Source organism: Microtus pennsylvanicus, chromosome 1 (assembly GCF_037038515.1).
Source record: "Microtus pennsylvanicus isolate mMicPen1 chromosome 1, mMicPen1.hap1, whole genome shotgun sequence".
NCBI classification, from domain to species: Eukaryota; Metazoa; Chordata; class Mammalia; order Rodentia; family Cricetidae; genus Microtus; species Microtus pennsylvanicus.
In genome coordinates this window covers 29,040,682-29,141,634 of record NC_134579.1, presented here as the reverse complement: position 1 = coordinate 29,141,634, position 100,953 = coordinate 29,040,682, and the positions used below count along the sequence as shown (strand labels likewise).

Here is a 100,953-nt window from a genome sequence, read left to right as displayed (position 1 = left end):
CTTAAAACCTGTTATATTTTCCCCTAATTAAACTTAACTGCTTTCAAAACAGGCTCAATATTAGATGACATTTAGAGAGAGAAAACTCCGGGTCTTCTTTAACATTGTAAGTTGAAAGTATAGTGCGGGATATTAGGGTTTTGTGGGTGAATTTAGAATTTAGCAGATGTACTCTACGGGTGCCATTGCCAGTCAGCACTCGGGCAGGCACCAGTGCGCTGCTTTAGGACGATGAGGGAGAGTCACCTCAGCCCCTCTCCCAAGCATAGTGTGCAAAAACATCCCATCCGCTTATACCATTTATCATGTTGTATTGTATGTACTGTTGCAGGTCACATATATTCCCAGTATTACAGAAACACACAGTTCTTAGCGTCTTCGTCACAGGAAGGACAGGCAATATAGAATGGCTCAAAGTTTTGTGTGTGTGTGTATGTGTGTGTTGGTGTAGGTTTATCCATGTTAGTATGTATATTTATATTTATTATATATGCTGGTGTAGATTTAAACACGTATGCGATAGGAAAATATAAGATCATGCACTTGAATAGTAAACATGAGGTGAATTTTCACGTTTTTGAGGGTTAGTTGCTGTCGTAGCTTCTGTTGCTGTGATAAGATACAATCCTTAAAAAGTCACTCTAAGTGTTCAGTCTCTCAAAGTCCAAACCTCTCTAGAATATCTGTCTCATAATCGGGTTCCTGTAAAGTCAGCGAACAAGGTAACAGCTTTCTTATTCCAAGAGGGAAGGACTAGGCTCAGTAACATTCAAGTCAAAGCAAAGCCAAACTCCAGCACTGGAGAGGACAGTGACAGACGTTTGGGATTCAAGCTCTTCTAGGCTCCTCCATCCAGAGCACACACACTGACGGCATCTCATAGCTGAAGCTGGCTCCACTCCACAGCTGCTCCTGTCCTTGGTTGCCACCTTCACCAGTGGCACCAGTTGCCTCCTGGCCTCCCTTCAGGGTCTCACCTGCCACATGATGCCAAGTTTGAGCCTCTCTCCGTGATCCCTGCAGCTGACGCTGCACCTTCACCAATAGCCCCTCTTGGCCTCTTCCTGTGCCCAGCCTCCACTGTCCTCCATAAACCCCCTCATGTCCTCAGAAAGTAGTACCATGTGGCGGTTGTGTATGCACTACCAAGTTTGGCTGCAGGCATGAGATGCAGCTTTGGCACCTTTAGACCCCAGCTTGCAGACAGATGTTTCTGTCTTGCCTAGTCCCACAGCTGTTCAGTTCCAAATAAACACACAGAGGCGTATACTGATTATAAACTGTTTGGCTTATTGCTCAGGCTTATTATTAACCAGCTCTTACAACTTAAATTAACCCATACTTCTTGTCCATGTTTAGCCATGTGGCTTGGTACCTTTTCTCAGTGCAGCATCCTCATCTTGCTTCCTCTGCATCTGCCTGGTGACTGCTGACCCCCCTCCCCCCACGAGGAAGAGCATTTTGCCTCGATGGTGTTGGTATCTTCTTATCCACAGCCAATTGAGCTGTGTTTCACTCCAGCCAAGTGGTTCTGGTCTCTTGATAACTGCAGCTCATTTCTCAGCTCCAGCTGACCAGAACCACAGGTTCTTAATACAAATTATCATGTGAGTGACCCAGGTCGCATCTTTGTTTCCCTCTGAACCTTCACGAGCCAGACTTCCATTGTCTGCATTGCTCTCGGGACTCATTTCTCAGGCTCCCACACCAGCCCATTAAGCTCTGAGCCCTCAATGGCTCTTCCAGCACAAGGTTCCAGACATTAACACTGTTGTCCTCAAAACATGGCCAGGTCTGTCCTGATACTCCAGGATGCTGATACCAGGTTCTGTCTTCGGTAGCTTTCTATAGCTGTGGGAACAAACCAACTTGGGGAGGAAAGAGTTTGTTTCTTTTTTGAAGGTTTAGTCTGTGAAGGGCAGGAACCTGGAGGCAGGAACTGGAGCAGAGACCATAGAGGAAGACTCCTTCACTCAGACTTTTTTTTATGCCACTTGGGACCATCTGCCCGTGGGTGGCACCACCCACAGTGTGCTGGGTCTTCCCACATCAATCCTGTTTGTCCTACACTTGTCTATGGGCAATCTGATAGAGGCGTTTTCTCTGTTGAGCTTCCCTCTCCCTAGATATGGATAGGTTTGTGCCGAGTTGACAAAAACCAACCAGGACAACTGCCTTAAATCCTTCCCCGTGATTTATCTAATTTGTTTACACAGTGTTTGTGTAAAGTTTTATGAGAGAACGCATGCATGTATCTGTGCTTGTATGGTGTGTGTATGCGTGTGTAACTTGTATGACCTTGTGTTTTTGAGACGGGGGTCTCATTGGCCTGTGCAGCTGGCCGCGAAGCCCCCCGGGGATGCCCAGCTCTCTCCTCACCCCTCCTCTCCCCTCCTCCCCAGTACAAAGGTATAAGTGTTTTTTACATGAGTTCAGGGATCCAAGTCAGCACCTTATGCTTACAAAGCAAGCATTTTACCAAGTGAGCCTCTTTGTGCAGTTCTCATAGCCGGGTGCTCTCAGCAAGCCTCGGATCACAGCTTTGAGATTAGGAAGGTGGGCAGGTTTAAGCAACTGTCCTGCCTCTTTCATGAGGTTCCATTAAATGGGGTCATCTGAGATTCTCCTTGGAAAATAGCAAAGCCGTGCGGTGGGCTGGCTGTGTGGTTAGGCTCCTTAAATGACCATTAATCTTTTAACTCCTGAGCACAGAGCCTTACTATGTGGGTGGGGGGATGACTGAAGCTCGCTGTGCTTCCACTGACTGAGGGCTAGTTAGTGCCTTTGTCCAAGATGAAGAAAGGTCTGACACGTGGCTCATGACGTAGATTAAAATAGTGAGCTATAGGGGCCAGACCTGAGACCCAGGAGCATGCACGCGTGCGAGTCTGGGTGTGAGTGATCCCAGTCAGGAGTGGCTGCCCTCTCCTGTTTTTCAGAGATGGAAGAGCTGGCAGAACACGGTGTGTTCCTCCCCCCGAATATGCAAGGGCTGACGGACGAGCAGATTCAGGAGCTGAAGCTGAAGGATGAGTGGGGAGAGAAGTGCGTGCCTAGCGGCGGCTCCGTCTTCAAAAAAGACGACATCGGACGGAGGAATGGGCAAGGTAACCGGCTTTCCCCCTCCTGTCTTTGCACGTGAAGGCAGTTCTTTAAGCTGCAGGATGGCTCTGCAGTAAGAGGGGCGCATAAACTTGACGGCTTGAGTCTGAGCCCCAGAACCGAGTCCACGCAGTCCCCATATGTACCCTGGCGCACACAAGCACGCCCACATCATGTAAAAACATTTTTAATGCGGACCTGGAAAACTCTGCGCTGCGAACCTCCTGTGCTAAACCCCATCCAGGCCTGCCTGCTCCTATCTAGTGGCCTCCTTCACAGGGTAGATGAGCCACGCCGTTTGCCATTTCTGTAGGTCAGAAATGGACGAGCACGGAACCATGCTTCCTAAATTCAGGGACGCTGTCTCCGCTGTGCTTAGTTCTAAGCTCGGGAACTAAGATTTGGTGTTGTGTGCCGCATTTGGACAGTGCTCAGGTACAATAAAGTTTTGTGGGTCAAGCGGGCACATGTAATCCTAGCACTCAGGAGCTTAGGGCAAGAAGATTGGGGCATGCAGTCCAGTCTGGGAACAGAGAGAGACCCTGACTCAAAACAAACATGTGTGCGTACATACATACATACAGTTTTATTGCTCTGAGCCATCCCAGCCACGTACTGCCTCTGCCTGCGTTTGAGCCACTGTGACAGGGTTGAGTCACAGCTATGTCGCCTGAGAGGCCTGGAATTCTCTTGCTACCTTCATTGGCGCTGTCCTCTTGGTGTTTCCTCTGGCCTGGCTTTGTAGCTGTTGCCAAACTGTGTAAAAGCCACCGCAGACCTCTCCCCTTGCTGGGGGAGTCTGCCTAGCTTCCCACATCTGTGTCCCTTTTGTCAATTCCAGACTCATACTCACGTCTCAGGTTCCCTGGTTCAGGCAGGAGAGTTCCAGAACACCCGGGATTTTGAAAGAGGCCGTGTGTTTGACAACTGTCTGTCCATTTTTCCCTAATAGCTCCAAATGAGAAAATGAAGCAGGTTTTAAAGAAGACAGTGGAAGAAGCCAAAGCCATCGTGTCTAAGGTCAGCTTCTCAGTAGGATGGACACGATTCCGTCTTTGAAGTGGACGTTCCTGAGATGCATGCCTTAGCTGCCAGCCCACATTCCGTCCCCTCTGCTCTCTGCTCCCCGCCTTTCTGTTGCTCTTTCGTTTCCAGTTTTCTATTTGAGGACATGATGATGACGGAGCAAACAAAGCATTTATCGTCTTGCGTGAATGCAGGCTCCACTATTCTGTTGCTCGAGAATTTGGAAAGCTAAGCACGGGAGTTTTACTGTAGCCCACAGATGCAGGGTTGGTAGAGACGTTCCTTGTAGAGCAGTGTTTTCTGTAATCATCTCCAGCCTTTACATACAGCCTGTTTCACAGAAGAAACACAATACCGTGAGAGGGCAGATATGCTCCCCAGATAGAAAGAATTCAGGGATACTCATGCTCCTGGGGCTGGAGAGCCAGCTCAGTGGATAAAGGTGCCTGACAACCTAATTTCGAGAGTTTAATTTCAGGACCCGCCTGGTGGTCAGAGAGACTGACTCCCATAGACTGTCCTCTTACCCCCCATGTGCTGTAGCACACACACACCAAATAAATGTAAAAATCCTTAGTATGTCACTTGTCACGTTTATCCGCATGGGGAGCGAGCAGTCGCTGCCCCCACCTTTGCATGTCTTGACCTCACTGCCTGTCCTCCACTCCCAGATTCACCCACAAAGTGTACTTCTAAGCATTCCCCAAGCTCTTAGCTAATCTTTTTTTTTTTAATTCATTTTATTTCTGAGACTTTTCATGTACAGCCTTGGCCAGCCTGGTACTCAGTTGTAGTCCGAACAGACCTTGAACTCATGGCAGTCCTGCCTCAGCTCCCTGAGGGCTGGGATCACAGGCCTGCAGCTCTGTCCGCCCTGCCCAGTCCTTGAGGGACCCACAGAAAGCTACCATTGTGTGAAGTTCCTGAAGTGTCACCAGCGCCCTCTGGTGCAAACAGTAGACGCGTTCTTTATGTAGCTCTTTCCTGTGTTCTCTTCAGAGCTTCTGGCTGATGTCCTTCTAACTCGGTCCATGTTGTACCCACTGCAGCTCCGGATCTGCTTCCTAACATGTGGCAGACTCTGGCTCCCCCTTTCCACTCCCACCTGGGGCAGCCTGCTCCATCTCCTCCCAACCATCCTGCTGGGTGTGGGTCTGCAGACCTCTCTGGTGTCCCTCGCAGTCTGCTCCTGCCTGGGCCACCGTGTCCTCAGCTCAGCCCTGAAGTGGGCAGCAGTCACCTGGGAAGCAGCAACTCTCTGGTCTCTTCTGTGGCTGTGCTAGCAGGGTCTCTGGGGCCTCATACGGAAACCGCTGGGTGTCTATTGACTTTTGCATGGTTCACTTTCAGAAACAAGTGGAAGCTGGAGTCTTTGTTACCATGGAGATGGTGAAAGATGCCCTGGACCAGCTTCGAGGTGCAGTGATGATCGTTTATCCCATGGGGCTGCCTCCATACGATCCCATCCGGATGGAATTTGAAAATAAAGAAGATCTGTCAGGAACTCAGGTGTGCTTGGAGGTTGTGGGGTGAGCAGGGTGCTGGAGCCGCCTGTGCCTGAAGGGCCTCCAGCCAGGCTCCAGGGTGGCCGCATGTGCCTTGCCCCTTCAAGGAGTTCCTGTGCTTGTACGATTGACCCCAGGCGGCACTGGAAGTCATCCCGGAGGCGGAAGCACAGCTGTGGTGGGCTGCGAAGGAGCTGAGGAGGACGAAGAAACTCTCCGACTATGTGGGGAGAAATGAGAAGACCAAAATCATCGTCAAGATCCAGCAGGTGTGTGAGCGGAGGCTTCTGCTTTGCAAGTTGTGCTGTGTTCGCCTTCGGCTCGATGAAGCCTAATCAGGGTTGTGTGCTTGCCTTCTGTTTGATGAAGCCTAGTCAGGGTTGTGTGCTTCCCTTCTGTTTGATGAAGCCTAATCAGGGTTGTGTGCTTGCCTTCTGTTTGATGAAGCCTAGTCAGGCTTGTGTGTTCACCTTCTGTTTCATGAAGTCTAGTCAGTGTTGTGTGTTCACCTTCTGTTTCATGAAGTCTAGTCAGGCTTGTGTGTTTGCCTTTGGTTTGATGAAGTCTAGTCAGGGTTGTGTGTTCACCTTCTGTTTGATGAAGCCTAGTCAGTGTTGTGTGTTCACCTTCTGTTTGATGAAGCCTAGTCAGGCTTGTGTGTTCGCCTTCGGCTCGATGAAGTCTAGTCAGTGTTGTGTGTTTGCCTTCGGCTCGATGAAGTCTAGTCAGTGCTGTGTGTTGGTTTGATGAAATCTAGTCAGTGTTGTGATGAAGTTTTACAGAAAATCTAAACGACTTTTAAACCTGTGCATACTCTCAGCCCTATTGGCCCCAGTTTAAAGTAGAAATTTCCTTTTTGTAGTATTTTAACCAAAAAAGCAGGTCTGCATGCAGAAATGTTCCTGGTAATGGAAAATTCAGCCAAGACAGATTCTAGGGCTTTTGAGGCTGCTGGTGCCCCGTGCTGAGAAGGGCTGGAGGTGTTGGGAGCGTCCAGCTGAGGCGTCTCCACTTAACCGCTCCTGCCCTATTTCTGTGGAGTTTTGGGAACAAGGCCTATAGATTTCTGTGTCTCGGGCGGTGGCTCTAAACACTCTCCCACCCACCCTGGGTTCGCCGTGGGTTCCTTGGGAATGGCCATGGGAGAGATGGCATCCACCACAAGTCCAGAGCCCCACCCGTGCTGGTGCCCAGGCTGCATGGTGGCATCTCGGCCTGCCGTCTTCACTTTTGACAGAGACAGTTAAAATAAGCGCATGCCATGTTCCCATGTCTCCTGCACAAAGAATGTCTCAGTCCCCGGTTTGCTCTGTGTTTGCCTTTCAGAGGGGCCAGGGTGCACCAGCCCGGGAGCCGATCATTAGCAGTGAGGAGCACAAGCAGCTAATGTTGTTCTACCATAGAAGACAGGAGGAGCTCAAGGTAGCCACTGGGTAGTCAGGGGGGGCGGGGCCTGGGAGGGCGGGGCTAGACACAGAGCTGGGGCTGCAGCCTGTATCCCACATCTCACCCGTGGGCGGGGTCCTGTGATGACCAACCAGTGTTAGGGAATGGCCTTTCTGGGCTGTCCAAGGCTGTCACCAGCTATAGCCCCTGGAGGGTCCTGCTGGCATTGGGGGTGGGGGTTACAGGAAGTGACCCAGACCTTCCTCAGTCTACATGAGCCACTTTCCTGAAATGCCATCCTGAGTAAAGCATGTTTGTTTCCAGAAACTGGAAGAAAATGATGACGACTCCTGTTTGAACTCTCCGTGGGCCGACAACACGGCTCTGAAAAGACATTTTCACGGGGTAAAAGACATAAAGTGGAGACCCAGATGAGGCCATCAAGCTCACCTTCCCAGGGCAAATATTATAAATACTGTAAAAGACATAGACGTTTCTATTTTCCAGTTTCTTTTAGTTTGTATTTTTGAAATAAGGCATTCATGGCTTTAGAACCTAATAAATACATACTCAAGAGAAACTGTGTAATTATTCTCAGTCTAGGACAGTTGTGTGGCGTCTAAGGGCGCGCTCTGGGGCGCACCAAATCTTCGCAGGTGGACTTGTGTGGCATCTAAGGATGCTCTCTGGGGCACACCAAATCTTCGCAGGTGGACTTGCAGCCATGCCCTTAGCTCCCTTGTCTTGTGTTCTCATGTGTTGAAGAGGACCTGAGAGTTTCCTCCGTTTTCTCTGCAAGATGAATTCTGTAGTGGACGTGGAACTTGACCACAGTGGCCACTAGAGGCCGCCAGCTGCGGGCTTGTCTTTGAGATGAGTGGAGAGGGATGGAGTCTGCTTTAAGGCATGAGGGCAGCCGCTTTCAACTCGGGTTGCACATCAGATATTCACATCACTATTCATAACAATAGCAAAATTACAGTTAATGAAGTAGCACCGAAATAATTTTATGGTTGGGGTCACCACAACATGAGGAACTACATTAAAGGATTGTAACATTAGAAAAGTTGAGAACAGTGCTCTAGGGTGTAAACCCACTTACAGATCAGACCCAGGGTTAAGCTTGGCTCCTGGTTGGTGCCCCCGCCACCACCGCAGTCTTATCTGCTAGGAGGAGAGGCCACCTGTGATGTAGGTTGGTGGGCAGCTAGGCTATCCTGGCATCTTGATTCTGTAGTTAACCTTTCGAGTCTCCTTCACTAGAACAAGATGGGAGGAGGGGCTCTGACCCTGGTGCAGAGCGGCTGTTCCGGGCGCGGGCTCTGACCCTGGTGCAGAGCAGCTGTTCTGGCGTGGACTCTGATATTGGTACAGAGTGGCTATTCCTGGCATGGCCTGACCAAGTCCAGGCTCAGCTTCCTGTTCTCCCTGTGCTACTATTCACGCCCTTGGGACTGATGACGACAGGTTTGGGCAGCTGTGTTGGCTCCGTGACCACCTGCAGTACATACCGGTTCACCGGTCCTTTTCTTTTTAAACTCGCTGTACCCCCAAACCACTACCCCCTCCACCAAACCTTGTCTATCCACAAATAAGTACACCCCAGACTTCTCCCTGTAGCTAGACGTGCCCAGGAGACACACTCACCCTTCACCTTGGCCTCCAGGATACAAGCCCAGTTAAAAGGAAATTCTCCCTGCACCCTGTAAGGGAGAGGAAGCCCACTACTGTTCCCTGCCCTGGCCTTCCTGTTCCACTGCCCCTCCCACCTCAGTACCCAGGCTTCCCACCATAGCCTTGAAAGGAGTTGTGGGAGCCAGTGGAGGTGCCCCAAGTGGAGGTGGCCTGGGGACAGTTCCAGCTATGCAAAGACAACCTTTCCCTGGAGCCAGCACCCCACATGTGTGATGAAACCAAGCTCCTTGTTCTGCCTGGAAACATGAGAACAACACACTGGCTCACATAGCTTCATTTGCCTACATGAATTTGACTGAGTCCCAAACCTTGAGGCTCTCCCAGAGGCGGTAGCCTCTGCCCTCTTCTGTCTGCCGTCTCCAAGCTACCAACCTGGTGGCTGCTCAGGACTGGCCTCTGATAGGCCGCTTTCTAGAGCCAGATGTAGCTGCCCGTGCTTTATGGTTCTGATGTTTTGATTGATCAAATTTTATAAAAACCAAATTTGTTTCTATTTCCCCTTACTTTGATTATAATTTTAAGTTTCTCCGTGAAACGTTTTGGCCTCGGATGACGTTTGCTCTTAGAGCCTCTGATTGTATCTGGGGAGCCCGCTGTCTCCGCTCATGTATAGTTTGTGTGTAGAAGGTTCATGCTCAGGATTGTATGGAAGAGTGAGTCAAGGCGTGTAATCACAGCAAACTTTTTGGGAACTACATCAGTGTGGCTAGAAACTGGTGTCAGTGCCACCAGATGTGGTGCTGTCCGTGGCCCTGACCGTGGCATTTGCTTCACATAAACAGCAGAACTCGCCTGCGCCCTCCTGAGCCCCTCTTCTCGCTCTAAAGGAATAATCAGCTGATGAGGGGTTCCTGGCATCCTCCCACCTCCTCTGTGGGGTACGTGGTATACTGCACAACCCTCTCATCCTGTCTGCTTCATACCCTGTGAGTGCCAAGTGCTCAGGGCAGCAGCTCCCTGAAGTACCCAGAGGGGAGTGACCCCTCCATAGCCATCCATAAAGGGGCCCACTGGCTGTCACTACACTGTGTTCACCCACCTTGTGCCTCACCCAGGCCACATAGCCTGTGAAGATAGAGCCCAGTGCTCTCTGAGAGACTCCCATCAACCTAACATGGAGTCTTGTTTCTTTGTGATCCAGTGCATCTTTGGGTTGTTACAAAAGGGAAGAAAGTAGCCCTTACGTATACCAGCTGGCCGTAGCTGTGTCTGTAACCAAGGATGCTGGTAACACCACTTAAATTTGACAGCACTTAAAATTCCTTAAACCCTCCAACTGCCAGTGAGGCAGTTTAAATGTAATTGACCCCATAATCTCATAGGGAGCGGCACTATTAGGAGGTGTGACTTTGTTGGAGTGGGTATGGCCTTGTTGGAGAAGCGTGCCACTGTGGGACAGACTCTGAGGGTTTCTATGCTCAAGAGACTGCCTAGAGTGTCAGCTGACTTCCTGTTACAAGATGTAGGACTCTTAGCTGTTTCTCCAGTACCACATCTGCCTGCAAGCCACCATGTTCCCTGTCCTGATGATAATAGACTGAACCTCTGAAACTGTAAGCAAGCCCTAATTGTTTTCTTTATAAGAGTTGCCATGATCATGGTATCTCTTCACAGAAATAGAAACGCTAACTAAGACAGAAGTTGGTACCAGGGACTGGGGTATTGCTGTGATAGGCCTGACCATGTTTTTGTTTGGAGGAATTTGGACTCTGGTACTTAGGGTTAGGAAAGCAGTGGAATTCTCTTAAGTGCTGCTTAATGGGCCATACAGGAGGAGCGTGGAAGACAACGGTGCTGAGGGTGATTTGAACTGCGGGGATCAAGAGGTTTCAGAGGAGAAGAATGTTAGCATGTGACCTAGAGACTGGTCTTGTGATATTTTGGTGAAGAAAGAGGCTGCCTTTTGCCCTAATCCAAAGAGTCTGCCTGAGGCTAAAGTGAAGAATTTAGATTAATTCTGTTGGGAGAAGACATCTCAAAACAGCCTAGTATAGACTCTATGGTGTGGTTATTAGTGGTAACGCTAATGAAGATTTGTAATGAATAGGAGAAAAATGATCGGGATAAAGTGAAAAATGGAATTCTGAGGAGAAAAAGAGCACTCGGAAATGGAATAGAGCTAAATTCTGTATTCAAGGAGATAAATGGATTGAGGCTGGAATACGGGCAGTCGAGACCTCAGGGAGATCCCACCCAGCTTGGTTTCTACCCTGTGAACAGGAACTGAACAAAAGGTTAAAACCAGCTGTGGTGGAGCACACATTTAATCCCAGCGCTGGGAAGGCAGAGGCTGGCAGATCTCTGAGTTTGAGGCCAGCCTGGTCTACAGAACACGTTTCAAGACAACCAAGCTTAGGCAGTGAAGGACAGAAAGCTGATGATGATGTAATTGAACAAGGGGCCCATGTTCCAGCTCCAGTAAGCAGCAGAACTTGGCAGCTTCAGCCACATGGTTCTGGCTTTAGGGTTAACAACAGAAGAAAGGGGTTAGGGAATAAAGACGCTAAGGCTAGGCATGTGTCAGGGTGTCGCTGAATAGAGGCCCGGAGAAGCCATTGCACGAAACTCATGAAGCTGGGAAGTCGAAACCTGGATTGCCTTGGATACCCCAAGATGCCAGAGATATGGGATACCTGCCAAAGAAAGCTACTACCAGGGAGTGGAGCCAGCCCAAGAGAAAGAAGTGTGTTGCTGTCAACACGGCCGAAAGGAATTGGAGAGGCAGAGTTTGGAGTTTGCCTAGCTGGTTTTCAGTCATGTTCTGGTCCAGTGTTTCCTCACTATGCTCCCTTCCCTGCACTTTGGAATGGTAATGTGTATTCTGTGTCATTGTATGTTGGAAGTATGTGATCTGCTTCTTGGTTTTGATTTTTACCAATGATTATAGTTAAGAGATTGCATGAATCTCAAAAAAGACTTTGAACTTTGGACTTTAAAATGTTGTTGAAACTGTGATAGACCATGGGAACTTTTGAAATTGGACTAAATGAATTTTGCTATTATGGCATTGTTACAAGCTTCTGGGGCCAGGGAGTAGAATGTGGTAGTTTGAATGTAATTGTCCCCTGTTGACTGAGGTTTCTGTCCTGCTTGATCCTGTACCGCTCAGCCCCAAAGAATCACACAGTTATAAACTGATTGGCCTATTAGTTCAGGCTTCTTATTAACTCTTATAACATATATTAGCCCATAATACTTGTCTGTGTTAGCCACGTGGCTTGGAACCTTTTTCGGCGAGGCAGTCACATCTTGCTTGCTCTGTGTCTGACTTCTCCTCTGTCTGGGTGATGACCGCAGACTGAAACTTTTCTCTTCCCAGAATTCTCCTTGCCATGCCTCTACTTCCTGCCTGGTCGCCATAGCCCCACCTATACTTCCTGCCTAGCTACTGGCAAATCAGCATTTTATTAAAAATAATACAAGTGGGGCTGGAGAGATGGCTCAGTGGTTAAGAGCACTGGCTGCTCTTCCAGAGGTCCTGAGTTCAATTCCCAGCAACCACATGGTGGCTCACAACCATCTGTAATGAGATCTGGCGCCCTCCTCTGGCATGCGGTCATACAATGGAGGCAGAATGTTATATACATAATAAATAAATAAATTTATAAAAAATAATACAAGTGACAGGATAAACGCCCATTGTCCCACTGCAGTCCCCATAATCTCATAGGCAGTGGGACTACTAGGAGGTGTGGCCTTGTTGGAGGAAGTGTGTCATTGTGGGGCAGGCTTTGAGGTTTCCTATGCTCAGGATACCACCCAGTGTGTCAGTCAACTTCTTGTTGCCTGCAAGTTGTGGGACTCTCAGCTGTTTCTCCAGGACCACATCTGCCTCCATGCCACCACGGACTGAACCTCTGAAACTGTAAGCGAACCCACTCAGTTAAATATTTCCTTTATAAGAGTTGCTGTGGTCATGGTGTCTCTTCATGATAACAGAAACACTAAGACAGCCAGCACCTGTCTAACCAGGGTTCTGTCACAAGATCACCTTGGTCACCTTGCTGCAGGGAGGGTGCCATCCAGCTCGTAATTAAGTGCCATGTGCTTGGGTCTATGCTGAGTCTTGGCCCTCTGAGTCCTCATCCAGAGCCTGAGCAGCGACCCTTCCAGAGACGGTGAGACTAGATTCCAGGACCCTCCCAGAGACCAGGGGACTAGATTCCAGGACCCTCCCAGAGACCGGGGGACTAGATTCCAGAACCTTTCCAGAGACGGTGAGACTAGATTCCAGGACCCTCCCAGAGACCGGGGGACTAGATTCCAGAACCTTTCCAGAGACGGTGAGACTAGATTCCAGGACCCTCCCAGAGACCGGGGGACTAGATTCCAGAACCTTTCCAGAGACGGTGAGACTAGATTCCAGGACCCTCCCAGAGACCCGGGGACTAGATTCCAGGACCCTTCCAGAGATGGGGAGACTAGATTCCAGGACCCTCCCAGAGACCCGGGGACTAGATTCCAGGACCCTCCCAGAGACCCGGGGACTAGATTCCAGGACCCTCCCAGAGACGGCGAGACCAGATTCCAGGACCCTTCCAGAGACAGTGAGACTAGATTCTAGCACCCTCCCAGAGACAGGGAGACTAGATTCCAGGACCCTCCCAGAGACGGCGAGACCAGATTCCAGGACCCTTCCAGAGACAGTGAGACTAGATTCTAGCACCCTCCCAGAGACAGGGAGACTAGATTCCAGGACTGATGTGGGAGTGTCATATATCAATCTGTTGATTTCATTGGCTAAGTAATAAACAAACTGCTTGGGCTCATAGCTTAGAACATAGGTGGGTGGAGTAAACAGAACAGAATGCTGGGAGGAAGAGGAAGTGAGCTCAGAGTCTCAACAGCTCTTCTCTTGGGAGCAGACGCCTCAGAAGAGATGCCATGCCCCGCTACCGGTCAGACACACGCGATGAAGCTCCGACCCAGGATGGACGTAGGCTAGAATCTTTCCGGTAAGACCGGTGCTCACAGATTATTAGAGATGGGTTGATCAAGATATCAGAATTAGCCAGTAAGGGCTAGAGCTAAAGGGCCAAGCAGTGTTTAAATGAATACAGTTTGTGTGTTGTTATTTCGGGGCATAAGCTAGCCAGGCAGCCGGGATGCCGGGGACACAGCCCCGCCGCTCCTATTACTACACAGGACCCTCCCAGAGACAGGGAGACTAGATTCCAGGACCCTTCCAGAGACAGTGAGACTACATTCCAGGACCCTTCCAGAGACAGTGAGACTAGATTCCAGGACCCTTCCAGAGATGGTGAGACCAGATTCCAGGACCCTTCCAGAGATAGTGAGACTAGATTCCAGGACCCTTCCAGAGACAGGGAGACTAGATTCCAGGATCCTTCCAAATACAGGGAGACTAGGTTCCAGGACCCTTCCAGAGACAGGGAGACTAGATTCCAGGACCCTCCCAGAAACAGTGAGACTAGATTCCAGGACACCCCCCCCCCCCAGAGACCTGGAAAGTAGATTCCAGGACCCTTCCAGAGATGGTGAGACTAGATTCTAGGATCCTTCTGCATGGCAAAGGGCTAGGGGAGAATTGATAGTTCCCAACACATATGCCTAGTATCTTACAATCACTTGGGAATCCAATTCTAGGGACTTATGACACCTCTGGCTTCCGTGGGCACCTAACATACACACACACACACACACACACACACACACACACACACACACACACACTTTTAGATTTTCAAGGTATTTGAAATGATGTATTCTTCTTTTCTAATTTCTAATACGTAGCATACATATGTAATGGCAGAAATTCCCGCAGTCAACTTGGGCTCAGAACTGACCTTGGTAAGAAGCAAAGCCACATATGGTAGAGCAGTGAGAAAGGAAGAGCCTGGAACCACAGCACTCAGGGTTGCCTTTGTCCAGCCTACCAAGAAAAAGCCCAGCTTCCTCTCACCATGCCGTGCCCACCCCTGAAGTGCCTCACAAGGAAATGGAGAGAAGCCAGATGGGAGTGGACAGAATTGTGTAGGACTCTAACAAACAAAGATGCAACATTGTGGGCATGCTGTGCTCCAGCATTAAAAGACTGAAGAGGGATGCTTCACAAGACTTCAGCAGAGGGATGCTTCACAAGACTTCAGCAGAGGGATGCTTCACAAGACTTCAGCAGAGGGATGCTTCGCAAGACTTCAGCAGAGGGATGCTTCGCAAGACTTCAGCAGAGGGATGCTTCGCAAGACTTCAGCAGAGGGATGCTTCACAAGACTTCAGCAGAGGGATGCTTCACAAGACTTCAGCAGAGGGATGCTTCACAAGACTTCAGCAGAGGGATGCTTCACAAGACTTCAGCAGAGGGATGCTTCACAAGGCTTCAGCAGAGGGATGCTTCACAAGACTTCAGCTCTCAAGTCATGGCCTCTCACGGCGCCATGCTGTCAGGTGACTCACCATTCCAGGATCCGTTTCTCTCCTGGCAGCTCTGATGCCGTTGCCCTTACTCCAAGTGCAGTCTTCCCATCTGCACACAGAGGCAGCGTCTTAGTTTCTTTCTGTTGGTAAAATTCTCTGACCAAAGCAGCTTACGGGAGTGAAGGCTGTCATCCACTGCGTGGGGAGGCCAGGGCAGCAGGAGCTTAAAGCAGCTGGTCACGTGACTACAACCAGGAAAAGAACAACCAGTGCATCTTGGTTTATACAGCCAGAACTTCCTGCCTAGGGAATGGTGCCACCCTCAGTGGGTGGGTCTTCCTGCCTTAACAGGGTCAAGATATGTCCCCAGGGACGGTCAGAGATGCATCTTTTGGATTTTAGATTTTATTATATTGACAACACGAACCATCAAAGACTGGGATTGTAGCTCTGAGGTACAGCCCTTGGCTAACATGTACAATGGCCCAAAGCTGAAAAAATTAGACAAATGAATGGTATCCAATATAAACAATTTTTAAAGTGCAACAATAAGAATCAGCCCAAATTTAAAAATGATCCAGCCAGGCAGTGGTGGTGCACGCCTTTAATCCCGGCACTCAAGGAGGTGGAGGCAAGCGGATCTCTGTGAGTTGGAGGTCAGCCTGGCCTACAGAGTTCCAGGGCTACCAAAGCTACACAGAGAAACCCTGTATAGAAAAAGAAAACAAAACAAAAGATCCAAGGAGTTATTGAAGTAGAAATAACATTTATTGGATGACTAGCTGAGTAGCATTTACTAAGCTAGATCCCATCCCCGTTTCCCCAGGCCCTTGACAGAAAGGAAATCCATTGAGTAGAGAAAGCCCTGCTGATGAAACTCTGGAAAATCCCTTCTGAGAGGAGCAGATGGTGGTGTCTCCATGACAACGATAAGGGCCAGAATTTGAAGGTGTTGATGGATCCCTCTCACAGGAGAGTGCCCAGCATGGCATCCAGACACCTCCTGGGCTGGAACTGTGGGGAGCTGACAATGGCCGTTGTGCCTGGGAGAGGAGCTTTTCTAGAACACCCTGTGCCGACTCGATGATGACGGCGGGGACCTGTGGCCCTGTCCCTGTGGACTGTCTCGGGAAAAGCCACAGTGTGGTGAGGTGTGGGCACATGGAAGTCTTCCCAGAGCCATCTTGGCGGTGTCTACCGAGCCAGGAGGCCCTACCGCCAGCGCGCTCCCCTTGATCTCCTTAGGGTCACATTCCTCAGACACCAAACCTGTCAACCTGACATATCATCTCCAGCTGTCAAGCACAGAAAAGGGCATTGTCCTCGCTGACAAGGTGGATTTCACCTCTCACACTTGACTTTCAAGACCTTGAGTGAATCTTGCTGAAATAAATGTTCACCTTTGGGTTTAGTCCAAGTGTGTGAGGTTTTGGTGCCAACAGTGTTTCTCTTTCTTTCTTTTAGAGGAATATTAAGAGTGACTGAAAAGCGGGATTTGGAGTGAATGGCATCATTCACCGTGTCTTATAAGATGGAAGGACAAACACTATAATATTTCTTAGGGATGTGGATTTAAAGAAAATGAGATTTAGAGCCCAGGGCCATTTATTGCGATGTGACCTCAGTGTCCTTGTGTGTCTCCCTGTTCGAGCCTGAGCAGACAGGAGGTGGTAGAGATCAGGGTGACCAGCCACCGGGGACTTCCCAGGATCAGTTCCCAGGCTCAGTAGTCCAGAGCCCGGGTTGTAGAAAAGCCCCCTACCCCAATGTTCTGGGAAGCCCAGTCATTGTGGGGCAAAGATAGCTGTAAAAAGTGCTCCGCAGATCCCACCAAAACCTGGCAGGGCGGGGGACCACATTTCCTAGTAACCATCCTCACGTGGTGTCTACATCATGTTCTGGATCAAGTTCAAAACGCAGGTGTGTACAAGAGCTTGAGAGATCCCACCCCAGTTCTAAACTCACTGGGGGACACTTGTCACATTCAGGACTGAGACAGGTGCAGTCGGCACCAGGGCCGTGTGGCAGCTGTAGACGGCTATGGCCGCTGACCCAGTGGAAGGGCTCACAACCATGCGTGCGCCATTTCTCTGTTCTTTGACTGGATGTTTCAAGTTCCTGCCACCCTGCCTCCAACTGTGGCAGACAGAAACCTAGATTTGTGAGCTAAGCCTTTTCCCCTCTAAGCTGTTTTTATCACAGCCACAGAAATGAAACCAAAGCATCTTCTAAGGTCAGATTCTGGGTGGACAAGGGTTGGGAGCAAGAGGTGCGGTCAGTTCATATGCCTGGAGTCTCTGCTCTGCCCCATCCTCCCGTGGCACCACTGTCCCCGTCCTCCCGTGGCACCACTGTCCCCGTCCTCCCGTGGCACCACTGTCCCCGTCCTCCCGCGGCACCACTGCCCCCCGTCCTCCCGCGGCACCACTGCCCCCGTCCTCCCGCGGCACCACTGCCCCCCGTCCTCCCGCGGCACCACTGTCCCCGTCCTCCCGTGGCACCACTGTCCCCGTCCTCCCGCGGCACCACTGTCCCCGTCCTCCCGTGGCACCACTGCCCCCGTCCTCCCGCGGCACCACTGTCCCCGTCCTCCCGTGGCACCACTGCCCCCGTCCTCCCGCGGCACCACTGGCCCCGTCCTCCCGTGGCACCACTGCCCCCGTCCTCCCGTGGCACCTCTGCCCGACAATCTTGCTCTCCAGCGAGTGCTCGTCTCCCATGTGCGTGCACACCATGGCCATTAGTCTCTTCCTTGTCACCTTCAGTGACTTGGAAGCCACCGTTCATTCACATGCAGCTCCAGCCAGAGCTCCCAGGGCACCGCTGACACAAAGACCCTTGTCAACTCCCGTCAGTCTTGCTGGGTGGCTAATGATGCCTTGTCCCATGAAGCACAGAGCACCTGTCAAAGCCTGGCTTGCTTGCTTCACCGAACCTTCATTCCCATCCTGCAAAAAGCCTAGGCACTCACTTCCTCTTTCCTGTAACTGCTCAGAGGCGGCGTATTGCAGTTCACAGACCCTGGAGGAGCCACTTGGGACAGGACAGCATCCCCAAAGCTGAAGTATGGTGGGTGCCTGAGGGCTTTCCATTTCCTGTCCCCATGGGAGTCAGAGAGGCAGGGTGAGGGTAGCAGATGGTCAAGGTGGTCGAGGACCTGTAAGACATTGCTTAGGGCCAAACACCCCGTTGCAGAATAGGCCCTTCTATAAGGTTCAGTGTGGCTGGCTTTATGTTGAGGTCTTTGATCCATTTGGACTTGAGTTTTGTGCATGGTGACCCTGGCCTAGTCTTAATGTGTGGGGTTGGGGGTGCTTGGGAAGAACCACTAATCCAAGAATTCATCAACGGGGTCAGTATCTATCAGATTTACCACACGATGCCCAAGTACTAGGTATGAAAATAATTAAAACATTGATAGAAAACAGGGCCATGGGTATACGTAGAAGAATTGGCCGTGATTGGGTGTAACACAGTAGAACACTTGCTAAATGTGTTCAAGGTTCCATGTTAAGCCTCAGTGTCCCGTTCAATAATAATAATAATAATAATAATAAGACAGGCATGCACATCTTTGATTCAGGAGGCAGGTGTAGAAGCAAGCAGATCTGCATGAGTTCAAGGTCTCCCAGACCAACATAGCGAGAGGCTGTCTTGACTAACAAATGGGGGCCAGAGAGATGGATAAATGGTAAAGGGCACTTGCTGCTCTTCCAGAGGTTCTGAGCTTGGGCCCCAGCACCCACGTGATGACTAACAACCATTTGTAGCTCCAGATCGAAGGGATTCAACACCCTCTTCTGACCTCCACAGGCACCAGGCATGCACTTGGCGCACAAACATACATGCAAGCAAAACACCCTATATAAGTAAGCAACACGCTCATGATATAAAATAAAATCCCCTTTTTTTAAATTTTAAAAAAAATCACCTTTAGCTAGTCTGAGTTCAGGCACTGTTGCAAACATGCGCACACACACACACACACACACACACACACACACACAACCATGCCCAGTTCCAACGCAAAGGCGTATCGCATTCCCTCTGTAGCAGCTCAGTGCAGGCAGCGCAGGGCTCCACAGAATGGCATGGGTCCTGCCTAAAGGGGCTTGTAAGGGACCCCCCACACCCTCTGCCTCTGAAGCAACTATTTGTGTAACTGTTGAAAACTATTTACGCAAAACCACAAAAACATCACTTAAGAGTCGCTGGAAATTGCCCTGAGGGTGTAGAGTAAATGGAAAAACTTTTCCAAGAAAAACAACAACAAAAAGTCCTACTGATCTCAATAGGGACAGGGTCAGCCTGTGGCAGGGACCACTGATGACCTCCCAGCTCCCTATTGCTGGAGCTGTACCCTGGACAGCACAACCAGGAAGATGGGATTCCTTCTTCCCCAGACGCCAGTCCAGGGTTATAGTTTCATCCTGTCGGGGCAGACAACTGGAAAGCCGTATAGCTCCGTGTCATAGAAACCCTACCTTGGGTGAGCACAGCTGAGAGACCAGGACTCTCCCAATGTCCCCCAACACCTCCCCCTACCTCCCGATCTCTGCCAGGCTTTGGGCTGCTCCTGGGGTGTTTATCATCCTCAGGGAAGCTCTGGTGGGAACACAGAGAGCGAGAAAACCGGGACTGCCATCCCAGCCCTCCTTCAGCGCTCACTGCCAGATGGTGCCACTCCGGGAGAGATATCACCTCTCTGTTCCTGGACACTGGAGAGAACTTCTGCTCCAAGACAGAGGCCGCTCTGGAGGGAGCTGACTTCATCTGGAACCGAGCCTGGCAAAGTGCTTGCTTTGGGACTCCCGTGAGCCACGGCGACGGAATAATGAAGCAAGCCAAGGCTAGCAACTCCAAGGTACCAGTAGCAACAAGTGGGACTATAGCCCCGCCAGAACTCAGGGGATCATGGGAAGAGGCAGTTAAGAAGGGCCCCTAGGGAGTCATCTGTCCCCAAGGGGTAGAAACCTGTGCACAAGCCCTGGGCTGCACCCATGGTGTGATGTGTGTATTACTTCACAGCCTCCTATAAAAGCACAACATGGTGACATTTTATCGCTTTTCCTTCTCGATCCATCTAAGTTGCCCCAGGGCCAATGAGATGGCTCAATAGGTAAGGCCCCGACCCTTGATAATCCCTGGACCACACATGTTGGAAGCAGAGAATTGACTCCTGCAAGTTGACCTCTGACCTCTACATGCACACCATGGCACATTCACACACAAAATAAATGAATAAGATTTTAACTGGAAAAAAAAAAGGAGACACTGTCTCTGTGTACAAGCTGGGTGACAGGAGACTCCAGAGGAAAACTGGTCAGCTCACGTGATTCCCCCTCAGCTGACCAGCACCCACCTGACTCAGGGTCTGGCAGCATGGGTCAGAGGTCAAGTTCTGAGGAAGGAAGCTTGGGAGCTCAGAGCAGAGAGGCAACTTACCGGGTTCGCAAATTCTTCACAGATGAGTTAACACATTTTCTCTCAAGTTCATTGTTCATAGCGAGAGAGCATTTTCCTTTCTCTCTCAGTGAGGTAATGTCATTTGTTCATACATGCCCCTAATTGGGCTCCCTCCCTTCCGCAGAAAGGACACGAGTCTTTTCCAGGTCAGGTCTGAGCTTAGTCATCTGAACACAGCCCCTTCCACCTCCCCTCATCTTTCCCGGGCGATGGGAAATGACAGCCTCTGGTTTTCTTTTCTTGAAAGCACTCGGTCGGTCATGGAGTCAAGAGCTCGGACTAGGCCCCATGCAGTCGGAAGTGACCAGCCTTCCCCTCTTTGTTCTGCCTGCTCTCAGCTCAGGGCAGTTCCCTTAAGAGTAGGAAGACAGTGTTTCTACCTCGAGATAAGTGCTCAATTGGATTTTCTGCTGAAGCAGTGGGAAGGAAATGCAGTCAGGCTGTGAGCAGCCTTCAGGAGCAGACTGAGAACCTTTTCAAACGGGGCTCTGCTGGAGAGAATGTGTCAGGCCCCTGCCATCCTCGGCAAAGGTGAGACTAATTGCGCCTTCAAGCGCTTGCAGGCAGGACTCAGGCAACAGCTCTCTAAGAATGCCAACTTCAGCTTCCCCAACAGAATTGAGCTGCAATTTGGCCATTTCCAGGTTGTCAAGATTAAGCAAATAGTGGCTGGCAATCTTTATTATTACTATTAACTATTAAATAACAGTTCAGGGCAGGTACGGTGGTGAAGCTAAGGCATGGGCTTACAAGTTCTAGGGGACCCTGAACCACAAAGTGACACTGTCTCAAAAAAATATTTTTTTAACTGGTAGATTAAAAGAAACAGCTATCGTACATCCGGATGGAGTACCTTGAGTTGTCTTTCTCCTCCACTATAACAGCTTCACTGTGCAAACATGGGACATCCTTTCTTCTAGCCAATGAGACACAGCCCATAGCTTGCTCCTCTTCCACTTTAACTTACCCCCCCTCTCATTCCCCCAACCTCTCTGATAGCCATGCTTCTGTTCCCAGCTTGTCTGAGAGCAACATTTTCTATCTCACGTAGGAGTGAGATAGTATAATATTTGTGTACCTGGTTGTTTCCTGAAACTAGTCAGGATGGCTTGTGAGTCGGTGTGTGAGCTCACACACATGTATGCCCACACATGCATGCCATACTGCACACACACATGCATGTATGCATGCCATACCACATACAAATGGAAAAAAAGAAAAGTGGGTACTAGACACCATCTCATTGTCTGCTATAATCCAGAGAAATGTCTCCTTGGTGACATTTAGAATACGTCACTCCACACCCCTCAAGCAGAGACCCAGGGACCCCAGAGAAGTTTAGTTTCCACTCAGACAACATGGCGTCTTTCCTGACCAAGCCCTCTCTAGCCATGTGCTGTGCCTCCGTACCTCACCTGCCAGTACTTGCCTGCAGGCTTTGATGAGTTACTGTGGGGTTGAGGGGAGAGGCAGAGCTCACTTGTAGTAGGCACACGTCCTCATGTGCTTTGTCTGGCTGTGATACACATCATGACCAAAAGCAGCTTGGGAGGAGAGAGTTTATTTGGTTTGCAGAGATACCTATTACAGAGTCTATCATTGAGGGAAGTCGGGGCAGACCAGAGCAGAACCCCAGGGGAACACTGCTTCTTGGCTTGTTCCTTGCGGCCTGTTCAGCCTGCTTTTTTTAAAATCCCACCCAGGACCACCTGCCCAGGGTGTGGGAATCTCTTACATCAATCATTATTCAAGAAAATCCCCCCATAAACTTGCCTACAGGCCAGTTTGATGAGGCAAATTCTCAGCCGATGTCTCAGAAGACTCTGGCTTGTGTCAGGTTGGCAAAAAGTCACTGATTCAGTGTATGTGATAGATAGAGCCGGACCGTCTCAAATCCTGAGTTAGTCACCTCTGCGTCACTGGCAGAAACAGCCTCAGGGAGGAAAGGGTTATTTTCTGCACAGTTTCAGAGGGAACAGCCTGAACATCACAGCAGCAGAAGTTCCCTGGGCAGCAGAAATGTGGGTCTCTTGTTTAGAGAGCACCAATGGACAAGAAAGCTGACAGTTGGGCCGCAAGAGCCTGACCCCTTAATGTAGTTCCTCCTGCTAGGTCCTACATCCCCCACAGCTACTGCTGGGACTAAATGTTCAAACACTCAGCCTACAGCATAATCCCTCCCCCTCCCCCCCTGGAATAAGGAAAACTGCCTTTGCCACTGCTCCCCTGCTGTGAGCCTCCTGTCCACTAGGGGCAGCCTTCTAAATCAGCCATTACAGACTCTGTCCTGCAGGCTTCCTAAGCACCTGTGATTCCTGTTCACTGGCTCCAGGCACCAGCTCCCAGGAGGTAGTACCCGCATTTTGCAGAGGTTTCAAAGTCATCCCCACTTGCTCCCTATCCAGGCTGTTGGTTACTGGATTTTTACCACCAGAAGCAGCATGGTATTAAATTTAGACCCGGGAGTCTGCAAACTTTTACTGTATGGAACGAAATCAGGCATGCGCCAAACCTGACTCTTGAGTGCAAGTGTGCAGCCCCTCAGCAAATGTGCAGCCCCTCAGCAAGTGTGCAGCCTGAGCAAGTGTGCAACCCCTGAGCAAGTGTGCAGCCTGAGCAAGTGTGCAGCCTGAGCAAGTGTGCAACACCTGAGCAAGTGTGCAGCCTGAGCAAGTGTGCAGCCTGAGCAAGTGTGCAACCCCTGAGCAAGTGTGCAACCCCTGAGCAAGTGTGCAGCCTGAGCAAGTGTGCAGCCTCAGCAAGTGTGCAGCCTGAGCAAGTGTGCAGCCTGAGCAAGTGTGCAGCCCCTGAGCAAGTGTGCAGCCCCTGAACAAGTGTGCAGCCTGAGCAAGAATGCAGCCCCTGAGCAAGTGTGCAGCCTGAGCAAGTGTGCAGCCCCTGAGCAAGTGTGCAGCCTGAGCAAGTGTGCAGCCCCTGAGCAAGTGTGCAGGCTGAGCAAGTGTGCAGCCTCAGCAAGTGTGCAGCCTTAGCAAGTGTGCAGCCTGAGCAAGTGTGCAGCCTCAGCAAGTGTGCAGCCCCTCAGCAAGTGTGCAGCCTCAGCAAGTGTGCAGCCTCAGCAAGTGTGCAGCCTCAGCAAGTGTGCAGCCCCTGAGCAAGTGTGCAGCCTGAGCAAGTGTGCAGCCCCTGAGCAAGTGTGCAGCCTGAGCAAGTGTGCAGCCCCTGAACAAGTGTGCAGCCTTAGCAAGAGTGCAGCCCCTGAACAAGTGTGCAGCCTGAGCAAGTGTGCAACCCCTGAGCAAGTGTGCAGCCTGAGCAAGTGTGCAGCCTGAGCAAGTGTGCAGCCTGAGCAAGTGTGCAACCCCTGAGCAAGTGTGCAACCCCTGAGCAAGTGTGCAGCCTGAGCAAGTGTGCAACCCCTGAGCAAGTGTGCAGCCTGAGCAAGTGTGCAGCCTGAGCAAGTGTGCAGCCCCTCAGCAAGTGTGCAGCCTGAGCAAGTGTGCAGCCTGAGCAAGTGTGCAGCCCCTGAGCAAGTGTGCAGCCCCTGAGCAAGTGTGCAGCCTGAGCAAGAGTGCAGCCTGAGCAAGTGTGCAGCCCCTGAACAAGTGTGCAGCCTGAGCAAGAATGCAGCCCCTGAGCAAGTGTGCAGCCTGAGCAAGTGTGCAGCCCCTGAGCAAGTGTGCAGCCTGAGCAAGTGTGCAGCCCCTGAGCAAGTGTGCAGGCTGAGCAAGTGTGCAGCCTCAGCAAGTGTGCAGCCTCAGCAAGTGTGCAGCCTGAGCAAGTGTGCAGCCTCAGCAAGTGTGCAGCCTCAGCAAGTGTGCAGCCTCAGCAAGTGTGCAGCCCCTGAGCAAGTGTGCAGCCTGAGCAAGTGTGCAGCCCCTGAGCAAGTGTGCAGCCTGAGCAAGAGTGCAGCCCCTGAGCAAGAGTGCAGCCCCTGAGCAAGTGTGCAGCCTCAGCAAGTGTGCAGCCTGAGCAAGTGTGCAGCCTGAGCAAGTGTGCAGCCCCTGAGCAAGTGTGCAGGCTGAGCAAGTGTGCAGCCCCTGAGCAAGTGTGCAGCCTTAGCAAGTGTGTAGCCTGAGCAAGTGTGCAGCCTGAGCAAGTGTGTAGCCTGAGCAAGTGTGCAGCCTGAGCAAGTGTGCAACCTGAGCAAGTGTGCAGCCTGAGCAAGTGTGCAGCCTGAGCAAGTGTGTAGCCTGAGCAAGAGTGTAGCCCCTCAGCAAGTGTGCAGCCTCAGCAAGTTTGCAGCCTGAGCAAGAGTGCAGCCCCTGAACTAGCATTAGTTTTTGTACTGTGAAAATGTCAGCCTTGGGTGCCACTCTTCACTCAGCCCCTCCTTTAGATGTAGTGTCTCTCATTGGCCTAGAACTTGCCACGATGGCTAGGCTGGCAATGAGTGGGGGAGGGGCACCATGCCTTTCTTACAAGTGCAGGCATTCTAGAGATCAAATTCAAATCAGAGCTTGCAGGGTAAGATGCTTGCTCACTGAGCTATTTCCCAAAGCCCCAAGGTGGCTGACTCTTTTTTTTTTTTAAAGCAGGTGAATCCTGACTCACACCTGTACCCCTAGCGCTCACTAGATAGGAAGACTATTGTGAATTTGAGGCCAGACAGAGCTACATGTGGGACCCAGCCTCAAACAAACAAACAAAAAAAAAACCCAACAATACCAAATGCAGTGCAAAAGTAAATGGAACATGAGTCCCTGTGTCCCCAGGACAGTGCACGGAAACAGCGTGTTTATCTGTCACATGGGAACTGAGAGACGCCATTACATGTGGCCTCCTTCAGGCACAGAGGTGGCCAAAATAATCATGGCCTCCAGTGCCTGAGCAGTTCCTCATCTTTCCCTTAAGAAATCCTGTGAGTCTCTGCTCTAAAAAAATAATGTTGAGAATTCAAAATCATCTGTGGACTGGACATAGTGGCAGACTGTCACATGGCTGTCACATGACTATCACATGACTGTCACATGACTGTCACATGACTGCAACATGACTGCTACATGACTTTAATCCAAGCACTCAAGAGGCTGAGGCCATCAGACCTCGGCTCACAAATTCCAAGCCAGCCTGGGATACACAGAGCAATGCTGCCGCAAAATATAAAATAAATTAATTAGCTAATTCATTAATTACCAAATACCCAGTGAGCTCCTGTTTTCTGTCCTGTGGGTATAATTAAAGTGATGTTGGTCCTCTCCTTCTGCACTGTACGTTCTGGGGATTGAACTCAGGTCCTTCAGGCTTGGTGGCAGTCACCTTTTACTCCCTGAGCCCTCTCACCGCTTCTCAACACTGTAACTTTAATGACTATCTGTGGATTCCCTGTGTGCTCAGCTCATCGGCGTACCGTCTCATGAACATGCGTGAACCAGCCCCTGAGTCAATGTGAATATCAATTATATAATTATCAATGTGTAGACATGCATTCAAGCAAGTACAAGACACCAAGTCTTCTTCCTCCTCATTTATTCCGGGGGTGCTGTAAACAGAGAGACGTCCCTTTGGCAGCTTTCCAGCTTCACCCGTCTCGGATGACATGACAGATTCTCCTTCATAGAAGGTACAAGAGGGGTGGGGAGACAGGGCATTCTGGATCCTTCCCTCTTTAGGAAGTATGATCTCATCCAGATGTGTCTGGTTTTCAGTAGAAGTGGCCCATGTTCCTCGGGATTGAGGAGTCCAGGCCGCTGTTCAGCCATATTTCTTGAATGATTTGCTCCCTGCGCTCAATCCTTTCTGCCAGCTCCGCAGCCTCTATGGAGCTGTAGGCTGGATACGAAGTCCTACAAAACCTGGACAGTTCCGCAGGAAACTCAGAGTCCGAGGACACCTCCTCTTCTGCTTCCTCCTCGCTGTCTTCCTCGGCCTTGTCACTCTCTAGCACCAGATGCTCCCGTCCCTGTCCCAGCTCCTGGAAGTCCTTGGCACAGGACACTCTGATGACCAGGGCACACAGCGTGAGGACCAGGCCGACGCAGACACTAGACACAAACAGCAGGGCAGCTCTCTCCGGATGGGCTGTGGGAAGAACAGAGAGAGGGAGGGTCTGAAAGGGTTAATTTTGGATTTGCCACCCATCCTGCCAGAGAAGCCATGGCAACAGGGACATGTGGCAAAATGGAGCTGACCCGGAGTTCTTCCCAAAAGGACACTATTATCAGGGAACAAACATTCAAATATGACCTTGTGGGGTACATATCAGATTCAAATTATAGCAAGTAGCCACCGACAATATGTAAAGCACAGGGCCTGAATGTGTTCCAATAAAACTTTATTGGTTTGAGCTGGGGGCTCTTGATTGAACACTTTTATAAATGTTCAAGCTGAGGCCAGAAGGAAGGCTACAAAGGCCAGCAGCCTCTTCGGGCAGAACCAGGACTGAATCCTGGGACTCCTGGAATGGGCTTTGGTGTCCCCAGCATTTTCTCAGTACCTCTCAGCTGCCCAGAACCCTATCCAGGCACACGGTCATGCCTTTCATTGTGGGAAAAACAATGAAGATGGTTGTCTTCCCAGCTGCTGTCTTTCCCCAGGGGTCTGGACTGGAGTCTCTAAACTCCAGGGCGCTAGAGTCCCTGGCAGTGAGGGATCGCGCAGTTGAGATGGAACCAGGACACTTTATCTTCCCGAAAGTGATACCTCCCCAGCCAGCTCCCCTCCCGCAGCCCAAGCTGTCCCTAGAGCAACTCACTCATCTGTGCCACACTTTGTGACCCTCCCCCTGCCTGGCATCTCCCCACTCCCTTTAAGACCCAGAGGTCTGAAATAGCGTTGGTTTTGGATGAAGAAGGAACAATACAGCACATCTGCCAAGCTATCAGCACAGTGTGAAGAGTCAACGCATACAAAGGATTCAGTCTCGAGGAGGATCCACACGTCCTTTGTGACACAGAGAAGGGCCACTTCCACCTCTGGGAGTGGTGGCAGATAGCCTATCTGGAGGCGCTGACTCTCAACAGGAAGGAGGCCAAGACCAGGGCATCAGGTCCGACCTTCCCTCCAGCTTCCCACAGATCAAAGCCGACTCCACCTCCCCCAACGTCACAGTTGCCTTCTGACGCAATTCAGATGTCGCTTGAGTGTCCCTCTCAGTTTATGTGTTGGAACTGATACCTCATGCGAGGGTTTAAGAGGGAAGAGCCATAATCCACTTCCTAGCCACTCATGGGTGGTGAAGATCAAAGGTCGCTCACAGACCACGCCCTCTTATCCAAGCAGAGGTGCAGGGGTTGACCAGATCTCAGGCTCCACGGACTCAGGTCAGCGTCTCACTCCGCCACAAACTTGATCTGTTACTCTACCTCTTTATGTATTTAAGGACTTTTTGTTCCACACTAAAGTCTGAATTTTGGGACACCACACATGCTGGAGCACTGAGTCATACCCCGGCCCTATTTCTAAGGAATTAAGATTAATCAGATTGAGTGAGTCCTTGGGGTCCATCACACGCTACCACAAAATCAGTGTCCCCCCACCCCCAGGTGGCAGGGTCCGGGTTCTACTCCTGGGATTCAGGGGTTGCTCTTGCCACCGGACTCTGTGGGGGCCAGTGGCAGAGGCTGGGGAAGAGAAACAGCTTCCGGCAGTCCCAGTGGGAATAAAACTTCCTCTCCATATGGAGTGACGGTCACACAGCTACCAGAGTGTAGGCAGATGGCACCTTAGGGATGACCTGGCCTAACCCCTGGTGTAGCCTAGGACTTTCCAAAGCCACCACTGACTGGGACCTGGGCGTACACAAAGCATTTCCTCCATTTTCTAGAACCAATGGACTCTCTTCTATCATCTCTAGATAGAATGAGATGAATGGAGATGAACAGATAGAGTCTCGAGATGAGGCAGTCTTTCTGTTGTGGTTGAACAGAACCTCCAGAGAGTTTCTGCTGTATTCTAAATTTAGCCCCAGTCCATCGCAGGCTAGAGGGAATGACCCCAGGAGCCTCAGAATGGGTGCCAGAGGCCTTTAGGCTCCATTTGCTCTTTAGATACTCGTCTGGGGCCAACACAAACTCCAGTTCAAATTTAGTCACACCCAGATAAGCCAGCAGAGGCCTCCGTCTAGGGTCCCTCTCTTGTGGGACTTGGCCAGAGTCCTCGAGGAGGAAGAAGCACACAGTGTTTGGGGACAGGTCTGGCAGCACTCAGGGATGTGACAGGATCGTCTGTCAGAGCTGGAGACCCGGGGACACTTTAGAGCACACACCCACGTGACAGCACTCAGGGATGTGACAGGATCGTCTGTCAGAGCTGGAGACCCGGGGACAGTTTAGAGCACACACCCACGTGACAGCACTGTGCCGCTCTCTGTTTGTCTGCCCTGAGGGGGTCGTGCAGCTGGCTTTGGGATGTGTGATGAAATCTCTCCTCCTTCATACAGCTCCTCCGATGTCCTAGAATTCTGTTCTGAGAACCGACATGGTTGCCTTGGCTGTGCTCCCAGATCCCAAAGACACCCCCAAAGTTCTCATTCGGCTTGCGTGAGGCTGAACACACATGTACACACACCACAACCCCCAACAGTGGGACAGTGATTGAATATTGAGTCATGACAGGCAGGCCTGTAGGCACAGATGAGGTAAACACCCAAAGCCAGATGCCAATAAGACACTAATTTGGTGTTCTGGGAGGGGTCATTTATTTATTTCGAGAGCAAGACTAAATAAGTCCCTCATGCAGGGTGCAGTGGCTTCTGCTGAAGCACCTAATGAACTGTATTCCTCAGAACATACACGTACATACATAAACACATGTGCACACACTGCCATCCCCCACCTGAAGTCCCCTGTATCACAAACAAGTGCCACCAGCCTTACCTACACTCACACAAACAGTATACAGCATACAAGTACCCTGCCCTACCACACACCACAAACACAAATGTCCGTACACCAAATATCTACCACACACACCACCCATCACACTTACCACGTCTATCACAGACACACACCAAACATGCCACAAGTACACATAGATAACACATATCACACACTCACACATACACACACGCTCCACACACTCACACACACATACACACATGTCTGCACATCACACACATACTTCCCCTTTCTATGGGAAATGCCCTTGCAGATCACATCAACGGCCAGAGGGAGCATGGTTTAGCAGAGACCTTAAACACTCTTGTGTCCCTTCCATCAACCTCAAGTTTCCCTGTGCAGGTCAAGGCCCTTGGTTTTGGATGCCCGTCTGCTTGTCCCTGTACTTCACTGCATAAACATGGCAAAGCTACTTGGTGGCCTGACTTTCCCTCAGTTTACAGGAATATTCCCTGCTCAAGCCCTTGGCTCCCCAGCTGCTCTCGCCAGTGGCCTCACTATCAATGTGTCCTATCAAACAGGAGCCTGTGCCCAGCTGTTGGACCCTAGCCCTGAAGCAAGGCTTTTCAGACCCACTCCTGTCTTGGCTGTGACTTGCTGAGATGAACATAATGAGACATCTCTCAAGAAAATTAAACAACATCCCATCGGTCTTCACATTAACAGGACGGAGCATTATTCGGGGTTGTAGAAGCTAACGAGACGGCTCTGGATAAAGGCTTTTGCCACGTAAGTCTGACAAGCTGAATTCGATCCCCAGACAGTGGTAGGAGAGAACCAATTGCACAAAATTGTCCTCTGACATTCGTGTTCGTGCCATGGCATGCGTGCACCCACAGTCACAGCTTACGTGTGTGTCCGTGTGAATGCACACCCACAGAGGCTGAAGAACGGTGTCAGGTTCCCTGAACTAGAATTACAGGCAGTGGTAATCTCCTGACATGGATGTTGGGAACTGAACTTGGGTCCTCTGCAAGAGCAGCAAATACTCTTAACCACTGAGCCATCTTTTCAAATCTATTAAAAATAAGTTGTAAATTATTAGATGATGAAAGTATAAGACAGCCATAATATCAGCTTGGGATTTACTATTCAGCCATTTGGTAGCTACTCACTGTGTCCTGGTGCACCCCAGAACTGTCTAGACATGGAGATACGACAGAGATGAACTAGATGACAGATGTCTGTCCTTAAGGAGAGTAGACAGGCAAACACACCATCCAGACATGTAGCAGGATGAACACACGAAAGGACAGAGACAGGGATATTTACATCGCTCTGGGTAAGAGGTTCCAAAGCCTGAAGACAAAGTTCTCTGTAGAAGCTGACTGACAGCCTTGCCCCTCACCCAGCGTGAAGCTGGACACAGCCGCTGTCCATGGTGCCCTTGGAAAATGGCTCAACTCCTCTGACCCTCAGCTCCTTTAAGCATAAAATTCAGGATCAGAGCCCCACCCCTCAGAGTTGCTACTCTGGACTGATCATGTTCCCCAAATGCATGCTAATGCCCCAACCCCTAGTATGACTTTGCAGACAAAACTTTCTGGAGCTAATTAAGGTTAACAGAATGCACCAGCAGGTCCTCATCTGATAGGACTGGTGGGTTTAGAAAAGTTCACACGCTCCTCTTCCCACCCCCACTACACCAACACGCATGCACACAGGAGGCCGCAGCCAGCAGGTGGTTGTCTACATGCCAGAAGGAGGCTCTCGATCATGGGCTTCCTTCCAGCCTCCCTCCAGAACTGTCAGAAAATAGGAGTTGTTCCTTAAGCTCCAGTCTCCAGTGTTTTGTTGTGGTGCCTGAGGAAGGATGGCATCCAGAAGCAGAAAGCCCAGCACGGCCACACCTCAGCCAGCAGCATCTCTGCTTCTCTTCATCATCATCCTCCACTTGAGGGGACTTTGAAACTATAAACATACTTCCAAAATGGTGTGGGAGAATTGTCTGTATTCTACCAAGTATGTTTTAAATAAACACTGATTGGCCAGGCAGGAAGTATAGGCTGGTCAACCAGACAGGAAGTAGAGGCAGGGTGATGAGAACAGGAGAATTCTGGGAAGGGGGAAGCCCATTCCTCCCAGTCCTGACAAGAGCACTCAAGAAGCAGGATGTGACTACCCCACTGAGAAAGGTACTGAGCCATGTGGCTAACATATACTAGAATAATGGATTAATATAAGCTACAAGAGCTAATAAGAAGCCTGAGCTAATGGGCCAATCAGTTTATAACTCATAGAGACCTCTGTGTAATTTCTTTGGGGCTTACCGGCTGGGGGAACTGGGCAGGACAGAAACCCCAACAAGCAGCCCTCATGTTACACCAAAAGCCAGATGTTCACATTTGACTTTGACAGTCATCAGGAGCAGAAAGAATGGACACAGGATAGAAGTGTAAGGGGAAAAAAAGGCAAATAACCATGCAGGATAAGGCACGCTCACGGGAGGAAGGCTGAGTGGGAAAATGATGCAGGCACGGGGTTCTGGGGCCAGGCTCTCTAGCTCCTGTGTTGAGATGTTTCTCTAAGCCTTGATTCCCCTCAGAGGAAGCTCTGCTCACGTAAAACCAGCTCAGTCAGGCTTACATAGCAACATGCACACATCCTCATACTGGGCTTTTACGGAAGATCTTGGAGTTTCTGGCCTCTACACAGTTTTGATTAATGTTCCCCTGAGACCTAGAGTTTGGCTTCCATGGTGGCCTTGGGGAGTGCTGTGGACTTTTAAGGGGTGGGGTCAATGGGAAGCCTTTAGGTCACTAGGCAAGCACCATCAAGGGGATTGGAGGACCCTGCTCTATTCCTTTCTCTCCCTCTCCTCTAGTTCAAAATGTGCTCGCTCATGACGCCCACCCTCACCACAGCCCAAACTGATGGAGCCACTGGACCTTGAACTTGACCTCCAGAACCATGAGCCAGTGCACCTGTTTTTACTTGAGGAGTCCTGGGTCTTGTATTAAATAGTGCGGCTGGATGATGGCGCCTTCCTTGAGCAGGAAGCCAGCGCTGAAACTTGCAGACAACATTCCAAGGTACAATCTGTCCTAGGTCATGCGGGAAGGAGCAAGGAGTGCACATTCCTCCTCAGAGAGGACTGCACATGGCCAGGCCTGGAGCAAGCCGTCAGCCCTGGGGAGATTAACCAGGAAACCTTGGCAACCACAGTCATTCTCCAGCCTCCTGAGGTGGCTGTCATCCCACGGCAGGACCTGTTTTGCTTCTTATGTGGTCTGCCTTGTTTTTCTTGCAGCTGTGAGTAGAATTCAATAATCCTAATTCTTAGATCTGGGGAATGTATTTCTATTTTTCAAGAGGGGAAATTCCTTTGGAGACCAAACCCTCAGCAACTCAGTTTTATTCTTGCAGGTCGCTTGGTTTTATGGCTGCAGCTGTATTTGTATCCCTGCCCTGTGCTTCACAAAACTGCAGATACACCTTAAAAGCCACTTTTCCCTCATTATCATAGTATCCATCAGTGAGGCAGCGAGTAAACCCTTCTGCACCCCAAGAAGCTCCCATTCGTCCACCTACCTCGAATGTAAGCAAACGCAGCCAGAGAGTTGCTGACAATAACACCATCTTTCCGCACAACCCTCGATCCACTTGGGTCGAATTTTATACCTGCAACATGCAAAGGCCGTTGGTCGGAGGAGTACGGGTATACCTGTCCTGAAAGCCCTGTTGACCCTCACCGTTGGTCAGAGGAGTACGGGGTGTACCTGTCCTGAAAGCCCTGCTGACCCTCACCGTTGGTCAGAGGAGTACGGGGTGTACCTGTCCTGAAAGCCCTGTTGACCCTCACCATTGGTCAGAGTGCGGGGTGTACCTGTCCTGAAAGCCCTGTTGACCCTCACCATTGGTCAGAGTACCGGGTGTACCTGTCCTGAAAGCCCTGTTGACCCTCACCATTGGTCAGAGTGCGGGGTGTACCTGTCCTGAAAGCCCTGTTGACCCTCACCATTGGTCAGAGTACGGGGTGTACCTGTCCTGAAAGCCCTGTTGACCTTCACCATTGGTCGGAGGAGTATGGGGTGTACCTGTCCTGAAATCCCTGTTGACCCTCACCTGGGCCTGCCTCAAGAGTGAAAAGTCACAGATGTCACACCGCTGGACTTCTGACTAAACTGTGGGAGACTCAACACTGAGTACTGAGGCCTAAATGTGAACTGTCCCTATCGGCTCACGGGCTGGAAGGCTTGGTCCCCAGCTGGAAGAGCTGTTTGGAAGCCTGTGGAACCTTTAGAAGGTGGATCCTCATGGAAGGAAGTGGTTCGTGGAGGTGGGCTTTGAGGTTTATAACCTGACCCCGCTTCCAATTGTCCTCTGGTTCTTGAGTGTCTCACTATCCTGCCGCCATGATGAACTGCACCCTTTCCTAAACCATGAGCCAAAATTAAGCGTTGCTTTTCTCGGGTGTTTTGTCCCCGTCACAAGAGCAGCTCGTCCACCTTTGAAAATGTCAAACGATTAAAGGGATTCAAAGCATTTCAAAGTGTTGGTTCCAACTTCAGGCGTAGCTCATGTACCCCTCTCCAGAACAGATCGTGCTAGTCCATGCCAAAGGCAATGGCACCCATCATGTCTCTAGGAGGCTGGGTAAATAATGTCTCATCTTACCCAGGAATAGAATAGTGTCTGCTCTGTGGACGGAGATACCACAAACCTTGGGTTGTGGAGGTAGGCAGGGGAGGATTGTTTGTTTGATCTCTCTCTCTCTCTCTCTCTCTCTCTCTCTCTCTCTCTCTCACACACACACACACACACACACACTTGTGTGTGTGTGGGGCTGGCCTGCTTTTGGATGCAAGGGCACTGCCCGGATGGACACCAAGCAGGTGCTAATGGACCAGTACTGGAGTGTGGGGAACCCTGGGAGGATCACACTGGGCAGATATCTCTAAGAAAGATGGAGATCTGGGGGCTGCACTGAAGAAGGACAGGGATCCTTTAGGATGGGAGCCCTGTGAGGGGAGGAGGGAGCTGAGCTACGGAGCCTGGTAGACAGGGTGTGGAGAATGCTCTGGGCTAAGGGTGGCTTCTGTGTCTTGGCATTGCATTTCCTGTAGCAGGAAGGACACATGCAGCAAAGTACAGAGCCAGTCCTCTGTGTCAGAGATGCCCAAGCCCACGAATTCAACCACAGACTGTGAAAACAGGCGCTCAGAAGAAATTTGAACGTGTACAGATTTCTTTCTTTCCATCATTTCTTAAACGAAACAGTACGACATGGCATTGGCAATGTGACAAGGACTGTAAGCAATCTAGAGAGTACAGCAGGGTTGTGTGGGCTCGGTGTAAATACTGCGCTGTTTTATTTAAGGGACTCGAGCACCTTGCTGGTGTGAGCAAGTATGGAAAGTTCTAGAATCATTCCCTAAGACACTTTTATGAAAATAAAGTATATAAGTTTACTATACTTTACTTTCATAACTGGGGGCAGGCATAAGTAAAATAAAATAACACAAGACAAAACTCTTACTACCCAAAGTTAGCATCTTATGCATTCTGTGGGATCTCCACAGTTCCTGTGAAGAACTCAACAGGCTAAATTTGTCTATACGTCATTAATATATATATATTAATATATTATATATATATAATATATATATATATGAATTCAAGGCCGACCTGGCCTGCAGAGTGAGTTCTAGGACAGCCAAGGCTACCCAGAGAAACCCTGTCTCAAAAAAACAAAAATCAAACAAATCCAGGCTGGCAGCGACGTTCAGTGGGCTGAGCCGATGGTGTGAGCTCACCCCCAGGACTCAGAGTGGAAGAACTGACTTCTGTAACTTGTCCTCTGCACCCACACTCACATGCATCCATACCCACTTACACACACACACACAATCAATGTTAAAAATAAAATCAAGATATCTATGTCCCTATTTATACAGGCTAGGTGGGGAGCAGAGGGGAGAGTGACCTTTAAGGACTGGCAAGGTCAGCTGGCTCTGGGTCCCAGCTTTGCAACAGCTCCTGTATCACCAAGAACCCAAAGTGTTTCTGAGAAGATCTGCTCTTCAAGGTGATATTATTATTATTGTCTTTTAGGGAGAAAAAGAGGCATGGAAGAGAATGGGGTAAACTTATTTTACTTTGATTTTAATTCTTTTTTGAAGTCAGACACTGGCTGCCATATGTGAGCACCAACCATGCCCTGTTGGTACCACCAGAGCAGACCAACATCTTAGGCCTTTCACTCCAGCCCCGTGTGCCTGACTGTGCTCAAGGGCTGTTCAACTTCACTTAAGAGGAAGTACTAAGAGTAAGCCATAAACATTACCGTATTCACCATCTTTCTTCAGAGAAGGGTTTGGATTAGCAACGGCTGGGTCCACCGCTGTGAGTATGTTCTTGGGAACTAAAAGTCAAAAAGAAGTATTTGAAATACGTGCATATTAAAAACACTTTTGCATTTAATATATTATATTCAAGGTACAACGTAGATAAAGATTTGCAAAATACTTTTCAGGTCACCTATTGCCTCTCTCTCTCTCTCTCTCTCTCTCTCTCTCTCTCTCTCTCTCTCACACACACACACACACACACACACACACACACACACACAAATGGCACATACGAGGTCGTCAAATGCCCAAGACAGGTGGAATCTTCGACATATATCTGCAGTATTTTCTAAGGAGCTGGCATTGTGGAGATGGCCCAGAGGTGAACAGTGTATCTGCTGCCGCAGAGGGCCCGAGTTTGTTCCCAGCACCACGCTGGTGGCTCAGCACTGCCTGTACGTCCAGCCCCAGGGACCCACCTCCCTGTTCTGGCCCCTGCAGGGGACCTCTGCACAAACACACGCACATGCATATTTAATATAAACAGCTATTTTCTCTTAAAAGTTCCTAAAGCTGGGAAAGCTGCGGTAGCAGAGTTTCAAGTTTGACGTTGGCTTGGGCTACACAGCAAGACCCCATCTCAAATAAAACCAACGAGGAAAATAAACAAACTAAGATACACTCAGCTAATGGAAAATGCTGGTAATAAAGGGAGCACGGGAATGAATCTCCGTGGGAGAAGCCAGGCACCAAAACCATCTATTGCATAATTCCATTTCTGTGAGCGGCAGAGAGAAGTTTGGTCTAGAGACACAAGTTGATTAGGGCTCCCAAAGGTAAACAGGGTGCAGAGCATGGGACACTTCAGGAGAGGGGCATGAAATTGGGGCACAGCCACACAGCTTTAAGTGCAGTGAAGTCCACTGAGGTGTCTCATGGTGGGAGAACAGCAGGCTGGGAGAACGCCTCAGAAAGCTGCTAATGGAGACAGGAACATATCTGAGAGACAGGAAAGCAAACTGACTTGTCAAGACCCCCTCCCCCTTCCTACTCTGCCTTTTCTCTGAACTTTCTCCTCACTTCTTCATAAACCAAGAGGAGCCGAGCAATCTGGGCTCACATGGTACACTAGACATAAGAAAGGATGTTTTGTGGGAGACGGATCAGCAAGGTCATCCTTGGCTATGTCGGGGGTTCATTCAGAACTAGCCTGGGCTACCTGAGATTGAGAGAGGGAGAGGGAGAGAGAGAGGGAGGGGGGAGGGAGGGAGGGAGGGAGGGAGGGAAGGAGGGAGGGAGAGAGAGAGGGAGGGAGGGGGAGAGAGAGAGAGAGAGAGAGAGAGAGAGAGAGAGAGAGAGTTGTGAAGGAGAAACACACTGCTGCCAACTGGGAGAAGGGAGAGGATGCCAAGTATTCTAGCGCAGAAAATCGCTTATTTTCATTTTTGCCTCAGCCCAGATGATATCTAGTGGCAACAGGAAGTAGAAGTGAAGCCAACACAAACCAGGCGAGATCTGCAGCATTACTTTCGCGGAGACCTTGTAAGTCATCTCCAGCTACAAGAAAACCCCACTTCCTTCTCTGAGTGCTTAACTAAATTCTTCTGGAGACATCCCAGGACCAGCAAGCAGAGAACAGCTCTAAGCCGTGAACCTCCCAATCCAGGAGACCCTGGTGCCTTTATGCCTGTCAAGGATGGGGTGGCTTCACGGAGAGCCACAGCGGAGATGCTGTGAGAGACCCTCTCGGCAGGCTGCAGGACACAGCACTGACCCTAGGAACACAGCAGCACTGGGAAAAATGCTTTCTCCCTCAATAACCTCTTGCTCATCTCTGAGTCTCAAGAATACTCTCTCCGATCCCCTGGCAGCAGTAAAACCCTGGGTGTGCTGTCTTTCCCCATCAGATGTGGCATTTCTTTCTCAGGTCTGTCTCCTGGCTCTCTGTGAATGGCAGAGGCTATAGAGATTCAGAACTGCAGAGAGAAGCTCAAGGGGAAGGGCATTCTGGGATGAGCTTTGTCAACAACCCAGCAGATCACGCAGCTGTGAAACACAGGTCACCATAGGAAGCTTGCTTGTTTACTGTGTGATCATGATACACGCCTATAATTCTAGTGCCTGGGAGACAGGAGAGTCTGAAGTTCACAGTTGTCTTTGACTATACAGTGACTTTAAGACCGCCCTGGATGACATGAGGCCTGTTTTTCAAAACTGGTTCAGAATGGATTATAGCGATGCCAGTATTCTTAAACTGCCTATGATGGCAGTTGCATAATTTCGCGGATATTCTAAAAACCATAGACTGTTTGTTTGACCAGGCACACTCTGCATTCCTATCTCAATAAAGCTGTTTCAATAACCAAAGCCTAATGAACAATGTTCTTCAAGGAAGGCATCAAGTTCTTCATTTCCCTTCTCTTCCATGCTCATTTCAGAAGAACAACCAGTACGTCGAGATTATAGACTGGACCACCACAGTATCCTGAAAACCGCTGCTGACTCGCTTTGAAGTGGTTTCCTGAAGATGGAATCCAAGTAGAACATGGATTTCACTTCCTTCTAAAGACACTGGCCCAGCAAGGGGCTGCCGCAACCCTGGGGAGCCTGTGCTGTACTGTATCCATGCTGAGGGCTGCAGCTAAAGCAGTTGTTGGCAGCACAATGGGCCGTCAGTTAGGGCCTCCCAATGGTACAGGAAACCTAAGGAGAAGCCAAACTCACACGACACCAGTACACTTCAGGGCTCCCTAAAAACCAAGATAGAATTCGTTCGTTCTCAGTGACCTCAACTCTGTCCCCAGTTGCTTATTCTCCCTACCCGCCCCATCCACGGCCAATCTGATTACCTGATGTGCTCCCAAAACAATTTTTGACCAAAGAAATCCCTATTGCTTATCTGATGTGAACGCCATAAACAAGGCTAAGTGAGAGAAAAGGTCTGGGTGTGTGTGAGGTGACCCAGTGGTAACCAGCTGAGCTGTGGGGCGCTTTCTGTCAGCAACCAAATGGGGTGTCACCCTTCACAGCAAGTGCCGGTGTGAACAGACTCGAAAAAGTGTCCCTTCCTTTGATTTAAACTAAAAGCGTGCTGGGAAAGAGATGTTGTGTACAGCCCAAAGCGTTCCTGTCTGTCGTGATCATTATTGTTGTTGCTTTGAAATAGGAACTTCTACGTAGCCCAGGCCAGCCCTTGAATTCCCAGCACTCCTTCTGCCTCAGCCTCCTGAAGGCTGGGGTTGCACGTGTGCGCTGCTCCACCCACGTCCTGTTTGCCATCTTTGCGGGAGGAACTCCAGAGGAGTCTCTGTCCACCATTTTTACCTTTTAATGTCTACACCATGATGCTGAGCTAATCCTAGGAATGTTTCAGCCATCTTTCCTGCTCACACTATGAACTCCAACTGAGCATGCCCAGTACTGTAGACCACCCCCAAGGTGCTTTCCTAGACGTTTAAACTTGAATGACACTGGTGAACTCCTTACTTGCTGTAGCCAATAAACCTCTCTCCGTTCTTCCCTCTTTTGCTTGTGCTTATTGTCCATGCACGGCCCACTATGTGCAATTAAAGCGTCACACACACTCCTGTTTGGACATGGCTACCATCTCCCGACAGGCATGTGTTCACAGAGCTGGCTGAGAGTTTTTTCTTACCACAGGCATAGGTGACAGTGAGGTATTTTTTCACTCCTGGAAGACAGGGGCTCCCGAAGTGGTAGTTATCGACGAGGACCTTGCATCTCTGCTTCCCATAGCACCTCCTGGACAGGACTTGTAACGCTGTGTAAGACAGGCAGTCTGGAAGGGAAGGGACGTGAGAGCGTCAGGCTGGTAGCACTTGGCCGTACAGCTTACAGCACTTTCTGTACATACATGCACCAAACTTCCGGTCAAACAAAGACTGTTTCTCTGCTGATCTGTCTTGTTGAACCACCCAAGATGCTCTGTACTAGCTTGGCCATCAGCCTTCAGGACGCCCTGAGCTTGGCCTAAGGACCTGCCGTCACCATCTTGAAATTCTGACGTAGTCATTGTCAATGCACCTGGATGTTTGCCTTGCCCCGGGCTCTGCAGCCCGGCATTGGCCGTAGATGCAAAGCCCCGAATGAGGCTCTATTTACTTCATGGCCACGATGCTTTGAAGTATTTGCCTTGTTTAAGACTTCCTTCTGCATGACCACAAGCTCCATGTGGGATATGTCTATGCTGTTCATCATCTGGTTCCCACTGCCCAGTCACTGTAGGACCCCAGTAAGCAACTGATAAACAGATGGAAGAAGGAACTAGTAAACAGGCACAAAATCACATGTCATTATCGTGGGTGGATTGGCTATGCCATGCTTTGGTGGTTCCCTGCAGTGTTGGGGGGGGGGAGCTGAGATGTGTTGGGGGCTGAGATGGCCCAGCAGTTAAGGGCACTGCCTGCTCTTCCAGGCCATCTGAGGTGTTCCCAGAACCCACACGGAACAGCTCACAGCTGCCTGTAAACCCAGGAGAATCTGGTGTTGCCTCCTGGCCATACAGGCACTGGGAGGAGGAGACAGGTTAGTCCCTGGCACTTACTGACCAACTAGCCTGGCCCACTTAGTGAGCCCCAGGCCAGGGAGAGACCCTGTCTCAAGAGACAAGCTAGCTGGCATGTGAGGAACAACACCCGAGGTTGACCTCTGGCTCATAGACACACATCCACACGTGTGCGTTCTCACACACACAAGCACATACACATACAAAATAGTAGAAGAGGCCTTGAAGCGGGCTGCTGGCTCTGCCTTCTCTTGTAATGCCCTGGACTGTGACAAAATGCCAGCCCTCGGATGCTGACGGGAAGCCAGGGCCATGCTCTTAGATTTCTCAGCCCTTGCAATATTGAGCTAAATATAAACTCCTATTCCTTTCAGGTTACTTGGTTTCAGCTCTTTTATTAACAGAACCTTGGCTACAGTAACAATCCTAGACTCGTGTGTCTGCTGCGGTTAAGATTCCGAGGGATGTCGGCAGCGGGAAAACACAGCAGTGGCTGCGAGTGCAGCATCAGACTGGCCACTATTCCTGCAAAGCCTCCGTTTCCCTACTTGGACAACAGAGAACTGGCTCACGGGCCCGTGTGACTGTCATCTGATATCCGTCATGGACAATACCTAATGCTGGCACCCAAGGGACCTGGTTAGCATCACTGTCATGATGTTATCACTGTCACTGGTGTTAGACGTCACCACAGTCTTAAATGTCCTCCCACAGCCTTTGTGCTACAGCATCGCTCCCCAGCCAAGCACTACTGGAAGGTAGACAGGCCTGGTGAAAGGTCCTCCAGGCATCAAAGACATGACCTCGATGGGGGTGCTGGCCCCTGGCTCCTTCCACTTCCTCCCTTTTTGGTGTCCTGGTCGTGAGGTGAGAGCTTTGCCGAACCACACTCCCACAATGGTGTGCTCCGCACCATGAGCCCAAAAGCATGAGGACCAATCAATTATGGACTGGAGCCTCTGAAAACTAAGCCAAAATAAACCTCCGGTCTTCGTGTGTTGGTCCCCTCGGGTGTTTTGTGACAGTGCAAAGCTGGCTAACACAGGAGGGAAAGCCCTGTTTGGGAAACCTTCATGGCCTTCATCTAAATTATCTGCCATCTCTGCTCTTGTGAAGGAAAAATGTATATGCTGCATCCACAACTAAACATTAAGGCTTAAATGAAGGTGTGGAGGGAGATGAATGGGGACCCCTGAGGATGGCAGAAGCCATTTTGATTAATAGGGAAAAGCAGATTTATCACCCCAACACACTTCTTTTAAGGTCCTTCCCAAGGTCTTGAGAATTAGCATGGTTTGAAAATGGAAGAGTATACACATGCATGCTTGGTTTACAAACAATTCTTCTGAGATAGTGTCTCATTCTACATACAGCCCAGGTTAACCTTGAACCTGTGACAATCCTCCTGACTCTGTCTCCTAAATGCCAAGATTGCACGTGTGAGCCACCATGCTCGGTAGCTTCCTTAATGTGCTCTGTTTGTTTTATCTTCGAGACAAGATCTTACCGTCTACGCCAAGCTAGATTAAAACTGGTGACCCCCTGCCTCAGTGTTCTAAATCTTGGTATTATGGGCCTGGACTTAAGTTCCTTAAATGCAAAAATAAAAATCTGTGTTGAAATAGAAGCCAGTGTTTGAATGGTGAGGGTCTTGGGGTATGTTGTTTAAAATGTAAAAGTTTCTGCAATGGTATTCAAGCTATTCTTGTAAAACTTAGCTTTACCCAGAAACTAGGGAGGGAGAGTTTCTCCTCTCAGACACTATGGAGGGTTTATGTTTTCAATATTCTACCACTTTATTTATTTATTTATTTATTTATTTATTTATTGCTTCGTAGGTATGTAAGGCAGAGTAGATATGTTTTTGTTGTCCTCAGCAGCTTCATTATAATTTAGTTTTCTGAGCTAAGATTATTTACCAGTTTTTTTAAAAACTGTTCAGAGGCTGAAGAAATGGCTCCACCCTAAGTTTGGTTTCCAAACTCACATTGAAATCCTGACACCCCCTTCTGGCCATCTCAAGTACTGCACACAGATATGGCATACACACACACACACACACACACACACACACACACACACACACACACATAAAATCTTTTTTAAAAGTTCCGTTTCTTCTAAGTCACATTTTGTATGTATACGCCAGACTAAAACCAGCCCCATCTCCACTGGCCTTCCCTCCCCTCTCCCCTAAGTAGGAATTCTTAGGGATTCTCCAGGGAGTGAAGGTGAATACAGTCTCTGTAGATATTGCCTGTACAGGGAAGACTGTACCTGTGTGAGGTTCAAAATTTGTCTTAAGAATCTGAGGTTGTAAAATACAACTCTTATTTTTGCTTTTTACATAACTTCATGTTTTCATGTATAAATAAAACAGGAGAAAAAAATCCCCGGCAAATGCTGCTCTTCAGGAAGGAACCCCCCTGAGCTCGTTAACCTTTCTGAGCTGAGTGTGGGTGCACATGCCTGGGAGGTGTTGGCAAGAGGATCAGGAACTTGTGGCATTACTGGGCTATATGAGACCATTTTTTCAAACAAGAGATGGACCGGCAGTTAAGAGCACTTGCTGCTCTTGGAGAGAGCCTGGTTGTGTTCCCAGCACCCACAAAGTGGCTCACAATTGTCTGTAGCTCCAATTCCAGGACATCTAATGCCGCCTTCTTCTGACCTTCATAGGCACCAGGCCCACATGTTCATATATGCAAGCAAAACACTCATGTACATAAACTAAACAAACAAATCTAAAAATGTTTAAAAGAACATCCCTTTGCGACTTTCCTCTGTGTAAACATCCTCCCCCCCCCCCAATGGTGTTACACATATTTAACTTTGCATGGGGCTCTTCCCCTTTATCAATACATTTGTGACCATGTAAACATAAGCTCTATTTTCAGATTTTTATTTTTAAGTGTGTGTGTGTGTAGGTCAGTGTGTGGGTGTGTGCATGTGAATGCTGGCACCTGTGGAGGTCAGAGGTCTTGGGATGATCTAGGGGCTGATGCCACAGGTGGCTGGGAATCTGGTCTGTGACCTTGACAAAAGCAGTGCATGCTGTTAACCACTGAGTCACCTCTCCAACCCCACCAGCTTAGTTATAAAGAGCTGCCTTGTTTCTCATCTGCTTGTAAACCCTGTGCAGCATTCAGATGCTATCCCTCCCCATTTTTTTTTTCCTTTTTTGGTTTTTCGAGACAGGGTTTCTCTGTAGCTTTGGAGCCTGTCCTGGAACTAGCTCTTGTAGACCAGGCTGGCCTCGAACTCACAGAGATCCACCTGCCTCTGCCTCCCAAGTGCTGGGATTAAAGGCATGCGCCACCCCCCCCCCCATTTTAACACAATAAGCAATGTCACGTTGAACCTGCTTAGAGCTAGACGTTTGCATGCGAATATGGGACTTTCCGTGGGAATTTTTTGTCATAGTTGCTCTGCCAGAGACTACCGGAGGATGAACCCTGGGACACACTGACAGGCTGATATTTAGGGAAATAGTGCCATTGTGTACTACCGATGTAAACGAATATTCTAGAAAGCTGACATTTCTTAGAGCTATGAAGAAATAGATGCCTGACCATTTTTGTTTTTTAGAGGTGGTTGCTATTAGTGTTTTTTTTGAGCCAAGGTCTCATGTTGCCTGGGCTGGCATCAAACTCAATTTGTAGCTGAGGATGGCCTTGAACTTCTGTTCCTCCTGCCTCCATCTCCCCAGTCATGGTATTATAGACATGCATCACCATGCCTGGTTTATGCAATGCTGCGATCAAACCAGAGCCCGGTGCCTTCTGTGCAAGCACTCTCCCAACTGAGTTACATCCTCAGGGCAGCCTGAACATAGTCTTAAAGACTAACAGAGAAAGAACACAACCTTCCAGGTCTAGGGTAGGAGGACCCCTGCTTAAAGAATCCGAGCATACTCCATACTCTAGTGAGAGAACGTACCTTACCCCCAAAGACTTCATCTCTCACCAGAGCATTTATCTTAGCCGTGACTTCAGGAAGTGGCCAAGGTAGCTCAGGGCTGACTCAGGGCTGGCTGTGCTCTTGTGGGTGCCGAGCTCAGAACCATTCCCAGGCTTTTGCAGTTTCTTTAAAGGTGGTTACGGCCCCGCCCACACAGGTTTTGCTTGCCCCGTCCGATGCTGCCAAGCTCCCTCCTTCCCAATACATGTGATAACAAGATACTCGACCATTTGAATTCTTGCTTTCTGGCAATTGTTTAGCACTATGACTGAAGTTAATCACTCTTGCAAGCCAGTGTTTATTTAGATAATTGGACTGGCTGCTCTTAAGTGGCCCCGTCTTGGCAGTGGAGAGTTCCTGGCACCTTCATCTTGGCTGAAAAGTTCAGGCCTGCCCACGCTTGGCCTTGGGACAGTCTTAGCTTAGCCTTTGAGGCCCATTGTGTGGTTTCTCATTCTCTTATTAAGGAAACAGCAGAATCTCTGGAGCCCACCCAGAAAATGTGACCATAGCAGGAAATGACACACCGTGGCGGAGGCACACCCCGGTGCCCCGTTCTTTGGGAAGGCTCCCTTCTGGCTCAAGTTAAAGGGCTGCTCTGACTGGTGCTCACAGGCTGGTGATGGCCCATTGAACTCGTGCCTTTCCTGCATTTCCCCCTTTCCCAGATGACCTTTAGTGGTAACAGGCCTGGCTGGCTTCAAGATCTTTCAGAAATGCCTCTGGCTGGGTCATCCTCAATGCAAAGAACTCAGACCTCATTTTGTTTGACCCCATAGGACTATATATGTCACTTTCTGTTGGCACTCATTAGCTGTAGCCATCCCTGTTGATGTTCATTTGCTGGGGTAGCAGCAACGTACCAGCCTCACACCCGGAAGCCAAGACTGAGGAGTCAGCAGGCCTGGCTCCCTGGGGCCTCAGGCTAACTTGTCTGTCTTCACGTGGCTTTCACACTGCACACGCCTGTGTCCCAACTGCCTCTCATTATAAAGGCATGAATCTGATCGGGCCAGGGTCCTCTTGAATGAGCCCACGTCAACTTAATCTCCCCTTTATAGGTTTTATCCCTAAGCCAATGCAGATTCTCAGGCACTGGCAGTAAGGATTCCAGTGTGCAAGTTTTAGTGGGGCATCATATGGTATTCAACATGGTTCGCAGCCATAGTTCTCTCCAGGGATTTATGTCCATGAATTCCCTCTGCCCACCAGGGAGAGGATCTACACAGTATGACAGAGAGAGATGATTGACTTCTTATTCTTTTACACCCCGTTCCCAGAAGCCAGCTCCCACTTCACAAAGACAGCCCGGGCCTGTGAGGGGAGGAACTGAAGCCTATTACCACAGCCAGTGCCAACTTCCTACCGTATCAGTTGGCCACCTTGGAAGCTCGGCCCTCCAACCAGAGCTGTAACCTCGGGAGACCTCCCCACATCCAAGGCAAGAGCCTCCGCTCTCAGATGCCCCTGAATTCCTATCCCACAGAAGCCGCAAGATGATAGCGTTTTATCAGAGCCCATTAAGGCGTGAAGTGTTTTATTACATAGCAATAGGAAGTGAATACAAGGGCTGATATTTTGGAATGAGTGGCTTAGGTAGTAGCTTTGGTACAGGGCAGTGGACAGGTGAGGAGGATCTTGATGAGAATTTTGGAGAAAAATTAGCGGTTTTGATGGAAATCCCAGCATCAAGCATCCTTATACCCTGAAGTCAAGAGAAGCTCCAGTGTGGCTATCCCCGCTGAACCCCAAATGGGGACAGCAAGCTAGACGTTCCCCCAGGTGTCTGGCCTGCTCCAGCCATTGATTTAGGCATCAAGCAACGTCTGTTTATCTTTCTCTCAGCTATGGCATAGGAACACGTCTACCTGCAGGAAACGGTTGTCAGAAGTCCTGCCCTAGACGAGGCTGTGATGTGCAACCAGAGCGGATGACCTCAGCGCCCACCTTCCCATGCTTGGCCTGGCCTGCTGCCTTTCGGATGGGAAATGGGGGCCACTGTCTTCTCTGGGGCCCCAGAACACAGCCACAGTGTAAGCGTTCTCATGTCCTGTGCTCAGTAAGACAGCATGTCCCCATTGATAACGAGGCTCTGGGCAGCCCTGGGGACACTTGGCACAGCACAATAGCATCATCCCTGTCACTTCGAGGGTGGCACACACACAGTGAGATCCACCATGGGGAGTCCTCTCCCAGTCACTCCGTCAGCTCCTCTGGAAATGGTTCTACACGTGACACAGACAGAATCTAAAGTGGTCAGCACTAATGGAACTCGGGGGACTCTTACTAGTAATACATTAATCCCAGCACTCAGGAGGCAGAGGCAGGTAGATCTCTGTGAGTTTGAGGCCAGCCTGGTCTAAAGAACTACACAGAGAAACCCTGTCTCAAAACAGAACAAAACAAAACAAAACAAAAAAATCCTTTAAAAGGAGACATAAAGTTGGGAAGGAGACAGGATGGGAGGTCCAGGGGGAGCTGGATGGCAGCAGTAGGAGTATAAGATGTATACATGTGTACTGTAAACATGTATGGAGATTCCAAATAGTAAGTAAAATGTCATTTTTAAACCAATAGCCAGTCACATGTAGCAAACCTACTACAAGTTCAGAAATATTAGAATGTGGGTTATCCTCTGCTCTACTAGAAACGTGAAAAAAGTTTATGAACTTGCTCAATCAGTCAAGACTCCAGCAGGGAGGAAAGGGGGAGAGGCTAGAGATGAGAGTACCCACTACCCATGCCAAGCATGGGGACAGGCTCACAGCCATCCGTCATTCGAGGAGGGCAAATTAAAGCAACATTACAGGCTGTTTATAAACCTTCAGAAAAATCAAACATCAGACAGCCAAAGTTGCAGGGCAACCCAAACTTCTACCTCACTATTTATATATGCAAATTAGTATACATGTGCTTGCACATGCAAATTGATAAGTTTATACATATAAGTCAGAAAGCATCTGATGATATAAACAGACCCCACCCTCTTTTGATATAAAACATGTGAGAATTTATCCCAAAGACATAGCCTATTAAAAAAACTACCATCACATAGTCTACAAAATGTATTCTGAAACTCAGAAACAACAAATCCCTCCCAGTGGGGAGTCCTCTGAGCAAGATGGCAGGTAGTGTTGGGGGTCACCTGGCCACTCAGAAAAAGACCACTGCTGTAAAGTTAAAGGAAAACAGGCTAAAGGAGAATTACAAAATTCATTCTTAGACATCAGGGCTTAAGAGAAATTCAGAAAAATAAATATCTTGTCATTTGATTGGTAAAATTGTATCTGAATCTTATTATTATTACTGTTTGATGTTCCTGTGTTTGTGCCAAAGACAACGATGATGTTTTTAAAAGTTCGAGAAATATCTTCTTCCCAGCCTTTGAATGCTGAAGCCATGCTGAGCTGTTGGTGAAAGCCAGAATGGTCCTTAGCCGCTATATGCCTGACAGGCATCTCATCTCCACCAAAGAGTGGGCTTCCAGAGGGCCGTGCTGAATCTAAAGCATGCAGACCCGCCAGACTTCAGCTCATATGCATAGGAAAATACACAACCCAATCTGAAAGCCAGATGCTCTGGGATGCCAACCACCAGGGCTCCCCTTCAGAGGCCCCTGATGAGAACCAGCCCTCAGTTCTCGTGTGCGCATCCATCTGAGCCCATGCCAGGTCTAGGGTGAAGTCCAGTGAGCCTTTCCCCTTCTTCAAAGCCATGTGCCTGGGCCGCGGAAATGGCTGGAACAGCGAGCAGAGGTCACACACACACACACACACTGGCAGCCTGTGGCCCGGATGTGGACTGTAGGCATGTTTTCTTTGGCTTGTTCAGTGTTTTAAAAGTTGGAACATTTCACTTTTTTTTAAAAAAAAAATCTGGATTTCCAGAATCTCAGGAAAGCTCAGAGGCCATGTTAACATCAGACCCACAATCCCAGCCTGCAACCTAGAGGGTGGACACATGGCCGTGCTTACAAAGGACTCTGATTCATTCACCCACCAAGGATTCACAGGGCACCCATCCTGTGACAAACATTGCTCTGGTCACTGAGAATCCCTACAGTCCCTACAAAGCTGAGCCTTTGGGAGAATGAGCCACCCATTCATGGCATGGAGGTTTCCACAATGAAGACAGAGCTGGCAACAACAAGGCGATCTTCTGGCAGGTGACAGGGAACCCTCTCCAGTGTGACATTCAGGGCGACTCCTAGGCAGAGTGACAGAGCTGACCATACAAAGGTGTGGTGACAGAACAGCCCAAGTCAAAAGAACAACTTGTGCACAGGCCTGGGAGTATGGAAGGACACAGAAGCTGGAGGTCACGAGGGAGGGCCGTAGAGAAACAGGGCTACAGCGGGCTTCTAAGTCTGCTTACAATGGGCAGGGTGCAGGGTTTTCCACAGCAGGGGTGTGGTCTGTATAACTTAAAGGAAATCTTCCAGATGCTGCTCAGTGGAGAAAGGAGGGAACCTGGTGGTCCAGATGAGAGATGCTGAGAGATGCCTGGGAGCCAAGAGATCAAATTGGAGGTGTGCTGTTACCAGGGGGAGACACTAGGGTCAGAGAGGAGGTGGATGGGCCACCTCGGGTGACATGGGTGACGTTAAGTATATTTATACAAAAGGGACAAACGGATGAGTTTATGGGGAGTACTGGCTGGGTGCAGTCAGCAACCTTGATACAGTTTACCTGTCCAAAGAGCACAGGCTTCTTAGCATCCAATTTGACAAAGAAATATTAGCCTGCAAAGGTTTGCAACTTCTAAAAGATTTATCTATTTTTTTAAATATTTATTTATTATGTATACAATATTCTGTCTGTATGTCTGCAGTCCAGAAGAGGGCACCAGACCTCATTACAGATGGTTGTGAGCCACCATGTGGTTGCCGGGAATTGAACTCAGGACCTCTGGAAGAGCAGGCAATGCTCTTAACCACTGAGCCATCTCTCCAGCCCCTATCTATTTTTATTTTATGAGTGTCTCTGCATGCATGTATGTATGAACACTGGAAAGGTGCATGGAGACCAAAAGGGGCTGTCCGTTCCTCTGGAGCTTAAGTTATATGCAGTCATGAGCCACGGTGTGGGTGCTGGGAACCAAACCTGAGTCTCTGCAAGAGCAGCAAGTGTTCTTAGCCATTGAGCCATCGTTCCAGCTCCAGTTTATAGCTTTACAGTTTTTTTTAAAAAGTGTGTGTGTGTGTGTGTGTGTGTGTGTGTGTGTGTGTGGTGCATGCCTGCATAGAGGCCAGAGGTCAACATTAAGCATGTCCGTCTTCTGTGCTCCCCTTTATTTATTTATTGACAGAGGGTCTCTCACTATATCTAGGTCTCATCAATTAGCTAGATTAGCTGACCCAAAAGATCCAGGTACCTTCCTGTGTCTGCCTCCTAGTAATGGGATTGCAGGAGTGCACTCCCACACTTGACTTTTCAAAGTGTGATTGCTAGGGACTAGAACTTAAGTCCTTATGCTTGCATAGCAAGCATTTTACCCACCAAGCCATCTCTTCAACCCGAAGGTTGGTAACTTTGCATGCATGGTTCCGACCAGAGGAATGAGTATGGACTTGAGGCAGACTGGGGACAATTGCAAGCCTAGGAACAGAAGGGTCCCATGATGGCCCAGGCCATACATGGTTTCTTCTCCTAATGCTAGAGGCTTGGAAACACTGAAGAGAGGAACTGTCTCCGCCAGCACACCGCAGCCCCTGTCTCTGCACACCGCAGCCCTTGTCTCTGCACACCGCAGGCCTTGTCTCTGCACACTGCAGCCCCTGTCTCTGCACACTGCAGCCCCTGTCTCTGCACACCGCAGCCCCTGTCTCTGCACACCGCAGCCCCTGTCTCTGCACACCGCAGCCCCTGTCTCTGCACACCGCAGGCCCTGTCTCTGCACACTGCAGCTCCTATTTCTGCACACTGCAGCCCCTGTCTCCGCACACTGCAGCTCCTATTTCTGCACACTGCAGCCCCTGTCTCCGCACACTCAAAGTGAATTGACAGAGAGGGCTGAACCAGTCACTCCCAGGCCACTCTTGTGGAATGGAGCAGAGAGCAGAGCCATTAACAGTCACGTCCAACCCTCACAGGTGCCAAATGTGAAGACAGAAACTGGCTCCCTATTCAGTAAAGAGCAGCTGAATGCTGGTGTCTTTGGTACCTGCCAGGGCTACCTTTTGGCAGGCACCTGCCATTCTCAAGAGAAGAGCCTTATAGGCCAGTGAGATGGTTCAAGTAAAGGCATTTGCTGCCAAGCCTGGCAACCTTGACTAACCACTGTCACCCACATAGTAGAAAGGAGAGGACCACTTCTATGAATTATCTGATGGAATCACTTTGGTGCATGCAAGTCCCCCTATAAACAGATACAATAAGAGAGTAAATTCTCAGGACACTGCATATAGGCCTCTGATGCTACAAATTCCAGTTACTATAGTGAAATACTTGGGGTCATGTAACTTTAAAGAAAAGAGGTTTATTTAACTCACAGCCCTGGTTCAAGGTCGAGCAAAGGTCCATACTCACTTATGACCTTCTTAGCGGCAGAGTCAGGGGGAGGAGCTGGGCTTTGTACAGCCTCACACACGAGTGTGTGCCTCTTTTCATCCTTCCTTCCTCTTCTACAGTCACGAGCAGTGAATCACGTGGTCTCCACTCAGCTGACACTGTCTAATCCTAAACACTGCCCAAAGGCCCCACTTCTAAATATCATGGCTGAATTCAGTTTCTTCCTTCTTAAAACCTTCCAGTGGGGAAGTACATTTCAGCACACGGGCCCTCAGGGGCACACTGAAGTCATCTGTAAACCACTGCACCCTTCCCTGACTCCTAAGGGTCATGTCCACCTCACAATGCAAAATACTGTCTTTCTGTCTGCAAGAGGCCTACAGACTTAGTTCAATCTAACCTGCATTTAAGAGCCCCATATCTCACTTGAGACTCAAGATGACTCTTTGCAAACCTGTAAAATTAGAACAACTCACCCATTTCTAAGACTGGAAAAGTGGGAAAGAATATTCATCTCAAAGCAAGACTAAAACCCGGCAGGGCAGATACTAAACCCCAGCATGTCAAGTTCAGCCCCTCTAGCACACTGTGAGGGGCGTGTCCCAAGCCATGCAATGGCTTTTCTGGCCACAAGGCTACTCTCTTGCGGCCTTTCTCAGTGAAGGCTGCTTGGTGTCCTGTAGCTATACCTTTCTGAGAATGACGTAACCTTGGCTCTGAGGAAGGAGAGGGAGAGTAGACCCGAGAGTGAGATCTAGAAGGCCTTACACAAAGGAGGACAGGGTAGCCTAAGAGAAAAGTCTGGGCTATGGCTAGAGGGGGCCCACTAGAATTGACTACAGGCACCCCAGGAAGTCTGAGGTGAGCTGTGACTTTTTATAAGCTACCCTCAACTGTGGGGTGTAAAAGTCCATATGACTTGTAGGGTTAAGGTTCCTTCTGACTTCCTCTCTTGAGAGTGTATTCTTTCTTAATAAATGCTCTCACCTTGCTGGCTACTATAGACATCCAATTCCTTGTTTCAAACACAAGAACCTGAGAACTTCAGCATTCACCCACTGCCTGCAACACCAGCGGCTCTATACATCACCTCATTTGTGGGCTTTCCACAGCGCTCCAACCCATGGTCAACTTCTGCCAGGATTCTCAAGGCTTCTCAGGGAAACCACCATGCTACCACAAGGACTGCCTGCTGTACACCTGAAAATCCAGCATGGCCTGGATGCCAAGGGCTAGCACCCACAGAAACTTTACCCGGGCCTGTCTGGCTCCAGGCCTTTTTCCAGTTGTTCCAATCACAGAAACTGGCATCTGTCCACACTAATCTCTCCAGTAAGTGGTTTCACAGCCACGCCCTACATTCTTATTCTCTGCTCCCTCCTTTCAAATCGTTCCCTTTGGTCCTGAGTTTTACTATAAGTCTGACTAAAAGCAGCCAATAATGGCCATGCAGCAGCAAGAATCTTTGTTGATTTGAAATCTCATTTACCCAGTGTTGTGGTTTAAAAGAAAATGACCCTCAAAGGGAGTAGCACTCTTAGGAGGAATGGCCTTGTTGGGGTAGGTATGATCTTGTGACCTTGTTAGAGGAAGTGTGTCACATTGGAAGTGGTCTTTGAGGTCTCCGATACCCAAGCTATGCTCAGTGTTATAATTCACTTCCTGTTGCCTGCAGATAAAGATGTAGAACTCTTAGCTCCTTCTCCAGCACCATGTCTGCCTGCCCACCACCTTGTCCTGCCATAATGGTAATGGACTAAACCCCTGAAACTGTAAGTCACCCCAAGTAAATGTTTTCCTTTATAAGAGTTGCTGCGGTCATGGTGTCTCTTCACAGCAATCGAAACTCTAAGACAGCTAATAAAGGAGTCCATTATCTTTACATGTGGTGTCCCCCAAGGTGTTAGGGTGTGGACACCACACAGTGGGGTTCTTTGCCACTTCATATAAGAATAGCCTCCTCCCTATTTTCTAAGAGGCTCCTCATTTCCATCTAGACTAATTCGCTAGTCTCTTCTTCACCCTCGTCAGAATTGGCCAATAACGTTTGTCTTATAGCCAAGCAAACTTTTCCCAACCCATTCCTCCAAACTCCTCTGATCACTGCCTGCCACCCAGTTTCAAAGCCACTTCCACATTCTCCAATAGAGATATAGCAATAACCATGTCATCTACTCCCAGGGCAAATTTTCTGTATTAGTTTTCTGGATTTTGTTTTGCTATAATAAAATACCCGAGCTGAATAACATTATAAAGAAAACAGGCTTATTTTGGCTCATGGCTCCAGTCCAAGGTCAAGAGCCTGTATCTGATGGTGACTTTTCTGGCAAAGTCTCAGGCAGCACAGGGTACCACATAACAAGAGACAGCAATGTCTGTAGATGTCTTCTCTGGTCTCACCCTCTTCTTTCAAAGCATTCGATCATAGGGCCTCCACACTGATAATCTTATCTGCCTCTAGTCACTTTTTTCATGCCTCCAAATGCCTCAGGAGCATTAAATTTCCATCACTTTAATGCCCCCTCCCATCAGAAATTAAATTCTGGCACATGAACCTTGGAAGACACACAAGACAAACATCATAAGGCCTTCAAAGCATGCACTCCTAGGAACACTACAGCACAATATATGCTTGTACTAATATTATACGTGCAATATTATAGAAGGTATTATAAACGATCTTTCGACTTTGCGATGTAGTGTTGACATCTAGAAACGTGTTGGGGCTTTTCCATAGCTATCTGATGGGCAGCAAGGTGGACACTCCTGGTAACAAAGGGAGCCGTCCCCACTAAGTATTTACAATTTGTGCTTGGGTGAACCCACAAGAGCAGAACTCGTGCATTTGAGAGCCTGCTCTATCCGTTCCTTTCTTGTTTTCTTATGGCCTCCTTTTGCACTGCTGGAAGGGCGTCTATGACTGGTAAACTATCGATCACTGACGAGATCCCAGCGCCTAGGACAGGGCCCTGACTACAGCAGGCACTCACCGAGTACCTCTGCGTAGAGTGACTGAGCCACCAGTAGAGTTGGGACTAGGAGCAAAGAGGCCACTATCGCGAGAACGAGCCGCTGTCCTTGACTTCCTCTCACGTGGTAGCAGCCACACCTCATTGCCCACCCACGACCACACTCCACTCAGACAACAGCCTAATTATAGCCAAATAAAGTCACCCACCAAAGGGGGGCAGCAGCTCAGCTTCTGAGGAACAGATGTCCCGTTGCTGGGTCCTCCGGCCGTAGGTGGCAGAGTAGATATTGAGGAACTTGGACTCGTGGCAGTGCAGCTTCAGCTCCTGGTCTTCACACACGGTCTTGTTTTTTAATTCATCTGCAGAAGAGGCAGAAACAGATTAGCCTGGCTTGGAAGACATGGCCGGGGACCATCTAAGTGGTAGCTGCTCACCCTGTGGACCTGCAGCCTTAGGAGGGCACAGCAGGATGGCCCTGCCTGCCTGGTGTTTCAGGTCCTGAGGGGTGGGGAGGGAGACCGCTGTGGGAAGCAGGTGGGGAGCAGCCAGAGGACAGAGCGAAGACCCCAGGAGTCACAAATGTGCAAACTGGAAAAGGCTTAAGGCATGGGCCAGGGCCACTCAGGTTCTGGGAAGTTTCTCTCACTGCATTTCAGAGCAAAGATTCATTAACAGGAGGAAGCCCCCTCCTGGCTCGAGACTCACGGACCACAAGCCCTTGCCACAGCTCCACAGCCACCTCTTTGTCGATCTGAATCTGGTGGACTTTGTTTACAAAGAATGCAGAGTGTGGTTGGGGTGCGTGGAGTCCAGATGGCGGTGTTTGCTTGTCTAGCATTCGTGAAGCCCTGCATTGAACCCCCAACCCCACGCAAAACAGATGAGATGGCTCACACTTGTAATGGGGAGGTATCTCTCTCCTGCTCTCCTTTTCTTTCTGGAAACAGATAGCCCTGGCTACCCTGGAACTCCCTTTGTAGACCAGGTTAGCCTGAAACTCACAGAGATCCATCTGCCTCTGCCTCCTGAGTGCTAGAATTAAAGGTGTGTGCCTCTTTAAGGAATCGTTTCTGACTCTCCAGACACAAAAGACTGCAGCATCTTCTCCCATTTATTCTATCTCTTCCTTTATCCACAGTTCCTCTCTCCTGGGTTTGAATTACCTTTAGTCAACCGCAGTTTAAAAGCATCAAACAGAAAATTCCAAGAGCCCGCATGCACAAAACTTTCATGGGAGTAACTGATACTGCTATTCTACTTCATTATTGCCTGACTTAGAAACCAAGCTTGGCCATTAACATGTGTTGTGTGAGGAGACTGCTGGGCTGGAGATACTGCTCAGCAGTCAAGATCATGCACTGTTTTTGTAAAGGACCTGAGTTTGATTCCCAGCACCCAAGTCAGGCAGTTCACAGGTTCTCCAGAGGTATCTGACACCTCTGGCTTCCATGAACAACCAAAGTCGTGTAGGAAGATAAGGTCCACCAGTCCAAAAGGAGCCAATCTGGAGTCTGCCTGGAACTGTCAAAGGGCCTGTCTGGGCCTAGCCAATAGGGAGCTACCAAGCAGTGCTTCCTGAGTGCCTAGCAACAAGCACTGTCTGAGGTTTTTGATTGTGCCTAGCCAATGAGAGACGAGCATGAGATGGCAACTGTCAACTGTCACCCAGCCTGGGTGCTGGGAGGGAGTGTAAGTTTCCCCTGTTGTTAAATAAAGGAGTCTGTTGTAAGTCTTCTACCTGACTCTCAGCGTTTGTGGTTGTTGACATTGTGCCTTTTCATCGTCTCCCCCTAGGAAGACAATGGGACCCAGCAATATATTCACATGAATATACACCTCCAACACATATCATTTTTAATAAATCTTAAAAAAAAGAAAAAGGAATTTTCTTTTTGATTTGGAATATCCACTAGGATCTTGGGATGTATACAACACAAAAAAAGGAACAACTCTATTTATTGTAGCTATATGATATATATCATACATATATATAGTATCGATAATGGGGATTGTTTGAGAGTATGTCCTGTGTGAACATCGTGGAGTACACATACACAAGTCTAGATAGCACAGTCCGTTCCATGCCTATGATACTTCTTTGGGTGGTTTGTTTGCTGTAATACTACAGGTAGAACCCAGGACTTCTTGAATGCAAGGTACACCTACTACTGAACTACATTCCCAGCTCTACACTCCTATGATGTGAGATGCAGTCTCTGGAGCCTGGGCTGCAAGCCTGCATAGCCCGCACAGCCTGCTGCTCTCCTAGAAGACCAAGCCCTACTGTATCACAACGCCAAGCTGCTGTGTCTTTAACACTGAGACACGCAGGACACATGTGGTAGAAATGCCAGGTGACAGTATTTTCAGTCCGGTTATAATCGTTAAGGACCTCTGTCACATATTTGGCTTGTCACCAACCATGTGTGAGATATCAAGACAAGGCAAAAGTTTCCAGGCAGATGGATGAACCGTTTGCTGAGACTGTGAGTGTGATCCAGGAGAAGATAGAGGAGGCTTGGTCAGAAGACAGGGATGTCCTCTGGCTGCGCTGGGATGAGAGAGCATGGCTCAGCATACTCACTAAAGGTCTTGAACTGTTCACTTAAAAAGGGTGGATTTCATGCTATACCAATTACACCTCAACACACTTTAGAAATAATGATAATTGGTAGTGAGGGGCTTTCCCTCAGTCCGATCCTGAGCACATTAAATGTAGCTTCATGCAAATCAGCCTTTTGATGCACTATCTTTGCAAAGCTTCTGAAAAGCATAGGCAAAAAGAGTTAATGGCAGACTGCTCCAGCTTGCCTGGGTGGCCTGGACTGGTCTGGGCTAGCCTGGACTGGTTGTGTGGAGGAAACCAGCTTCCCCAAGAAAGCTTAGATTTAGATATAAATATAGATACAGATCCAGATACAGATATAGATATATATCCTGAGCTCACATTTATCTTCTGCTCTGCCTGATTCCGTATCCTGAGACACCTCAAGACTCAAGAGCCAGTTCTCTCAGATGTGACCTGAGACTCACTGATGAGTTTTGAAGTCAGTTAGTAAACTGTTACCATCAAATTTAAAAGCTACAGAGCAGCTGGGAGTGGTGGCACACAGCAGTGGTCCCAGCCCTCCCACAGCCCAGGCAGTCTGAGGCCAATCTGAGCTACATAATAAGTCCCATCTCTAACCTGTCTCCAGAAAAAAAAGAAAAAGACAAAAAAGAATGATTAGAAATCATCAAAAATTTTAAAGGGCATTCCATACGGATAAACACTGGCGTGATCTTCAAAGATTGTCCTTCACTCGTGGTCATGGGAGCATACGTCATGTCGAGCCAATAAGTACAGTGTTTTTCTTATTGTGGGTTGGAATCCTAGTGGTTTGGAGGCTCCCACCATAAGCCTTCCAGAAAAGCAAATGTAGCACACAGCAGAGCTGGGACAGCTGGATGACCTCTGACAGGACCAGCAAGGCTTAAGCTCCAAAGTGAAAACATGAAAGGAAACAATCAGCAATGAAGCCCACCTTCCTATGACCTGGAAGCTCCTGTAGTTTTTCACCAAAGCCCAAAGAAGCAGAAAGAGCCAACCTTTTTTGTCACAGGCTGAGACACTTCAGATCTCAAAATGCCTACCAGTTTTGGCGGTGAGCCCTGGGGTTGGCTTTTAATATAGTCAACAGCCACTCCCTCATGCAAGTTGTAAACAGTAAATAGAAAATTCCAGAAGTCAACAATTCCTAAATTTTAAACTATTCCCTATTCTGAGTAGTGTGTCGTACTCTTTGGCTGCTGTGTTCTGTCCATACAGAACACGGATCTTCCTTTGCCCAGCATATCCCCTCTGTATATGCTACCTGCCCGTTAGTCCCTTCGTTAATTTTCTTAGTTTATCAGATTCATTGTCGAAATATTTATATTCAAATAACCCTGATTTTACTTCCTGACAGTTTCAAAGGACAAGAATATGAATGATGGCAATTTTATTATTACCATGACTATAAGTTCTGTTATTGGTTGTTATAGATCTCTACCTGTGCCCAAACTAAACTTCTAAACTTTATCACGGGTGTGCAACTATATGAAAATCATAGCATATACAGGGTTTGATAATATTTGTGGCTTCAGACATACACAGTCCCTCTTGGAGCATGTCCCCTCTGGATAAGGTCAGATGATTATACCTATATCTATATATCTATATCTCTATCTATCTATCTATCTATCTATCTATCTATCTATCTATCTATCTATCTATCTATATCTGGGAACATTCCAGGCAGGTGTCCAACCTGATACCATATATAACTAGTTATGAATGCAGCCAACACAAAATCACAGTTTACTTAATGTGTATGAGTGTTTTGCTTGCTTGTATGTATATCACTTGTGTCCTTGGTGCCCACAGAGGCCAGAGGATTCCCTGGTACTGGAGTTACAGACTTTTAAGAGTCTCCATGTGGGTTCTGGGGATTGAGCCCAGGTCCTCTGGAATAGCAACCAGTGCTCTTAATTGCTGAGCTGCTGTGGGACAATGGTCTATACCCTGTCACTTGTGTTTTAAATAAATGCTGATTGACCAGTAGCCAGGCAGAAAGTATACACAGGGCAACCAGGCAGGAAGTAGAGGCAGGGCAACAAGAATTCTGGGAAGAGGGAAGTTTCAGTCTGCAGTTGTCACCCAGACAGAGAGGAAGCCAGACACAGAGCAAGCAAGATGTGACTGTCTCACTTCGAAAAAGGTACCAAGCCACATGGCTAACACAGACAAATATTATGGGCTAATATAAGTTATAACAGTTTATAAGAAGTCTGAGCTAATAGGCCAATCAGTTTATAATTAATGTAGACCTCTGTGTTTTTCTTTGGGACTTAATGATTGCCGGCACCGGCAGGACAGAACCCCCCCCCAACACTTCCTGCCGTGTTGAGTCCTATATTGAGTCACTTGATTGCTTGCAAATGTGCTGTCACCTAAGAGCACATTTTGGGATCTATAAGGGCAGGGAACTCCTAACCTAGCTGCTGCTTTCTAGGAGGAGCAGAATTTGGTAGGACCTGGAAGAGTTTACTACATGTCTCAGCTCAGAGCTCCAGGCAGCTGCCCCAGGGTAAGTCATCACTGCCTCTGCAGAGAGAGCAGAGGAGCCTGGGAAGGCAGAGGCAGGACTGTGCTGAAAGGCAGCAGACACGACTTCCTGCAAATCTCTACCAGATAGAGAGCCATGCTAGGCACCCCACTTCCGGCAAATCTCTACCAGGTAGAGAGCCGTTCTAGGCACCCCACTTCCGGCAAATCTCTACCAGGTAGAGAGCCGTTCTAGGCACCCCACTTCCGGCAAATCTCTACCAGGTAGAGAGCCGTGCTAGGCACCCCACTTCTCCTACAGTACACACAGAGAGTCCTCGACCTGCAAAAAGCTATGGCCAAATAAATCCACCGTGAGTTAAAAAGCTGTCAAGTTGGAAATACAGATGTCATTTTTATATGAATATTTTTTTAAAAAAAATTAGATTGAAATACACTTAACACACCCAAGCTACAAACACATCATAGTGTCTCCTTGTAGTCACATGATCAATTAGGGGCCAGTGAGATGGATCAATTGTATTTGCTCTCAAGCCTGATGACCTGAATTCCATCCCTGGCACCCATATTTTGGAGGGAGAAAGCAACTCCTACAAAATGGTCCTCTGACCTCTACCTACATGTCCTGGCATGTTCCCACCCCACTCAGTGCAGCGATGTTTTAAGAGCCAGCTGGGAGCTATGACTGGCAGTCCTGCTAAGTGTCGCAAGAAAGAATCGTATTGCATATGGTTAGCTCAGGGAAACACAAAAAGCCAAAATTCGCTGGATTCAATCTCCAGCACCATAAACAGATAGATATTCAAAGTCTAGTTTCCCCCCCAGTGCACAGCACTTTGTGCCAGGGACCAGTTTACTTTGACATCGCAGCAGTGGCCTGCCAAAGGTGGGAGGGGCAGCAATCTACCATGGCGGGACAAGTTTGCTATTGGTCTTGCCCACAGCTGCAGCTGCAAGGCAATATTAAAATTCAGATGGGCATTTGCTTGCTTGGATTGTGTCCTACAACTCTGTACTGACTATGTACCCTGCCATCGCCAGCACCCAGGACCCTGCCAATGTCAGCCCTGGGCACATCACTGCTTGTCAGTCAGGCACAGCACTGACCAGAATTACATTAGGCTGTTTATTGGAATGTTAGCGAGCCATGACTTGGCTCAGCTTTACAAACTTTTCAGCAGCCCGTGTGGTGTGGAAGGGTCGTTATCTTCACTTCACAATTGAGCAATGGCGCTTCTGAAAGTGTCCAAGATCACACAACAACCTACAGCAGAGTGTCACCTACCTACAACTGCTCAGATCCAAGGCTGTCCTGAAACCACATTCCATAGAGCGAAGAAGGGAAGGGGGTGTGTGCAGTACATTCGGCAGAAAGATATTTTAGTGAGGTCTGTTGATCAACTAACTCTGCAAAATACAACCAGAGAGCCAACACCGTGTGTAGTGCCTGCCAGTTCCCCTTGGACCAATGCTCTCTTCATGTGGACTTTTCAGAGCACGACACTGGGAAGAGACACACAGGTCAACTGTACAATCGCACTGGGTGCAGCTATGAGCAGTGCGCACAAGCAGGGCAGGGTGGTGTAGACAGAGGCTGCCCAGTTTCATGACTGCTTAGACCCAAATAAGCACACAGGAACTATATTAATTACAAAACTGTTCAGCCAATGACTCAGGCATATTTCTAGCGAGTCTTACATCTTGAATTAATCCATTTCTATTAATCTGTGTATCACCATGAGGTTGTGGCCTATCAGTAAGGTAAGGTTCCAGCGGGTATCTGTCTCCTTTGACAGCTACACAACATCTCCCTGACTCCACCTACTTTCTCTATATATCTCTGTTCGGATTTCCCACCTGGCTTTGCTCTGCTAAGCCATTGGCCAAAACAGCTTTATTCATTAACCAATGGTTATAAAACATATTCACAGCATTCCGAGGGGAATCCCACATCAGGATAGGAACTGGAAAACAGGGTCTCTGCAGATAGGAGGGCTGCAGAAAAAAGAGGAAGGCGTAGAGAAAAATCTCACTCCGCCTTCCAAAATGCCATGACTCCGACTAATGGCCAGGTCACACTGCAACTCCATGGCTCATCTACTGTCCGGCCTTTCTCCTTGGGGCAGCCAGGGTGGGGCTTTGCCTACCCCACACCTCCCTGTGTAAACATTGCCCTGTTTGTCCCCTCCAAACTCATGCTGTCCGGTCCCCATTGGAAGCTTAAGAAGGTGGAAAGTTAACCTAACTATGGTGTTTAGAGACGGAACCTTCAGGGAATCAGGACTAGAAAAGGTTAACCAGGTTGGTGGGGTTCGGGGTGGCACGCCCATGTTCTGTCTCCAGCCCACAGTACCCAGGCTCTCACCGCCTCGGTCTCCAGTCGCTGACAATCTGAGGAACTGCTTTCATTAGAAAAGGTGGGCACTGGGGGTAGAGACAGAGAGGCAAACCTAGCGGCACTAAGGGCACAGTCACGGTTTTCAGCATCAGCTGCAGGGGGCCATGAAGAACTCAGAGACCGCGAAGTGATGGTCCTGAGCTGTTGGCTGAGGTAGGGGCTGTTGGGATATGGTGGGGGCGGGGGAGAGGCTCACAAAGAGATGTTTAGCCACTCTTCAATGTTTAAACTTGTTCGCGGCTATTTATGATCGTGTCTATGAGTGTGTAAGACAGTGTGTGTTTGGGTGTGCAAGGGAGTGTGAGACCACATGTGTGACACACACACACTTGACTGGGTATGCAGAATAGGGCACAAGGCTGTGTCAAGGTGTGTGTTGAGCCGGGCGGTGGTGGCGCACGCCTTTAATCCCAGCACTCGGGAGGCAGAGGCAGGCGGATCTCTGTGAGTTCGAGGCCAGCCTGGTCTACAAGAGCTAGTTCCAGGACAGGAACCAAAAGCTACAGAGAAACCCTGTCTCGAAAAATTTTAAAAAAAAAGGTGTGTGTTGATAAGGCATGGGAGGGTCTCTTTAGCGTGCTGAGTGGGTGTGGATGTGAGTGTATTCGCATGCACAGTATCAGGGGTGATTCTATCGTAGCCCTGCTGTCTCTGGGAGATGGCTGGAGAAAGGCCTGAGATCTGTGGACTGCTTTCCAGCATGCCGTAGAACAGTGGGTTCCCCCGTGACCCTGTAGCCCCACTCCCAGCACCAGACTACTAGGGTCTTAGAGCCGACAGAGGACAAAATGCGCAAAGTAAAAGAGTTGAGTTGGCATAGCAGTGAGAAAGCTGTAGACACCACTATTCCTAGCATGTGGGCACATACTATTACCACAATTTCTTTTCACTGAGTGGTTCAAGCAAGCCTGCTAGAAAGACAAGTGTTGTGTGTGAGAATCCTAGCTGTTAGTTTTTAGACGTGTGTATACACATGGGTGTGGGTGTGGGGTGTGAAACTAGAAAGGGGGCCATGGGAGATTTTAAGGAAGTGAAAAATAATGAGTAATAGAAGTCACGTGACATGAAGGTGGCCAGGGGACCACTGGGAGTGGACGGTAGAGGGGACTAGGGATGGAGAGGGAAGGAGTAGGATAGGATCAACCAGACTGCACATGAAATCACCATTACTTTCTATGCTGACCCAAAACAAACTAAGAAAAGGATGTCTTCAGGCTGAGCCCCGCAGTTTGTTGCAGGCATATCCCAGGTGCCTGGAAATGAGACCTGTTCCTTTGAAGAGGGATTTCTTAGAGCTCGTAGTGGGTTGATTACAACCTCTGTGTGCATGAGGGGTAGCCGAATCAATGGTGAAAGCACAGGAACCAGGACGGAGGAGATTGCTCCAGCACACGCTGGTCCACAAGAATGAGGACAGCCAGCTCATAGACATTGGAAGTGGTGGCTCTGTGGAGCCCATGTCTCTGAGCCCAAGGAAAGTCAAGCTTTATAACACAGCTCCCTTTGAAAAGCAGAATTTGTCCCTTACTGTGAGGGACGCCACTTGTATTTCCTCCCTTTATTTTCAGCACCAGTACAATCGAGTTTGATATCCAGAGAAAAATTTTTACATTTGTAGATTTGCACAGATGAGCACACACATGTATCTCTCTTTCTGATGTTCCTACTAGGGCTCTGAGGCTGGACGAACACCATGGGCAGAGGACTTTAGTCCAGAGTGTCCATGCCACTAGAGGTCAATCCCAAACACACTGCCCCCCCAGAAGTTACTTACTAGGCTGGCATTTAAAGGAGACCAGGAGGTATTTACTGCTTCCTGGGCAAAGGTCAGGTCCAAAGACGCGGCTATTGACCAAGAGGTGGCAGGCCCGCTGGTTCTGGCATTCATCCAGCACCTTCTGGAAGGAGGGGTAGAAAAGCATAGGCTTGTAAACTGCACAGTGTCTGACGGACCCCAAACCTGGGCTGTCTGTGCTCCGAGAACATGAGGTTCCCTGGCTGGCCTGAGCTGTCTAGGACGGAAGCCTACATGGTGGGTGTGTGGCTCCCTGTAGCTTTTAGAAGAAAGAAGCTGGGCCAGAGAGCCAGGCTCGTGGGAGAGCTGACTCAACCTGCCACCGTGGGCACACGGCTCAGCTTAAGACGTTCCATCCTTCAGAGGTTCCAGGGTACGTGAGTGATATCAAGTCACCTTTGATTGTTCAGCTGAAGGGCACTTCCAGCTTTAAAGCTGAGAGAGCCATGATGGCCAGGAAACATGATCCTACCTCCTTACCTTTAGAAATGGCTCCACACAGTCCTAGTGACTTCAAACACCCCAACTTTGCCAAATAAAATACTTAATGCTGATGCCCACCCTTGGCAAACTCAAGGGCATGGTCACAAGACTTTGTTGCTGAGTGATTTCTTTAATGAAATTCTCTCTCTCTCTCTCTCTCTCTCTCTCTCCTTTTCTCTCTCTCTCCTTTTCTCTCTCTCTCCTTTTCTCTCTCTCTCTCTCTCTCTCTCTCTCTTTCTCTCTCTCTCTCTCTTCCTCTCTTTCTAATTTTGGGATACCCCATACTGCATCATGGAGGGAATCATGACTTCTTACTGCTCCTCTAGGCTATGGCTTGCAGAGAAAGCTCTACATAGAATAAACTCAGGTGCTGGCCTTGGTTCTGATGAGAGAGACACCAAGTCCAGAAAAGGAAAAGTTCCCAAGCATCTCCTTGTACTTTAGGGCTGAATGCTGAGGAGATATTTGAACTTTTCTTTAGAGTTACTGTGTCATCTACCCTGCCACCACAGGGGCCAAGGACATGTGGATCTGTCAATCAGAAAGCATTCCCAGGGGAACCCTTCATACCCCTAGGAAGCCCGGCTCTTAGATGAGATACACACTGGCAAGGCTAATGGTCTTGGTAAACCACGCAGCCTCCGGCAGTTACTGTAAGTCCTCTCCATCGTGACCTGAGGGCAGGCTCCAATCGTGTGACCAACTACCTTGACAGCTATTAACCTGTTCCTACCTCAAACCCCACTGCCTCTCAGAACATGAGCTGACTCAGCTGCCAATGTGGTGTTAAGTCCCAGGGGAAAGGCACTCCTGTTTGCTGGGTGAAGGGGGCATGTGTAGGGATGTCCTGGCCAGCTGACCCTCTGAGCAGCAGCAGAACTGCACACAGATGCTGATACAGCAGCCTACATGGAGCTTCCTCTTCCCTCGGGGCACCAGGCTGGAGCCAGCAGGCTGGAGCTGGCAGCCGGTTGTCCTCCCATCAGGTAGATACTCTGTCCTACTGGGTGCTGGCACCTTGGGAGGTAGCAGAGAGCCTGGGCACCTGGGTTGGGTGAGGAAGGGGTCAGGGCCAGCTGTAGTATGGCTCTTAGATGGGAGGTCCCAAAGGGAGAAACCGAGGCAGGGCGGGGCACCCAAAGACACTAAGCTTGACCTCCAAAGAAACTCTCGTCACTCATCACAGTGCGGAAGCCATGTCAAGGGGACCCAGCCAGAGACGGTCTGCTGTGCTGTTTACCAGCTACCGACTGCCCAGATGCTGCAGCTTTGGGACAGAGAGCAAAGCAGTATGAAGAAAAGAAAAACCTTTGCATCATCTAATATGTTCGCTTCTCCTTAGACCTTCAGATAAATTTACCTTCCCCTACCTATTCTGTGCCGACCATGATGAAGCCGACCTTCACCTCGCCACTTGCTGTAAAGAACTTGAGAGCCATTAAACACCATCACCACACTAAAGCTCAGGCCGGTGATTTTATGATCTTGGCTGGGTAGCAGAGAGGGCAGATTACAAATTGCTTGGATAATGCTGACCAGAGTGGCACAGCCCTGTAATCCCAGCTGCTGCGTGCAGACAGCGGGATGGAAGGTTCATGGCTACCTGGGCAACAGAGCAAGTTCAAAGCTAGCCTGGGTAACTTAGCAACGCACTGTCTCAAAAATGAATAATGAAAAGGGGTGGAGACTATAGCTTGCCTAGGGGTATGGTGCTTGCCCAGCCTGCAGGGGGTCCTAGGTTCAGTCAATCCTCAGGAATGGAAAAGTTGCATGCATAACTGACAACCACAGTCTAAAACCACCAGGGAGTGATTTGATCTCTATATGTACCAATTTCCCCAAGTATGCCCAAGGAGGAAGAGAAGAAGGAAAAGGGGGAGGAGAGGGAGAAGAAAAGAGGAGGGGATAGGAAGAGAAAGAAGAGGAGGAGAAGTAGAAGAGGAAGAAGACAAAGAGGAGGAGGAAGAGGAGAAGGAGGAGGTGGAAGAAGAAGTTGTATTATTCAGAAGAAAAAAAATTCGACCAAGACCACTCAAAATAGCTCTGTATGAGAATAACATGATGTCTACAGGTAGAGAAACAAGCCACGAGAAATGGAGGACAAGTGTTGCTATGTCTCTTGGGCCATTCTCTAAGAAGTTCATCGTGACCACCAAGGCCAGCATCAGAGGCACTTGGGTTCCCCCCCCCCCGGGCGCTTGTCAGTGATGTGGACTTGAAGGTTGGATCCAATATGGCTGCTTGGCTTCATTACAGTAAAGACTGTGCCTATGACTAACTCCACATGGAAATAATGCTAAGGGAACACGTCATCACATAGAGTTCCTTTGTACTGTATGGCAAAGTCCTTAGAGAAGCAAGTAATAGCTCACCTACAAAAACTAATGATCTATAGTAATTGGGGTTTTCACCAATTTTTGCTTTGAAAGAATCATAGAATCACACATAGATGAACATAGAAATAGAGAAAGAGAGGGAAGGATAAAGAGAAAAGAGAGGGAAAAACCTATTCCATGATTTTAACACATCCACGAAACGCAGTACCTGCAAAGTGGTGGAGGCCACACAGGTCAGGTTGTCTTCCCTCTGGGAGGTGGGCTCCTGGGAGCTACACATTTGGTAATCTTGCCCATAAAATGCCGATTGGACACTTATTGTTGAATGCCGAGGGCACTGTAGGTTCAAATAGTCCCCATCACAGGCATAGGCGGTGTGGTTTTGCAGGAGTTTGGTTAAGTAACCTGGAAAATATTCAGCTGGGTTACAGGAGCCCCAGGAAGCCCCCCTCCCCATTCCTGCATAGATTTCAGGGCAAGGAGAAGCTAATGTCCCTGAGGCAGGGGCAGCGCTGGTATGGAGGGCAGCTTCTGCAGCAGATCTGAGGCAGGTGACCAATGAGGTCACAGGGGTCTGTGGGGCCAGATGGGACTTTCCAGTGTGAACTGGGTACCTTGGTCTATGATGGCTTGGTACGAGGCTGGGAGGGCTCCATCCCTTTAGGCAGCACACTAAGGGATTGGCCACGAGCCCACGGAATCTGGAAGAGCTTCTGTAAAGCAGGAAACTATGCTGTGTGGGTGTCCCTGGGCATGTGGACACCCGTTCTGAGGAAGAATTGGCTTTTCTGATCTCCAGGCCTTCCTGGAGTTAGGGGTGCCATTCAACTTCAGGAAACCACTCCTGGGCCTGCCTCGCCCCGGAGAGGAAAGCTGGGGAGGGCTACCTCCATAGCGTAAGGCTTGCCAGGAAGAAGTTGGGGGAGGAGGTTAAGGGTAAGAAATACAGTGGACCTTTGCTGAGGACCGAATAGTGTATTTCCAGACTCCTGTTGCTTCATTTGCAAACAGGACAGCAGGCATAATTTGCTGGAAGGAAGGCATACTGAGCTCGGGAGAACCCTTGATGCCTTCTGATTAGTGTCCCCATCAGGAAAAAGAAAGGCAGAAGGCAGTGACTGAAATGACAGGGACGCCAAGGATGGCAGACCCCAGCAGAAACTAGGGGTGCAGGGAGTGGGGCTTTAGAGGGTGTGAAGTTCTGCCAGTGCCTCCATCTCAGACCTCTGGGACTGCAGAAGCAGGGGTTCTGATGTACGCGCCAGCCATTTTGGAAATTGTTCCAGCAATCACAGGACCAAAAATAGGCTCTGCATCGCTGTCTCCCTGGTGATGTCTCAAGCAGTCAGAGGAGCCAGGCTGGGCCTGGACTCTGAAAGCTCTGAGGACCTATAGCCTGTCAGGTCTGGAGCAAGGGCTGGTTCTCAGAAATGAGGAAGTGAGTTCTGGCCGGAATATAGATTTCTCTTCCTCCTTCTCACACCTCATAAGGTCAACAGCAAGGCTGCTGGGAGCAGAGCCAGGGACTTTCTGCTGAGGTGTGTGTGGGATGTGCTGGGCAGACTCTCACAGGGAGGCATTGGGAGGGAGGGCAGCTCCAGAACATAGATTCATGCACAGGCGACCCACGTCTTGTGAGTCCCATTCAGGTTGCAGAATCTCTTAGAAGTATAATTCCTGACTGAAGGTACCTGGGCCTCCTGGAAGCTCACAGGCAAAGAGGCGAGGCAGACTGGTCTAGAGTCCTTTCGTTCATACATGAGTGTTCTGAGGGAGGCTGCAAATGCCCACCCTGCCCCTACCTTTCTCTCCTCTCTGCCAGTCTGTCTGTCTGCCTCCCCTCTCTCTTTCTCTCCTCTTTCTCCTTCTCTTCCTCCTCCTCCTTTGGAAGTCCACCTTGCTCAGAGAAGCAAAGTCTAATATGGACAGCAAAAGGAAATAGGGCGCCAGTGTGAATCTGCTTTTCGCTCATCTGTCTTCAGGCCTCAACTGCATAGGCTCCTGGCGCGGCATGCTGGGAGGCTGCTTCTGACAAAGTGACCGGTACTAGTGGTTCCGAATTTCTTTATGGCATCTCAACACCCTGTGGGGCACACTCTGCCTGAAGGAAGGCAGGGTGGATACTTGGGAGGGCCAGCATCTACCCTGAAACGTGCTAGGCAGGGACCCCACTGTTAGTTCCCTTTGGACATCTCCTTAAAATTTCCTGCCCATCAACCCCCAATTCCCAGAACCCTGCCGAGTGAACAGCTGACTGCAATTTCAAAGTAATACTCAGAGGATGACTTTGGCTTAAAGCTTGTTTATTCGAAAGATGGTTTGCTGCTCTAGTAGATAAAGGACAGAACAGGGTTCTGGAGAAGGTGGGGTCATGAGACAGGAGAGCACTGGCTCCTGGATTCCTGGACAGAAGTCCTCTGTAATAGTTAATCTTGATGATATATGACATCACCCGCAGGCATGTCTGTGAGGTTTCCAGAAAGGTTTAACTGAGGGGGGATGACCCACCCCAAATGCAAATGGGGTCTGCAGACTGAATAAGGAGTGAAAGGGGGCGCTGGAGAGTTGACTCAGTGATTAAGGGCACTGGCTCTGCCATCATGTGTATCAGAGCACAGATTCCAGCACCCAAATAACAAGCCAGGCGTTCAGTGCGTGCTTGTAACCCCAGCTTCAAGTGGGGCAGAGACAGGCTCACTGGGGCTTGCTGACTTCCAGCACAGCTGAGAAAATGTAAGCTCTGTGTCCCCCACGTCAGAGAAATAAACAGAGAGTGATAGAGGGGGGACCTGATGCCCTTTTCTGGGCTCCGGTACACACACAGGTTCATGTACCAACACACACATGCAGATACGCTCACAGAAGAAGAAAGGAAGGAAGGAAGGTAGGAAGGGAGGGAGGAAGAAAGTTTAGTTTGGAAAAAAGGAGAAATCCAGATGAGCCCCTAATGCTCTCTTTGCCTCCTGACAGGATACAATGTGAACACCTCTGCCATCCTGGATACAATGTGAAATCTCTGTCGCCTTGGATACAGTGTGAACATCTCTGTCACCCTGGATACAGTGTGAACATTTCTGTCACCCTGGGTATAGTGTGAACATCTCTGTCACCCTGGATACAGTGTGAACATCTGTGTTACCCTCCTGTGGCCATGACAGATTCTACCTTCAAACAGTGAGCTTCTTCCTTGAGTTGTTCTTGCTCAGGTCATTGGCCACAGCAATGAGGAAAAGCTCAAGTACAAACTGCCTGCTGCACAGACCGTCACAGACTCCTTTGTGCATCTGTTCTCTGTGTGTGCATGTGTGTGCCCATGCACATGTGTGAGTGCATGTATATGTGCTCACATGTACATGGGGGCCAGAAAGCAATCTCTAATGCCTCCTTTTGGGTGTTGTCCACCTTTGTCATTGAGAAAAGGTCCCTCATTGTCCCAGAGCTTTCCAAGAAGGCTAGCCTAGTTAGATGGCCAGCCCATCTGCCTGCCTCCACCTCTCGGTCGCTGGAATTACATGGGGCTCTACCATGCCTGCTCAGCATTTTTTCATATGGGTTCTGAGAATCAAGCATACACTTTACTGGCTGTCTTAGTTAGAGTTCTATTGCTGTGGAGAGACATCATGACCACGGCAATTCTTATAAGGGAAAGCGTTTAATCGGATCACTTACAGTTTCGGAGGTTTAGCTTATTATCACCATGGTGTGACATGACATGGTAGCCTGCAGGCAGACATGGTGCTGGAGAAGGAGCAAAGAGTCCTGTATCTTGCCTTGAAGGCAGCAGGAAGTGGCCTGTCTCACTGGGAGTGACTTGAGCATATATAAGACCTCAAAGTTACCACAGTGAGAGGAATTTTACTTCTTCCAATAAGGTCGTGCCTACTCCAACAAAATCACACCTCCTGATAATGTCACTCTCATTGTGCTTATGGGGGCTGATTACCTTCAAACTACCACACTGACTGAGCTGTCTGTGCTGTTTTGAGACACTAAGTTTGCAGCAATTTGGTTTCTGCAAGAGACTGATGAAATGACCTGGTGCCCATGAAAGACACAGAATTCTAAATTCAAGAACTGTTTTTAAGGAAAGATTTAAAAAATAACTGTGCTTGGACTAAAGTCAGGAGAAGCCTATGCATACATGCATTTGTATGTATCAATATATATCAAATGAATTCTAGATCGTGTGCAAATTGCATTTCTTACTTGAGCTGTGGCCAACAGATTTGAAAGTGAATATTGACAAGAGACTGCTTGAAAAGAGGCCTCCTGGGTCCCAGTATAAATAGAGCAAAGGAAATGAGTGCAGGAGAGGGATAAAATCCAGGGGAATTGAGATCCTGCCAAGAAGGGTCATAAGCTCAGAAGGCAATTACAATTTCTGAGCCAGAAATCCTTTGAGGACCCAGCATTGGAATGTCACAGAGGGGGCAAGATGGCTCAGGGTGTAAAGGTGCTTGCCACCAAGCCTGACAACCTGAGTTCAATCCCGGGGACCCACATGGCAGAAGGAGAAAACCAATTCTACAGCTTGTCCTCTGACTGCCACGACAAATGCCATAGCAAGAATGCACCCCCCCCCCCGCACGCGCGCGCGCGCGCGCGCACACACACACACACACACACACACACACACGTGCGCACACACACACAGAAGACATGTAATAATAGCAGAAATAGAAATATCCCAGGGCAGTCATAGAAGAGAAACTGAAGGCGGAGAAGTTTCAGTGCTATAAGTGGAGACCCCCTCTGGATCAAGTACACCTCAAAAGAAAGAGACATGGAGCAGCCTGCTGCCAAGGTTGTCCCTGAGTGCATCTGCTTCTCCGGGGTGGGGGACCCACTCTTTCCAGTGTGCTGTGCAGCCACTGTGCTTAGCTTCCCCACGCCTTGCTTTCTCGGATGCTCCAAAAGGCAACATTTTTCAGGAGAGAGCTGCCACTACTGCCTTTGGTTATGAGTTCTCTCTGGACCATATCGGATGAGTCAAATGCTTTCCAGCCTCATGGTCTCAGGCAGGAATTTTACAATCTAACCCTGTTTACCATCTCAGGATAACACTGAAGTAAATGGTTTGGTTTTGGTTCTTGAGACAATGTCTCAAGTAGCCCAGGATGGCCTTCGTCTTGCTGTTTAGTTGAGGCTGATGTTGAATTCCTGACCCAAACGCTGATATCACAGAGGGATGCCACCACATCCTGTTCATTTTGGCTATTTTATTTTATGTTGTGACATAAAATATGCTTACACTGTATCCCAGGAGCCTGCCCCATAATTTACCGTGTTGCCCAGGCTGGCCTCAAACTCATGGCAATTCTCCTGCCTCAGTTACCCAAATTTGGGGTTTCCAGGTATGATCCACAACGCCCAGCATAAGTGAGTAGAAGTGCATATTCTTCATAAAACATCTGTCTTTAAAATCCAGTGTTGGCCGAGGCACTGTGCTGGTTAAACTTGTGGGTGAGGGCTGGTTTGGGCAGTGGGTACAGACCTTTGTCAGCCCTGGTGCCTGAGCACATCTTAGGATTATTGCCCAGATTCTCTTCCTGGCAAGTGGCCACACTAAATTACCAGAACTCCGGCAGCTTCCTCAGCCAGAATCTTCCTCAAAGGAGCACCTAAAAGGCCGGGCCTGGGAAGATCTCAGAGGAGACCAGATAATGCATTTTTATGTTTTCCCTTTATAAATAAAGATGAGGAGTTTGCCTAAGAATGGCAAACTAAGGAGCTCTAAGGAGCGGTGGGAGCTGGGAGTTGCCTTCCATCTTTGGGAAGATACAAAGAAGGGAGGCCAGGTGACTCAGCTCGTCAAGATGCCTGACCCAACACCTAATGACCTGAGTTCCATGCCCAAAGCCCACGTGGTGAAGAGAACCAACTCTTGCAAGTTATTCTCTGATGCCCACATAAGTGCCACAGTGCTTGTGTGCACCTCACCCACAAAGAAATAAATGTGGTCAAATGTTTTGAGTAAAGTTGTGAAGAAGTCAGGTCTTCGTTACTGACAGTCATTCTCGAGAGCACCCTCTTCACACTGATGGGGAGAGAGCAGAATCCTGAAAACGGCTGATTTCTATAGAAACACAAGTGACCCACAAGAGTAACAGGTGTTAGGTATGGTGGAGGGAGGTTTCACAGACTAAGCTCGGGGCATCATGGGCAAAACCAAGAGTTAGCTTAGTGCTTCTGTGCAGAACGCCTCTGAGCGAGGTGTGCCACGGGCAGTGAGACTCCTGATTAGAGCAGGCACACAGACCCACCAGCTGCACAAGGTATCTAAGGACTCAGACTAAATACACTATTAATTCCTGTGTGTGTGTGTGTGTGTGTGTGTGTAAGGTCCAGAAAGGGACTGGTTTTGTCTGGCAATGCCAAACAATGACTGAGGAGATGCTGAGACAACAGGAACTTGAAGCCACGGGTCACGTGATACCCACAGTCTGAGGAAAGAATGTTTAAGCAGTTAGCGACTCTTCTCTACTCCTCTACAGTCCAGGGCCTAAAAGCAGAGAATGGTACCCCCACTGTCTGCCTGCATCTTCCCACATCAGTTAACACCATCAAGACAAGCCCCCCGCACATGCTCACAGGAGGACCTGACCAGACAATCCCTCATTAAAACTCTCTTCCCAGGTCTACTGGCTAGTTTGATGTCAACTTGATGCAAACCGAAGTCATCTGAAAGGAGGGGACCTCAGTTGAGAAAATGCCTCCGTAAGATCCAGCTGTAGGACATTTCTTAATTAGTGATTGATGGGGAAGGGGCTGGCATGTTGTGAATGATGCCATCCCAAGCGGTCCCATGATGTGTAAAAACACAGACGGAGCAAGCCAGGTAGCAGCGTTCCTCGGCCTCTGCATCAGCTCCTGCTCCAGGTTCCAGACCTGTTTGAGTTCCTGGCCTCCTTCCTTCAGTGACGGACTACAGTGTGGAAGGGTAAGCCAAGTAAACGCTTTCCTCCCCAGTTCGCTTTTGGTCATGGTGTTTCCTTGCAGCAATAGAAACCTTAACGAGGACACCACGAGACTCTAGATTGTGTCAAGTTAACGATTAAGAGTGAGCACCACACACATGTTTAGAAGAGGCCAGTCGGGCTATCGATTTGTCTTCCCTCTTTCTCTTTTGAAGCCAGAGGCTCTCCAGGTTTTCCGTGGACTAAGGCTGCCTGAGTAACTATGTGTGCAAAATCCATCAGTCATCGGCCCCACATGCAGGTGCTGAAGTCCCCGAATCACCAGAGGACAATTTCACAACCGTTCTGGAAAGAGAATGGAATTCAATTTTCCATCCTGGCCTTCATCTCATCTCTTTAAGAAAACAATTGAAGTGGCACCCTCTTCTGCTGAAGGCTTCTGATAAGAGACCACGCCCTTCTGTTCCCACACTCCAGAGGTGTCTCTACATGACTGAAGTTCGTTTCCAGAAAAAGGTAGTTTTTCTTTCATGTTTGTTGAGTGTGTTTAGAGCCCTGAGTTGGCGCTCTTATGGGTTTTGAGGCCACTCCGCAGGCTACGAGCCCACCATTAGGCCCTACATGCCAAGAGCAGCAAGACCAAAAAGTGTACTTGAGGTGGGGGCTTTGGCTAGGAACATCTACTTAGAGGTAGAGTTTTGCTTACTCAGTATACTCAGAGCCCTGGGTTCAAGCCCCAGCACCACCCAAACCAAAGCCAGGGCTCAGTGTGGGTAAGGAGAGTACTTGCCTAGTATCCTTGAAGCCATTAGAAAACCATCTCTGAGCACTTTAGAAGGAAGGACCTACAGATAAAGAACACCAGATCTGTCTATGTGTTTCAAGATACCAGAGGGGGAACCACAGGAGGCCAACGGTGCCAATGGTAGTGACCCTGGTCCCAAAGCACAGCAGATAAGAAGAGGAGAATTGAAGCTTAGCTCGGAGGTGCATTCTGCAGGGGGGGGGCATTCACCTTGTTTCTAGTGGTTTCTGGGGGCGGGGACTGCCGTAGAACTGGCCAGTGGACGTTCTGGACCATGTGAACAGGACAAAGGTGATGTCTGCCACTTGGAAAGCTGGTCCCTGAAACCGGCCTCTGTGGAATGCCCCTGTTCCTGCTCTCCTACTTGCTATCCTAGCTGGACATGAGCAGCGTGGGACTCCAGAAGACGGGGCTGTCCCAGGAGGGAAGCAGCCTGCATCTTTAAGTGATTGCACGGAGTAAAGCCTCCTCGATTTTCCAGTCTCACAGGACAATGGTCCAAGCAGGAACTACCCCTCTGTTCTGGTCTGCCACAAAGAGTTGGGAGTTCTTGGTTCAGCTGCTAGCCAGCTCTGCAGTAATAATCTGGAATCCTTACAGCTGTTGCTTACATTAGGTAAAAAGTTGATGAGACTCTGAAAAGTCACCAAAACCACCTTGCTGTTTCATTTTGTGATGGTGTTCTTGATCCTGTTCCACCAGCTCTCCAAACCTCACCAGGGAAACCATTTCTTTGAATTAAGAACTTGCAACAGGGCACTGGAGGGATGGCTCAGTGGTTAAAAGGCACTGGCTGCTCTTGTAGAGGCCCCAAGCTTGGCTCCCAGCACCCACACTGGTCAGACCATAACCTTCTGTAACTCCAGTTCCAAAAGATCCAACTCCCTCTTCTGGCCTCCTCAGATTCCCACTTGTGCCTACATACAGAAAGACAACCACATATACATGTATGAAAAATAAAAACAGATCTTTAAAAATCCCAACAACTTGCAACTGGGTAATGGGCCTCATACCTGTAACCCCTGCATGTGGGGTGCATGCATGGGAGGGGCTCTGCGAGCTTGAGGCAAGCCGGGTATTTGCAGTGAGTCCCAGGCAGGGCACCCAGGGCCAGCCAGCGAGATCCCATCAGAAAACAAAACCAACAAGAACAGCAGCCAAGCTCTTACTGCTGGGAAGCCTCAGGTGAGGTGAGGTAAGTTACGCAGGACAGAGGAGAGACTGAGGCCGCGTGGGTTAGCCTCCAGCTACACTATCCGCTGTGCATCTGCCCTAACCACGGTTTGAGCAGAGCTGGAGACCTGTAGCCTCTGGCGGAGCGCTAAGAGAACACAGACTGATGAGTGTGGGGAGAGGTGGGCACTGAGGGCGGCCTTGGGTGACACTCTGGAGAGCCCCAGTCATGACTAAAAGGTACCAGGGAGGGACCAGTGAGGCTGCGAACTCTGCGGAGGGAAGACAAGCTCTAGAACCTTCCCCCGTCAGCTCTCATTGGAAGGCCGTTCATGACTGCTGCCACCCTCCCTCCTCTGTATAACGGGAGGCTTATGCCCCCTCCCTTCACAGTTGTGAGCAGGGCTGAAAGAAAGCTGAGCAGAAAATCCCATAGGGCGATTGAGGACACGCAGTCCCTTCCCTGGGGAGAACACGAGGGCTATGGTTTGCACAGGGTTTCTGTGTGTCCCCCATGGGTTCAGGTGGAAATGTAGTTATTATCTGGAGGGGTTAAGAGGTTAGACACTTAACCAGACTACAGTGTTCAGAGGCTGGCAGCTAAACTTGGGTGATGCCATCAGAGCAGCGGCCTACAATTCAGTGCTGGAGGCTACATGAGCAGCTGGTGAGACCAGCAGATGCACCTGCTCGTGGGGTGCCCTGTGGGGCCTCAAGGTTCCTCCAGCAAGGGGAGCAGCACCAGGTGTTGACCTTTGACCTTGAGCAGGAACTATGAGCCATCTTGTATAAGGTTACCCACCTTGAGGTGTTTTGGTTACAGTATTGAAAAATGAGCAAGTAAGATAAAGACAGAAAAACAAAAGAAAGGGATTCGCCCAAAGAGGGGAAGAGCAGCCAACACCCCAAATGTGCCGCTTTCAGGCTTAGTGAACTCAGAACTGTAGCATCCTGGGGAAGAGGAGACGAGGAGAGGCTCAGCGTCAAGACAGAATGATGTCATGAGTCACTTGACTCCAGTTCTAGGCAGCTGAGAAGGCACGCACACATGCACAAACACACACACACACAAAGACATACGTGAACACACATGCACATACGAGAGAGAGCTAGAACACATACACACAGAAAGAGAGAGAGAGAGAGAGAGAGAGAGAGAGAGAGAGAGAGAGAGAGAGAGACAGAGAAACAGACACAGAGAGAGAGAGAAAGAGAGAGAGATTAGCTTTTCAAATGCCTGATGTCCAGTTCCCAGGCATCATCCATCAACACAACGACTATTCCTCTTGACAGTAAAACTGCTTGGCTGTCTTAAAGCCAAACAATCCTATTGCCAAAGGCATAAAACACAAACTTTCCCCATATGCTGTTCAATAGCACTCAATATCCAAGTATTCCCAAATGTCTCAATATGGAAAAAATAATCCTAACAATTATGGGCTTCCATGTGATGGCCACTCTTGGTTCTGCGGCTTTTCTGCCTTAGGCTACGCATGTTTCACATCGTGGGGGGGGGGCACCCCGCCACATGCGGGCTTCCCACCTGGAGCCCCTCACACTGTTCCCCAGACCTCGAGCTCTCCTTCCTCCGGCCTTTCCCTCTCGTGTCTCTCTGTGTACTGACCCACTCACTTCCCCCTATCCAATCACATATGGCTAAAGTAAATATTTTTTTTTTGTGGATATCCACACACACAATTATGCATCTGATGTGGGATGCCCCTCTGTATGCTGTGAATGTGTTTTATTGCCATTGGTTAATAAAGAAGCTGCTTTTGGCCAATGGCTTAACAGAGTAAAGCCAGATGGAAAATCTGAACAGAGATGAAGAGAGGGAGTAGGCAGAGCCAGGGAGACTCCGAAAGTAGCGGCTGAAAGACACCCGGAACCTTACCTGTAAACCACAAGCCTCATGATAAAATACAAAATAATAGGAATGGGTTATAATATGGTTTCTGTGTGATTATTCGTGTCTGGGTGTCTGGGAAACAAGCGAGCAGCCTCCGTCTGCAGGCGTCACTCTAAAATGCGCACAGGCTAGAGAGGAGTCTAGTCTGTTAGAACATGGTGCTACTCATGTAGAGGATTTGCATTCAGCTCTCAGCACCTGTGTAGGATGGCTCCAAACTTGTGACTCCAGCTCCAGGGGCTCTGATACCCTCCTTGAACTCCTCAGGATCCTGCACCAGATGTACACAGACCCACCCTACCATCCACATATACACAATCTACAATCATTTTTAAGTAAACCCTCTCCAAATATAGGAATACATCCTGAGAATTATGTCATGTGGTAATTCTGGAGTAATACAAACATCACAGAGTATACTAATACACACCTAGCTATGTTATGATGTTACAGGATCACTGTCATATCTGCAGGCCATTGTTGACTGATGTCACTGAGCAAAATATGGCTGTGTTCATCTGTGAGGAGTTTAGATGCTTATGTTGGTACCACCCCAACTCTGCCATAATTATTACTGCATATGGTCAGTGTTAGCCACCACCCCCACTCTGCCTTAAGTACTACGGGAGACACATGGCCAGTTTTTCCCTTTAAAATGCTTTGTTTTATCTATGGCTGTGTCTCTAGTACCTACAAGTGTGTGTGTGTGTGTGTGTGTGTGTGTGTGTGTGTGTGTGTGTGTGTGTATCTGTCTGTCTGTCTGAGAGCTGAGCAGCAGGCGGTGAGTCCTCGTGAGCTTGCAGATTTTCTCTACAACATGCTGCATGTATGTGTGCTATACACAGGAGGATGGTTCCCGAAAGGCCTGTAGATACCAAAGTCCTCAGACCTCAGGTTCCTTACACAAAGCCGCAGGAAACCACAGAAAGATGGGAAGACTAGCCAGGGCCTCTGGGTGAGTTTAAAGCCGAAGAGTTAGAAGTGCATAGCGAAACCCTGTCTCCAAAACCAAACCAAAAACCAAAAGCATATAATATCTTCGTGTAAGCCATGCAGTGTGCCGGCATATATGTGAATCCATCTCTTGATCACTTGAGACACCAACTATATATAGTACATAAGAAAATACTTTATCTGTGGTTTTTATACTGCATTATTTAGGAGGTGCTGAACCAAAAAGTCTGCACATGCTCAGTGTGTGCACGGGTGTGCTGTTGTTTTGGTTTGGTTTGGGTTTTAGTCCCATCAACCTAGTGTTAGTTGAATCCACAGACGCAGGAGCCATGACTGTAGAGGAAAGGGTATGAGCTGCAGGGGAAGAGGATATGAATCAATCAATTAAATTATTGCCCCAAACAATTACCCTGCGCGTGCTCTGTGACCATCTTTAGATCACAGTCACTATTTGATTCCAAACAGGTCTGCTAGGAGACCCTCTGTGCTGCTCCAAGCAAAGGCCTCAGTCCCTGTAAAATGAACACTTTGTTTTGTGACCAGGTACCAACCCCAGAAAGTTATTCAGGGAGCACCATCTGGGTTAGATTAGTTTAAAAGAAACTGGATCAATCCCCCACATTCCCCCCCCCCCAGCATCTAAACAAAACACTTTTTCTTTTCTTCGGGATGCAGAGTAATCCCCAAACTACAGAGCCGCTTGGCGAGGACGCCAGGTTTGCAGTGCACTTGATAACTTAATGCAACTTTTACCAGCACTTAAAACTCAGATATGAAATCTACCTTGATCATTTTCTGCTTGGAATTGGCCAAATCTGCCTTGCTCTCCCCGTGTTCAACAAAAGGCTCTCAGAAACTATGTTCAGGGTCACGGACCAATCAGCAAGGCCCGCAGGGCCTAATACCTAGACGTGGGGTAGGAAGGTGCAGTCTCCCCTCCCACCCACTAAACAGCTCTCAGTCCTGAGGCCTCTTCTCTTCTTCTGCCCACCCTCAGGACGGGCAAGATGATCAAGGCAGAAAAAAAAGACTTAAGGGCATGCATTTTGTGCTTCATTCGGTTAATTGGAAAATTATACAGTAATCTCACTTCTCACATAAATGAAAGCGTTTGTTTTTTTTCTTTTTGCACTTTGTGGGCGATGACGTTTAGACCGTAGCCTTAATAACCCCGAAGAGCTGTTTGGAAGAAAAAAGTGAAAGGATGCGGGAGGTGGGGCAGTGGTGCTCCTGACCAGACATGTCATGTTCCTAAACAGATCACAAAACCACCATCCTGGGGTTCCTAAGGCTTGAATCTGATCTGAGCAGTGTCATCCAAACGATGGGACCTCAGGACAACTTAGATGGCTGGCTGCGTCTGGCACAGCCACCAGCTGGGCTCAGTGGAGGGTTTGGGCAGACCCTCCAGCCTTCAGTTCTTTGGTTTCATCTAAGAACCCGGGTAACCTACCGCATTCCCCCACTCCCCCCACCCCCGCCCTTGTGTTTCGTAGACACGGGGAAGCTGGATTGGTAGTCAGCAAATGAAAAGAAATACGGGCGCCTGCACAGTAATTAGGCCGGGCTGGCCTCGAGCTCGGTATTCACCCTTAATTGATTCCCTGGCACACACAGCAGAGCTTGCTTTCACCTCCTCCTCGGGTAGGGAGTGGCCCTGGAACCCTGCACTTCCTTCGTCTCGCTGGGAGCCCAGCTCCCCTGCCCGCCCTCACCTACGCTTACTGTTCTCCACCTGTTGCCTCATTTTGTGACAGCTGAGTGACCAACACCTCTGCCCTCGCTTTGTCTGCTCTGTCCACCACCATCCAGGGAATTTGTTTTCCAGCCTTGGTTCCTGGGCACCTTCTGCACACACGGCATCCAGATCCTGTTTGCTTACGTATATCCAAGTGAACACCACGTTTGTGGATTTGGCATCTGTAAGCTTGCCCACTTGCTGAACTCTTCCCAGGGGTTTTCTGGATAGAGGAAGAGAGGTGGAAGCTTTGAACTTTCTGTTGCACACCTCCCAAATGATGTCAACAAGGCAACACTGCCTTCATAGCAGCAAAACAAGAACGGTGCGACCCACAGAGACTTGGGTTCAAGAAGCCTCCTTTAGACGAGGCTTCGGATGAGTTCTGGCTTCTGGTCCAGCCTCCTCCCAGGCTGAAAAGGCTTCTCACTTAGACCCAGGAGCAGGATTTCTGAATAGGAATCACCAATCACCTCTCACTGCCCTTACAATAGTTGTTTCAATGGCTCACTCAGAGTTACCTCCGATGTTCAGCAGAGGAAGAGAGAGGGAAGGCGGAGTAGAAGCCACGCACAAGTCAATCAAGCGGAAGAGAAACTTCCTGGAAGACTGGAGAGATAGTCTGGCGGGCAAAGTGATTGTCGCACAAACATGAGCGCTTGAGTGTGAGCCCCAGAATCCACATAAAGAAACTAGGCATGGCAGTATGCACTGTATTCCCAGCACTGGGGGTCCAGAGACAGGTGCGTCTCTGGGGCTCAATGCCCGGCCAGCCTAGCCTACTTGGTAAGCTCCTGTAGGCTCAAGGCCAGCCTGGTATACATAGTTAAACCATATGTGTGTGTGTGTGTGTGTGTTGTGTGTAAATTATAAAAATGTTTATAAAAGACAAAATAAAGATAGCATGTTTTCTCTGGTTTAGGAATGTGGAGTTTATATTTTAATTTTGCATTGTGTCCTACAAATCACACAGCTGATCCTGAGTGTAAAGGTGACAGTTTAGCCCTAGAATAAGGAGGGGGTGGTGGGGACTTGGGCATAAGAGAGAGTAAAGGCTTAGAACAGAAAGGCTGCTGATTTAAGCTGGTGCTATCATTTACTGGGAAAGCGTGTACACAAGGACCAAGCTCTGTGATTCTTTCCTGCCTTCGTTGAGCCTGCAGGATGTTCCTCGGGGTCCAAGATTACAAGCTCTGAGACAGATGATGAAGTAGGGGCTCACAGGTCACCAGCATGTTAGTGACGGCTGAGCCATGGGCAATAGCAACTGCGGGGACGCGGGTGGGGACAATAGTGACTGCAGGGACGCGGGTGGGGACAATAGTGACTGCGGGGACGCGGGTGGGGACACTTATGAAGGCAAACATGTAAGAGACAGGACAATAAAGAAGGAAGCATTGGGGGCAGGGGTGACAGGAGGAATGTGAAGGAATAAGAGGACAGCAGAGGCAGGAAAGGGACACCACCAAGCTGACCAGAGTGTGGCTTTATTAACTCATGTGACCTCAAACAAATTGGTCAAGCTTCCCACCACAGATGTCAGTATCAAATAAAGTCAACATGTATCTTAGCGGGCCGTGGAGATCAAATGAGCAGTGTGAAGTGCTCAGACCTCTGCAGTATTAAATCCCTCAGCTGCTATAAATAGGTACCAGAAATAGGGTGACTTAGAACATTAGGAACTAATTTTCTCTCACTTCTAAAGACCAGAAGTCCAAGATCGTGTTTTGGGGGCCTCGCTTCTTTTGAAGGCTCTGGGGAAGGGTTGGTGTGGATGCTCTGGGGTTCCACCTTCTGGGAGGCCCTTGGTTCCTCAGTAATATGATTCCAAACTTCCCACGGCATCTTCCCCATGTGCACGTGTGTCTATGTCCAAGTCTCCCTTGTATGAGGGCATCAGTCAAGGAGGAAGGCCCACCCCAATGACCTCATGCTTACTTGGTACCTTTGCCAAGGCTCCCTTTCCAAATAAGGCCGCATTCTGCTGTCCTGAGGCTTAGGAGCACACGGCTCTCTGTAGAGACACAATTCAATGCCTAACAGTCACCCTGCCAGCCTCAGGTCTGTGGAGTGGTTCATCTTTGTTGTTACCCCCATTGCTCAGTTGCTTTCTTCACAGGTATGTGGGAGAGCCCGAGGCTAGGAGCCTGAGTCTGTGTTGTGGTCACAATCTCCACAACAACCAGTGTTTTCCCAGCAGCACTTGAGACCCAGGTGAAAGTAAATAGGTGAAGTAAGAGGAGGGAACAAGGAAAGCGGAACAACACATTCCGATAAGCCACTGAAGACAACCACAGCAACACCGTAGAGGAGGAAATTTCTCACGGCCTGTCCTCCTCTGCCTCTCAGGGGCCAGCAGGAGACCTGAGATGCCAAGTGTGAGGAACTGAACAATACCCCTGCCCGCCTGTGCCAACACGTGGCTTCACAGAGATGAAAGTGTGATCAGTTACTAATCAAAGTCAGTTTAAATGGTGTGGGTGATCTTCTTTATTGCCTGTTGACAAGTTCAAGGGCTCTGGGAAACCATAAACTTGTATTTACCCTGGGGCTGAGCAATAGGTGGTAACAAGCCAATTTACCAGACATGCCTAGTTGGACATCACCTTAAAAGAAACCTTCCCTGGGCTAAACTGGAAGCCACCATTCCCAGAGGATAAGATGGATGGGGCAGTGAGGTAAACCAGAGCTTGGAATGAGGGAGCTGCTGTGTTCTAATGAAGACATTTAAAGAGAGCAGTGAGGGGCTGGCTGATGGTGAAGGGTTTGCCACTCAAGCCTGAAGACCTAAGTTTGTTCTCCGAAACCCACATAAAACTTTGGGGGAGACGCCAGGCAGGTGGCCTGGGGTGCAGTTCCATCCATCACTGGGGAGGCAGAGGCAGACGGCTCTGTGACAAGACATTCTAAAACCAAACTGGTCCCAGTGAAAGAAATTGTCTCTAAAAACAAGGTGGCCATCTCCTGAGGAGCAGCGCTCAAAGTTGACCACATATGAACACATGCATAAGAACTAAGTTAAGTAATACATGAATTAATCAAAATAAACAGTGAACTCTGTGGGTCCAGTACAGCCCTCAGTGGAGCCTCAGAAAATCAAAGGCTGACTCCTTCATCCCCTCTCCCTCAGCCCCAAAGCCTCAGGTTCTGGAACTTTCTTCATGTCTTTTCTTCTTTAATGTTTGCCTATTCTAATCAAGACTGTTCCAGGCTGAGTGAGAATCAGTTCATCTGAGGGAAAATGTCTGATGCTTTTTGGATCTACAAGACACCTGTTCCCAACCCTGAACAGACACTGTTCTCTCCAGGGTGAGAGGTGCCTCAACAGCTACCAGCACATGGGACTCTAGGGACAGTGGCAAATGCCAGAGTGTTGAAAGATAAGACTATTCTTGCTTAAAATAAGACTAAAGAGATGTGAGAACTGGGGCCAGGGAGATGGCTCAATGCGGGAAAAATATGAAGACTACAGTTTGGATCCCCAGAAGTCATGTAAAAAGCAAGAGTCATGTAAAAAGCACATGCCTGGAATCGGTCATATGGTGAGCGGTCCTATAATATAGGGTAACCCTGCAGTCCTGTGGTGAGCTCTCCTATAGTATAGGATACCCCGCAGTCCTGTGGTGAGCTCTCCTATCGTACAGGGTAACCCCGGGGTCCTGTGGTGAGCTCTCCTATAGTATAGGGTACCCCGCAGTCCTGTGGTGAGCTCTCCTATAGTATAGGGGACCCCGCAGTCCTGTGGTGAGCTCTCCTATTGTACAGGGTAACCTCGGGATCCTGTGGTGAGCTCTCCGATAGTATAGGGTACCCCGCAGTCCTGTGGTGAGCTCTCCTATAGTATAGGGTAACCCCGGGGTCCTGTGGTGAGTGCTCCTATAATATAGGGTACCCCGGGGTCCTGTGGTGAGTGCTCCTATAATATAGGGTACCCCGGGGTCCTGTGGTGAGTGCTCCTATAATATAGGGTACCCCGGGGTCCTGTGGTGAGTGCTCCTATAATATAGGGTACCCCGGGGTCCTGTGGTGAGTGCTCCTATAGTATAGGGTAACCCTGGGGTCCTGTGATGAGCTCTCCTATAATATAGGGTACCTCGGGGTCCTGTGGTGAGTGCTCCTATAGTATCGGGTAACCCCGGGGTCCTATGGTGAGCTCTCCTATAGTATCGGGTAACCCCGGGGTCCTGGGTAAGCTCTCCTATAGTATAGGGTAACCCCGGGGTCCTATGGTGAGCTCTCCTATAGTATAGGGTACCCCGGGGTCCTGTGGTGAGCTCTCCTATAGTATAGGGTACCCCACAGTCCTGTGGTGAGTGCTCCTATAATATAGGGTACCCCGGGGTCCTGTGATAAGCTCTCCTATAGTATAGGGTAACCCCGGGGTCCTATGGTGATCTCTCCTATAGTATAGGGTATCCCCGGGGTCCTGTGGTGAGTGCTCCTATAGTATAGGGTAACCCCAGGGTCCTGTGGTAAGCTCTCCTATAGTATAGGGTAACCCCGGGGTCCTGTGGTGATCTCTCCTATAGTATAGGGTATCCCCGGGGTCCTGTGGTAAGCTCTCCTATAGTATAGGATAACCCTGGGGTCATGTGGTGAGCAGTCCTATAGTATTGGGTAACCCCAGGGTCCTGTGGTGAGCTCTCCTATAGTATAGGGTACCCCACACTCTTGTGTTGAGTGCTCCTATAGTACAGAGTAATCCCGCAGTCCTGTGGTGAGCAGCCTTATAGTACAGATACAAGAATTCCTGGAAGCTCTTGGGCCAACTAGCCTGGTGTACAGAGCCACAAACAGCTAGAGAGACCCTTGAGGGCAGCAAGGACTACCACTAAGGTTACCCTTTGACCTCTACTTATGAGCCCCATGAACAGGCATGCTACAGAACAGGTGCACGATTCATGTTGAAATGATGATATCTTATGTAATGACATTTACTATGGATGTTCACTTCACCTCCTTATTTTGTGTTCCCTAAAGTGGCTGTTATAGCATTTAATTTTCCATATGCAGGTTACAGTGTTCTCTGTTGGTCAGCTCCATTCTAATGTGTGACTTCCTTGGTGATAGCTTGATTAAGGTCCAGCTTTAATATTAATTTTCCATATGCAGGTTGCAGTGTTCTCTGTTGGTCAGCTCCATTCTAATGTGTGATTTTCTTGGTGATAGTTTGATTAAGGTCCAGCTTTAATAAAGGATTTAGCTGCTGATGACTGTGCTGTGGAATTCCCCTGTGGTTCCCCTCTCTAACTGGCAAATTCACTCTTGCCCACAATCTGCTGAACTGCAGATAGTGTCAGACAGTGCTCACTCCTCACCACTGCCTGAATAATAATAATCATGACAATTATTCTAATGTGCAACCTACCTCCTGCACTGCAATTTCACCCCAGTCTCACAAACACTTAACATGCTTTAAAGCAAAGCTCTCAGTTAGGACATCGGTCTGCCAAAGCCCTACCTAATAATTTACCTTCGCATAGAAAGAGAATACATAGGTACAGACTGGGCTTGCTTTCATCAGGTTCTTTGGCAGTAATAAATCACATTCCAGAAAGTTCCACAAGGTTCCAGGGAAGGCTGCGGGGTGGCTCGTAGAACATCACTGAACATCTTCTAGAGATACAGGTTTCTCGCTCAGCTTTATCAGCTCACACGGCAGTAATGAACTAGGCTATTTCTTTTGTTCAGGTCTGTCTTGCAGCAAAGGACCTGGGCCAGGAGGGTTGAGTATATGTCTGTTTCCAGAAACTCATCTTGCCTATGGTCTTGCTTTATATGAGAATCAGTTCAGAGCAATCCTTGTTATTGATATGGAATGTCCTTCTGTATATGTGTTGCTTTTATTGATTGATAAATAAAGCTGTTTCAGCCAATAGCTTAGGCATATTGATAGTTAGCTCTTATATCTTAAATTAACCCATTTCTAGTAATCTGTGTGTCACCACGAGGAAGTGGCCTACTGGTAAGGTTCTGGCATCTGTCTCCTTTGGCAGCTACATGGCATCTCCCTGACTCTGCCAACTCTCTCTACATATCTCTGTTCAGATTTCCTGACTGGCTTTACTCTGCTAAGCCATTGGCCGAAACAGTTTTATCCATCAACCAACAAAAGCAACACATATACAGAAGGACATCCCATACCATGTTATATCAAGGGTTCCCCATATTGCACCATGTTACATTTCTTTTTTTTATGATCGATGCTTTTTATTACAAAATAGTAGTCATGCTCATACATTTCTTATTATAGAAACAAAACAAAAACCTTCTTCAGGACTGTAAGAGACTTTCTGGAAGCCAGAAAGAAGGACATCCAAGTTGTTTGGCTAGGGATGTGTGGTACTAGACAGAGAACTCAAATGAGAAGACAGTTGCCCCATCACGAGGACAGATTGTTGGTCACACTGTGACAAGATTCCCCAGCCAGAGTGTCGCCAGTTCTTCATGGCTCAGAAGGACCCAGAGGTTGATGTGATGTTCCGTTCTTTGCATGTAACGGTTAACAGCAGGGAAAGACAGAATGGAGGGAGGCCTCATCTGTGCTCATGTCAGGGAAGAAAGGGAAGGAAGAGTAAGATTAGCACCCAGGTTTCCTCACTCATTTTTAGGACAGCTAAACCCAGGAGTAAGCATTGAGTTTACAGGGTGTCAGAGCAGCTCAGGAAAGTCTCTGGGCCTCCCTTCTCAAACGGCATTGAGGGGGAAACAGTGTACAAGACTCAGCTCTGAAAATGTGTGCAGCTGGCCTCTGTAACCATGGATCCCACACCCATGGGCTCAACCAACTGTGCATTGAAAACATTTGGGGGAAAACAGTGTCTGTACTGAATATTAAGACCAATTTTCTTGCCATTAGCTCCCAGATAATTATGTCAGCTATTTGCATAGTGTTCCATGTTGTCATGTAATCTAGAAATAAGTGGGAGGATGTATGTGCACACGGGAGGATGCACCCAGGTTACATGCTAAGCCGGTGGCACATTACAAAAGGAACGTGAGTGCCCTCAGAGTTGGGGGTCTGAGGGAGGCCGCTGAGAAGGAGCTACTGTGTATAATACACAAAACACATACTGAATAGTACTCAAATGTGTTTTTCTTTTTCTTCACTGAACCACGCTCATCTAAAAGGCAACCCAATCTTTGCCTAGGACAGGATGTGTTTTTACTAAGAGGGAGTAACAAGAAAAGACGCTTCAATGTCACCATGTGTTGGATCTGAAAACCTAAGTTCCAGGGCCCCTGAATGAGCAGGAATGAGAAAATGAGCAAAGCCCTCACTGTTGGCCAGCCTTCTTACATCACCCACTTGAAAATCAAATCTGAAACAGGGTTCTGACAGGCTCGCTATTTTCTCCAGTGCCAAGAACCATACAATAGACCTTTTTTTTTTATTCCCTTTTTGGACAAAGCTCTTAAAACGCTTCGAAATTCAGATGGACTGAGTCACGAAGCTGTTCAAATACTGCCTACCCGTTCCTGCCAGTACCCCCACTCGCTTTCTTGGAAACAATAGCAGATTTTCTGAGTCTGAGAGAAGGAAATATTTTGCGTAGCGTTGTGACTTGTCTATGAAAGAGGTGACAGGAGCGAGCATGGTATGGAAGTGGGAACCATCCTGAAACCTTGCAGCCTCCAGGTGGGAGGTAGCGGTGGGCTCACCTCTTCTCAGGGTGGGCCCACAGTGTCACATAGCTCCACATGTGTCCTACGAAGTACGTGAAGTGCATCACAGGGAAGACATAGCTGCCTAAAAGCAATGTGTTTGTGTGTGCCTGCCGGGGGCTGTCCGCGTGTGGGTGTGCTGAGGCAGCTGGGGTGGTGGGCAGAGAGATGGGGATGGCTGAAGGGAAGGGGAGAGGAAGCCCATGGGGATTCCAAAGGAAAGCAGATCTTCACTCAGTGTATAGGACTTCCTGTCCTCCTTCCCTTATGAGACTCAGATCAAACCGAGCCCTGAGGTCATTGTTGACTGCGATTTTGAGATAACTGAGGTGTGTGGCAAACACATCCTTGCTCAGGCTTCCACCTGCAAGCAGAGACTTCAAGCCTGGCCGTCTTCCGGCGCAGCCTTGTAACTGGCTCCTGCTGGCAGCAAACAGCTGAGCTTGAAATGAGGAGGGAAAGGGGCCCAAAGCCACAGCCAGTCCCTTAGAGGAAAGGAAGCGGGTGGGAAGGACCGAGTACAAACCACGGGGCAGAGTGGAGAAGCACCTTAACAGAGGGGCTTTCATCCCTCCCAGTCTGGAGGAACTGAGAAGGTGCAGGCTTCAGGACGTGAGCTGTCAGTGTCTTAGAACTCCTGGTTCGAGTGTTTTAAGCGCTGACAAAATCCTGAGCAAGCAAAGGCACCTACAGCCAAGTCTGACGCCTTGAGTTCAATCCCCAGGACCCACACGGTAGGACGATCCCAGTTCCCACGCACTGTCCTCTGACCTCGCCCTGTGTAACACATACATGTGTTCACACGCATGTTCACACACAAAAATAAGTAAATAATGTGAAAAAATTAAGCGTTTTAATTTCTTCAAGTTCCAGCAGGGTGGGAATGAGACAGGGAGGGCTCTGCTGGGCTACTCCAGGTTCCTCCGCCTCTGCCAGGGACTGGTGATCCCTCCCCCTACAGCTGCCCTGTGCTCTGGAAGATGCTTAGCGGCATCGTCACGTGACCAGCCCCAGTTCCACTAGCACCCCTCAAAACTGTAAAGTAGCCTACAGACATTGCCCAACATTATCTAGATGCAAAATCATTCTGCTTTTCATTAACCCTTCAAGAGAGCCACACTTACCCTAGGTAGGCAGGCAGGCATTGGGCGAGGGGAGTGGGAGTCCTTTGGCCGCACGGGATTGGTTTATACTTTTAAGGGGTGTATTGGCTACTTTTCTATTGCTGTAGTAAAATACTATAACCAAGCACAACTTATGGAAGAAACAGTTTCTTCTGGCTTATGGTTCCGGAGGATAAGAGTCCATTACAGCAGGGAGGCGTGGCAGCAACGGGCAGGCTTGCCAGCAGAAACAGGAAGTTGAGGACTCACATCTTCAACCACACTCATGAAGCGGATCAGGACCTTGGAGTGAGGCAAGATCTCAAACTCTCAAATACGCCTGCAGGGACACACTTTCCCCTAGCAAGGCCACATTTCCTAAACCTCCCAAAGGGCACCACTCACTAGGATCAGGTGCTCAAATAAATGAGCCTATGGGAGACATTTCTTATTAAATCTACCTCAGAGAGCCAGGCGACTTAAGGAAAAGGGAAGTCAGAACAGGAGGACCTCTGAACTTGACCTGGAAGTGAAAGAGGTAAGACAGATCAGAGGAACCACAAGATCCAGGGAACTGGCCACAGCAGCTCCCCCTTCCAAGGCTGTGGAGGAGCTTCTGCCTCCAGGCTGACCCACCCACGGGTCATTTTGATCATATGCTTTGGGATAAGTGTTTAATCATCTGAGGCTCACAAAATGGAAAGCAGAATTACCAATGACGGTCCCTGGTGTTTCACAACCAAAGAGACCAAAAGAAGCCTGAACTTGCTTTTTTTTTCATTTTTTTTTCCTAATGAGAAGGGGCTGTCACTTTGTCTGCATTCTTAAAGTCTATCCTTCAGTGACTGCACAAATTGGCTTTCTAGATAAGATCATTCATTCCCATTTCCACCTGTCTTCTGTCCAGCAGGCAAGGGAGGGGGAGGGAGGGACTCAGTGACAGGTCTCTTGTTCCTTAGGACAGTATAATGATTTATGATTTCAAACCTGAGAATTTTAGAAGTGGCCAAACATGAAAAGTTTTCTAAGTAAAGAGAAAGAAAGGAGGTGGCTCGGGGGCATAGTGAGCGCCCCTTAGACTCTGAAACCCTACTCGGAGAGCTGTCAGGAGTAAGCATCGCGCGGGCCTTTGCAGACAAAAAGGGTTATTTTATCCAGATTATTCCCTACATTGCCGGGGAGAAGGGACTCATTTGTAATCATCAAAGGAATGCTGACAGACTCGAAACGAGATTACACTCCATTATACTCATCCGAATTCAAGATTTGTTTTGGAGATCTTTCTTAGATTTCTTCCTCCTGCTCCTCTGACCCCAAATGAGGCTATTTGTATTCACGGGACATCCAAGGCACGCATGAAATCAGACCATTCGTAAACACGGCTCGGATTCAGCAGCCCCAGTGGTTGCCTGGACTTACATTGTTCTGTGCTTGGAAACTTGGCTGTCGAGGTGAAACCACTAGCCCCAAGCACCACTTCAACTTCTAACTTGTTAAAGCAGAGAAAGTTCAATGTTGGGGCCTGAGTCCTCTAAGGGTACAGGTGTTGGCGAAAGTGTGAGTCAGACACACATGAAAATGTAAGACCTGCACACAGTCATCTGCCAGGTGTGTGGGAACAATATGAAACACTCGGTTCTAGCTCTCTGCTTTGATTATTATTTTAGAGTCTATGACCTGGCAATTCTATTATCTACCCTTCAAACGCCTCTCCGGTGATTCTTATGCCCATGAATCCATCGAAACCAAGGACAGGACAAGAGCAGCTCATCCTACTGGCCATGGATCTGGCCTGGCATCTGATGCCTGAGAGACTTTAGGATGTTCCTTTTCCTCTCCCACAATGCCCTTGGGACCAAGGCTCATCTGGGGGAGGGGATGATTCAGGCTGGTAGTCAATGGAGGAGCTCAAGTTGGTCAAGAAAGGGCCACAGGAATTCAGACAAAAGAACAAGATAAGCTGTCTGGACTGGAGACGCAGCTCAGTGACAGGGTACCTGCCTGGCGTGATTGAAGTCCTGGGTTTGATAGCAGGAGGAGAAAAGATACCCAAAGGACATCGCTCTTAAGAGAAAGATAATGCAAGTCAGCATGGTAGCACACAATTTTATTCCTGTACTTGAGAGACCGAGGCAGACAGATTTCTGTGAGGCCATGATTAGTGTGCACAACGGGTTCCAGGCCTATAGATCTATTTAGTGAGACTTTGTTGAAGGAGAAGGAGGAGGAGGAGGAGGGGAGAAGGGATGCTGCTTGCGGTTTGAATGAAAATGGCCCCCATAGACTCACATATTTGTGTGGTTAGCCCCCAGTTGATGAACTACTAGAGAAGGACTAGGAAGTATGGCCTTACTGAGGGAGGCATGTCACTGTAAAGTGGGTGGACCCGTGTCAGTCTCTCCCCCCCATCCCCCCCCCCCCCGCTCCAAAGCTCTCAGCTCCTTCTCCAGCACCATGCCGTGCCCGCATGCCACCATGCTCCCCACCGTGATGATAACAGACTAACCCTCTGAAACTGTAATCAAGCCCCCAGTTAAATGCTTCCATCTGTAAGTTGCCTTGGCTCTGGAGTCTCCTCTCAGCACTAGGACAGTGACTGAGTCACCACTCCAGTGTGAAGACAAAGCAAGGAAAGTGAGAGAGCGAGTTCAGAGTTGTCTGGACTCTGTGCTCATCACCCGTTCTTTCTCAGGCATCCTAGACTTAGGGTCCTGCACAAAGACGCCCCATAGCCATTCTTTCAGTGAAGATTTATTACTGGGAAAAGAGTCTTCACTTCAGACTCATCTTAGTCAATAGTTTGACCATCTATAGCTCCAGGCTGAGGGTTGTTTACATTTTCTTTTCCCTAGAAGCATGAGGTTTTATCTCCTGGTGCTGTTGCTGGAGAGACCTTATAGATAATATTTTTCCCTTGGTTTGCTTGTTTTGAGCGTTTTACAGATTTGATGTATCTGTGAATTACCTGACTTGAGATGCTTAGAAGCAGAATCTCCCAGCAATTCCTGCAAACTCATTCTGTGACTCTGATGAGTGTTGCCTCTTTCTCATTTTCTCTCTCTGAAGAATTGACGTGTGTGTGTGTGTGTGTGTGTGTGTGTGTGTGTGTGTGTGTGTGTGAACTTTCCCTTCCATTCTATATGCCTATAGATTTCCTTGCCATTTTCTACAGAATTTTTGTAAGCATTTATCCTTTCTGTTTCATCCTGAATAATATCTCTAGTATTTCCATGTCACTGTTTCTGTCTTTGGCTCTGTCTAATCTATTCCTTGACCTGTCTACAAAGATGTTCATTTCAGTCAATGTGTTCTTCATGTCAGGAGTTCATTTATCTTTCCTTCAATTGGGCATCTTTTTCACGGTAGACTTTGCTCTTTTCTCATTTGGGGGATTCCCTCTTTCATTTCTTGTAGTGATATTTCATTTATATTTTAATAAATAGAGCATGCCTGCAGTTCAGAGAGTAAAATAGCTCCACTGGCCAGCCTTACAGACAAGGTTGCAATAACACATACCTTTAATCCCAGTAGCCACACTAGTTTGCCATAGAAACCAAGTGGTGTCTGCTTTTAATCGCAGTGGTACATGCCTCTAATCCCAGCCCTAGAGAGGATTATAAAACAGGAGGAAACAGCTCTCAGGCACAGCCTCATTCTGAGGATTCCTGAAGACAGAATAGCCACTTCAGACTGAGGTAGAAGTAAAAGTCAGTGACTGGCTGTTTTGCTTTTCTGACCTTCAGGTTGAACACCAATTTTTCTCTCTGAGTTTTTATTAATTGTGCTTTATTTGGCACCCAACATGGGGCTTGAATCCACGACCCTGAGATTAAGAGTTTCATGCTCTATTGACTGAGCTAAAATGAAATATCACTACATTTTTTTTTAGTTTTTTCAAGACAGGGTTTCTCTGTAGCTTTGGAGCCTGTCCTGGAACTAGTTCTTATAGACCAAGATGGCCTCCTGCCTCTGCCTCCCAAGTGCTGGGATTAAAGGTGTGTACCACCACTGCCTGGCTCAATTTCTTCTTTAATACCTCTTTTATTTCTTAAGAACTCTGTTGCTGTTGCTGAGTATTGCTTGTTTAATGTTTTCAACTGTATATTCATAATCAGCAGAATTCCACCTATCTGAATCTTTTTTAATTAAAGTGTGTGTGTTTGCCTATATGTGTGTCTTTATATGAAACTTGAGTGACTTGTGCTGCTGATGTTTCCACATAGGGAACACCTATGTGATGTGGGATGTCCTTTTATTGATTGATGAATAAAGCTGTTTTGGCCAGTGGCTTAGCAGAGTAAAGCCCTAACAGAGATAGAGAGAAAATAGATGGAGTCAAGGAGATGCCATGTAGCCACCAAAGGAGAAAGACGCCAGAACATTACCAGTAAGCCACAGCCTCATGGTGATACATAGATTAATAGAAATGAGTTAATTTAAGATGTAAGAGTTAGCTAGGAATATGCCTAAGTCATTGGTCAAACAGTGTTGTAATTAATGTAGTTTCTGTGTGATTATTCGGACCTGGGCAGCTGGGAAACAAAAGCGTGGTTTCCCATTTACATCTATGTATTTATTTTTTCTGGGTAGGACATGGAATAAGAATTGCGTGTAAGTCCTGGGAAAGAGTAGGCTCTGGTAAAATAAGCAATGGCCATTACAAAGGTGGAATTACTTTAAACCACTCAGTGTTACATGACATTATAGTAAAGCGAAAGCCATGAGGAGTGAATGCATGTGAGCATGAAACTCATGGAACAGCATCTAAAGTAGATTTGCTTCTCGTCTGATAAACCAAGGGTGATCTTAACTCAATGCTGCTCACTTGTTCTGAGGGAAACCAAGCGAGGAGGCCACTGCCTGTGTGTGCTAGACCCATGTGTGTGCTAGGCCAGACTTTTGACTGGAGATGACCACACCTAGGGGTCGGTAACTGGCTCCCCCTTCTGAGGGGAGGAAAGCTGGGCCAGTCTCTTCCTTCTGGGCATCTCCTTGTAGTGCTACAATCTTAACAATCTTAGCAACCCCACAATTTATGCTCCTAAGAAAACAACTTCCTTACCAAAAGACACAGACACAACAGCTGCATTCAAACAGTAAAAGCCTCTCATAAAAGTTCAAAGAACCTTTGCCCTACTTTCTTGGGTCATTTCTTAGCCCAAATGATAAGCGTATGGAGTTGTGAAACCAGACGAGTCTTGGGCTCAAATCCGGAGAGCTGGGAAGAATCAGGCAAAGCAAGCAGTCAGGGATGGGCTACGGGTCAGGGGGCAGATGTCTTGTTAGCCTTCAGCTGGTGCCTCTTCAGGGGGGCTATAGTACTAAGCTGAAAGGGTGGAAGGAAAGACCAGTGACCTCCACATTTTAAATCATGACCCATCAATCAAAACAGTCTGAGAACATACCTCTACTATGTGTATATTTATCTATAAATTATACGCTGTTCAACTGTCAATGTAATTTTCAATTATAAACAAAAATGTCTTTTCTTTTTCAAGATGGAGCCGCAAATATGACCTGCCTCCAAATGCATGGGAAATATAGAAGGATTCAACATACCGCAGATCAAAACTTTGTTTGTTTGTAGTGGACTTCTGGCTCTACTCACTATATAGACCAGCTGACCTCAAACTCAAAGTCTGCCTGCCTCTGCTCCCGAATGAGAGCTAGGACTGAAGGCGTGCACCACCATGCCTGGCCTTCAGTTACATGCGTGCACACCTGAAGCTAATTCTGGTGGTGTATGCTTGTAATCCTGGCACTCTGGAGGCAAAGATAAGAACATAAGGAGTTCAATGACATCCTCAGCTAGCTACATAGAGAGTCTGAGGCAAGTTGAGCTACCTGAGACTCTTACTCAAAACCACACACATACACACCACATACACTTACGCCTGTTTGCATGGGTACAGGTTCTTTTTCCTTGCGACCATTCTCCTAACAATATAAACAACTACTTGCATGAAACTTTGGCTATGATAGGCATGGTAAGCAATGTCTGAAATCCCCCGACAGGAGCTGCGTAGTTTATACGTAGACAAAATGTCCTCGTAGAAAGGAGCATTTGATGTCCCTGGGGGTCCTTAATCACCCCTCAGAAGATACCGAGAAATGACCAGAACAATCGTGTGTATCTCCCATAACTGCAGCCTCTTCCCAGCTACCATGACAAGAAGCTGTGTCTCCTCAGTAGACACCTGAGACAGCAGTGGTCACCCCAGGAACTATCTAGGAAGGCTAGGCAAATTGTAGACACATTTTTGTTGTCCTGTTTTTTGACACCATCAAAGGCCAATCCCCTAGGCTAGCCCCAGTTCAGTGTTGGAGGTAGCTCTTGTTCTCCCAGCTGGGGCGTTTGGGGCAGATTAGTTGTCCTATTCAAGGCCAAGTTCTTGTCTGTAAATGAGACTAATACTCACCCAGGGGTTGCTACAGGGCTGGAATCAAATAACACTGAGCTCAATTAATTCCATTCCTTCTTGCTGTCTCTTCCCTGGGACTCTGCTGCTAGGCTGCCCTTTCCAATACAGCACCTGGGAGACCATGGCCATCAATAATGGCGCTCGTGAGCTGAGGCACCTCTTTACCACAGAAGGGGCCAGTGGGACATTTTCAGATGCATTTTTCAGCTGCTTTCCATGGATACAGACAAGCAGTTCGAGACTCTTGTCCTTCCTCCCTTCTTCCACAAGAGTCAGACAACTTCGGACATTCAGTTTGTTTTCCTTCTGGCATGAGCTTGCTTTTCACGCTCTAACATTTTTTTCAAGTGACAATGACTCCTAGGTGAAAGGACACTATAACTGAGGCATAACAGAATGCAGACATGGGTGTGTGTACATACGCATGTGCGCACGTAGGTGTTGGGAGGTGATGACAGTTGAGGAGTAGCAGGCTGGGTCCCCCGGTGGTGCACCTTGGGCGGATGGGGAAGAGGACCCCAGTCAGCCATGCTCTGTGTGGGCTGAAATATGAACAGGAGAGGTGGCTCTGTCCTCAGAGCATCGGCACAGGGCCTTGGGATTGCCTGGGAAACCTTAGAAGACCCCAGTGCCTGGATGTCTGCAGGTCATCTCAACAGAAGCCCTGGAATACAGCTGAACACCACACATTTAGCTCCCCAGATCATTCTATATACTTCTAGGGTTACACGTTGTTTGTCCGGGTGTAAAATAGGAAAAGTTAGCTTCCTGAAAATGAAGAATTATGCATGCCCTGTCCCCTTCCCAGGACTTGGCCCCCAATGCCCACTGTATCACATCCTGAAATTCTGGCCTGTGGAACATAGAACTTCCAGTCAGGTCTATGTGTTGGGTTGAGGATGGCCTGTGTGGCAGACAGATTTGTGAGTCACCCAGAGTCACATTAGAATGGGAGTATACTTGAAGGCATATTGTTAAATGGGTGATTAAATTAAGATAGAGCCATTCATGTGAGCCCTGACTCAGTCTGATTGATGGCCTTAGAAGATATGAGGACACAGACAGACACAGAAGGATGAGAAGTCAATTGTCTATAAACCAAGGACAGAGATCAAATGTTAATCTTAGATACCTAGCCTCTCAAACTGTTTCTTTAAAGAAGTATTTTTTTTAATTTAAAAGCTTTAAAAAGATTTTTAAATGTTACATGTAGGGCTGGAGAGATGGCTCAGAGGTTAAGAGCATTGCCTCCTCTTCCAAAGGTCCTGAGTTCAATTCCCAGCAACCACATGGTGGCCCACAGCCATCTGTAATGAGGTCTGGTGCCCTCTTCTGGCCTGCAGGCATACACACAGACAGAATATTGTATACATAACAAATAAATAAATATTTAAAAAAAATGTTACGTGTATATGTGTTTCCCTGCTTGTACATACATGTACCACGTGCATGTCTGACTCTTGAGGAGACTAGGAGAGTGTGCCCTGGGTGCCCTGGAAACAGAGTAACAACATATAGGTGCTGGAAACTGAGCCCGAGTCCTCTGGAAGAGTAGTCAGTGATTTTCCTTTGTTTCTTGTTTTTAAGGCAGGGTTTCTCTATAGACTCACTCTGTAGGGCAGGCTGGCCTCAAATTCAGAGATCTGCCTACCGTTGCCTGTGGGATTAAAGGTGTGTCTTCTCCTTCAACAGTGAGGGTCCAGATATCAAATTCAGGTCGTCAGACTTGGTAGCAAGTGCCTTTACTCCCTGAGCCAGCTTGTCTGTCCTGGGATACATTTTTAATAAAGCGATGGTAGCCTTTCAGTGACCACCACAGCCTGGAAGCCCAAAATCTTCAGAGAGTACCAGGGAGCCTGGACCCCAGCAGGGTTGGGGATGATTAGCCCAAGTCCCAAGCACAGAGAGGAGGAAAGGCCACCGTGCAGCTTTTGGATCATTAAGAGATCTAATGCTAGAAAAAAATCAGTGACCCAGGAAAAATGACACCAGCTGACAGCCTCAAGCAACAGCCTGGGAAAGCTGCGAAGGGGCGGTAGACATTAAGTAATGTTCTCAAACAGCAGGCATGTTCCACACTGTATGACTGACAGGGGCCCTCCGACGGGGGCCCACAGCCTTGTGGGACTTTCTTTCACATGGACACTTTCTCTAGTTTTCTCCACGAGGCCAGGGGGTCCTGACCCCCCCCTCCTCCACACCTTTTTGATGTTCCATTCCGTAGAAAACACGTGCTCCCTCGCCCCGGGCTATTGTGGGAGAGCTCCGCAGGGGAGAGTCCACTATTTCTGTTCCCCTTCTACACACTTGCCAAACTCATAAAAGGGAACAGGCCTGCCTCGCCCCAGGAGAGCAAGCAGGGCCCTTTGAGGCCACAGGAAATCAATCGGTGAGGCCAGCACTCTCGACTGGATCCCCACACTGTCCATTGGGAGCTAGGATTCCCCCTCTATCGCCTGGTTGGAGGATTTGCTTCGATTTAAAACGAAACGGCCCAGCTTTGGCTCTCTCTCTCTCTTTCTAAGACCCTTTGGATGTTTCCCCATCCCACATTATCCAGAACTTGTGTTTAAACCCGAGAGTGCTATGGTTTGGGAAGACAGGACCATGTGTTTCTAGACAGCAAGGAGGAAAGGTGAGAGGACCTGGCAATGCCACCACCTGCTGTTGACTCTTGGAAACCCTGGACCTCATGGAAAACAGCAGGAAAAGTCATTCACCAACCTCATTACTTAAAAACCTTCCAACAAGCACTTGCTTCTCTCTGGTGGTTGCTCCCTGTCTATAGCCCAGATCCGCAGAATGTTATTGCGGGGCACAGTTTATTTCCAGACTTGTGTGATAAACGTACACACTGTTAGTATTGCAACTGCTTCCCTCAAGAAACAGATTCTAAAAGTCTATAATCTGGTGGTGGGGAGGAGGAGTTTCGTCGCAATTTGCCTAAAGCAATATTTGTTCAGTTGTAATGATGTCACCGAGGATGGGGGGAGGCAGTTATTCAGCTTTTAATTCTTTCCTTACAATAACCGGGGCAAGACAGTGTCTAAAAGCTCAGAGCTGCTTGTCACAGCTTAAATCAGCAAACACAGAATCTTTATGGAAGCCAAGAAAGTTCTATTACAGAAAAAAGTCAATAGTGCTTTAAAAAAAAAAAAACCTGATGACTTTCCCCAGCCCATTTACCAGAGTTTTGGTTCTCTGCGGCTTGTTTTTAAGAGCCTCGGTTTGCTCGCCAAGCAGGCATATCTTGGCTTCCTTGGCCAGGCAGGAACACTGCCTTGATATTAAATATTCTAGGCAAAGAACCTCTGACCTACGGGCTCTCAGCTAACAATGAATGACATTCTCTGTAAGCAAACCAGAAAGCCAACTCAAGTCTGCTCTTCCAGATTCTTTGCTTGGTAGTCTGTCACGCAGCAGCACGGAGGGGTGACTCTTTATCACAATTATACCGAAAAACAGAACAGAACAAAACCCTGTAGGGAGGGGCTTCTTAGAGTCCTCAGCCTGAGCTGGGCAGAAAGTCCCAAGAGAAAAGGAAGCAAAGGGCACAGAGCTTCATCCCGGGCGTGATGGAAAAATCTATGGAGCAAATGGAGACTCGGGCTGTTACAAGAAAAGACATTTGTCACCTTCTAAACGCCACAGCCACACCTGCCACCTGCCACCTCACACCTCGCTAAAATCTTTTGCTGAGGTTGGGAGTAGGTGAATTCGCTAAAGAAAAGCATTGATCTTTGCCTTGGTAGGACAAAGTCTCTCTCTCTCTATCTCTCTGTCTCTCTCTGTCTCTCTGTCTCTCTCTCTCTGTCTCTCTCTCTGTCTCTCTCTCTGTCTCTGTCTGTCTGTCTCTCTCTCTCTCTCTCTCTCTCTCTCTCTCTCTCTCTCGTGTGTGTGTGTGTGTGTGTGTGTGTGTGTGTGTGTGTGTGTGTGTGGTGGGCGCGTGGGGAGTGCTGGCACCATTTGCTGTACACTCATGCCTCTGAGTATTCTCTGCTGTCAGCTTCTATGAGTCTCTCAAGGCATCTCCACCAGACCTCCAATCTTCCCAGGCTCCCTCCCTAGGGACCTGCTTGGACTTTGGGTTCAGCGTGTTCTGAGCTAGTCTCCTTACATGGGTACCCCTGAGTCTGGCTGGGACGCACCCTTATCATGTGGGTGGCCAGCCAAGCACAACTGTTCGTCCGGAACACGGTTCTCTTCCAGCGCTGGGCGTGGTACCGGGCTCAATTTAGGGACCCTCTAGTGAACACAAGAAGGTCAGGGCTGAACCGCAGGTGTCCAGGAAACTAACAGAGGTCAAGAGCACCGCGAAAAACTTTAAAGATCTTACAGGTCTATCGTTAGGAAGAGATGGTTCCCCTACTCCCATCAACCTAAACACCACACCAAGGGCTCCCACCAGGCAAGAAAACTGCTTAGGGAGTACACTTCAACTTTAATCCAACCAGGTCGTGCCCCCTGCAAAGGCAACTCCCAGCCTACCTCTCACCTGGGCAACAGCGAGGGGAACGCGGGCTCGTGGCAAGCAAGAGAGCTCTTACCAGAGAAATCGGTGAGCGCGGAGGTCTCTTTGGAACACACCAGGACCGTGCAGTAGAAGAGACGCAGGAGCTGCCCAGGAGGCTCTACCTGCCTACGGAGGCCGGGATTCTGCGCGGGTTGGGGCTCGGGCGGCGGGCGCATGATGCGCAGCGCGGCAGGGAGCGGGCGCTGGCACTGGGATAGCAGGCCGGAGGACCGTGTCACATGGCGGTGAGAGTCGATGGCCAGCGGCTCCGCGGCCCCCAGCCGCCTCCCGGTCCTGGCTGCTCGAGCTTCTTAAGTGGTCGCCGCCGGGTCCAGGATCCCTAGCCAAAGGGAGGGGGCGGAGACCCGGGGCGGGGCAAAGAGTCCAGGGAGGCCGCCGCGCAGTTTATCCTGAAGAAATCTCTTGAGCTCCGTGCGCCTAAGGAACCGAGGGGGTGTCACCTCGTGCCCCGGAGAGTTGCCGAGACCAATGGGGCGCCTAGCCCCTAGCGGAGAGTGTCCCCGGCTGCGATCCCGGTGCTGCGCAACTTGAGCGCTTTCCACGCCCGGGTCTCTAGGCGGGGTGATGGCCCAGGCGCTGCTGGCCCAGCCCGTGCTGGCCCGGCGCCAACCTCACCCAAGCCGGTGGAGCAGCACGGCCGGTGCGGTCTGTGACGCACTTTAGAGCCAGTGCATCGCGTGCAGCCCTGGTCAGGCGGGATCGGGGACCGTGGGAAGATGGGGGTCCCGGAGATAGAGACATTACTATCCCCGCCACCTTCAGCGCTTGAAGTACAGCCACCAAGCACGCAGTACGTCCCATTACACCAAATGGGAGACTCATTCCTCCACTCGTCACCCCGCGATCTGCCTCGGCTCTTGCAGTTTGGACCTGAACGAGCTGAAGGTCTCAAACCGGTCACTCGGTTCCGTACCCGGAATGGAGCTTCCTGCGGGTGCTAGTTGACAGCAGCCCTCGGGGATCTGAGACTAGGCTGGAATAAACAGCCGCGGCGCGCTTATAATTGAGCTTTGTTTTAAAATGGGCCACGGCATCTATATGACCCTCTTGACTAAGCGCGATGTCCACATTTGGACACTCGTAGATCAAGAGATCGGTGACGACACGGAACAAAGCGTGCGAGCTCAGAGCTGCTGTCCAGGTGCAAGGTACTCTGGTTCCAAAGACCCCAAACCCAGGGACAGCGCAGGCTCCCAGGCCCTGCGGCGCCGGAGGGAAGGAGGAGGGCCCAGCGGGCGGACGCTGGGCACAAAGTGTTCCCCATCCACCGCCGGGAGGGCTTGCCAAGTTCGCCTAGCGCCTGAAACGCGGAAACGTAGATAACGAGGCCCAAGGGCGGGGCCAGGCTTACAGCTCCGCCCGACTCGCAGAGCAGAGCTCAGAGAGTAAGGCCAGGCCGGCAGAGAACGAGGACACTCTGCCTCCCTGTGGCACGGTCTCAGAGGTGGACCACTAGGGTCCAAGGAGGATGACATCCGCACACCCTTCAGGTGCTAAATGAGCCAAATTGAGATCCTGAGAATGGAAAGGAAATGCTAAATATCGGTGTTTGTTATAGAGGAAGGCAGTCTGCAAGGCTGACCGCTAAAACAAAAGCACAGCATTGAGCTGGAGAGATGGCTCAGAGGTTAAGAGCCTGCTGCTCTTCCAGAGGACAGAAGGTCAGATCCCAGACCCCAGTGCTAGCAGGTAACACCAAGTCCTAGTCTGGCCTCCACAGGCACCCTCACACATGTCACACACACACACACACACACACACACACACACACACACACACACACACACACACACCTTTTGAAGGAGCGAGAATAGATCTGAACTCTCTGACCTTTGGTCAAGGTGGAACGGATTTGCTTCCGTGGGCTCCCACAAACATGAACATCTTATGTTGGGGAAGCTGACTGAGGCTGGAAGAGTAGGTAAGATTGCACAGCTCACAGGGACCACTGGGGAAAGAGTGCTCAAACTCTGGGTCCCTCCCCCTCATCTAGGTATAGATTGGCCACCAGTGTGTGTCAGGTTCT

General features: G+C 49.0%; 2 protein-coding genes across 5 annotated transcripts in view; one reads left to right on the top strand and one right to left on the bottom strand.

Annotated features, from left to right (window-relative positions):
* Positions 1-14,672, top strand: part of Cfap298 (cilia and flagella associated protein 298) — a 15,384-nt gene extending 712 nt beyond the window's left edge. Inside the window, exons 2-7 of one of the 2 annotated variants that reach the window (XM_075959907.1) lie at positions 2,940-3,107; positions 4,055-4,122; positions 5,479-5,637; positions 5,771-5,902; positions 6,960-7,055; positions 14,469-14,672. In XM_075959907.1, coding sequence (XP_075816022.1) covers positions 2,940-3,107; positions 4,055-4,122; positions 5,479-5,637; positions 5,771-5,902; positions 6,960-7,055; positions 14,469-14,657 — 812 coding nt within the window. In that variant the 3' untranslated portion in view covers positions 14,658-14,672. Of the gene's footprint in view, positions 1-2,939; positions 3,108-4,054; positions 4,123-5,478; positions 5,638-5,770; positions 5,903-6,959; positions 7,056-7,343; positions 7,600-14,468 lie in introns of those variants that run through there. The other variant, XM_075959915.1, reaches the window with a different exon arrangement.
* Positions 14,673-25,970: 11,298 nt separating this feature from the next.
* On the bottom strand, positions 25,971-100,479 carry Eva1c (eva-1 homolog C). Of its 3 annotated transcripts, none has more exons than XM_075959520.1 (8): positions 98,941-100,479; positions 65,916-66,112; positions 62,868-62,991; positions 53,816-53,968; positions 39,299-39,442; positions 35,640-35,717; positions 32,885-32,974; positions 25,971-26,537 (listed from the first exon to the last, which is right to left on the bottom strand). In XM_075959520.1, the coding sequence occupies exons 1-8, from the start codon at positions 99,080-99,082 to the stop codon at positions 26,161-26,163; spliced, it is 1,305 nt and encodes a 434-aa protein (XP_075815635.1). In that variant the 5' UTR covers positions 99,083-100,479; the 3' UTR covers positions 25,971-26,160. The 3 variants fall into 3 exon arrangements, with proteins under 3 accessions (XP_075815635.1, XP_075815643.1, XP_075815653.1); XM_075959528.1 differs by having other exon boundaries at positions 62,868-62,988; XM_075959538.1 differs by lacking the exons at positions 62,868-62,991; positions 65,916-66,112.
* Positions 100,480-100,953: the final 474 nt, after the last annotated feature.

Excerpts from the sequence above, each read along its gene's own strand:
- Eva1c (XM_075959520.1), bottom strand. The coding sequence starts at position 99,082 with ATGCGCCCGCCGCCCGAGCCCCAACCCGCGCAGAATCCCGGCCTCCGT. Across the intron at positions 66,113-98,940 it reads CGCGCTCACCGATTTCTCTG|GTTACTTAACCAAACTCCTG; the intron begins GTAAGAGCTCTC and ends AATATTTTCCAG. Across the intron at positions 35,718-39,298 it reads CACTGTCACCTATGCCTGTG|TTCCCAAGAACATACTCACA; the intron begins GTAAGAAAAAAC and ends TTTGACTTTTAG.